Source organism: Emys orbicularis, chromosome 6 (genome assembly GCF_028017835.1).
Source record: "Emys orbicularis isolate rEmyOrb1 chromosome 6, rEmyOrb1.hap1, whole genome shotgun sequence".
Taxonomy (NCBI): Eukaryota; Metazoa; Chordata; order Testudines; family Emydidae; genus Emys; species Emys orbicularis.
Window position 1 is genome coordinate 22,822,451 of NC_088688.1, and position 126,974 is coordinate 22,949,424.

Sequence of the window (126,974 nt, forward strand, 5' to 3'; positions counted from 1 at the left end):
TGTCAAAATCATTTTGAATTCTAATCCTGTCCTCCAACACACTTACAACCCCTTCCAGCTTGGTATTGTCCATAAACTTTATAAGTGTACTCTCTATGCCATTGTCTAAATCATTTATGATGATATTTAATAGAATCAGACCCAGGATAGATCGCTGTAGGACCCCACTCAATATGCCCTTCCAGCTTGACTGTGAACCATTGATAACTAGTCTGAGCAAGCTTTTCCAACCAGTTGTGTACTCACCTTCTAGCAGAATTCATCTAGGCTATATTTCCCAAGTTTGCTTATGAAAAGTTCACATGAGACAGTATCAAAAGCCTTCCTAAAGCTGAGCTATATCATATCTACTGCTTCCCCCATCTACAAGGCTTGTTACTCTGTCAAAGAAAACTATTAGGTTGTGTGATGTGATTTGTCAGTTTGTTAGTGCACAAGGCTCTTGTTAAATGAAATGCCACTTTTAACAACAAAAAGTGAACATTCATTTGATTTTGGTAGCTTGTTGCAGAGAATGTAATCACAGATGAACATCATGCACACTGGTCAACCTTGTTATGGTCAAGGCGCTACTGCTGAAAGATTACACACTCCATAATGGGTTATGATAGTCTGTATGCAAACGCTGGGTTCAGTACAGGGATAACTGGCTGACATTGAATGGCTGTGACACACAGGAGGCCAGACGAGATGGTCTAATGGCACTTTCTGGCCTTAAATTCTGTAATTCATAGATTCAATGAAGTCTGTTAAGATCAAACAACATTTTATTTTCTAAAATTATAACAGACTATTAATAAGGTTGGTATGGTCTATTTCAGATTATCTAATTATAATACAGCATCCCCATCATCTTTTTTGCATATAATCTACTGAGAATTGGCCTAATGAACTGTTACCTCTGTCAGTGGGTAATATTACTTGGCAGCTGAGAGTAATTGGAGATGAAGTGATAGCACCTTTTGTTAGGATCTTTCTGGTCTCACAAACTGAACAGGGTTGCAGACTGGTCAGTTCCGGGATAGCAAATTTATAAGAAACCCCAGTGTGCTCCAGGAACCACTGTCAGCAATCCAGTAAGTAACACATTCCTCTGAGTCATTACTGAACATATTTTCCAGAATGGTGTTAGGGGGCACTGCGCAGTTGGAGGTCTCATGTTTCAGATTATACATAAAAACCAACCATCACATGTGGACTCAGCCACGCTGCCCATATATACACTGTTTTGCTAGTTACATTCAGCTGTCCACCTATTCCTGTTTATATCATAAAATTTATGCTATAAAAACATACCGGATGTGTAGTACAGCCAAGTTAATATTGCTGTTGGAACCTCACTTTTTGCATTTCCTGACTTTTGCCATTTTAACTGTGCAACATTAATGATGCATTAACAAGTTATTTTTTAAATATATATAATAGAGTTTGTGAAAAGCTTTGGTATCCTTAGGGATGAGAATGCTACATATATTTTCTGTAGACAGAAAATGCAACAAAAGAACACTCTTATTATACTGGACAACAGTAATGCTTTAGAAGTATGTCTCCAGTACGAGACTTTATTCTCTCCACTGAATGGTTAATATTCACAGCCTTTAATTCACTGCAATTCAACTGACCTTTAAAGAAGTGAAATTCATTTGATATCCGTGATAATTTAAACAGTAACAACAGCCAAATTACTCATTCACAGATGTTATTTTACTTTGATTTTTGAAGATAAAAGTCAGTTTACATTTTAAAGCTAAACAAAAAAAACCCGTAAGGTTTCAAAAGCATTCTGCAGACCTTGGCAGGGCTGGACTAAGTCATGGCTGGGTTGCTCCATTTCCTACTTTCAGAGAGGATCGTGGGGTGATAATAGGCAGTTGCCCAGCTGCCCTGAGGCTTGAGCAGTTCCATTTTGTCACCATCCCGCTCAACTATGCAAGGCTGGGGGGAGAGAGATCGTGAGATGCTGGCTGCAGTACCACAAACATTCAGATGAAACGGAGCTGTACAGTACCTTTTCATTGGGCCCCAGCGATCGCCTTTCCTTTCATGCTGCGTAGCTAAGACAGGAGCTTGGTCTAGCTAAATAAAGAGCTTTGAAACAGTTTGGATGATAGATATTGTGGCCTAGTGAGGAGGAAACATAGTTCTACCACCTCAGGCTAGGTCTACACTGCAGCGGGGGTCCGACCTAAGATACGCAACTTCAGCTACGTGAATACCGTAGCTGAAGTTGCGTATTTTAGGTCGGCTTACCTAGCGGTGAGGACGCGGGAAAGTCGACCGCTGCCGCGCTGCCGCCGACTCCGCTGCCGCCTCCTGCCGAGGTGGATTTCCGGAGTCGACGGCAGAGCGATCAGGGATCGATTTTACCGCGTCTTCACTAGACGCGGTAAGCCGATCCCCGATAAACCGATTGCTACCCGCCGGATCGGCGGGTAGTGAAGACAAAGCCTTAGAGAGCAAAACTTTCCAAACTTCCATATACCCTTTACAAAGTCACTTGACCTCTGTCCCTCAGTTGCCCATTTTGGAAAATGGATATGTACACATTGCCTTAGGGGAATGCAGCATACTGGTGAAGAATGCAGGACAAGTAATATTCCCAGACCTTGGTAACTTCTGAAAGTTTCTGATGCTGGTTTAACAGGTAGACAGTGAACATTCGTATTCTCCATCAATACGCTTTATTTTTCCTTCCATCAGCTTCACAGTCAGAAGATTGTGTCTGTTCCAAAAAATTGCCATTATTTGCAACAATTCATTACTGCTGCTCTCAAAAGCTTCTTTTTGCATGAGTCAGTGTTGGTCTACTTTATGGTGTATTGCAATTTTGATGGGCAAGTAAAGGGACACAAAAAGTAGACACTTTGCAAAAAAAAAATCATAAAGGAGCCATTTTGAGTCTTTTAATCTAGAAATACACTCACCTTAATCAACTTTTTCAGAAGATTTTTAAACTGTCAGTGATATTTACTAAATACCAAAACTTGGTCCAAGCACTAGAGACAATAAATTATATATATTATTTTACATGAAGAGATGTCTTATAAACACACTTGTGCATTTCAGAAGATTATTTCTGTAGTGAAACTTCAGGAGGGATTCTCCCATTGGCTATAGGTCTTAACAGGATGGAAGAGAATTCCTCCAGTGCAGGAATGGTGTAGGACAGCCATAAGCTGCCCTACACAGGCCCCTCATAAACCCCATCATATGGGGAGTGCCAAGAATAGATTATATGAGTGAGAGGAGCATGTGGGAGAGGATATTCTTGCCAATGCCAGGTTGCAGAGCCATCCCTAGGCAGCCAGTCAGTGCTGCTGTAACTTAGAGCATCTTAGAACACAGCAACTAAATGATGTCAGGCATCATTTCAGTCCCCAATGAGACCAGAATCAGGAGGGAACAAAATTGGAGGCAAAGGTGGCTTTTGGCCAATTCTCCATGAGCTACAACCCTCTGTGCTGCACCTCCAAGAATCACTGCACACAATCTCACTCTGCAAATAAGTGGTAATAAAGATGCAATAGATGACAGCTTATGCATGGAAATTCATGAAAACTGATGTACTGGAAGGGTCTTACAATAGGAAGAGATCTTATATTCCATAGAAACAGCACAGATATGCAGAATAGGTGAAGTTAATGATGGAGTAAGATCCCACTTTATTCTACAGAGCATTGACCTAAAACTGGGTCACCATAATGTGTCAAGTGTTGTATAGAAGGCCAGGGGGAGGGGGGGATATAGGGGTCAGGACCTGGCCCTGAGAAGTGGGGTGAGAGGCCCGGGGGGAGGAGGAGGAAATGGAAAGCCAATCCCATACACAGCCTGCAGCAGCTCTGGTCCCGCAGGGCTGGCTGGGCTCAGCACCCTGCTCCGGGAGTTGTGACCCGACACACAGGGTCACAGCACCCCTCAGGTTTGGCCCAGCTGCCCCTCTGCCATGATGAAAGGGGGCTGGCCAGGCCAAATTTGAGTGGGTGGTGGTGTGATCACACGTGCCAGGTTGCCAACACCATTAACACAAACAGGGGCCAGGTCAAACCTGAGTGCACAGAGCCTGGAGTGGAGAGCTGAGCACAGCCACTCCTGTAGGACAGGAGCCACCACTATGATATGCCCGATACACATTAATGCAATAAGTACTAAATAAGTACATTACATATTGTGGGTAAGAAATATTTAGTGAGCCATATTTTTTTTTAACATGAACTATATACTGGGTCTATCAAGGTTTACACATGGGTATCAAGGTTTACACATGGGTCCTGAGCCTAAAAAGGTAGAGAACAATTGTTCTACCGCATCTTTAAGGGGACACGGGAGCTTTCAACAACAGAATGTACCATCGTAAGACAGGCACAGAGTTCTGCAGGCCACCTGAAAGGCAGGCAGTGCTTTTAACTATGAGTGTTTCTGTTTCTCTAGGTTTTAAGGTCAGCCCTTCATGTTTTCCTCCCCCTTCTGTTATGGTTTTTTAATTCCTCTTGGGCTGCTTACACCACTGTATATATCAATGCCTGGTTTGTGCAGACAAATGTATTTAATGACACGAACTACTTTCTGGCAATAAAAAAAAAAAAAATCTGCCAGATGTTTCATGCAGTCTGATTTTATTAGATTGCTGCATAAAGGGAATTACTTGCTTTAAAAAAAAAAATACAACTGATTTCCTGCTTGCTAATATCCCCCAGATTCCCTTCCATTGAAGGACAGCCATGCAGGTAATTTTAAAATGAATTAAAATCCACAATGCAGGAGGAATTAATTCAAATCCTCAAGGCAGGGGTTGTTGCTTGGTACCATCTGTGAGTGTATCAATGATCTACTCCAACAGCATGTGACTCAGAGTCCAGGCACTTGTATCCAGGCAGGAGGGTGAAGGACACTGGTCTCTGCATCTCCACTACCCCAAAGGACTCAAGATGTCCAACAAATTAAAGTGCACGTTGTTAAATGCTCCCCTGCTACCCGTATTGCTTCTGCGCTAATCAGTTTTGTTCTATTAGATGTGGAAAGGTTTTCCCAGTCTTTCACAGTACAGACAGTACTGCCACCAGTGATTTTTCTAGGAGTTATAAAGGGTGAAATCACACAAAGGTCTGGAAGCTGCAGACCACAGTAAACACCCAATATATTTAGCAAGCAGTAATGCAAACTACAGATAGATGCATGAAGGAGAGATGGGGGGGGGGGGGAGAGGAGGAAATGTCCATAAAACCACGAAGTTACTGGATGCTTAGAGAAAAGGAACAGAGCTATGGGGGAGGGAGTCACTTATTTCCTTGATTTCTACCACTGATCTCAGGACTGTTACGTTTCCTGACAAGCCACAATAAAAAAATACATTTGATTTCCCTCCCTTCCTCTGTTAAACCAGCATCTGGTGTCATTTCTGCCCAGATCCTCCTCTTGAGGAGAGCAAAGCAAAACGGGATCCACTCACCTCCTGCCACTAGGTCCGACGGCCCCACGGCCAGTCCCAGGCGATGGCTCTGGACTCCTCCGACCCGTCCCAGGGAGCGGGGGGTCCGGGCTGAGCAGCGGACTCCTGCCCCAAAGTTTGGGGCGGCTCTTCTCTGGCAGGCGGGGAGAGGCGGGCGAGGAGGGCTGGGCTCACGGGGCTGCGGTCGGAGCGGGCGCTCTCCCCGGGGAGGTGCGGGGTCTCTCCCCACCTGCTCTCCCGGTGGGGCGGGGTTGCAGGGCCCCTCCCCCGGGCTGGCGAGACGCTCCCGCTGCAGGTCTCCGATTTGGGGGGCTGGGCTTAGAGGCTTCGCTCGCTCCGGCTCTGGAGACGCCCCGCACAGCAGCCTCCTTCCCGCCCCGCACCCCAGGCGGCCGGTGTCACAGCGGCTCCCAGCCCAGCTTCGACGCGGCGGCGGCGGCGTCTATTTATACCTTGGCTGGGGCCCCCCCAGCGCCCTCCCCGGCCCGGCTGACAAGTTCCAGCAGCTGAAGTTCGCTCCTGTGCGTCTAGTTACGAAGCCCGGCTCCCTAAAGCCGCGGCCAGGGCCCCCAGGGGAGGGCTGAGCCGGGCGGAGCTGACCGGGCAGCGGGCGCCCCGGGGCAGATGGGCCAGGGGATTCCCTGCCCAGCGGCTGGGCTGCAGAAGCCCCGCCGGGGCCCAGATGGCACGAATGGGGGGCGAGCGAGGCAAACTCGGCCTCCCCTTCAGCAGCCGGGGGACCTTTCCCCTCTCCCCCCAGCACCGCCGCCACTGGGCTCCCCCCTTCCCGCTGGGGCAGGTCACGCAGCCTGCGGCTCCCCGCTGCAGGAGCAAGCCAGCGGGGCTCCCTACAAGCCCGCAGCCAGCTCCCCATGCAGCGCAAGCAAGGACAGCACGTGGGGGGGGAAGGCACCGCCTGCTGCTGCTCCCCACTTAGCCCCAGGCAGCGCTTCAGCCAGGGGGAGGCTCCCTGCAACCCCCAGTTCCCCGGCAGCGGGGAGCCTGTTGAACCCCGCCTCCCATGCGGGGCGTGGGAGGGGCCACAGCCCCTCTGAAACGCCGCCGGGGCGGGGATTCCCCTCTGCGTGAGTGACAGAATAGGCGGGGATTCCCTTTTGAGTGACGTGAGTAGGAGGGAATTCTTCCTTCGAATTCCAGAGTGGGCGGGGAGTCCCCTGGTTGATTGACAGGACAAAGTCTGTTCCCTCCGAAACTTCTCCTGTAGGGAGGTTTTTCTCCCCTGGCGGCAGGGGTTGCCGGGGTGTCTTCAGGGAGGGAATGCGAACCCGAGAGCAGCCGCTCCAGATTCCACAGCTGTTTGCTCGACTGGCAGCTGTGTAACCACCCTGACAGGCAAGAACAAACCGTGAAACGTGGCTTGCAAATATCAAACAAGCCGGGAGTAACTTGCATTAAACTAAACTCTGTTCTGGACTAAGGGTGTCCACACATGGAATTAATCAGGAGCAATTCCACGTGGAGATAAGCCCAAAGCTATGGCCATGCATGAGTTTATCCCATCTTGTAGTGACTGCTTTGAAGGACTGTCACCAAGCGATAAAAAGGATGAGGGTTTATGCTAATCACATTTGAATGATTGCATCTCAGTCAGATTTACTAAAGAGCGCCTCCAAGGTTCTGGCACATACATTACGCTGAGCAGTTGTTTCATATTTTCACAGTCATTCTTGGATTTGTATAAATCCTTTAAAAAATGCTGCTTGGGTCTCCTTAATCTTCTATTCTCTCTCCATAGGGATCAGGATGTTTAGAGAAGATTATGTTAGTTTAAATTACTAATACTTTTAAAGGAACAGCAACAAGATTCAGAATAATTTATCTGGAAAAAATAAATAGTCTTCCTTCCCTTTGTCACTAGTAACTTTAGATTATTAAAACAGAAAAGTGTAAATGCTAATGTGATTTTTGCTCTTTGCACTTCACTCAGCTCAGACTGGGAAAGGGGAAATGGCTTTGTTTTATTTCTTCTCCATTTCACTTCCTGATTCTCATGCACTAATACAATGCTGATGTGTTTGTGTTTCCAGCACTGCAGAGGAATGTTCAAATTAAAAGAAAATGTTGTGTCGCCCTAACCAAGAGCAAAAAAGGTTAGTCACTTTTGAGTTTTAACTCTTTTTGGAGATTGTACCTCCTAATCCTATGAGGGTGATCAGGTTTATGATTATAGTGTCTGCTTCCTTTGTCCGAGAATTAACAAGTAAGGTCTAGCATTTTAACCTGTAAATTGTCTGGCAACTGGCAGAACCAAAAAGCTCAGCATGAGTCTCTGGTACTAAGCCTCTACCCTTACCATCAGATTAGCAAACTTTTCAGATAAGTGAAACACATTCCTGGAAAACAATGGGGGAACGTATCCTTCTATTGGGAAATAAATCCACTGCTCACTCAAATATTTTTCCGAACAGGAAAAATAATGTCAAATCTAAACAGCTTTTTCAAAGGACCATCATATATAATAAATAATACTAAAAGGCCACTGAAATGTTATCAATATAAAAAGTCAGGAACTAACAAAAAGGCATCTTTAAGTTATCCAGTTCAAAATATAAACTCAAAAGCTCAAAACTGCTTCCAATTTCACCTAGGGGAAAAAGTTAATTCAGATAATCCAGTATTTTAAGAATACATACAAATCAAAGACCAAAAAAAGCCATTTATGATTCAGCAAAAGGATGTGTTTTTTGAGGCTTTACATTAAATCTGTTGAGTACATACATTCATTTTGCACAAATTCTGCTGTTCAGGCTATGTCACTTGCACTATATACAACTGCTCTCCAGTTCTAATACAATGACACCTATACAAGAGACGACCACCCTTTTGGGGCAACCTCCTCTACAAGATACCACCCATTTTTAGGCAGCCTCTTAGGAATGCACACACAGGAGTGCTCAACACAGTTCTGCATCATCTTTCTTAAAGGATTACCTCCATTAAGCAACAGATTGTCCTCAGTCCCTTAAATTGCTTCTGACCAGTTTGCACTTCATTTAAAAGCCCAAAGGAAAAGCATGTGTTAACAAAACAGAAATGGCTTAGTGCGCACTTTGTTGACCTACTATAATCTAAAAGTATAAATCACATTAACCAACAAACAGTGTATCAAATAGAATTTTCTATTTAATCCAGGCCTGATCAGCAAAGAGCCCAGCTTTAGCACCTGGTTTCCATTCAGTCCTTTTCAAGCCCATTATATTTTTTAAAGCAGAATCATAACTTAACAGAGCCATAGCCATGGGGATTATTCTTCTGGCAATGATTCTAATCACAAATTACTCCTTTGCTAGTTCTGTGAAAATAATATGCAATTCCACACAATTTCAATTAGATATTGGCATTAAATGATAGGCAAGTCATGCAGGTTTGGCCATTAACTTCAGTAGGAACAAGGTCTGGGCCAGTTTTACACACACACAAAAATATATAGGTGCATTAATTTTGGACAATCATCTACCTTCATTTGCCAAATAAACTGTTCTGCACATCTCGCTGATAGGAGCATATATTATATATTCACAGTCAAAATCAGGAGTAATTCTATTGAAGTCAATAGAATGACACTGATGTAAAACTGGTTTGAGAAGAGAATTGGGCCCATACTTTTTTCCCCTTACCGCCTTGCATAATAACAGTATCACTGAAACCTATTCTTTTATATTTCTCCACCTATAATAAAGTGCAAATGGCAGCATCTCCAACAGTTTACAAATTACAAAATTCACAGAATCCATAATCTGATAGATAGCCAGTGGGAGCTGTTCAGTGCTGTGTTTTGGGTTAGACACTGCAGGGTGAAGATTAGGTACATTCTACAGTACACCAGATTCATTTCCAAGCTTCATCTCCCACATTGATTCCAAGGTCTTAAATTAAGTTTGTTCTACATATGGGGAGGACACTGAAGGGAAAGAAGAGTCCTGGGATCTGCAGGAAGGAATGGATGCTGGGGCACAAGGGAAGTGGAGAGATCCAGTGGGTAGGGAGGACATGAGGTTAAGCATAGGAGAGAGGGGAGGGGAATGCAGTCTACTATTCAGATTCTGGGATTCAAATGTTCTCCCCCCTCCCACCCACCCCCCCAAAAAAAATAATAGGACCCCAAATGGGAATATAAAATGAATCCAAATTCCAGACTATTCATTCATCTCAACTAGGACCCAGGACAATTTTTTGTCATTATAATGCAAGTTTTAGTCGATTATTACTCTATTTTAACTGTAAATTTGAAAGTCTAATGTTCTCACACATTCCAATGACAGCATGATTTGGTGTATCCTGTCCTACATTACCAGGCTGTCAACATGACAACTTCCTACTTGATATTATATTCAGGAACCATATGAACAATGTCCAATACTCTAGGCTCCAATTCCATAAGGTGTCAAGAACCCTCAGCTCAACTCATTAAGATCCCAGGATGTAGCGGTTCATAGATTTATGGAGTTTAAGGAACTATTAGATCATCTAGTCTGACCTCCTGTATATCACAGGCCACCAACACCTGCACACTAAACCCAGCAATGGAAATGAGACCAAAGTAAATGAGATCCACATGAGGCTAGACTATTATGTGCAGAGGTCGAGAGTAGGAGGGACTGAAGTGCATCAGTGCTCGAGGCACCCGCAATGGCATGGAATGATTGAGATATTCCCAAATAATGCTGGCAAATAACGTGTTACCCACATGCTGCAAAAGAAGGCTAAAGCCCCCTAAGGTCACTGCCAATCTGACCTGGTAGAAATTGCTTCCCAACCCCACTCATGCCAATGAGTTAGACCCTGGACATGTGAGCAAGAACCAGCCAGCCAAACTCTGGAGAGAGTGAATGCTTCATGTCACTTCAAAGCCCTGGTCCACCCCATTCAGAGTCCCATCTTCCATCCCTGATGCTTCAGAGAAAGGAGAAAAATCCCTTCCTGACCCCTGCAGGAGGCTAGCTAAAACCCTCAAGAATGAGCTATAGGAACATAAGATATAAAGTGAAAGTGAGCTGCTAAGCCTAGCCCCCCACCATCACAAGCAACCCCATGCTACAATCACACTCAAATTTGTCCAGCTCTCTCTCAAAGAATTTTAAGTTGTTTGCCCCTTGAACTTTTCCTTTAAGTTTCCTTAGAATAATCATAGAATCATAGAAGATTAGGGTTGGAAGAGACCTCAGGAGGTCATCTAGTCCAACCCCCTGCTCAAAGCAGGACCAACCCCAACTAAATCTAAATAATACAATACATTACATTATAATATATAATAATACAATAAATATAAAACTAAATAATACAATGATTTAGGGATAGATTGTGCCTGGACCTGCATAGGAATGCAAGTGGCTGGAGAGAGAGTACAAGGAGCTGTCCCCTGCCCCTTGTGTCAATATGCAGGAGCCAAGCACAGTGCTGCTGGAGAGTGCAAGCACTACTGCCATCACCACTAACAGCACTAGATGACAGAAATGCTAGCTAGGATCTGGCATGGAATAACTGCTGAGTTGTGGCTGGCCTCGTTTGTCAGCAGAGTTGGCCTGACTTGGAGAGGAACGCACACTGCACACTTTCAAATGCAGCCCCTCCTCAATTCCCTTCCAGTTCAGGCCATGGTTTAAAAGTCATATGTGGCCCTTTAGTACATTGTAGAAACCACTGGCAAGGTCTAAGTGTTCATCTATGTTTGTAGTGCAGCTGGTATAAAACAAAAAACTTATTTTTTCCCCACACACACACACCCAGAACACAGGCACTTGGGACAAAATGGAACCCCACTATAAATCACCACTGGTCTTGCAAAACCGAGATATGAATGACTGTTATATTTTCCTTACAGAAAGAGCAAAGCACGTGCTTTCTGTCTAAAGTCTTTTACCTTAGATCAAGGAAAACAACAAGGAGGACAAATGTGGAGTCTCGAAGCCTATGGCCTTGTCTACAGTGGGAAATTGACTTGCATAGCTGCTGCAGAATAAGATATTCCACAATAGCTCCCTCTGTAGATATTCTCTTCCTGAATAAAAGTCACTTCATTACAAAATAATTACAACCCACTAAGCAGAGGAATTCTGCTTTTCCCCTACTCCTGGGCCCTGGAGAGTTTCTTCTATGTTGTTTCTCCCTGTGATGCTTCTCAGGGCACCCAGGGCTTTGAGTCACCTTGTTGCCACCTTCATCTAGCATAAAGGAGTCTTGCCTGTATCAGCTGGGTGTTAGCTCCCTAGCACCACCAGCCTGTCAGCCACTCAAGCACTCTCCTCTGGGCTATACCAGCTCTGCTGGTTGACATTAGATGTAGTCCAGCCTCCAAGTCCCTTCAAAGTGTCCCCCTGTGGTACCCAGTGTGACGTTGTGCAGTCTATATGGTTTTATAAAAATATGTTAATGAATGAATATAATGTAACTGGAATATGCTTCATGCAAAAGGTCTCTTGTAAGGTATCATTACAAAGCTTACAATCTACTGAGTGTGATCATCCTATTTGTATAAATGTACCATTCTTGTATCTGAAACTAGAAATATGAAATTTCTGAGGGCCTATTGTAATTATGTAAAGTGTGGGCCATTAATGGTGATTTGGAATCTTGATGACTCCCATTAACCAGGACAATTGTCTGCAGAGGGGTGTGTTTTACCTGTAAGTCTTCCTGTATACGTGTGTGCTGGCAAGTGGGCAATGAAGTCTTGCAGTGACATATGATCATGTCACCTGAACTGGAATCCATCTTTAACTTGGTGTCTTTCCATTGAGAAGGAGGGGAACCCAGAGAGGGACAAAGGATTCCCACCCTATGCAAAAGATATATAAAGGGGTGGAAGAGAACAGAGGGAGGGAGGAGCCATCATGAAGAATCCCCTAGTTTCCACCTGAGCTGGAACAAGAGCTATACCAGGGGAAAGAATTGTGCCCAGGCCTGGAAGGGGTCCAGTCTGAAGAAAAAACGTACTGAAGCATCTCTGAGGGTGAGATTATCTGTATTCAGTTTGATTAGACATAGATTTGCGCATTTTATTTTATTTTGCTTGGTGACTTACTTTGTTCTGTCTGTTACTACTTGGAACCACTTAAATCCTACTTTCTGTATTTAATAAAATCACTTTTTACTTATTAATTAACTCAGTATGTATTAATACCTGGGGGAGCAAACAGCTGTGCCTCTCTCTATCAGTGGGCGAACAATTTATGAGTTTACCCTGTATAAGCTTTATACAAGGTAAAACAGATTTATTTGGGTTTAGACCCCATTGGGAGTTGGGCATCTGAGTGTTAAAGACAGGAACACTTCTGTTAGCTGCTTCCAGGTAAACCTGCAGCTTTGGGGTAAGTAATTCAGACCCTGGGTCTGTGTTGGAGCAGACGGGAGTGTCTGGCTCAACAAGACAGGGTGCTAGAGTCCTGATCTGGCAGGGAAAGCAGGGGTAGAAGTAGTCTTGGCACATCAGGTGGCAGCTCCAAGAGGGTTTCTGTGATCTAACCCGTCACACCCCGCTCCTGATCACTGGTTACCCTTGGAAATCTCATATTCTCTGTTCCCAAAGGAACGCTTTACTAGTTTTACCTTAGACCACTGCTTCTGTATCTCACACAGTATTTGAGTTCAATTCTGGTAAAACAAAAATATATTTAAGAATAAAGGTTCAAACAGAATCAAGTGTGAGTAGTGGAAACAAACGGTTATATACAAAACAAAAAACATGAACTAGGGCCTACACTTAATAATTGCCTTTTCTAATAAAAATAGATTGTCACCCCAAAGTTCAGTCTTTTGCAGTGTTTATGAGCCCCCAACGAGCCAGGCCCCAATCTTTCATCCAGCATCCTCGCTGTTACAAGGTACCCCCCTAATGAACTGATGCAGAGTGTTTTCCCCCTATGCTGTGATATACGGAAACTGTCTTTTGTCTTTGTCCACAGGCAGGGCAATCCCCTCGCGGTGATATGGCTCCTTTTCACCTCCAAGTGGTTTCAATATTTATAGCTTGATGATTTTCTATTGACTTCTCCGAGTTGTTGCAAGGGTGGACAATTGAGCAATACATTACATAATTGGTTAGCCTCGGAGAGGCGACAACTCTCTACTGCTTGAATGAGGCATCGCCAAGAGATATCATTCTCTGGTGACTCACTTTCACTTCAAGGCCATAGGGCAAAATTTTAACATGGTTATATTATTCCTTAAATATTCCCCATACACATCTCACCATGATTATGAATATCAATAAGTTACAAGCTTTCAGTATCCTTTATGGATAAACACCATGAAAGCAGTGTATTAGGTGTAGTGAGTTTGTCAGGAGTTGCTAGTTAAGCATAGTGAACCCTTTGTCATTTGGCACCAAGAGGCCTTTGTATCATACTTCCCAAGAGATTTTCCCCTACTGCCTCCCTTCCCCAGAGACTCCAGCTGACTTCAGGGAGCTCCCTATTCCTTAGGAGTCCTGTCTCAGGACTCCCCCAACATGAACTTACCCCCAGAGAGCAGGTCAGGCTACCATCCAGCCTGGCTATACTATACAGGGAACTCTTTTTATTCCTCTCACAGGCATCTTCTCCCCTGGCTGAGGTCAGCTCTGTTTAAGTAGTCTGCTCGCTGATCCTCTACAGGATCAGTCATTCTAATTAAGCTCCCTCATTCCCATTTAGGATCACTAATTACCACTAAGTTGCTAGAGGCATGAGCACAGTTGAGGGATAACTGCTAGGTCATAGACAAGGCTGAGCTCAAAGGGCCAGCCAGCCTACCAGCTACATAAATCACAACTAAGGTTTGCAAAACTCCCTGTGTGGGGGGGGTGTATACCCCTCACAGCTGACAAATGGATTAATGTGGGCTGAGAGGCCAATCGTGGTACCTGGCTGCACCTGGGGGAAGAGCCAACCTTAATTAGAGATGAAGCCCAGATCAGGGGGAAGGGGCTGGGTTGTGATTATAAAGGCAGGAAGCTTGCAACAGAAGGGGGTATAGGGAGCGAGTCTGTAATCACTCTCTGGGATGGGAGTGAAGGAAAATAAGCTAATACAGCAGTTCTATCAGTATAGAGTATTGTCTATTTGTAATTTCATGTCTTTCCTCCTGAGTCTTCATGGACTTACTTCAGGCCTTTTGCATAATGTAAAGTTCCCCAGGTGCAGTGGATTTCTCACAGAGCACCAAAGTGGATAACCATTAAGGATCACTTAGTCTAAATTAGCATGAATCGTGGAAGCATAATTCATCATCTGGTGTAAACACACTGAGAGGTCCAAATATGCTACTGGCTTCAGGGTCTAAACTTTGAAGTCAATTGATAAGATACTTGGATATTTTTACTGGAAGTTGGATCTATACACCATTGTTAAATTATTAATTTCCTGCAAGATTCTAAATTATCTACGCTACCTAAACATTACCGTCAACAGACCAAAATAAGTTTATAAACATTGTCAAAGTGTTTCAGATTCAGACAGGGAGCTATGAATACTTCACATAAATGTTTACCATCAAGGTTCCTGAGGTAAACACCTCTCTGGGGTTTCTTTGGAATTCATACAAGACTTTGTTCTCTGATGAGTCTCTTCCATATATTGAAGTAAGAACATTGGTTGTTTGGATTTCAGTGCTTAAAGACATCACAGACCAAATCCACTTCACAGTTGAATTTGACCCTATATGTAATAAATGCAATATACTATGAGCCCATATGCAATTATATTAAGTAAGCATGAAAATTTGCATAGATCTTCAGCCTCATTTTACAAAAATATGGTCCTAAAGATCCTATGGTATTTTCCAGAAGAGTAAGGTTTATTCTGGTATCTCTGGCAAACATGCTGTTTCCTATAGTGTGCTCTGCAATGGTTATCAGACTTGCTCCTAACCTTTTCCCCAGAGTTGGCTGCACTTCAGTGATGAAGTGATTTCTGAAGTGTTTGGAGATCCTTTTAAATGAAAGGTGCTATATGCAGGTAAGATATTAGTAGGAGTATCTGCTCATATTATCATCTCCCTTCCTTTGTCTACTCAGTTATTTCTTCACTTTTATGATCAGTCAAATTTCCCCACTAAATGTTGCCTTTTAATTAAATAAACCTATGACATGATGTAGCTTAATTTTCAGAAACAGCCTCTAAATTTGCTCCCACCATTACTGCATGCACAAAACCCCTTATCTGCAAACAATCTGCATATGGAAACAATAGGCAAACAATCTGCATATGGAAACAATAGGCAAACAATCTGCATATGGAAATTAAATAGTTAGATGTTTGAAAGACCAGCATATTTTGCTGATAATCACTCCTGAATTCACTATGTGCCCTCTCCGCAGGAATATAAGAAAAGCACTAAAGGAAAACATTCTTGCACAGAACTGGCACCGCAGATTTATAAATAAATTCTTTGCAATGAATATCAAATGGTCCTTAAAGGATGTTCCTTTCTGAAGTAATATATTTCTGGGTAATGCACATGTCTTTAATACACAAATTACCATAGGCTGCTAAGTCAGGCTACCAGGTTGCTTTATCAATATCTCATTAATTTACATGGGCTGTAAGGAGATACATATATTTTTAAGAGATTTAGATAAGTGCTCAAGAAATGCTATAATGGACAGTCATCTGCACTGATCTGGATTCCATGACTGTTCTATAATATGGGTGTTTCAGCTTCTTCCAACAGAGGGCCACGCTGACAATTTTTCAGGAGCCTGAGGGACCTGTCACAGTTTCAGGGTTAACTGCTCTTTTGACCCCCCTCTCCTGATCTTTCTCAAGTGCCTGCCCCCTCTTAAGGTTTTCAGCTCCCAGCCATCACCTCTCTTGAGCCGAGACCTGCGTCTCTCTCCCTCCAGACCAGGGTTAGGCTTACAGTCCCTCTGCACCTCACTGATTTCCCCAGCAGGTCTGACCAGGGTCCAGAACCTTTGATTAACCTCTCTCCAGGGGCTATAATAGTACACACCAGTCACCAATCAGCCTTTGCACCGCAAATTGCATTGCTTCTCAGGATAAAAGGATTACAGAGAAATCCTATAAAAACCAATAAAAGAACCCACATGGACTCTAAAAGCGTACCAGAGGTCAGTCTATCTCCATCCTCAGGCTCCGGTAGGTGTCAGTCTTTCAAACACCACAAATCATTTTGCCCACTTGGTTACAAGTCGGCGTCAGTTTTTAGAGCAGGAACAAGAACCCTGACTGGACAGTTCGGCTGTTTCTTTCTACAGCACAGGCCTTTGCTCTCCAACCTCTGTTAGCAGTCAGAATGATACTACTTCCCTACATCTCATGGGCATTGGGAGGCTAATGTTTCTGAAGTGCTTGGAGATCTCAGATGTACAGTCATTCAGAAGGGCAGAGTATAAATATTGCAATTAAGGGGAAAAACAGAAACTGTGGTTTCTTAGCACTGTTGCAGATTAGGTCCATAAAGTCTGCTTGTAATACCGCTTACCCATCTTTGTTATTGTAGAGAAACTGTTCATACTTAAATCTGCAGGTCCCCCACGGAGCACCACTTCTTCTGTAGTTGCCCATGTTCATCTCTGAATTATAAATGTAAAGTGATCTGTTTGAATAGTCACAATTCAGCAGGAGAACTTTTTAAAAACACCTGATTGTGCTTCAGACTGATAAAAACAATTACTTTGTTTTCAAATTTCCACTGCACTTCACTGAAAGCCAGCTTTAGGTGCCTTTTACCAACCTATTCAGCTTTTGTTATTCCTTTTCTATCACTCATATTTTATTCATTTGTAAAAAGATCCAGGGATCAACAAAATCAACCTGAGGAATGGAAAAAGCTGCACAACTCAAATTTTCAGTCATCAGAGTGTGTGATACAGCAACTTGTGAGGTAGTGAGAACTCTCTCACCAATACTCCTGTGGGTATGTCTATACTACAAAGAAAAACCTGTGACGCCGAGTCTCACAGCCAGGGTCAGTTGGCTCAGGTTTCCAGGGCTACACTGCTATTTTTAATCCTGCAGCCTGAGCCACACAAGCCTGAGTCATCAGACCTGGGCTCTGAGACTCAGTGCTGTTGGCTTTTCCTTCAGTGTAGACATACCCTAAGATCTTGATTCAGCGGCCATTTTCAAATGAACCATGATCCATTTTTATGTTTAAGTAAAAGATGTGATTTTTCTAGTCCCAAAATATCTGGGGCATAGAGATCTCCAAATGAATCAGCTCATTAAAAAGTTATATATGGAATTGTGGTGTTTTTTTTGTCAAATCCAAAACACTGAAAGTAAGAGCTGTTAATGAAAATCTTGTCTATGTAGCTGAGACACAAGTGTATTGTATGAAGCATAAAATATTCAATGCACTGATGAATCAAATAAATCAGTAGAAGTCCTGGTGGAGACACCAAGAGAGAGAGAGAGACTTGGAAAATTAAACCATTTTCACGTCTCTTAAAGCCTCCAGAGTTTAAAACAGAAAAACATCTCCTTGCAAATAACATAGCTGAAAACTTCTGGGAACTGAAAATGTCAAATACTAAAGTGGTTCAGCTACACTGAACATTACGTTGACATTAAGGAGTCAGAATGCATAAAATGAACATCTGGTAAGTCAAGCACGAGCAATGGAAGAAACTGAGATGTGGCTTAAGATGCAACAATTCATCTAATGAACAAAATTAGCAGTGACACAATCTGATGAATTCACATGTGGAAGTGAGTTAGGTTGTTTCTATTAATAATTGTTCAGAGACTGGCAAATAAGTCTTCAGACACACTATGAATCTGTCCGTCCTAATAAAGGAGTGAGTCGGATTTTGGTTTAATTTGCTTGGCGCAAAGGAACCAGAAAATCAGTAACTATTCCAATATTAAAGGCGTCTAAGTGAAGATCTTGCAATAAGAGGCTCTGTTATGCCTAAAGCTGGCTTTTGCATCAGCTTTTTTAGTACTTAATGGCCCGTAAGGAATCTGAGAGGATGGCCTCAGACCAAGGGCTGTAGGTGTTTACAAGTCCAAACTTCACATTTCCCTACAGACTAGTTCTGGCAGTGTTGTATCTGGATGCAAAAAGCTGCCTTTTCTTCACTCCTGCATGAAGCTACAAAAGAAGATTGCCCAAGAGAGCGGCCAGGGCAGCACAAGCCACTACTGTGTGTGCCAGTGCAGTACAGTCACTCTGGACTAGTGTCGACTCCCATGCATCAGCTTTTGTCAGCCATGGACAGAGGAGAGTGTTGTTGAAAGTCTACAAACAATTTAATTTCTAGACAAGTGGCCAGTAGAAAATAATTCAACATTAACCCTGAATGGTGTGGTCCTTTGTGCTGGCAGTTTGTACTCTACAATGTCTCTTTCTTGCAAACCAGACAGGCACTTGTCTGCACAAAGGGTACAGGCATGTCAGTGGAGGCATTAGGAAACCTGGTAACCAGGAAACCAGTTGCTGAGCAGAACCAGGCACTACAACATTGTCCAGGTTGCTGAGACTCCTGTTATCCCAGCAAGATCAGAAGTCATTTGTGATGGTGGTGGTGGATTATTTGCTAATCTACTTGTTACATTTTTCAACAAGCACCTTTGTGCTTTTTGCCATGCTGTTCTTCACACCTGGGAGGAGCTCCCCATAAACATCTCCAAAGCCACCGGTCATTGTCTGCCTTCAAACCCCTCCTGTGCTGTGGTGCCGACAGAATTTTGAAAACAGTGAGGCACCTGGTGTGCTAAGACCACTTCCGATCAATTTCATCATCTCCTTTTTCCAACAGCAAGGCTAGACAGGGTTGAAATTAAGACCAGTCTGTTCTGAGCCACCTTTTGAGCCTGTTAGGGGGTTACCAGGATGATTTTATGGACTGTGTTATACCACAGTCTCCTTGGACATCCACAGCCTCCCTCTCTGTCCACTCTTCCACAGAGCACATTTTACACAGTTGGTATGGGGTCATTCTAGCAATATGGCCAAACCATTGTAGATGACACCTTTTGAAGACTGAAAGTGCAGTGTGTGACTACAATCTTTTACAGATGTCATCACTTCTTAGTCTACCAAGCCTTGTCATACCTGGGATACAGTGCAGGCACTTCATTTCAAACATTGGCAGTTTTTGCTCCAGACATTGTCAGTGGGTACAATAAGCATTCTATATAACCTGGTTTTAGCTGACATGGACATTGATTTAAGGTTCCAAACATTTTTATTCAGCTGCTGGCAGTAGCTATCTGTCAATGTCAACTTCATAGTGGTTGTCATAGCTTATGATGGAACCCATGTAGCAGAAACTGTCTTCTTCTTCAGTGGCCACACTGTTAATGACTAGTTTAACCTGTTTCTTGATTTTTGATGTTAGTTTGGTCACTTGTTCATTCATTTTTAATCCCCATTCTCTGACTCTTGTGTACAGGTTAGTTGCTACTTCTTGGTTATATTCTTCCATAGGCATTATCATGACAATATCATCTGAAAAGTCAAGCTGACTGATAATTTGCCCCAATATCCTGCAGCCTCCACCAATGTTTCTAAGGGGGGTTGGACAAGATGTCTTCTAAGTACAGAGCAAAAAGTATTGGACTGAATATGCATCCTTATTTGACTCCAGTTTTCTCTTTAAACCACTTTGTCAGCTCCCCATTGATTCTTACTGCATGCCCAGCTATACAGACTCTGCAGGATTTGAATCAACTTGCTGCTAAAGCCATACTGCTTCAGTACTTTGCACAGAGCCTCTCTGTTAGGGGAGTCAAATGCTTCATTAAAGTCAAAGAATGGCAAAACCGGCTTTGTTGAACTCTGTGTCTCTCCAAGGTTTGACAAAAAAACCCAGTATCTGATCCATAGTGGAATGTCCAGGTCTAAAGCCAGCTTGCGACTCAGAAAAGATTTCCTCTGCTCCTCTTTTCATTTGGCTGAGCATCACTCTACAGAATACCTTGCTAAGAATTATAGGCCTTATTCCTCTGTAGTCGTCACAGTCTGTGGCTCACCTTTCTTAAAGAGTGGTATGATGACTGAGTGTGGCCAGTCTTCGGGTACTTTACTCGTCATCCAAATCAAATGTAAAACTTTGCAAAAGACCATGCCCGTGCCACTTTTGCCATTTTTCAACACTTCAGGAAGTATACCATCTGAACCACGTGTCTTCTCGTTTTTCAGAGACCTGATTGCAGCTTCAGTGTCTGCTTCCAATCTATGTTCTTCATTGTTGCCTTCACAGTTGATAGCCTCAAGGACAGATGGGTCAACTTGACTATTCACATTCAACAGCTGATAAAAATATTCTTTCCATCTTTTAAACTTTAGATCTTTAGTTACTATATAGTTCCACTGACCATTGCTGTGACCCACTGATCTCTTGATGCCAACTGGCAGCAGACATAAGGGGGGCGTAAGGGTTACAGTAATCTCTTGGGTCTGGTATTTACACTCTATTTCACCAAAAAGTGTCATGTGAGGTCTCTAATGAAAGTCTGTGTCACACTGGTCATCAATACCATTGTCAAATACATGTACAGATGTTGTATAACGAGTTATGCATATACACTGAAAATTATGGTCTTAAGGCCTGTGTCTAGGGACTGGTCACCAACAAAGTTAAAAAGCAGGGGGGGGTTTTCAGACAAGAAATGTTTATCTAGCTGTCTGTTTACACACAAATTAAGTATTGTATGGTTCACATTTGCCTCCACTCAAAAGTCTGAGCTGAATGCTAATGAAAGATTGTGAAAACTTCAAAAGAGAAAAAATTAACAGGAAGAAGTAAACAGCAGGAGTCATCCTGTTTAGGGATAAGACAATGAATTATAGAAACTATATCTGGGGTGCAGAAGCACCCCTAGGTATTCCTTTAGTCTGTGAGGACAAGCTGTCAGTGGACTTGATCTTATGAGAAGAGGTCTCAACCAAACTGGTTGAAAACACCATGGAAAACATGAGGAAAGTTTTCTTGTAGAAGACAGGAAATGTCTTATTAGTTAAGGTTAATCTCTAGAAAGTGTGTCATGATTTTGTTTTATATGTAACCATTTGTTTCCAACAGTCTTACTCACTGTCACTTGAATCTTGCCTCTTTGTTAATAAACTTATTCTTGTTTTCACCGCAAAAATATCTAAGTGTTGGGTGTTCATCAGAGTTGTGTTCTAAGGTATAACCAGTAAGCTACGGCGTTCTAAGGTATAACCAGTAAACTAAGGCTGCATAATTCTGTGAGTGTTCAGTGCAACAGAGGCTGGTCACTACAGGGACTGCTCAAAGGACATGGGGATTGGCCTGGGTCTAGGCCTGCGGAGGCCTGGAAGGCAGTGCTTGTGTTTCATGGAGCTGATCCGCACCAGGCACAAACAAGTCTCCCTCACACTAAGGACAGGTGGTGGCAGGGTGCCTCACAACATTGGGTGCCCGAGGAAGCGTCACAGTAGTTCCCGAGGATGGTGTAGCTGACTCGTTACAGATGTTAACTTCTTTTGTAGTAATGTGACTTTCTGAAAAGGCCTTCTCACGTTACTTTTGAAAGTGTTGTTCAAGCTCTTCACCTTCTCACTCAGGCCAATCTTTCATGGCCTTTTTAACCATTCTTCTGAGGTCCACGTTCAGCTATCTGTTATTTGTTTTTCCACTTAGGGCAATCTTCAGCTTTCAGATGTTCTTGATAAGCTTCCATTTTTTCCTTCTGGATAGGTTTTTAATCTCTGGTGTCACCCAGCCTTTCCTTTTTGGATATAATCCTAAAGCCTCCTTGCTCATGTCATGAATGTCTTTCACCTCTGCCCAGAGTTGTTCCACTGTTGTGTCCTCTAGGTCTAAGAGAGGGACAAAGTGGCCACTGATGGTGTTCTGAAAGGTCACCACCAAGTTTCTGTATTTTTCAAAGCTTTGACACTATAGACTTTCTCCTTTTTTTCTTTTCTTCCAAATTTTAGAGTATTAAGTCTGATCCTAACTGTAATGATCACTGCCAGATGGCCTGAGCCTTCATTTAGGTTTCTGTAGACCATGCAACTAGTATGCTTGTTTTCCAGTGTTGTCTTACTAAGATCAGTTATGTTTTCTGTAATACCATTGTTAGAAATCCATGTTTCAAAATGTTGTTTGTTATAAACAAATTGTTGATAATGCAGAACTGATGCAATCTATCACCTCGCTCATTTTTTAATCCTGTTCTTCCTTTTTCCCATGATGTTCTCCCAGTCCATGTGATCACTCCCAGTCTTGGCATTACAGTCCTCCATTATGAGCAAAAAATCTTTAGATGGAGTTTGGGGAATCTCTGCTTGAAGTTAATTGTGAAAATTGGTTTATGACACTCTTCTACATCTTTTGTGGGTGTATAGACTTTTATTATAGTCACAAGGTGTAGGAATGAAGGAAAATATGTGTGTTGTGTAGTATAAGTAGAAGAAAGCAGTTTTAGCAGCCATGAAAAAGCTTTGAAAAGATAAGAAAAAATGTAATGAGGCCTTGAAAATAATGCTCTCAAAAGTTAGAAGGAATGTGGCATCTAGCAAGACAAGTTTTGGAGAGACTGCTAAGCTTGAAATATGGCTAATGAGATAAAAAGAAATTTTCTAGGAAAAGGCCCTTCTAAATTATAGGAGGTGGTTATAAACAGTTCCAACAGACAAAGATAAGTTATTTTGTGATGTGATAAACTTGTTGAAACTTTAACATACCAATGTTATCTTTATGAATAAGGCCCAGTCGTAAAATCTTGTCTAGTCAAGGTTGGGCAATGGGTCAACCCCAAACTGCCCAAAAGTGATTCTTATCTAAAGTTAGCAATTGGCAATTACATCACCTGTTTGTTAAAGAGTATTAAAATGTGACACTTACAGGGTTCATTACTATAATCTGCCTGTCCAAGTTGGAGCCATCTAATATGGATTTGAGCACCCTAGGCCTAGTCCTGTTGCAAGTACTGGATTGGTATTATGTTATTATGGGTGTGGTGTTCGCTTAGGCATGTTTGAAGCACCTGTATAAATACCATTCAGCCTTTGAATTTAATACAGAAATTATGGTTAAATTAATGTCTGGTGGTATCCTGCAAAAACAATAATATCAAAAAATTTCCAACACAGGGCCATGTTTCCCTTGCAGTTTAATGCTCATTATATTGGATGAGACTCATCTGTAGCTTTTCAAAGAATTGTAAGCTTTTTCTGATAGTATGAAGGCAATTTCTTCTGTATGGGCATTGTCTGTCCTTCCAGAGTACATTATTTTTATATCGCTTTATGGAAAGTTTGCCACTTCCAGTGCATTGTATCTCACAAATACCAAGAATGTCTATGGAAAAGGCAGTAGCTCTAGTTTTGAGTTAGTCAATTAACATTCTGGCTTTGCTGCATTCATACAGCATTCTCACATTCCATGTTCCAACGTGCACTCTTGTTTTGGGGCTGAACAATCTGTTCTTTCTTGGCCAACTTTCTGCAGCAGCTGAAATTCTCAAACCGGTGGTGCAGGCCTTTGAGGCTGGGTGTTATCTGATCCAGTCAAGATGTTATGATACTTGCTCATTTGATTGGTTTCTTGTCTTAAGTAAGTACCTAGCCTGTCAGCCATCTCAAGTCTAGGCAGCCATCCTATTGGGTATCCATTAAGGGTGCTGAGGTATCCTTATGCTCATCATGCTGACCAATATTGTCTCATTGATTCCTTGTGCTTCCCTGCCTGTCTGTATCCTTAGATAGATTTATACTTAGATTGTAAGCTTTTTGCGCAGGGACTGTCTTTTTGTTCTGTGTTTGTACAATTCTTAAGCACAATGAGGTCCTGAACCATGATTGGGGTTCCTAGGCACTACCACAATACAAATAGTACATGTATTATTCGTAATTTATTATTATTATTACAGATGAGAGTTCAGCTGAGTCTGAATGGCCGGGGCTTACAGTGGAACAATCTCAGCATGTGGGATAGCAAGGTCTTCGCTGGCTGTGCCTATCCAAAGGAACCTGGACGTACCATAACATAGACCTAACTGGCCAAAGAAAATGGAGGAGCCAGGGAAATGGATGGTGACTGGCTGCTTATACAATTTAAGTCACAATAACACAAACGGCAAAAAGATACTAGGGTGCTTTTGGGGTTGGAAACTTGAAGTGGAATTCACTGTTAGATGCTTCAGCTCTTTCCCTCTCAGGGTCAATCCTGTCCCCTCTGCTCCGACCAAGCGGGTCCCCTAAGCCAAAGGAACAATATCTTTTACTGAAAATGCACTCTGTGTTCCATGACATCTTATATGCAGTTAGATTTACCCTGCTTAACCTAATAGTTCAGGTCTTTGGGGCCACATGTACTTACAATGTTTATATGCTTGTTCCTGTATACTTATTACTTTGCACTTGCACAGTATATATCTTGGACTAGCTTCCCAAATGTAACATGTCACTCCAGTAATAAAATGTTCCATTTATTCTCTTCTCTTTGTAAGGATTTCATAGTCACTATTTATTCTGTATAATCATGGATACATACACAAGACCTCAGAGCCAGAATCTGTTCCATACAGAATGGCCAAGGGACTTGTCAATTGGAATTGGGGCAAGAAGTTTAGGCTTGAAATTAGACGAAGGTTTCTAACCATCAGAGGGGTGAAGTTCTGGAACAGCCTTCCGAGGGAAATAATGAGGGCGAAAGACCTCTCTGGCTTTAATATTAAGCTTGATAAGTTTATGGAGGGGATGGTTTGATGGAATAACGTGATTTTAGTCAATAGGTCAATAACGTGCCATCGCTGGTAATTAGTAACAATGGTCAATGATGGGATATTAAAAGTTACTACAGAGAACATTTTCCGGAGGGTCTGGCTGGAGAATCTTGCCCGCATGCTCGGGGTTCAGCCGATCGCCATATTTGGGGTCGGGAAGGAATTTTCCTCCAGGGTACATTGGCAGAGGCCCTGGAGGTTTTTCGCCTTCCTCCGCAGCATGGGGCAGGGGTCGCTTGCTGGAGGATTCTCTGCGACTTGAAGTCTTTAAATCATGATTTGGGGACTTCAATAGCTGAGTCAAGGGAGAGAATTATTCCAGGAGTGGGTGGGTCAGCTTTTGTGGCCTGCATCATGCAGGAGGTCAGACTAGATGATCATAATGGTCCCTTCTGACCTTAAAGTCTATGAGTCTAATTCAGGAGTTTCTGCTCGGGGCAGTCAGGCCCACATCATCTGAATTAAAGAAGAGTCTCTGTTAGCTGCAGAAACACTGAAGGAGCAGTTCTGTCATCTGTAGGTCAGGACACCAGTGGGCAGCATGATTGGCGGATCACCCATTCCTGAACTGGTCTGACATTCCACCAAGTGGGGGGCAGTGGTCCATATTCTAGTTGATAACTAATGTACACAGCTGTGTTTAGCAGCAGATTGTCTGACTGATCAATAATTTCCAAGTGCTCATGAGTTGCAATTGTGAAATTTGGTATGCTTGTTCATTACAGGCCACTGAGTACAGAAAAGAAACTGAAATTTAAAATTTCTTTCTTCAGGATCAGCAGTCATTTTAATCAACTTTCAACCATCCAAGTGCACATAGTGCATATCAGGGATAACATTCTAAGTGGCTGGTGAAAATATTCTTTGTGGGGACTGAGTCTGCCCTGCGCTCACCCCACAAAGCTGGGCCCAGCTCCCTGCTCTCTGCTCTGGCCCATTGGCTCTTGCTGCTTACAGCGTTGGAGGAGCCCACCACAGCAGCACTTGACATGTGCATCTGCACGCACTTGGGGACTTCCTCTTTCCTGGTACCATTGGATGCCAGGGCCTCAGGATCTCCCCCCTTCTGCTGAGACTCTTATTCCCTCCCATTGCTTCAGGTTCGTCCCTGCCTCATCACCTCAGGATCTCCCCACTTCCACTGGAACTCTCATTCCCACCAATCCCCTCAGACTCCCCCTGGGACCCTCCTTCTCACCCACCCCCATTCCTCTGGGACTCTTCTTCTCCCCCACCCAATCCCCTTAGGATCCCTTTTCCCCAGGACTCCCTCCTGTCCCAGCATACCTCATCCCGATCCCCAGCATTGAGACTCGACTGCTTTTTTTGTTTTGGTCTTCACAGACAAGGTCAACTCCCAGACTGCTGCACTGGGCAGCACAGTAAGGGGAGGATGTGAGCAGCCCTCAGTGGTGAAAGAACAGGTTAAGGACTATTTAGAAAATCTGGACATACACAAGTCCATGGGGCCGGATGCAATGCATCCGAGGGTGCTGAGGGAGTTGGCTGATGTGATTGCAGAGCCATTGGTCATTATCTTTGAAAATTCATGGCGATCGGGGGAGGTCCCAGACAATTGGAAAAAGGCAAATATAGTGCCCATCTTTAAAAAAAGGGAAGAAGGAGAATCCGGGGAATTACAGACCAGTCAGCCTCACCACAGTCCCCGGAAAAATCATGGAGCAGGTCCTCAAGGAATCCATTTTGAAGCACTTGGAGGAGAGGAAGGTGATCAGGAACAGTCAGCATGGATTCACCAAGGGCAAGTCATGCCTGACCAAACTGATTGCCTTCTATGATGAGACAACTGGCTCTGTGGAGATGGGGAAAGCAGTGGATGTGATATACCTTGACTTTAGCAAAGCTTTTGATACAGTTTCCCACAGAATTCTTGCCAGCAAGTTAAAGAAGTATGGACTGGATGAATGGACTATAAGGTGGATAGAAAGCTGGCTAGATCGTTGGGCTCAGTGGGTAGTAATCAACGGCTCGATGTCTAGTTGGCAGCCAGTATCAAGCAGAGTACCTCAGGGCGTCAGTCCTGTGGCCGGTTTTGTTCAACATCTTCATTAATGATCTGGATGATGGATGGATTGCACCTTTAGCAAGTTCACGGATGACACTAAGCTGGGTGGAGAGGTAGATATGCTGGAGGGTAGGGATAGGGTCCAGAATGACCTAGACAAATTGGAGGATTGGGCCAAAAGAAAGCTGATGAGGTTCAACAAGAACAATGCAGAGTCCTACACGTAGGATGGAAGAATCCCAAGGACTGCTACAGGTTGGGGACCGACTGGCTAAGCAGCAGTTCTGTGGAAAAGGACCTGGGATTACAGTAGACGAGGAGCTGGATAGGAGTCAACAGTGTGCCCTTGTTGCCAAGAAGGCTAACGGCACATTGGGCTGCATTAGTAGGAGCATTGCCAGCAGATCAAGGGAAGAGAATATTCCCCTTTATTCAGCACTGGTGAGGCCACATCTGGAGTGTTGTGTCCAGTTTTGGGCCACATCCCACTACAGAAAGGATATGGAAAAATCGAGAGAGTCCAGCAGAGGGCAACGAAAATGATTAGGGGGCTGGGGCACATGACTTATGAGGAGAAGCTGAGGGAACTGGGCTTATTTAGTCTGCAGAAGAGAAGAGTGAAGGCGGATTTGATAGCAGCCTTCAACTACCTGAAGGGGGGTTCCAAAGAGGATGGACCTTGGCTGTTCTCAGTGGTGGCAAATGACAGAACAAGGAGCAATGGTCTCAAGTTGCAGTGGGGGAGGTCTAGGTTGGATATTAAGAAAAACTATTTCACTAGGTGGGTGGTGAAGCACTGGAACAGGTTATCCAGGGAGGTGGTGGAATCTCCATCCTTAAAGGTTATTAAGGCTCGGCTTGACAAAGCCCTGGCTGGGATCATTTAGTTGGGATTGGTCCTGCCTTGAGCAGGGCGTTGGACTAGATGACCTCCTGAGGTCTCTTCCAACCCTAAACTTCTATGGTTCTGTGACTCTGCTCTGCACCAATCCCATTTCCTTTGGAACCCCCAGGATCTCCGCTTGGTCAGGTCTCTCCCACTCAGCTGCTGGGGCTCTCTGGACACCATAGCTCCTCTTCCTCATGATCTGTTCCAGACATGGTGCCTGAGCCTCCCCATCTGGTAGAGCCTCCCAAAACTGGCACTTTCCAAACTTCAACTTTCCCAGAAAGCACTGCTCAGGAGTCAGCATGCCCTGCTGGGACCGAGGACTCTAGCTCTACCTACCAGGATTCCAGCATGCAGGTAGGGCCTTGCTCCCATAATGCCCCATCCCCTTTCCTGCCCTTGCACTGCCAGACATGAGGCTTCCCCTGCTGAGCTGGGCATGTATGTTGCAGCGGGGCAGGTAAGAAAAGGACTAGACAAAGAGAGATTTAGAATCATAGAATATCAGGGTTGGAAGGGACCTCAGGAGGTCATCTAGTCCAACCCCCTGCTCAAAGCAGGACCAATTCCCAGCTAAATCATCCCAGCCAGGGCTTTGTCAAGCCGGGCCTTAAGAACCTCCAAGGAAGGAGACTCCACCACCTCCCTAGGTAACGCATTCCAGTGCTTCACCACCCTCCTAGTGAAATAGTGTTTCCTAATATCCAACCTAGACCTCCCCCACTGCAACTTGAGACCATTGCTCCTTGTTCTGTCATCTGCCACCATTGAGAACAGCCGAGTTCCATCCTCTTTGGAACCCCCCTTCAGGTTGTTGAAGGTTGCTATCAAATCCCCCCTCATTCTTCTCTTCTGGAGACTAAACAATCCCAGTTCCCTCAGCCTCTCCTCATAAGTCATGCGCTCCAGCCCCCTAATCATTTTTGTTGCCCTCCGCTGGACTCTTTCCAATTTTTCCACATCCTTCTTGTAGTGTGGGGCCCAAAACTGGACACAGTACTCAAGATGAGGCCTCACCAATGTCGAATAAAGGGGAACGATCACGTCCCTCGATCTGCTGGCAATGCCCCTACTTATACAGCCCAAAATGCCGTTAGCCTTCTTGGCAACAAGAGCACACTGTTGACTCATATCCAGCTTCTCGTCCACTGTGACCTCTAGGTCCTTTTCTGCAGAACTGCTACCTAGCCATTCGGTCCCTTATCTGTAGCTGTGCATGGGATTCTTCCGTCTTAAGTGCAGGACTCTGCACTTGTCCTTGTTGAACCTCATCAGGTTTCTTTTGGCCCAATCCTCTAATTTGTCTAGGTCCCTCTGTATCTGATCCCTACCCTCTAGTGTATCTACCACGCCAATTTGAGGGAGGGAGTGAGCCCATTCTAGTCCTAGCCAGTCACCGCCTACAGGGCCACCCAGAGGATTCAGGGGGCCTGGGTCAAAGCAATTTTGGGGGCCCCTTCCATAAAAAAAAAGTTGCAATACTATAGAATACTATATTCTCGTGGGGGCCCCTGCGGCCCCGGAGAAAATTGCCCCACTTGCCCCCCTCGTCCCCCAGGCAGCCCTGGGAAAAATAAACATTTAAAAACCTTCCGCATCTCGGCACAAACCCAGTTTTGAGAAAACTTCTTTTCAAGTCACCTCTACAAGGTATCACTGGTTCTCAGCATCAGCTAGTGCTAAAAGGCACTAAAGCTCATTAAAAGGGTTGGACAAATATTTTCCGTCAAAACTTTTTTTGGATCAAAAACTAGGGGTTTTTAAAAAGCAGAAAAAATCACAGACAATGTCTGCTTTCCTTCAAAATTTGTTGTGGTTTTTTTAATTGAAAAGCTGAAATTAGTCTGCCAAAACCTGAACATGGTTTGGGGTTTCAGAAGTGTGTGGCCAAATATTTGCTGCTTGCTGTGTTTGATTCTTTAAAGAAACAATAAAAACATTCTGCTTAAAAAACAAATCCAAAACTTTTGAACCACCTCAGCTTGTGACCAAATGCCTGAGCCCATCCAGTCAGAGATGTTTCCAGGTTTCTGATACTCCGCTGGCTTCCTTGACTCATATCTGTCTCCATAACTTTGGGTTAATTTAGGTTAGAACATAAGAACATAAGAACGGCCATACTGGGTCAGACCAAAGGTCCATCCAGCCCAGTATCCTGTCTACCGACAGTGGCCAATTCCAAGTGCCCCAGAGGGAGTGAACCTAACAGGTAATGATCAAATGATCTCTCTCCTGCCGTCCATCTCCACCCTCTGACAAACAGAGACTAGGGACACCATTCCTTACCATCCTGGCTAATAGCCATTAATGGACTTAACATCCATGAATTTATCTGTTTCCTAGAGACTGGCTCCATGGGGTCCCTCACAAACTGGAGACGGTTACTGTGGGTTTGTCTTTAGTATAGCTTATGTACATATTCCACAAACTGAGCATTTTGAGCTTGTTCCAGAATCTGGGATGAGCCTATGTTGTGAAAACTGAAATGCTCAAAATAGCACATGCATGTGAATGGACACAGGGTGCTAAAATTAAATTAACCCAGGGGTTCTCAAACTGGGGGTCGGGACCCCTCAGGGGGTCACGAGCTGTCAGCCTCCACCTCAAACCCCGCTTTGCCTGCAGCATTTATAATAGTGTTAAATATATAAAAAAGTGTTTTTAATTTATAAGGGGGTGGGTCACACTCAGAGGTTTGCTATGTGAAAGGGGTCACCAGTACAAAAGTTTGAGAACCACTGAATTAACCCCTCTGGAGCCTCAGGGAATGCAGGGGAGGAGGGTCCCCCTTGGTAGGGTTGGGAAGGAGGTAGGTGGTGTATGATATTGCTCTTCTTATGTGATCCCTCCCCCATGGTTCTCTTGGCTCTATCACTGTTAATCTAAAGTCGCTAATTTTAAATGAAGCTACCCTCCCCTGACATGAATCTCTCTATGGCACTGAAATTAAATGTAGACTATAATTTGGCATTTGAGAAGTGAAAGGGATGGTAGCCCTAAGGGAAAAGATAACAGCTTGGCTCATTGTGTTAAATAGCTGTCTGCAAGCCTCAAACTGCTAAATGAGCTTTAGGGTAGGGAAGGCTGTGCCTCCCCAAACAGCCTGGCCCTGCCCCCTATCTGACCCCCACCCACTTCCTGCCCCCCGACTGCCCCCCTCAGAATCACCAACCCATCCTGCTCCTTGTCCCCTCACTGCCCCCCCCAACCACCGCCCCGGGACCCCGCCCCCCAACCTGCCCGTCACCTGACTGCCCTGACCCCTATCCACCCCCCCACCGAGTCCTGACAGACCCCCGGAATGCCCACGATCCAACCCCCCATTCCCCGTCCCCTGACCGCCCCCCGCAGTGCTATCCAGGGCCACTCCTGGGTTACTGTCCCCTTTCCCCTCTCTCGGAGCCTCAGCACGCCATGTCCAGGAGCTGCCCTGGCCCCTGGACAGCGCTGCAGCCGCGTGGTTCCAGCGGGACCGGAGCTCGCAGCCCCGCCCCCTTACCACGCGGCTCTGACTCAGCGGGAGGAGCTCAGGCCCCGCCGGAGCCACGCCGCTGCAGTGCTGTCCAGGGCCGCTCCTGACGCGGCGCGCTGAGGCGCCGGGGGATGGGGGAAGGCGGAGGCGGGGCCAGGGTCCTGGGGCAAATTGCCCCATTTGCCCCCCCGGGCGGCCCTGGCCGCCTACGGATAACATTTTCCAAAAATTAAACAAGTTTCTTCCATGAGATGAGTAATGAGATAGGTATAATGCCTTCGGTTTGGAGAAGTAAACGTCACTGGTTCTATCTATCAGAGTTTAGCCAAAAAAAACTTCCACAGATATGGTGATTAGGTAGATTACATTAATTGGCAGCGAAGGATGCTCTATAAATATCACAGATAGACTGCTAGATATGCGGTTGTCTAGAACTTGGAGATTACTTCAAGGTCAACTGTGGGTTGATTTGTTTGTTGTTTTTCTTTTTCTAAACTAGATTTTCAGCTGATAAAATGTGCTATTGAAGGATTTCAGACATATGTTTATATACAGTGAAAAAAATATTTAGTGCTCGTCAGCAAATACAAAAAGAGCCGAGCAGTAATCCAGGGAGTGGAGCCCCAACACCTTCATGGTCACATCCTTGGTATATTTACCAGAAGTGTGACAACACTGTCCATAAGTTGAGGTCATTTTGTATTTTAATTCATAATTTATTTTTTGGAGACCAGTGACTCAGAGTTTTATTACAGAAGTTTCAAGGTTCCTTATAGAAACATAGTTGCCAATTAATGACTGTCAAAGGAAAAAACCCTCTGCTGTTACCAAGGAATTCCTTCCAATTTCAAGCTAGTCACACAGAACTTATGATAGTGAGAAGCAATTTACTCTTTAGCTGGCCTATGCCTCAACCATTCATACCATCAGTTACAGGGGCAAACACTAGACTGTGTTAGTTTGAGTTTGAGGCACCGTATTTGCTCAGAGGCAGTTGTATGTTGCATCACAGCATGAAGAAGCTAAGAATTAATATTTATTTGTATTACAGTAGCACCTACAGGCCCAAGATCAAGAGAAAAATTAAGTGACTTCCCCAAAGTCACAGAGGAAGTCTATGGCAAAACCAAATATTAAAACCTAATTGGGGTCCTAGACCTGTGCCAAAATCTGCCGTGTTTGTGTGACTAAGGAATCCCTGATTAACATAAAAGCAGGCTGTTCTTTTTAATTAAAATGATAAAACTAACAAGGCAACATTTCAGAGCTCATTATCGGCAAGTGCACGCACTACTGCCCTGAATGCTAATAGCAAGGACCAAAGGAAGGTCTGCTATTGACTAGTTTTACATATTCCTCAAAAGCTCTGTGTAGCTCGAAAGCTTGTCTTTTTCACCAATAGAAATTGGTCCAATAAAAGATACCACCTCACCCACCTTGTATCTCTAATATCCTGGGCCCAACATGGCTACAACAACACAACACTCCTCCAGCATCTGTAATATGCAGGAGTTCAAATCTAATGATTAGGCAACAATTATCTGTGGCTGCACATATAATTCACACATATATATAATTCACACATGCAATTATTGATTCACTTCACTTTGCCCACTTCACAGGCACAAGCAGCTATAGAACTTGAGATCTTCTGCACCAAGAAGTCCATGATCCTACCACTTGAGCTAAAGGAGCCCTTTCATTAGCCTCTCTCTTGGTGGACCAGTTGTTTCAAGGAAACGCCATTCCATTTAGTAATGGAACTAGTTGTGTTCATAGTCACTAGCCCATACACTCATGTAGTGATAGTAGGCAAGACAGTACTATTTCAGTGCAATGCCATAAGTGATTAGGAGCAAAAATAAGTACTTTGTAAATACATATGTTCACATGACCTGTTTAGATTACAAGTCCCATCTAATTAACAGACGCCTCCCTAACTCTATTGTAGTCAGCACAGATGCCATGTTTCAGCAATGTCAGCTGGTTGTTGTGTGGGTTTTTGTTTTACTTTGCATCTATTCTTATCTAGCCTCTCTTAAAAACAAGTTTGGGTTTTAGATACTTTTGGCAAGATTTTCTCCTAGAAGAGCAAAAGCTAGAGGCTGCCTTCTCGCAGACATTTATCCTCATAATTCCCATTACTCTTAATTCCCATTACCTGCATTCTGTGTCCCTAGTGCACCATGATGAGGTGACATATCTGTTAATGTCAGTGTAATAATTTTGCACTGAAGTAAGTAGCCATTCTCTACAGCCAGTTCCCCTGCTAAGTGCCTCACTTGAATTTTTTATGGCTGAAATGTCTGAGAGCAAGGAACAAAGGAAAATTTTTAACATATGGGTTAGCAGTTGTCGCTTTTGATTTGCTTGGGTATTACTTCACTTACCACTTCAGCATCTTGTGACCTACTTATAGTCTAGGATAGGCACTGGTGAACATTCATGTCTTCATTTAAAGGATTCTTTTACTGTGTAACTAATATAAAAAAAACCTGTCAACTAACATGCAGCTTTTATTTTAAATTAAAAATAACTATCCAATATAGATGTGATTGAAGACATGTCTAAGACAATTTAAAGTGACTGCTTCAAACCATGGTGCAACTGGACAATGGCTGCATGGGGCCTGAAACGCTCACCTTACAGTTTTGAAAATCTGAAAATGCCAGTAGCCAATTTCAACTCTGGCTATTGTCCCTGCCGTGCACCCAACAGAAACTGAGCACAATTTCCCCTGCATTGACGCCTCCTTTACACCAGGAGCCAGTGTAACACTGAGGGCAAGGAGACTGTCTCTCCTCCACCACTCTTAAGCTGCCAACGTGGGATAACGGAGAGGGGAGAGGAGAGGGCCTTGGTGAGAGGGAAATAAGTGGGGGACAGAAATAGTGGGGCAGGGACACCTCACCACCTTTGCAGCTGAGCAGGTCCATTTTGAAGAGGGGCCAACTAGTGCTGGTTTACACACACACACCCGCCCCCTGTGACAGGTTGGATCACAGAAACCCCCTTTGGGACTGCCACCTAATGTGCCTAGACTACTTCTGAGCCTGTTTTCCCTGCCAGCTTGGGACTTCAGTCCCTTGCCTGGTTTGAGCCAAACATGCTTGCCTGCTGCAAACACAGATCCAAGTCTAAACCACATCCCCCACAAGCTGCAGGCTTAACTGAAAACAGCTTAAGAAGTGCTCCTGTCTCCAGCACTTAGATACCCAGCTCCCAATGGGGTCCAAACCACAAATAAATCCATTGTACCCTGTATAAAGCTTATACAGGGTAAACTCATAAATTGTTTGCCCTCTATAACACTGATAGAGAGATATGCACAGCTGTTTGCCCCCCTCCCCAGGTATTAATACATATTCTGGGTTAATTAATAAGTAAAAAGTGATTTTATTAAATACAAAAAGTAGGATTTAAGTAGTTCCAAGTAATAACAGACAGAACAAAGTCAATGACCAAGCAAAATAAAATAAAACATGCAAGTCTAAGCCTAATACAGTAAGAACGTGATTACAGATGAAATCTCACCCTCAGAGATGTTCCAATAAGCGTCTTTTACAAACTAGCCTCCTTCTAGTCTGGGTCCAGCAATCACTCATACCCCTGTGGTTACTGTCCTTTGTTCCAGTTTCTTTCAGGTATCCTTTGGGGGTGGAGAGGCTACCTCTTGAGCCAGCTGAAGACAAAATGGAGGGATTTCCAGGGGCTTAAATAGACTCTCTCTTGTGGGTGGAAACCCCTTTGTTCTCCTATGCAGAATCCAGCTACAAGATGGAGTTTTGGAGTCACATGGGCAAGTCACATATCCATGCATGACTCAGTTTTCTACAGGACGTTCCCAGGAAAGCTCAGATGTGGATTGGCATCTATCAAGGTTCATTGTTAACCAAGTACTCCCAATTACTTGAATAACCCCTTCACGCTATATTGACCAAATCTGCCTTAGGTGCTTTCTATAGCAAACACTTTAAATACAAGCCTAGAGCCAACGCTCATAACTTCAGATATCAAAATGATACATGCATACAAATAGGATGAATACATGCAGAAGAACATAACCTTTGCAAAGCTATGTTACATAGCATATCTAGGATAAAACATATTCCAGTTGTCATATTTACACTCATAAGCATATTTCTATAAAGCATTATGGGGTGCAACATCACAGGTTTACACCTCCCCACCCCCCCACTTGTAGTAATTTTTGCACTCAGTGCAACAAAAATAAATCTACGCCTAGGACTGCAACCTGGGAATTTGCTGCTTCATTTAACTTCAACACAACAGTCGGGGAAACGCCCACTAAATAAACAGGAAGTAAGGCAGTGATGGAGCATGGCTGCAACCCATAAGACTCTGACTAACCCTGTTAACCCCTTGATGACAACTTTATTATAGTAATTTAAAGGAATTACTGCTAATATTTTCTCCTGCGTGTATGGCCTATAGTGTGGATCCACAGAAGGGAAGTTAAAAGCTTTGAGCTGAACATTTTGTGGTCTATGCCAGCAAGAAGAGAGAACAAGTAAACCTTCTATTAAATAGAAGAACTGCCAACCCCAAAAGTTAAAAACTCATGAGTCAGGCCCTCAAAAATCAAGAGATTGGCCCCAACTCATGAGATTTTTTTTTTTTTTTTTTTTAAAGATAATTGTCTTTTGATTTTTGAAGCCTACCCAGGTTTCAAAACCCCTTTCATACTGGACAGAGATGCTTATGCTGACGTTTTGGAGGCACTATTTTGGGGTTACAAAAACCTTGGCAAAGCTGAGAGATAATTTATATTTCTGCAGGCAGGATGTACAAAATTGTAGAAAATGTGATGCTTGCATTGTAAAGAAGGGTCCCCCTAAAAAGGGGGGAGCCCATCTTGTGGGGGCATCAATGGAGTGTGGTGGGATAGAGGATTCAGCCCTTTGCCTGAGACAGAGTCTGGCCATCATATTTGTTGGTAGCCATGGACTGGTTTATGAAATGGCCTGAGGCTTAACAAGATAAGAACCCAAAAGGCTGTGACAGTAGCAGAGGTTCTAGTGAATGAATTCTTCACCAGATTTGGGGTCATGGGTGAGCTGTACACAGATCAAGGGAGAAACCTTGAATTCATAGTATTTCTGCAGGTTTGTGCGTGTCTAGAGAGCCACACAATTCACTGTAGCGCACCTGCAATCTGACGGGATGGTGGAAAGGTTCAATCAGACTCTAGAGACTCAGCTGTCTATCTTTGTAGAACTTCACCAAAGGGACTCGGACCAACATATCCCATTCCTACTGATGGCTTATGGAAAAACAGTCAAAGAATACAAAATGTACCCCAGCACTCCTCAAGTCTGAGCATGAGTTAAGGATCCCAGCAAACCTCTTGCATGGAGTCCCTGAAGAGGAAGAAAAGAAATTAGACTATTTGGACTATGTAGAAATCCTACAATCCAAAACTGAAAAAAAGCTCAACTGTATGGTAGAGGAAATTTGAGCATAGCCTCAGATAAAGACTATGATGTAAGATCCCATGGGGAAGCTTTTAAAAGAGGGGACCACACTCTAATTCCACAATCCTATAAGCTCCCTAAGCTGGGCAGGACCCTATACAGTGCTCATTACGGTAAATGAAGTGGTGTACAGGCTACAGTTGGGTCCCAGGACTAAACCCAATTTATCCATAAGGATCATCTCAGAAGGAACCAGGAGGACAGGATTTAAGAATAGTTACCCCCAACAACTAAGAATATAGCTGTAGCAGCTGAGGCTGGAAGAGTTGTGACAGTAATGAGTTCCCTATTAGAAAAAAATGGGTAGTGTTGGGGGTGCTGAGGTGATTTCTGGAAGGTGTCTGGGAGTTCTAAGGTGCACTTTTTGTGAGCAACCTGATGGGAATAGCTGGGGCAGCTGGGGCCAATATTGAGCTGCCTCACCTGCTGTTCCTGCCACCTTCTCTGCCATTCACGTCCAGCAGCAAGAGGAAAGGCAGAGAGGCGACCAGGCAGCCTGAAGAGTGGGTTCCTTCCCCTTTGGCTAGGAGAAGCAGTGGCAGGCTCTCCATGCAGCCCAGCCAGATGCACTGAGACTCCGACAGAGCTGCCAGAAGGGGGACATTTGACAACCCTGAAGATCACACAGGAAATATATAGCAGAGCTGGGGATACAACCCCAGTCCCCCAGTCCTAAGCCATAACCACAAAGCTAACCTTTCTCCGAAAGACCTCCTTAACTGGTCATAACATAACCAGTACTCTCAGGGCAATATAATGTGTTGCCAAACTGAATGTAAAGTATAACACAATAAAAATTATAACTGTAAAATATCAGTAACACACACATTAAATGGATGAAGAACTGGCTAATGGACGGATCTCACAAAGTACATAAGAATGGCCATACTGGGTCAGACCAAAGGTCCATCTAGCCCAGTATCCGGTCTTCTGACAGTGGCCAATGCCAGGTGCCCCAGAGGGAATGAACAGAACAAATAACCATCAAATGATCCATCCTGTCGCCCATTCCCAGCTTCTGACAAACAGCGGCTAGAGACACCATCCCAGTCCATCCTGGCTAATAGCCATTGATGGACTTATCCATTAACTTACCTAGTTCTTTTTTGAAGTAGTTCTCATTGGGGAATTGTCAAATGGGGTTGTTGCTAGTGTGGTTCCACAGGGACCAGTACTAGATCTGACACTATTCATGAGGTTTTTTGGTCATTGATAAAATTTGCAGATGACACAGACTGGCAGAGTGGCAAATAATGTTGAGGCCAGGGCAGTTACAGTGAGCAATCTGGATTTCTTGGCAAGCTGAGCCCATGCAAATAAAATGAATTTGAATACAGGCAGTTGCAAGGTCATACACCTAGGAACAAGGAATTCAGGCCATGCCCACAGAATTGGGGACTGTATCCTGGAAAGCAGTGACTCTGAAAAGAATGTAGGAGTCACAGCGGACAGGTCACTGAGCATGAACTCCCAGTGCGACGCTGTGGCAAAAAAGAGCTAATACAAACCTGGGGTGTCTAAACAGGGAGGAATGAGTAGGGATTGAGAGGTGATTTTTGCCTCTGTATACAGCACTGGTGAGACTGATACCAGATTACTGCACCCAGTTCTGGTGTCCACATTTTAAAAAATGGTGTTTAAAAATTGGAGAGTGCAGAAAAAAGCAACAAAAATTATTCAAGGGCTGGAGAAATGGTTTACAGTGAGAGCCCGAGAGCTTGTCTACATGGGAAAGTTATATCGCTATCAGCCAAGGTGTGAATGTAAACTGATATAATTATGACTCCCCATGTGGACACACTTATTCTGGGACAAGAGTGGCTTTTTGCAGTTTAGTTTATGTTGCTTTGGAAGGAATTTAAGCTAAATTAAAAAAAATGCCCTTCTTATTCCAGAATGAAAGTGTCTATAGGGGGAGTTACACCAGTGGAACTACCAGTTTAATTTCACACCTGAGCTGACAGTGGTATAACTTTCCTGTGTAGACAAGCTCTTAAACAGCTCAATCAGTGAACCCCTATCAACAAGAAGATGGAGAGGTGACTTGATTACATTATATAAGTACCTTCATGGGGAGAAAATACTAAAGAGCTCTTTAATCTAATCAAAAAACACCCAAGAACCAATGGGTGGAAGCTGAAGCCAGACAAACTGAAATTAGAACTAGGGCACACATTTTTAATAGTGTGGGTGATTAGCCACTGGAACAAACTACCAACTGAAGTGGTGGATACTCCATCGCTTGATGTCTTCAGATCAAGACTGGATGCCTGTCTGGAAGATGGTGCTTTAGTCCAACACAAATTATTGAGCTCAACACCAGAGTAACTGAATAAAATTCAATGCCCTGTGATATACAGGAAGTCAGACTATTTAATCTAACAGTCCCTTCTGATCTTAAATCTATGAAGCCAGAAACAGACAGACAGTTCCATGGAATAATTATATTTCTTGTATTTATATTGTATTTTAGATTAGTGCAAGTAAAGAATCACTAGCAAGATTTAAAAAAAAACCACAATATTACTTATTGTAATAAAATGAAAATGTTTATAAATTGCCCCAATGCAGACTGATTAGTACAAGTATGTTCTGTGAAATGAGAATGAGAGATTTACTCAGGCTTTAAAAATACCAGTGAAAATAGAGGCCCTTTCAGATGTAGCTATATTAATATTTATCATTTTTACAGCACCACAAAGCATGCAGGGTGCATTACTGTAATCGCTGTCGAACTGTAATTTGTTTCCACCTGCTGCTTTAGATACAAGCTCTCAAGCATGGTCCTGAGCTAACTGCATTAACATTCAGTGTGTGCTGGTTTGTTTACAGATGGCTAGTAACATCCCAATGACCCAAGGAGAATGTCGAGTAGTGCATTGTGCCCCATGCATTAGCATCATTTTATGAGGGGAACTCTCAGTAGTTCAGGGATGAAAGTTGACTAGAAACCACTTATCTAGGCTAAAACACAGCTCAGGGTGTGTCTATACTGCAGCGTGAGGTGTGACTGCAGCGTGGGTAGACATACCAGGGCTAGCTTTGATCCAGCTACCTCAAATAGCAATAGCAGTGAAACCACAGCGGGACTGGCAGCAGCATAGGCTGTACAGGCCTCTTGGGAGCCTGATGATCTACGTGAATGGCTAGCCCCAGCTGCCACCCGTGTTGCCATGACTTGACTGCTAGTGTTATCCTATTAATTTCAGACCCGGAAGCTTTAACATTACTCTTCCAACCCTTAGTTCTCCCCCACTGCTCCCTTCCAGCTTTGGTGTGGCAAACCCAACAGTCATAAATGCACACTGCTATTCTTTAAAAGCTCTCGTTTTCTAAAAGCAATTGTACGCCAGTTACACTGATATGCAAAAATTGCCCTGAAACTTTCCTTTTCTCGCTTGAGCATTTTGATGCTCTTCATAAAGGATGCTCACAGCCAAAGTGGATTCCTGACAAGGGTGAGGGAACAAGGACTTCTAATTCTCAAGCAGATATAAAATGGTAAATGTAATGTGTCTTATTGATTTTTTTTTTTTTGGTAACCACAATTTCAGCTAGGAACCAACTGCTTACCAAACTGAGCTTGCAGTAGGATTTCTTTAACTTCCTTTCTGTTTCTTCACTATAAATGATCGCTGTTAATATTTCTACTTGTGGAGGGATACTGAAAGCTGGTTATTCTTCAGAAGCACTGCCTGTTCGCTTCTGATGTGATCTTAACCTTGTCCTCTTCCTGAGGAAGGCCAAAGGCATAGGCCACCTTGTTTATTGGTCTTAGGTAAGAAGCTTCCAGAAAAGAAATCTGTAGTTACAAATTGAATAGAAAAAATCATAGGTGCTCAAGCACTGCATTGAGGAGCATGTTAAAAACTACAGATGACTGGATAGACTGACATAGTGAAGAAAGGCCATGATGAGAAATAAAATGCATTGCGGGGGTATCCTTGATCCATTCATTCTTAAATATGGACACATACTTCTTGTTTCTTTTCCATTTGAAGGCAAATACATCACTGAGGTAAAAATATGCTTAACCCCCCTTGCAGAGAGTGGCAGAATTCACTCAAAATGTCAAAGATTATATGCAAATTTGGCAGGCCTTTTATTTCCAGGAAATATACTGCAAGTTTATGCTTTCCCAGCCACACAGATTCTTCCTTTTTCCTTGTTTAATGCCGCAGTTCAGGATAAGACTGGCTCATGGCAGTCAACAAATCTGTAGGGCAGTCACAGGACACTATGAATGGAACTCCTTGCCTCTAAAAGTTTACAGGAGTAGCAAGAAACAAAGTTATCAGGGCACTGGTCATGGGATACAGGGCTCTCCTTCCACCTATAGGTCTTCAGTTCAAGACTAGCCCACCCTGGTGGTGGCCAAAAGTTGCCATCATTGGTCAGTTTTTCAGCAGCCTATTTGAAGCGAGTTTGGTGGGCTTAAGTCCTCTTCTCAGTGAACTTGCGTCTACATCACCATAACCACCCTTGTTGACCATTCATCTGGCACCTGTCTTGAGCAGTAAAGCGCTACACTATATGCAAGTGTGGCATGCAGTTTGGGGCTCAGCATTCAGATAAGAGCCTTACGATACATTATATAGTATGCCTGATATGCTAATAACATTCTCTTGCACAAGGTGTGGCCCACATCCTTACAACTATGATGGCCTTACCCTGGTCCTTCGGTGCAGCCGGCGATTGAATATTTGAACTCTCAACTCAATTTCTGGAGCATCCCCTTGAAACAACTGAACCATTTTTCTCTAGTTGTATGATTCTGGCCACTGCTAACAGGACAGAACATTTTGCTGGACACTTCTTCCTGCTCCAATACACCCGAGCAGGGCCGTCCCTAGAGCAGTGCGGGGCCTGGGGCGGAAGTGACGGATTCGTCTCTTTTGGGACTGACTGTGCCAGCCAATCACACCAGCCTGCGGGACCCCCCAAAGTGCAGGGCCTGGAGCGGTCGCCCCAATTTGCCCTACCCAAGGGATGTCTCTGCACACAAGCTAAGAGCAGAACATTTCACGCTCTCTCTGCCATTTCATCAACCGACACACTGGAAAAGTCATTGAAGCAACTGAATTAGGAGTCACAGCCCAAGCCATGAATCTCTTCACTGTGCAACTGTCTCCTTTGATAATGGAAAATTCGCAATTTTCTTGCTCGCTCCATCTATCCCCATGTGGCATACGTTGAATGCAGGAAGCCCTGCTTATTCCTGCAGACACGATAGTGCAGGGCTTTCGACATCTGGCGTTTTACAAAGCTGCAAGGAGAGAGGATTCAAGGGCAGCCTTGATGAGGCTCAGTCCTGTCAGTCATCACAACTTTTCCCGCTGTAATGCCTCAGTACAGTCTCTTGAAAACTTTAAGTGGCCTATTTGCAAGTTCGGAGTGGTTCTGAGAGAGCGAGATGTGTGTGCAGAGCATGGCTGAGTGCATGCAGTCATTTGACAGTACAACAAAGAATGCCGCACAGGAAAGGCTCAGACCCCCTTCATTAGCATAAATCCAAAGGGTAAATGTTCAGCACACTTCTGAACTCTCTTCCGTGCAGCTGATGAACATCACCTGAAGGAACTGCTGACTGTAGGATGGCCACTAGCCTGCTCTTCTCTTCTGCTTCCATCTGGGCAACCCTTGCCTGAAGTTTCACTTCAATTATGACTGAAATCATTGGGTTCACTTAGCACTCTCCTGGTTCCTTCACCCTCTCGTCACTTCTCCACTGACGAATAAGGTGGATGAAAATGTGCTGCAGGCATCTTTGCTGTTCGCAGTTCACAGATCTCCCTTGCAATGCTGTCATTTTCCTGACTACCAGCCAAACGACTTCTTAACAGTAAGGCTTCTATGCTCTGAATGGTTGGAGCATTGCAGGAAAAAAAACCAACATTGACAGATTGATATGATCAGAAGGGGCCCTTTCGTTCCTCCTCCAGGAAAAAGAAAATGTATGAGGGTAGGAGGCTATTACAAATGCACCCATGTAAGTACCATAGATAATGTGTTCTCTCTCTCTCATAGCAGAGACCACAGAAGCGACTCCAGATTTACTTCACTGAATGCCACAGGTATGATCAGAGAAAAACGTAAGTAACCCTAGGGTAGCTTGCAGAAGAGAAGAAGGGAACAGCTAATTGTTTAAGTCAGGCAAACCTTGCAGCAAGCAATTCATTCAGTAAATGAATTTAGCTCCATTTCCTGTTTGCAAATGATCCACAAACAGACTTTATTCCAAACATGAGTGTTATTGCAAGTTATATCGTGGCTGTTTGATTTGAACAAATGGCAGCCCGTGCGTCAAGGACACACAGTATTCATACGCTCTATTACTTTAAGTGCCCTTGATCACCCAAGTCATGTGGTATTTTCTTAGATGATTGAAATTTTTATAAGCAGTTAAATAAGTCACCTCCTGCATGAACATAGATGCAAACAAATTTGCACAAGTATTAGTTAGCAGTGATGTTCAATATCCCCTTTCCTTCCATTCATTCCTGTGCTCCAGGAAGTCCTGCTACTCCAAAGTCCCCCCCTCTCCTTGGTTGATGAGAGGTGGATTCACCAGGCAGATGCTAGTTAGGGTTGTTTCTTGGCTCCCAGCCTTCTCATGAGGAAGTAGAGCAGCACCAACACCGGACTGGGAAAGAACCAGTCCTTAACCCATCTCCTGCCAACTCCCCTTTCGTAGGGGCAAAAGACAGACAAATATAATGCAAACTGCTGTATAAGTAGGCCTTTTTTTTTTTTTTTTTTTGTAATTTTGATGAATAATATCAATGTCTATTTTTAAGCATTTTTTCTATTTTTAGCAATTTAAATTTTCATAGGTGTGGGAAGATATGGGGAGGTCAGGCAATTATTTTCTGACAGTAGATGCTGAGATTCAAAGAATTAATGCTTTATAACATTTAACACACAAATTGTGTCCACATGTTAAAATATACAAAATAAATAGCCTTAACTCAAACTCTAACAAGTTCTCAAGCAGCACTTTTCTTAACTGAAATTTACAGACAGGCAAAGTAGCATTGATGGAAATATTTTTTTCCATTGGTTTGTGTGTGTGTTCAGTGACATCAAAGTTTACTGATAAAAATCTTATCCTTCCAAGCTTCTGTATAAGATCTTTTTGGAAACGTCCATGAAACCGAAATTACATCAGGGATCTCAAAACTTTCCAAGGGAAAAAAAAACTGGATCCGCTTTTGTTTAGACATTAATATAAATTCTCAAATAGGAGGGGGAGGTCACCATGAGTCTGTGTTCCGTGGTGAGTGTCAAATCATGTGGTGATGGCATGCAGCAAGAGAAGATAGGGGTGAATCTACCTATTTGGCTCTTACACCTTCCCCCTCCATCTTGTGGACAGGCTTTCTAGCAAAGGGGGCAGACCAGCCTCAGAATCAGAAGGCTAAGCAGGAAGAGTAGAGGCTAGAAGGATCTGTCCCCCTCTTCTCCCCCACAACCCAGACCACTCCCTAAAAGGCTCTCAGGAGTGGGGAGGACTCTGAGCCGGGCATTGTGTTCAGGTGGTAGTTGTTTTTGCATAGATCTGTACATCTCCTCTACTATCTGAGAGAGAGAGAGAGAGAAAGAAGTTTCTTTGCAAAGCCTATGTTTTTTATTTTATCTGTCATATGTCCCCAAAAGATTAAACTACAAACCAGAGCGCCCACGAGAGTGTATAAACTATAGGGGAGGCTTGGGGCGGCAGCTAGACTGCAACATCCCACATCTCAAGAAGGGATGCCAGACAGGGACTCTGTACCTTGGGTGTGTACCTGAGAGGCTAGAACTAGAGACACCGTCTGAACTCTGCTCAGACCCAGTGGGCTTGGAAGAACGTGGGATCCAAAAGGTTGGGCCCAATATGGCAAACTGGTGACCATACACTAGGGGGAACCCCACATCAGGGCTGTAACACAAGCATAATTGTCCTCACTGAGGGTGAGCTCATTCTGGACATCTCAGAGCTTCCCACAGCTCTAGCACACATTCCATACTATAATTACACTGGTCTACAATTTTTGAGAAGTCGTCTGCTTCAGAGATAAAATGTGCTATTTATTATGTATTTTGATGTGCTGAATTCAAATATGACAATTAAAACAACTGATTGGCTACTGTTTCTAAGATATTTAAGTTTTTACATTTTATGTCTATGTATATTGCGTAGATAGTAGAGTTTTAATCATAAATTGTAAACCTAGGTCTTTTCATGTGTTTATGGTTGCTTTACATGATAATATTTCATCTGTCCTGTTTATGTAACACTTTAAAAATCAGCAAAAGGGTTATATAAATAAAATTTATTATGAAACAAAAGGCAAAAAACTATTATGTACATAGTTTAGTCCTATTCAGTGTCTACTCGGCGCTTCTTGGCTTGTCTCTTGTATTCATTAAATGGAGCATCTCTTGTCACTGTCCAGCAATAGTCTGCAAGCATTGATGGGCTCCATTTGCCCTGATAGCGTTTCTCCATTGTTGCAATGTCCTGGTGAAATCGCTCGCCGTGCTCGTCGCTCACTGCTCCGCAGTTCGGTGGAAAAAAATCTAGATGAGAGTGCAAAAAATGTATCTTTAGTGACATGTTGCAACCAAGGCTTTTGTATGCCTTGAGGAGGTTTTCCACCAACAACCTGTAGTTGTCTGCCTTGTTGTTTCCGAGAAAATTTATTGCCACTAACTGGAAGGCTTTCCATGCCGTCTTTTCCTTGCCACGCAGTGCATGGTCAAATGCATCATCTCGAAGAAGTTCACGAATCTGAGGACCAACAAAGACACCTTCCTTTATCTTAGCTTCACTTAACCTTGGAAATTTTCCACGGAGGTACTTGAAAGCTGCTTGTGTTTTGTCAATGGCCTTGACAAAGTTCTTCATCAGACCCAGCTTGATGTGTAAGGGTGGTAACAAAATCTTCCTTGATTCAACAAGTGGTGGATGCTGAACACTTTTCCTCCCAGGCTCCAATGACTGTCGGAGTGGCCAATCTTTCTTGATGTAGTGGGAATCTCTTGCACGACTATCCCATTTGCAGAGAAAACAGCAGTACTTTGTGTATCCAGTCTGCAGACCAAGCAAGAGAGCAACAACCTTCAAATCGCCACAAAGCTGCCACTGATATTGGTCATAGTTTATGCACCTCAAAAGTTGTTTCATGTTGTCATAGGTTTCCTTCATATGGACTGCATGACCAACTGGAATTGATGGCAAAATATTGCCATTATGCAGTAAAACAGCTTTAAGACTCGTTTTCGATGAATCAATGAACAGTCTCCACTCATCTGGATCGTGAACGATTTTGAGGGCTGCCATCACACCATCGATGTTGTTGCAGGCTACAAGATCACCTTCCATGAAGAAGAATGGGACAAGATCCTTTTGATGGTCACGGAACATGGAAACCCTAACATCACCTGCCAGGAGATTCCACTGCTGTAGTCTGGAGCCCAACAGCGCTGCCTTACTCTTGGGTAGTTCCAAATCCCTGACAAGGTCCTTCAGTTCACCTTGTGTTATGAGGTGTGGTTCAGAGGAGGAGGATGGGAGAAAATGTGGGTCCTGTGACATTGATGGTTCAGGACCAGAAGTTTCATCCTCTTCCTTGTCTGACTCAAGTGAGAATGATTCTGGTGCATCAGGAACCGGCAGTCCTTCTCCATGGGGTACTGGGCGTATAGCTGATGGAATGTTTGGATAATGCACAGTCCACTTTTTCTTCTTTGACACACCTTTCCCAACTGGAGGCACCATACAGAAGTAACAATTGCTGGTATGATCTGTTGGCTCTCTCCAAATCATTGGCACTGCAAAAGGCATAGATTTCCTTTTCCTGTTCAACCACTGGCGAAGATTTGTTGCACAAGTGTTGCAGCATATGTGTGGGGCCCACCTCTTGTCCTGATCTCCAATTTTGCAGCCAAAATAAAGGTGATAGGCTTTCTTAACCATAGTGGTTATACTGCGCTTTTGTGATGCAAAAGTCACTTCACCACAAACATAGCAGAAGTTATCTGCACTGTTCACACAAGTACGAGGCATCTCTGCTCACTTTGGCTAAACAGAAATGTGTCCCTTTGCAAAATCAAACACTGACAAATAAGAGAGCACGACACTATGATTTCTAGAGCTGATATAGGGCAATTTGTTCAGCAGAGTGATGTAAGCTTCGTTATGATTGCATCATCCATAACTTCTAGGAATAACATGATGCAATTCCTATCATGTATGACGCAATACCAGCCTCAGATTGCATCATTCATTGTTTTGCCTAAAAAGCAAGTACTGTCCAAACCCAGTCATAGATTTATTCATAGATCCAGTCAAACATGTATTTTAGTCATTTCTGGTTTAAATTGAGATCCCTTCCCTTTATAACTCACTTATCCTCCGCCATTCCCAAGTCAAGGGTCGTATATACTGACCCAATAGCATATCTTGAAAACTAGAGCCAATCAACAATTTTAAGCATCATTTTTGTTCTCAGTGACCCAGAATTAGTAAAGTTTGACTACATTTATTTCAGAAGCGTTTTGGCTGTAGAGCAGTGTTATTAAACATTTAGACAGCACCATAATCCCTGCCCCAAAGGCCTCACATATAAGTAGGATAGACACAGACCATAAAGATAGAAACAAACAGAAGAGAGTAGAGGACAGACACACACAGGATAAGTCCTGTTTTAAAAAAACCCAACCGTCCTTATATAATGAGTTAATCTTACAAGTTTGCTGTTGCTGAGTAGAGAATGAGGAGGAGGAATGGACTGGGTAGAACAATGTGTTGCAAGTCAATAGTAGAAAGCAAGATGAAAGAAGGGGTTTTAAAGCAAGATCTGAAGGGGAGGAAGGATGGTTGGAGCATCAGAACAGGATTAGAGATAATTAAGAAGAGAACCAAGGCTGGAGACTGGTGGAGGAGACAAACCAATGGGTACTCAAGGATGAGCGAGAGAAGAGTTGAAGAAGTAAAACCTTGGTGTCAGAAAGAAAGAGACAAGGTGGCTGAGAGCAGCAAAGAACTCAGAGGTTGATCGGCTGAGAAATCAGAGCAGTGAGTGATGGGAAGTGGGTAGAGGAGAATGAGACACTGAAAGGGAAGTGGTGCTCATCAGACAGGGCAGACTGAGGTAGAGCTTATCAGAGAGGGAACAGTATTGAAAGGGCCTGGTCACAAGAGCATGAACATGAGAAAGTCTAGAGCTATAAACAACGAAGGACAACGCAAGTCCACATGTAAGTTGAAGTTGCTTAGAATATGGGTATGAGAATGAGCAGAACTGGAGATGGCCAGGAGTGGAAGTCAGATCTGGGAGGCAAGGGGAAAGAAGAGCCAGATTGTGCGCAGTATGAAGGTATAGGAAATGTGAGGGAGAGAGACAGAGAGAAGGGCTGGAAATGGCATGAAGGAGCAAAGCCAACCACCACTGCCATTTCACCACTGTTTCTTCCCTCTCCAAAAAGAGCCTGCTCTTCACCCCACCAACCCAGATACCAGCCTTCTCCTCTCACTCACCTGTTCCATGCAGCCAGCTATTTCTTCGGCTCTGGACTCTTTGCTGGGAAATCCTCCCTTCTCTCCAGCCTCTTCTAGCAGAGTACTTGGCCTCGCTGATTCCTTGGCTATGGGATGGGTCATGACCCAAGCACAGGGGCAGAGACCACTCTGGTTCTTATGCAGGCCTCAATGCAGGCCGGAGTCCTGATGCAGCCTTTCCCCTACATGCAAAGATTTTCCCTTCCTGTGCAGCAGAGCCATCCATTATGGGCCATGGGGAAAGAATGAAAATGTGCTTGTTTCCAAATTGCTAACACAATTGGAAAGTGTCCAATTTCCTGATGAATCAAACTACTGTACTGAACCACAGTGATACAGCACAGATGAACTCATTTTTTGGAGCCACACTGGGTCTGCACATGCCAGATAGGGACTTAGGCTACAACACATGAGCTGTAATCCAGTCTAGCTGGCCAAAGTGTTGGAAACGAATTCAGCTGGAAGTGAGTTCTAACATTGCTCTTTAAATCCTGTTCCCAGCCCAGTGTAGACAGGGACACCTTAACGGAAATACTGGGAATTCAGTGAACTGCTGAAAGTTCATGTAGAAAAATCAATCCATGTAATATACACTAAGAAGGTTTCCAGCTTGTAAAGGGCAAGGGGTGCTTTATTTAGAGTCCCAATTCTGTCCTGGTCACAGAAAACACACTGGGTCATGAACCCTTTTTGCAGGAGAAATAGGTGTGAAAACATGAGCACTCAGCCGCCATTCGCTTTTGGGGACTGAATTTGTGCTGCCTTCACCTGGAGGCTGTCCAGTCCAGTATACACGACATGCTGCCTTTGCTAACAAATGAGGGGAATTCTGTAGTTTGAGCTACATACATAGATGTGGGGGGAAAGAAAAACTCTAAACATGCTGCATGACCATAAACATCAAGACCTTTACTTTCAAAAGCTGATGAGAAGATATCAGGTCTGAATTTATCACCTAGATTTATTTTTCACTTAAGTAACCAGAAAGTTTGTTGTAGAGAATGAACACTCAATGCTATTTAGCATCTCTGAAGTTATCACTGTTAGTGATGTGAAATACTACAGCCCTCAAAGTAAGTCGCTCATCAGGTAGGTCCTAGACAGTTTGGAGACATGCAGCAGCCAGAGCTGTTCCAAAACAGGTCTCCAGTCTGGCGTTAAGTGAGCTGCAGTTCTCGCTAGTGTGAGATGAGAGCAGTGTAAGAAGCTATCTAGAATAGCTAAGTGATCTCTTTTAGCATGGTAAGTATTTTAAATTTCCCCAACTAGAAATCTTTCTGAAACTGGTGAAGGCAAGAATGTTTGAAAAGCCCGTCCTGTAATGCAGCACCTTATCTTCATTAAAGCTCAGATTTGGGAAAATCCCTAGGACTTGATTGTATCAGACATATCACAGAGGTATTCCTAAAGCATATGGATGAGACAGGAAGATAAAATGCAGCTGAGCAATTTTTCATTATCACCTTACCGGTTGCCTTGTGTATGGACACATCATTACACTTCTTTCTACGAGAGAAAAATGGGCTTTACTTCCGTATTGGGGCAGGAGAGCAAAACAAGTGCAAGGAAACAGTCACAGAATGAAGATGTGATGCCAGAAAAGATATTTAAAGGGACATTGTCAACCTGAAACCTTCCTTATTTTTTGAAAACTGATGAAATAGTTTTAGGCACTACACTTGGTTCCTGAATACTCCTGCTATTCTTGTGGTTTTGCAATCGCTTTTTTTCCCTATAAGAAATACAGAGGAAATTGACTGAATGTTTTGGGTGGGGGAGGGCAGTGGGAGAAAAGGAGAGAACAGAGACAGTGAAACTGACTAAGGACAAAGTGTTGTCAATTAATGCAAAAAAATTGAAAGAGTAAATTTTGTTTCTCACTTACAGTGATCTTACAAGATGACAGAGGTGTGATTTTTAAATGCATGCTCTCTCCCAACCTTGCCCACTGTGTATAAATCTCCTTCAAGTATCTTTAAAAGTATGTATTTACATCAGTTTTGTTTTGGTTACACTGACCTGTGTAGGACATTTTGAGTTTGAACCATCTTACAGTATGCTTTAAATACTATAGAATTCTCTAAATAACAGCACTTACGAGCGGCAAGTGCTATTAAACGTTGAGGGCTGTATTTTGAAACACAGGCTCAATTAGTTTCCTACAAATTATAAATGCAGTGAATTGAGGTCATTTAGATTTAATTACCTTATTGTATCTGAAAATAAGCTACAACATCAGTGATCAAAAGTAAACTGTGGGTGTAAAACTGGGGGCCCAGTTAAGGCTAGGCTGAAAAGTAGTGCTCTTCCACCTTGAGATGTCTACCAGTGACAACTGCACTCTATTACCCAGCTTTAGATTGTCTTGTACCAGTCACCCAAATCTGTAGGACACATGAGACACTAACACTGGCAGTAACAATTGAGTATTTCATTCACAATGTAAAAACAATCTCCTTCCAATAAAAGGGATATCAACTAAAACTTTCAACTCAAAATAAGATTTTTCTAGTTAACACAAAACACAAATGACATGCTTGCTCTGTTTCAGGCACTTTCAAGATCATAGTTTATTTACTGTAGGTAAAAAGCTAGTATACAGATTAGGGATCCCTTAAACTTCAACTCTACAGTTATACACCACTTAGTATTTTTGCTCTGAATGTTAACCAAAAAGTTTCTAAACACCTGTAAGCCCCACTATTAGTATGCATGTTATGAGGAAAAAAAAGTTTAATTTGCTCAATGCATAATATTTACACTGTGAAACCAGTGGCAGATAACAAGCAGTGGTAAAGAGGTAATAAACTTTAAAAAGCCAAAGTTTATATTTTTTACATTGTGCTAATGAACATAATTGTATATAAAATAATGAACATAGTAGAGCTTCCCATTACAGAAATCTTAGTCATCTGAACTGTAGTCATTACTTGCTAACAATTTACATGCAAGACCTCCTAGGTTTGACATTTGATTTTTTTAAGTGTAAGTAGATTATGACATTTAAGAGACAAACATTAACTTGTGTACAAACAAAATTAAAAACTGCACTCAAGAACTGTACTGGTCACAAGCCTCTTCCATACAGAAATAATATAAACAATGACGGCAACTGGTCTCCTTTCCATACAACAAACAGTATAAAAGGCGATGCTTAGGCTGAGTTGTACCTGGATGGTACAACTCCATAGACATTGGGAACACACAGAGTTCACACACATGCTCTTTATAAGAGGCCCATCTTTCCGTCCAATGGCAGTGGCTGAAAGCAAGTAAGGGGCACAGGTGTACAACTAATTAAATCTTGCAAAATACAAAGATGGGGGGCTGTTAATATACAATTCAAACTATATACAGAATATAATGGAATGTATCCCATCCCAAACTGCTTTGTGAAACAACTGGACCTGTCTACACTAGCCTCGTAATTCAGAGTTGTAATATAACAAAATGTTAAGTACACAAGAGATTTACATGAGAGGTAAAACTTATGGGGCATTTTACATTAACTATTTGCGGAGATGTTTAATGGATATTCTAATTTTAAAATAATTTTGTTAAGCACATTTGAACCAATGTCTATATATAAAATGTCCTGACAGACACTTCAATATTTAACTTTGGTGATTTAAAAGGCCTTTTTGTGACTTTTGTATGAACGGCACGGCAGAATGCTACTGATGCGTGTACACATCTGCATCAACCCGAGACTTGGTGATCCAACAGTGCATGCACATTTCTTTCTTGAGGTGCTTTCCAAGTTAAACCATTCCAGCAACCAAAGAGTGAAAAATGGACTAAACTAAGAATTTCAGGTAACTGTAATTTAATAGGGAACGGAATGCCAATATGGCAGCAAAACTTTTTTTAAACAGGAAAGTCTCTTGTACCAGCAGAATCCGTATACAGATACACAAAGGGAGAGGGAATACGCCACCTATCATTCCTGTGAAACAAGAGCTGATTCATCATGTGAGAAGGTACAAATTACAGAAAACATGAATAGTCAATAGAAGAGAAACAACTGCTTTACATAAAGAAGAGAGAAGAACACTTCAATCTGATCGCAGTTATTTTGTGAAGGCAGCTACAACAGCCCAGAGGACCTCATTTGTGTTGGCCTTCAGACATTCAACTTCAGGGTCTAAATCCAGAAGCTGCCGCACTCTCTTTGTGGCTAAATCATACTGCTCATCCAGTAGGGGAGCAAAAGCGTTCTCAAGAACATCTGAAGCATGGGCTAAGTAAATGAGAGCCAGCAAGCGCTTGTCCATGCGGTGAGGGTCATTCACCCATTTGTCAAGAACTGCTTCTTGAACTTTCTTGATGAGACGCTGTTTTATATTGTTGTTGGTGAGAGGGTGGGTAGTCATGTCAAAAAGAAGGAAGTTCTGTTTCTCTGTCGTCAATACACCTTTTTCCACTAGGTTTTTAGCTAATCGTTCACGCACATTTCGTAACTGGTAGTGCAATTTTAATGGATTCCATGTCTCACCTAAAAAAGAAACAAAAAAATCAGTTAATCAAGGTTTAGCTCCTACCTTGACTATTAACAAGGACAAGTGTTTACTTTTTTTGTAGTGCAGAAATAAAAGCTTCAATTAATATAGTGACTTAGTGCAGAAAGATGCCATACTACTGGCAGCTCTCTTCTAACCTCTGGCCAGCAGATATAGGCTTAGACAAGTGGAACGTAAGAGTGCCTCCCTGAACAACTTCAGGGCACTCAAACTTACATAAAACATGTAGCTGGTTTGTTTGCACTCTGTTGAAGGTGAGATGCAAGCTAAGTGATGACTTTGTTACTACTATATATTTGTCATCACTTATGTATGTAAGAAAACCAGGGAAAGTGGAGAAGAAACAGAGGAAAACGATGAATAAAAATAATTCTTAGTGAAGAAAATGTCTCTCCAATCTTTCCCAGTTGTCCATTTCCAGCACTGCCACTTGAAAAGGCTGGGAAACTGTCGTTTTCAGCCATTGCCATTCTTTCTGCCACAAAGTTGTGCTAATGCTGATTCTTATCCCAGATATCGTTCTAATTGCTTTATCTGGTTAGTTTTATACTCATTTCCTTTTTATAGACAAATCTGAGATAAAGGTGACCATCCACCCTCTACTATACGTCTTCTTGTAATGCCTGAAGAAAGCTATGATGTTTACATGAAATAAGGAAAGGCATTTCCAAACACATTGTTAAAGGAGAAGAACAAAATTTTAAAAAGTATTTTACTTAACCTTAAATATTTTGGGTAAAACCATGTAAATAAGTGCAGAGTATTACAGCAATGGCTACTGCTTAGCTAAGATTGACAAACATTTCAATTTAACTCTTGTTTTTAGTCACTCGTAACCTGCTTAAGCTTTTATCTTGTGGGCTGAAATTTTAGATGCCTAGTCTGTTGAAGATTAATTTTTTAAGAAAGAAAAGATAAGACCCAAAAACATACAAACAAAAAAGTTTCCCTCATATAAAAAAAATATCTTTTTGAAAAGCTAGCAAGGAGATGAAAGTTCAAAATTTGGCATGGAGATGGCTCTTCTTCATAAGGGCTTTCGTACATTTCTATGACAAATGTTCCGATTTGGCAAGTTACAGGCCTTTGAAAATGCCATTTTGCATATATACAATAAAAATGTTTAAATTGTAGCGGGTGTAATTCCTTCAGAACATTTCAAGGAAACACAGGGTGTGCTGCACATGTCTATATAATAAGTTACAAATGTAATCAAAAACTGACTGTAAAGTTTTGTAGTGTGACTCAAAGATCCTGTGAACGTATGACTCCTTCAGCATGCACATTATTGCCTAGTGAACGACACAGGGCTCTCTACCAGCCCTGCCTGATTCAACGTGGTTTCCTCCGGTGGGTCCTGAAACTGTGCCTAAATAATGGATCACAGTAAGAGAAAGTAAGTAGGGAATATTAGCTAATTGTTTCCTTGCTTTTTTAGGTGTTTGTACTACTCAGATGTAGATCGTTGGTGCTAATAAAATGAGTAGTTTGGTGACACCTTGTGTCCAACTACACTGAACTGCACTACTAGAGATTTAGACGTGGTGGTTATATTTTCAGAAACAGTGGATGTTCTGACACAAGTTTGCATGTTCTGTAGGCTGCTTTCCGTAGGGATCACCTTAGGAACCACGCCTGCTTGAAAAACGTTGCCTTAAAATGGCCCAATTTGCACTTCCATGATGACTCTGGAAGAGGTCACGTAAGCAACCTTCTTAAATAGAATCTTCCTTTCTCTCTCACTTACATTATACTGCACTAATTTAAGATACGAGTGGCTTTTCCCCAGGAAAAGTCTTCAGCCAAAATACTAAAAAACAAAAACTGTGTGTTGTTGTGAAGTCTATTTAAAAATCCAAATATTATTCTTCAAAAAGCAGTTCCCTAAACCAAGGATTCCCAAATCCTACCCCCAAACCAGCCACCAAATAACAGAGTATAAATAAAGAAGATTGATCTAGCTTTCAGGCATATCCACCTTCGGCTGTGATCTCCTCAGAGCTCAAAGCTCAGAAGGGTCAAACCAGGTCAAAATATGGATGAGACCTTAAAGGAAAACCTAGGGTGTTGGTGACACATTACATGACCTTTGAATCAGGACTGGCCTAGTACGCTCAGCATGGGGAAACAGGCAGTATGCTAATATGAATGAGGTATTTTGGATAAGAAAAGTAAATGCCTTTACAAGCTGTAGAAATATTTGCAGGATTAGAGGGCCGTTAACCAGAATTCCTATTAAATCACAAAACTGTTCTTTCCCCTCTTCTCCTTTCTTTCCCTCTCCCATTAATTCATGCACAGTGAAAGAAGAGAGAGGAGGGATAGTGATAATGAATGTGAAGTATGAAATGAAGTGGGAGAAAAGGTGAATCAGTGAAGAGGGAAGGAAGGAAGGGAGGGAATGAGACTCCACTCTAATTTAAATACTGATCTGAGTTATTTGTGCTATACAGAAGGGGGGGGGGGGGAGAAATCTCAAGGGAACACTGATTTTAGCCCTCTAACTTCATTCTGCCTGTCCTGAAGTCATGTTGTAGTTTCCATTGAACACAGTAGTTTTCTTCACTTTCTTTTCTAAACTACATAGCGTTGCTCTGTAGTGTTCAACAACAGCTACAATCCATGTAAGAGTAGCTGCATTTCATTTCCATTCTGGGTGAAGTAACGGAGACAAATAGGGTGGATAAAAAGAGATGATTTTAAAAAATCAGATACATTTAATTTAAATACATTTTTCTTTGTTTAACATAAACTTGTTTAAAATTAAATTGAAATTATGACAATTTATGTTAAGGCATAATTTTACTATATTCTAGTCAAATAATTTAAATAAAATATGCTGCATCAATGAACCCTCCTCAAATTTTAATGAGTTAGAGGGTGCTGATTTTTTAATTTATATATAGAATCAGGGGGAAAATCATATTTGAAGTCAACTCAAGTTTTATAAATACGTCACAACGTTATGTACTGCATTAAGTATCTATATTATTTTCAGTCTTTATAATGGAGCAAATGCTGGCATTTATATTTTTACAGATGTAAGTACTTTTAGTTTCTGCTGAGCAGAGAACCTTTTGCCTTAATTACTTTTGGTTTCAGTTTGCTAGCAGCTGGTGCAAAGAGAATATTTTCTTCATGTGGACTATTTCATTCAAAATTGAGAAACCAGTTTGGAGTTGAAAAAGCAAGAAAGCTTTTTTAGTCCTAAGTGGCACACGGGATCTGGTTCAAGAGGTGAATAGAGCTGACCTGCTTAGTAAAAGCAGCCATAATGTAATTAAATTTAACATCTTTCTGGGAGGAGGAGGAGGGAGGAAAGAAATCCACCACAGTAGCATTTAACTTCAAAAAGGGAAACTACACAATATGAGGAACCTAGTTAAATGGAAATTAAACGGAACAGTCACAAGAGTAAAATGTCTGCAAGCTGCATGGAAACGATTTAAAAACAACACAATAGAGGCTCAATGAAAAAACTGCCATTGTGACTAAACAAAGTAAAAGAGGCAGTCTGCAAATCTTACAGAGGAAAATAGAAAGAAGCATAAACTCTGGAAAGTCAAGTGTAAAAGTATAATTAGGCAGGCCAAAACCAAATTTGAAAAACAACTAGCAAAAGACAAAAAGACAGAAAGAAAGACAGAAAGAAAAACAGCAAAAAAATGTAAATATACCAGAAGCAGAAAGCCTGCCAAACAATCAATATGGCCACTGGACGATCAATGTGCTAAAGGAGCACTCAAGGAAGACAAGGCCCTTGCAGAGAAGCTAAACGAATTCTTTGCATGGGTCTTCACTGCAGAGGAGGTGAGGGAGATTTTCACACATGAGCCATTCTTTTTAGGTAACAAATCTGAGGAACTGTTCCAGAATGAAGTGTTAATAGAGGAGATTTTGGCGCAAACTGGTAAGTTAAACAGTAATAAATACCCAGAACCAAATGGTATTCACTTGAGTTCCAAAGGAACTCAGATATGAAATTGCAGAACAATTAACTGTAGTATGTAACCTATCATTTAAATCACCCTCTGTAGCAGATGACTGGAGGATAGCTAATGTAATGCCAACTTTTTAAAAAGGCTCCAGAGGCAAGTCTGGCAATTACAGGTCAGTAAGCCTAACTTCAGTACAACACAAATTGGATGAAACTATAGTAAAGAACAGAATTATCAGACACATAGATGAATACAATATGTTTGGGGAGAGTCAACATGGCTTTTGTAAAGGGAAATCATGCCTCACCAACCTATCAGAATTCTTTGATGGTGTCAATAAGCATGTGGACAAGGGTGATCCACTGGATATACTGTACTTGGCTGGACTTTCAGAAAGTCTTTGACAAGGTCCCTCACCAAAGGCTCTTACGCAAAGTAAGCAGTCATGGGATAAGAGGGAAATTCCACTCATGGATCAGTAACTGGTTAAAAGACAAGAAACAAAGGGTAGGAATAAATGATCAGTTTTCACAATGGAGAGAGGTAAGCAGCAGGATTCCCCGAGGATCTGTACTGGGACCAGTGCTGTTCAACATATTCATAAATGATCTGGAAAATGGGGTAAACAGTAAGGTGGCGAAGTCTGCAGATGATATAACATCACTCAAGATAGGTAAGTCCAAAACTGACTATGAAGAGTTACAAAGGGATCTCTCAAAACTGGGTGACAAAACAGCAGATTAAATTCAATGTTAATAAGTGCAAAGTAATGCACGTTGGAAAACATAATCCCAACTATACATACAAAATGGTGCTGGGTCTAAATTAGCTGTTACCATCCAGGAAAGAGATCTTGGAGTCATTGTGGATAGTTCTCTGAAAACATCAACTCAATGTGCAATGGCAGTCAAAAACGTGAACAGAATGTTAGAGACCATTAGGAATGGGATAGATAATAAAACAAGAAATATCATAATGGCACTATATAAATCCAATGTACACCCACACCTTGAATACTGAGTGCAGTTCTGGTTGCTTCATTTCTAAAATGATATATTAGAATTGGAAAAAGTACAGTATGAAGTATGAAGCAGCTTCCATATGAGGAGAGATTAAAAACACTGGGACTGTTCAAGCTTGGAAAAGAGACCACTAAGGGGGGGGGAATCTGATACAGGTTTATAAAATCATGAATAGAGTAAAGAAAGTGAATAGGGAAGTGTTATTTACCCATTCACATAACACGCGAACAAGGAGTCACCAAATAAAGTTGATAGGCAGTAGGTTTAAAACAAACATAAGGAAGCAATTCTTCACACAACGCACAGTCAACCTGTAGAATTCATTGCCAGGGGATGCTGTGAAGGCCAAAAGTATAATTGGGTTCAAAAAAGAATTAGATAAGTTCATAGAGGATAAGTCCATCAATGGCTATTAGCCAAGATGATCAAGGACGCAACCACATACTCTGGGTGTCCCTAAAACTCTGACTAACAGAAAGTGGGGCTGGATGACAGGGAATGGATCACTTGATAATTGCCCTGTTCTGTTCATTCCCTCTGAAGCATCTTGCACCAGCCACTGTCACAAGATAGAATACTGGGTGAGATGGACCATTGGCCTGACCCAGTATAGTTATGTTCCTTTCCTAGTCAATGAATAAAATCAAGGAGGTGGGAGGTGAGATCCACCAATTCTAAAAACTTAAAGGTTATGGGGCCAGATTTTTAAAAACAGACCCCTAATAATGCAAACAGATGCCAGTGGGATTTTTAAACAGTGTTTAAGCAGGTTTCATGTTGATTTCATCTTCTTTTAATGTGAGTTGGACACCTAGTTACTTCTGAAAATCCCATTAGGCATCCACCTGCATTTTTAGGCACATAAATATTTTTGAACATCTGGCACATGGTGACCAGAAACAGTCAATTCACTAACTACAGTTAATACTTTCTTTGTTTAATAAATTAGTTTAAAATGTAAAACATGTTCTTGTATACACAAGGGAAAAAATAAGTTTACAACCCAAAATAGTTTTATTTTACTAATATAAAACAATTTTAAAACAGGTTTTTGCATATTTTTAATTGCATTCTAATTTCCATCCAAATACAGCTTGACAAATCCTGAGTAAAATATCATCTAGCAAATACGAAATGTATCATTCACCATTTTCTAACATAAATAATGTAAAAATTAAGAATCCAAATAAATGTATACTTAAGTTATATAACTGCTTAAATAAATGAGTATAGATAGCATATCCCCTTGTTAGCAAAAATTAGTACCATATTTAGCATAAAGGCTATTTAATGTTTGCAAATCAACACATTTCAATGGTTATACCAACCAATGAGAATGAACCATTTTTTAGGAAAATTCCTAAAAAGTACAAAGGTGAAACAAGATTAAAAACAAATGATTAAAATCGAGGTTTCCTGCTTGCTGATTTAAATCATGACTGAAACTGGCAATTTAAATCATTTTGATTTAAATTAATCCATCCTTCAGACAAACAACTTTGTAATGAGTCTTGCTACACTGAGATGGAAAGGCACTGCATAAAACAAGATGATCATCATTCAGTGGTAGAATTCCCTTTTCATTTCAGTGCAATTGATGCACTATGTGGAGAACAACTGTCATGGATTTAAGTGTACTTGCAATTAACATTTTCTTCAGTAATGGTATAATCTAATTTGCATTCCATCTCTTAAAACCTATTTGTGGAACTGTATCAAGGCAATTGTGCCCCAATAAGTGATCTTGCATCCTTCATTCTGAAGAGATTAGAACTGACTATTCTGATTAGTCAAATTTCAAAATATTTTATACGTTTCTCTGAATGGTGAATTCTGAAACAAAAGTAAAGGAAGTTGTGGGCTTGTTTTGATTTATAAAATCTCCAATTTAATTATGTCCTTGTTTTAAATTTGAAATATCAATTCCTCACTTCCATTTCTTCACTGGAGGATGTAGGCAAGATCTTTGGAGGACATGAACAATAAACTATAAGGATGTAACCTGAACTGAAGCGATCCCTTCTTCCAGATAAGAGGGAAAAGTCTCTTATAACTTGGAGAGGAAGGCTTGTGTTATTGTGGATTCAACTGTTATTTCTCAACAGAGGAGATGTGGTGTTCCCAAATATTTTGGCTTAATATCCCTCAAAATCTGATGTGCCAGGCAATTAGTATCCCCAAATTTTACATCTGGATCCCTTCTATCTAGTTAAGGCAGTACCAGCAGTTACTTGTATTATCCAACTGGCCTCAACTTTGATAAGTGCTGCAACACACCAAGGATCAGGCACTTCCCCAAGAAGCTTACAATATTTCCTCTAATCCAGTGATGACAGTTAACGAGAATTATTTTTTTAAATATTTAAAAATCCTATGTTGACATCTTACCACTAAGCAGTTCAATCCAGTTTTGTACTGTTTCAGGAGGCTGGGTTTCCTTAATGTGCTTCAGAGCTTCATCAAGTAGAACATCCCCTGTGGGAGCATCTGACTTGCAGATGACCTGACAGCAAGTAAAAGAATGCATTACACGTCATCCTCCTGTATTTTCATCTCATTTTATACACCTTAAACATCTAGGATAAAAACTGGGAAAATACCCCTTAATACCACACAACACTATTACATTTGATCTGCAGTTCTCAACAGTGCACATTACATCTTGATCAGGAACATCCTGTTTGAAACAATTTAAACCCAATTTAAAAACCACCACCAATTTCCTCTTTCTCTCTGAAGAACCTGCAGGGCAGCTTTAGTTAAAACCTCATTTTACCATACCTGGTGACTTACAGTTTGTACTTCTGCTGTACAAAAAATTAAGGCCGCCAAGAATTTAACTGTGAAAAGTAAGTACTGTGTAATTATCAAGTAGAGTCATTTATAGACAGACTTTACAAATACTGTTCCCAACTCTGAAACTTAATCATTATGTAAAGAGAATCTCTGATTAAGTTTTATTAGTCAGACTTACTGAACCATCCAAAGTAACCTTTATTGCTTAACTTTACTACATTTCAATTTTTAGAATTGACATTTCAGCAGGTAACTATTCATCAAAATTTCTTTATGGTCTCCCACTAGCTGCAATTCACTCTCTTCCATAGCAATGTTATGGTCTTTCTGTTGTAAATAGCAAGCTGCTGCTCAGCAGTTGACATCTGGTGACATGATTTTTATTTACTTAAAAAAAAAAAAAAAAAGGTATCTGCATGCAAATATATGCAGCACAATTCTCATTTCATATCCTACATTAAAGACATAATGCAGAAGAATTGCATTACCGATTTTTAGTATATTTAAACAATAGCAACAATTCCATGCAACAGTGAAATGAGATATTAATTTAACTGAGACCCATTCTCAAATGCAGGTTTCTTGGAGCCTCAACAGTATCAGTGGCATTCTTGAAGAAAATCCAGTCATATATTCAATATTTGTAACACTTACACAAAAGTTTTCATTTTCAAAGTGCTTTAAAACTAAACCAATCCTCACAGAACTCCAGGGAAATCAGGAAGTTTTTTTTGTCTAAGGCCCAAAAGAGAGTCAAATCTGGAATTACAACACAAGAGCAGTGTTCCCTCTATTTTTTTCCATCCATGTGCGGAATGAATTTTGTTATATGCACCATATTGAGGTACTGTGCAGATGTGCACCACCAGTAGAAACCAAAAACCTAGATATAATATATATTTTTAAAAAGTTACCATAGGGATAATTACTCCAGCCAGGACAGGTTAGGCATTTTAGAACTCACTAAAAGAATTAAATTTAAGCGAGAGAGAAATAAAAATTATGAAATGCACAGACCAGTCAAACAATTAAAATAACACACTTTGAAAGAAGTAACAACAACAACACAATTATGTGTTGGGAGGAGGTGAGTATGACAGACACACAGAGTGAGAGAGACAGACAGACACGCATTGGCCCTTTAAGTATGCTGCCCTTTTAAGTAGATCAGCAAGTTCAGACACAGCAGCAGTTTCCAGCAAGCTCCCTGTGTCCTGAGCCCTGTCATGTCCCTGTCCTCCCTGCACTCTGGAGATGGGGTACAGCTGCGCAGCGTACATGGAATTTAGGACAAGAGCAGTTGGATCCCAATCCTATGCTCATATAGAGCCCTGTCTACCATCATACTACCTACCTAAAAAAAAAAAAATCTGTCCGAGCACGAATATTAAATTAGCCCTCCTCCCAAAAATCATGGACTCCATGACATTGGTAAAATTAGAACCTTCTGGAGGAGGGTGCTATCAGGTGACTGGTAAACGCAAGTTTCCTCTAGATGTGATTCGCTATCAAGACTGAATATTGGGGGGGACTTCAACATTCTAGAAACAACTAAATCACTCTGTTCTAGCAAGCACATTTGATATAGGGACTGATATCATTCAAAATCCAATGTTTTCAATTTCCACTTAATGATGTGGAAGGGGACAACCCCAAGTGTCTGGATTGTTGGATTTAGCATGTTGGCGGCCTGTGATAGACAGGAGGTCAGACTAGATGATCTGGTGGCCCCTGCTGCCCTCAAACTCTATGAGTATTGCTATAGCAGCAAAACTGAGAACCACTTTTTAAAAAGCGAAGATCTGCCATGCAGTTATCTATCATTGGGGCAGGAACATGAAAATCTGACTTTCAGCACTGTAAACAGTGTGATGAAGCCATACGACAAAGAAAATAATGTTCAGAAGCAGATGGCATAAAACTAATAAATTAGTCTGATAGGACCAAATGCCTAAAGACATTCAAGTGATATGTGGTGGTTTGATCTGCATTAATAGACAGTTCCTTAGTTTGTGGCACAAAATGCATAGGTTTGTATTTCTAATAGGCAAGGCATCCATCATATCTAATCCCCAGCCAAACTGGGAAGAACAGATCTATATGACATTTTAAATCACAAGAACAAAGAGGGGCCATAGTTTACTACTACTTTTTGTGGTTATCATAACAGCTATATTTCATAGACTCAGAGAAATGTAGGGCTAGCAGGAACCTTGAGGGGTTGTCTAGTCCAGCTCCCTGCACTAAGGCAGGATTATCTAGACCACCCTGACAGGTGTCTGTCTAACCTGTTCTTAAAGGATTCCACAACTTCCCTTGCAAGCCTATTACAGTGCTTAACTACCCTTATAGACAGAGAGTTTTTAATATCAACCCTAAATCTCCCTGGCTACATATTAAGTTGATTGGTTCTTGTCCTACTTTCAGTGGACATGGTGAACAATCAATCACTATCCTTTTTATAACAGCCCTTCACATATCTAAAGACTAATCAGGTCCCCCCTCCTTCTTTTTTCAAGGCTAAACACAGCCAGATTTTTTAAACCTTTCCTCATAGGTCAGGTTTTCTAAAACTTATTTTAGTTGCTCTCCTCCGGACTCTCTCCAATTTGTCCACATCTTTCGTGAAATGTGGCACCCAGAACTGGACACAGTACTGCAGCTGAGGCCTCATTAGTGCCGAGTAGAGTGGGACAATTACTCCCATGTCTTACATATGACACTCCTGTTAATACACCCCAGAATAATATTAGCCTCTGTTGTAAGTCTACCACATTGTTTAATCGCCCTCAATTTGAGATCCGTTATAACCCTTTTCAGCAGTACTACTGCCTCATCAGTTATTCCCCATTTTGTAGTTGTGCGTCTCATTTTTCCTTCCTTTTTTCTTTGTAGTACTTTACACACTTATTTTTATTGAATTTCATCTTCTTGAAATCAGATTAATTCTCCAATTTGTCAAGGTAATTTTGTATTCTACTGCTGTCTTCCAAAGGGGAAGCAACAACCCCCTCCCAGCTTGATGTCATCTGCAAGTTTTATAAGCATACTCTCCACTCCATTATCCAAGTAATTATGAAAATATTGACTAGTACCAGACCCAGGCCAGACCCTGCAGGACACCACTAGATACATCCTCTCAGTTTGACAGTGAACTACTGGTAACTATCTGTGTATGGTCTTTTAACCAACCAGTTTTGCACTCAGTTTATACTAATTTCATCTAGACCATATTTCCCTAGTTTGCTTATGAGAATGTCATGTGAAACTGTGTCAAAAGTCTTACTAAAAATCCAGGTATCACATCTACAGCTCCCTCCGATCCACTATGCCAGCATCCCTGTCAAAGAAGGAAATTAGGCTGGTTTGGCATGATTTGTTCTTAAGTAACAACCAACATGGATTTGTCATCACCCTATCATTCCCAATGTGCTTACAAACTGATTTTTTAATAATTTATTCCAGTATCTTTCTAGACATCAAGTTACGCTGATTGGTCTATAACTCCCTGGGTCCTCTTTGTTCCCCTTTTAAAGGTAGGTACTACGTTTCCAATCTCCAACCTTCTGGGACCTCACCAGTCCTCCAGAGTTCTCAAAGACAAATGTTGATGGTCCTAACATTGCTTCAGCTAGTTCCTTAAGGACCCTAGGATGAATTTCATCAGACCGTGCCAACTTGAACATATCTAACTTATTTAAATATTTTTTAACCTGTTCTTTCCTTATTTTGGCTTGTGTTCCTTCCCCTTGCTGGTCTGCTAACTAGAGGACCTACACTTTCCTTCATCTTTCTCTTGCTCCTAATTATTTAAAGAAGCTCTTCTTATTGACTTTTATGTCCTTTGTCAGCTGTAACTCATTTTGTGCCTTAGCCTTTCTGATTTTGTTCCTATGTCCTTGTGCTATTATTTTGTATTCATCATTAGCAATATGTCCGTGTTTCCTACTATTTGTAGGATTCTTGTTTTTATTTTCAGGTCATTAAAGAGCCCTGATGGAGCCATAATGGCCTCTTACTATTCTTCCTATCTTTCCGTCACATTGGGATTGTTTGCAGTTGTGCCTTCTCACCCTGTGGATCATAACTCCCTGAGGAGATGTAAACGGGTTTCAGAGAGGTTGTTTTCTTATTTAAAAAGAAGTTTTTTGCTAGTACTTACAGTTGCGGAGATAGCCTCAAAAAGGTGAACCGAACATAAACCAATACAGCAGCACCAGCCTGAATTAGCAGCTCTATGAAATGTAAATTGCTCCATTCATCTCAATCAAAGCTCTATGGGCTCTGTTATTCTGTGGCCATGGAATCAGGTATTTTTCCATTATGCCTCAAAATGGAGTATTTTATCATGTAATTTGCCATTTACCTGCAGCCAGTTTCCCATCATTATTTTCCTTTGTCTCCCTTCTATACTGGGACCTGCTTGTAACTGTTTCTTACTCTCCAGTTTTCCACTCAAGGGGAAGTTAATTGGATTACACAGTGCACTGTTACATGGAGGCAAGCAGCTGGGCAATCCCAATCACCCTCTCTTTCTTCTCTCTTCTGTAGATCCTCTGAATGTGTCTCTGCCCTTGCAGAACACTTCACAGACCATCACTGGCCTGCTCTAAATGCCTCTTTTTAGGGACTGAATTTGACTTAGGTTTTCAACCTGGAGGTCAGGACCACCCTGCCTTTTCCACACTGTTAAATGGGGAAATGATCTTAGGAAATCAATCATAGCACCAAGTGCCCACAAGGGAGAAATCTATTTTAGTCTGGTGAACTAAGGCCTAGAGAGATTAAGGCCCTGATTTTCAAAGGTAATGGCCACTAGCTTTCTTGCCAAATGTGTCTTTCTGTAACTCTGATAGGAACCTAGTCCAACTAATGTTGGCCATCTATTGGTTACGTCTCATATCCTGAAGCTGAGTATGCATACTTCTGTTATATGGAAGTTCGACTGCTGATTTTCCACAATGCAGCAGTGCTGCTTTGGAGTTGAGTGGTACTAAATATGAAACTTCTCCTCTTTAAGCAAGTTCTTCACTGTATGGACCTCACAGTCTGGTAATCCACTTGTTTATGGGTGTCTGACTCAATGCTGCCAATCCTAAATATTAAAAAATTATGAGTCGTCTTCCCCTCCTCTCCCAATTTTTTTTTTTTTAATTATAACAAAATTGGGTTCTTTTTACTTGCCTTTTGGTTTCTGACCTTTCAGGGTGCAGCTGGGACACATTTTCAACTTTTTCTCCACAATTGGGATAAGAAACCTATTTTTTTTAAATGAAAGCTGATTCTTACATAAACAGTTGTCTCCAAGATGTGGGGCTTTAGATGAAACACCAACATATGAAAAGACTCGCAATAAAATCATGAGACTTGACAATAATGATAACTATCATTCTGATGCTGACATCCTTAAGTTTAGCAGAGTCCATGAATTTGAATGTTAGATTTTGCTGTATTTATCTCCAAATTTAGCATTTAAGTCTGCTTTATGCTCTTGCTTAACATTTGACAGTTGCATTTTGCTTTCAAATCGTTTTTGTTTTGGGACATTATGTAGAAGAATAAATGGAAGAGGCTTGTGATAAAAAGTACCACACTTTTTGAGAGCACAGCAAACCATGATTACTAAAGACAGAACATAAAGCATACAGTTTCCATAACAACCAGTTATGTATGCTCCCCACCTACAGATCAGTAATTTTTAATGTAAATATAATTATTTAAAGCAGTGGTCCCCAAACTTTTCAGGGTCACATCCCTCCCCCTGTACCAGTCTGCCCCCTCCCCCCCTCCCCACCGCCGCCCCAGCCAGGGCCAGGAGCAGGGCCACGTGGGAGAAGCCACGGACAGGGGTAACGGGGCCAAGGCTGGGGCCACAGCTGGGGGCGGGTTCAGAGCCCCGGCCATGGGCCGAGGCTGGGAGCCAGGGCCCCGGGCCAGCAGCCGTGGGGCCGGCAGATGAGAGGGGCCTGGGTGCAGGGCTGGCAGCTGCAGCCAGGGCCGTGGCCAGGAGTGGAGCCAGGGGAGTGGGGGGCTGGCCTGGGCCCCAGCCGTACCTCCTGCCACATTCCTCCGTGCCCCTCTAGGGGAGCATGTCCCCCAGTCTGGGGACCTCTGATTTAAAGTGTATACTATAATCCACCTCCCCCTGCCCTGCACTGAGCAGCACACTCTTCTATAATTTATTTTGCTCAGTTATTCTCCTTTCCTAATTCCAAAGGACTGCCTGACCTGAACATGTGCGTGCTTTCCTCAGACCTACTCCAATGCCCAAGGAAGTCACTTGAAAGTCTCTCACTAGTGGATTATGGATTGGTCTCTGTTGATCAAGTGTAGGAAGGGGATGTCTTAAAACCTACTTGAACATCCAATTACTCTCAGCTCAGACCTATCAGCTCCATATTTACTGTCTGCAACAGCATGAGAAATATTGGGGGGCCCAAGAGGGAGGGTGTTGCCATATATAATTCCTGATTCAACAAACTGTCTTGGGAGCAGTAACATGAATATCGGAAATGAGGCTGGCAGCAGACATTTGATTCCTGATACGCAAGGTTAAGCAGTTCTGTGGCCACATGATGCCAGGGGAACCACAAGTACATTGACGCAGAATGACAACCATCTGGGGATTTGATTGGATAGAAGTGGTCTGGGCTGAGAAAACCTGCCTAAATATAACACCATTTTGAACCCCCATCACATGGAGTGAATGCGAACTTTGTCAGGAGAATGGAAAGATAAGACCTTTGACATTTATAATGAAAAAGATTATAAACATATTAGAGGGTCTCAATATGTCCATAAAGAAAATTACTTTTGCTCAGAAGAAGTCAATGAAGTCTTCAGAAGAATGAAGTCAACCAATATTTAACTTGTGTGGCTGACAATCAGAGTTCAGGCACCCCCAGGGGAGAACAGGTGGTCTGAACCCCAAAGAGGAATCAACTGAATCAACTGCTTGTATACAATGTTATTGTACATAAAAATATGTTGAGTAAGGTCTTTTATGAAAGCTTGTAATGTTCTGAACTTGATGGTTATTATGAGATATGTATACAGACTGTGGTTGTGAATCTATACATTTATATACATAGTATTCTGTGCTCAATCTGTACTACAATTTCAAATACACCTGAAAGAAGAGAGGTACTCCTCCCCAGCCAGGTGTTTACCCAAAGTCAGACACAAGTAACGATCCATGGTACAACCCAGGAAAAGACAAGTGATGGACAATTACAGTTAAGAGGGAATTCCCCCCACCATGAACCATCATAGTCAGAGGAAAAAAACCTGCAAACACTTAAAAGAGAAAGGGCTGAAGAGAAGGCTATCCAGAACTCACAGACAGTCTTGAAGGTGGGGCAGTGTCTGTGTATGCTGGATCCCCCCTTAGGACTCGGGGGCATGCTGGGAAACCGTTCAGAGGCAATAGATAACTGGTATTAGAAAAGTGAATTTATCTCACATAGAAGTGTAAAGCCTAAAGTTGCATTTTTATGTTTATTTTGTGTAATTTATATGCGTTTGCTTTCCCTTACTATTTCATCTTTGAATCTGTGATTTTTCTATTAAATAAACGTTTTTGTTTATTTTTTACCTCAAGCAGGTCTCTTGTGCAAACTGTGTGGAGTGCATGTGCCAAAGTAAGCTGATAACATGGGGCTGTTTTCACACCTTTGGGAATGATGAACCAGAGGGGGAAAGTCCAAATGTCCGGTAGTTCAGAACTGTGGGCAGACGTGTTTGGAGAGACTCAGGACTGGAAGGCTGCTGGGGTTACCCTGCAAAGAGTCACTAGACTGGTGGAAGCCAGGGTGAAACTTTTAGGCTTGTGGGCTGGCTACTGGTGTCACAGCAGTGAGCCATAGCAGCATAGCATTAAGGCACCCAAAATTACAAGGCAGGCAGTGACAGAATCCCTTACAGGTCTGGGTGATCCTCAAAGATTAAAATCTGTGAAGTTGTTACGTTTCAAAATCAGATGGATAAACTGAATCCACTAGCCCCTCCATTTCAATAGGCCTCATGGTTTAAATATTTTTGCCACAGTATTTAAGTCTCTCTTTGAAGCTCAAAATAAATTAGTTTCTTCAAGATGTTCTTGTGCGCTTTTTATTATGCGGTTGCTGATATTTTAGCATTTGTTTTGGTAAAAAGCATGCACACTCCATTCTGATGGAATAAAGAATGCATGGCTTTTCAAACAAAAAGTAGGTCAAATTCTAAGCAAATGAACCTTGAAAGTGCCCCTATAAGTATGAGAGGTGAAAGAATGAACATTTTAAATATGAGCATTTAGGGCTTTTAGCTATGCTATTCCTTAAGCACCGCATAACCTTTTCATCCATTTTAGGTTAAGTCTTTCATATATGGAAAGATGGGACTACAGAGACTAAAGAAGTATTCTTTCAATGGCAACAAACACCAGAAAAACAAAGCACCTAAGACTGAAACATCTTTTAACTCCAAGTTCTCTTTTATTTTATTTTTTTTTAAATACACGAATAACAAAATAAAATGCAAAATGGCTATTTGGTTTTTTATTCCTGATTGCACATGTGCACATATTCATATAATTTCACATAATACATCTTTTAGACGCTCATTAAAAGCAGTTAACAAAATTCTAGGAAGAAAAACAGTATTGGTATGAGGATCCAGAATAAATATAGCCTTTAAGAAACATTCTTGAATGTCTGACAAACCAAAGAAACTGTATGAGGCTTTGAAGGGGGGAAAGATTCTGTGCAAACAAATTAAGGCTGAATACTGCTGGACTAGACTTAACAGTAGTTAGATCTGTCTGCCTGAACAGAGGTCCAATTCTTCAGAAGTAGAGGAGGTTGGGAGGAGGCTTGGAAAGTTTTCAAACTCTGCTTTAAAAAAAGTTGACCAAAAGATAACGCTGACAGGGCAGTCTGCCCACAAAAGTAAATTTATTTTATGGTAAAAAGGCAACATTTAACCATTTTTCAATAACTTGATTTTATAAACATCCATTAGCGCCGCTATGATTAATAATCCCTAAGTATTGTAGGAATCGCCACAAAGAGTTACTTTAATTTAAAACCTGCAAAATCCAGGTGCAAAAGTGATGGATTAAAGACTGACTCAGATTTTTAGCTTAAGTAGGGCCCTGATTCAATAAGGTACATAAGCACATGCCCAACTCAGAGTATATGAGTAGTCCCATTGACTTCTGTGAGACTGATCATGTGCTACATTAGGCACATACGTAAGTATTTTACTAAATTGGGGCCCAGATGCTTCAATTTTTTCAAGTTATGCACATCAATTCATTAACTCCATTTAAAAGTTCTTCAGAGTAGTGATGATGCTGAAGCATATACACACAGCATAATCATCTGAAGAAGTGAGGTTTTTACCCACGAAAGCTTATGCCCAAATAAATCTGTTAGTCTTTAAGGTGCCACCAGACTCCTTGTTGTTTTTGTAGATACAGACTAACACGGCTACCCCCGATACTTGACAGCATAATCAGTATACTGTAGAGCCCTTAGCACATTTGGGCCCTAACCATGATTGGGTAACATATCTAAATACACAAAGAGATTTTTTTTCATTATTCAAATTGTAATTTACACCTAGCCAATTGCTTAGAACAATACAGAAAAAATAAGATTTTGTTTGCCTCTTCCTCTTACCTTTCTTGTTAATAGACTTTTGCGCCTCATTCCACATGCCTCCAGTTGAAGACGTCCTCTCAATGCCAATTCAATTAACATGCAGCCACGCAACCCAGAGGAGATACAATCATTCCAAAAAGACGTGTAACCCTGCAGAAGGAAAGACAACTTTAAGCAAAAGTTTTTCATCTGACCCAAAAACAGAAAGGCTTGCGGTCTTCTCTAGTCAAATCTTAGAATTTAAATTAAATAAATAAATTTTAAATTTCTTAGAATTTCAGACAAAGGTCAATTTTCGTCTCCCTACCATTGCAAACCTAGAAAAATTAGCTTTTCACCCACCACTCTATACAGAAAATCTGGAAGAAAACCTACCCCAGATTTATTTAATTGGTTTCTCAATGTCTATCTTTGAAAAGTGGTGAAACATTAGAAAATTAAAACAAATATTGCAGTAAATGACAGCTTTTTAGTTATCTTCAGTGTGCTGTGTTAAACATATGCACAAGCAGTATATATAAATTATTTTTGTAATTAATTTTTCAGACCTCAAAGTTTAAGTTGTAGTCTAATTTAGACACTCTACTGGTTGAATAGAATCATTTGTGTTTCCTGAGCAATGCTAACATTACATTTACATTCATAAGTAGAAAGGCCCTGATGAAATACTTAATACTGGCTTTCAGACTGCTATTAATGTAAATAGCATGATTATGCATAATAATCAATAAGCAATCCCAGATCATATGAAGGGATCTACTTAAAACGCAGAGAAATCACATTTTTTGCAAGTTGGTCACAGCATAAATAGCCATGTAATACATCTGCGAAATTTGCTATTTATGCCGTGACCAACCCGCAATAAATGTGTGATTTCTCTGCAGTGCTTCTCAAACTGGGGGTCCCGACCCAAAAAGAGGTTGCAAGCCCATTATATATTGCTACATTGCCACCCTTACCTCTGCGCTGCCTTCACAGCTGGGAAGCTGGAGAGTAGCGGCTGCTGATCAGGTGCCCAGCTCTGTAGGCAGTGCCACCACCAGCAGCAACACAGAAGTAAAGTGGCATGGTATGATACTGCCACCCTTACTTCTCCACTGCTGCTAGCAAAGGTGCTGCCTTCAGAGCTAGGCACTTAGCCAGCAGCTGCCACTCTCTGCTCTGCCTTCAGCGCTGAACAGCCCAGAGAACGGCAGCTGCTGGCCAAGCGCCCAGCTCTGAAGGCAGCGCAGAAGGGGGCAATACTGCAAAACCCCCCTACAGTAGACTTGTGAGGCCCTTTTGGGTTGGGGCCCCCAGTTTGAGAAACGTTGTGTACCTTTGTATACTTTTACCCTAGGGTAAAAAGTATACAAACACCAGATTTCACGGTCCATGCCACAATTTCCATAGCCATTAATCTGGTAGGCCCCTAATTATATGTAACACTTTATTCTGCGTGAGAGGAGTACATTGAATAAAGTAGTTTTCCAAACCAATTCTATCATAATTAGCTATTTTTCTAGTCATTAGTTTCCTGTTTTGAATACAACTGGCTAAGTATTTTTGAAGCCTACTGTAAAATAGTATTTATACATGCCACAAGATAGCAATTTAAGGATGAACTAAAGCAAGTCTAAAGTAGTATCTTAGGTTTCTGTGATCTTTATACTATTCTGCTTAGGAAAGGAGAAATGGAAGAGATGACCCAAGAAATCTTCCTAACTGTGCATCTCATTGCTTGAGTTTTTGTCGTGACTTTAATGTCACTTAAAGGACTAGTGTCAATTTGAAAGCCACATATGTCTAAAGCGTTTGATTTACAGTAGTTCAAGATAATACCAAATGTACGCCATTTTCAAGCCAAACTAATTTTTAACTGGTATTTATTTTGAAGGCAAAGAAGAATGCATTTCCAAAGTTTAGGAGGGGGGTTGAAATTCTAGCTTATGATGGGAAGCTAACTTCAATTTTAACTATAGAGTAGTCAACACTCCCATAATACTATTTTTCATAAGTAAACTTAAAATATAGGACAAAACCAAACTCTTTAGAAGAAAATCAAAATCAAAGGAATATAGGAAAAGTCATATTGGATCACACCCATGGTCCATCTGGTCCAGCATCCTGTCTTCAGCACTGGCAAGCACCAGATGTTTTAAAGGAAGGTGCAAGAAACTCCCCAGTAGGCAGATATGAGATAATCTGATAATCATGAAAGTCTCATGCTAACCCCCCAAAAAGATTTTATTAAACCATGAAGCATGAGATTTTATATCGCTCTCAAATCAAATATGTCGATGTGTAGTTATACCAAGCTAAAATGAGTGCATGCGTGCATTCATGATTTTGCTGTACATTAATGTTGAATATGTAGTTTTTAATCAAATTAAATATACATTATTCTCACAGTAATTATGAACAGTTTAACAAAAATTCTGTCAACTGATCAAACTATTAAAAATGACAAAGTAAAGTGTTTTTATATATAAAGATAAAACAGAGCATTAAGCACCTGTGGAACTCATTGCTGCAAAGTGTCAGTAATACCAAGGGTTCAGTAAGATTCAAAAAGGAATATTTATATTATATAAATATTGACAAAATCCACAGCTGTTAGATCAGTGGTGGGCAACCTGCGACCCGTCAGGGTAAGCCACTGGTGGGCTGCCAGACCGTTTGTTTACATTTGCACGGCCGCCTGCAGCTCCCAGTGGCCGCAGTTCGCTGTTCCCAGCCAATGGGAGCTGTGGGAATGGTGAACTGTGGCCACTGGGAGCTGCAGGCGTCTGTGCAAATGTAAACAAACGGTCTGGCGTCCCACCAGTGGCTTACCCTGATGGGCCATGTGTGGCCCGCGGGCTGCAGGTTGCCCACCACTGTAGTAGATGAAACAAACAGCTTTATACAATTAAAAAAAAAAAAAAAAAAAAAAAAAAAGAACTTATGCTGAAGAGCATATGCCAACCACTAACTAATGGGAGCTAGAAAGAAGCTTCTTTTATGGATAGACTATTCCTTAACTTGTCCACTATGGGCTTTGAAACATCTGGTCCTGGCCACTGTCAGAAGCAGGATACTAGACTAGATGGATTACTGGCCTGATCAGAATGGCACTGTAGTAGGAAGAGAGCCTGAGACATAAGCCCTGTTCTTGCCAGATTCTGTGAGCAGGGCCTGCTTCATACCAGGCCTCTGATACAAGGGATTATGTCTCAGGCGCTCTACTGGCACTTCCTACTAGTATTTCCCACTGAACAGCATCCTTTGAAAGAAAAATTAGATATTGAAATGAAACAAAAACCCACTGACCCGAGTTAACATTGTGCCACAATGAAATATGCTTTTCCTTATATTTGATACAAATGTGTTTATGATGTGGGCAGTTTAAGATTCATGAGGTTCATAATTATTTATTTCCTTGCTTTTAAGTCCTAGTGTTTTATAGAGAGTTGTCATTTAGGAACCTTGATTTCTTTTTTTAAATGAACTGTTGGATCAGTTGAAGTTAGTTTCACTATTACCACAGTAATCCCTACAGATCTAAAAACTTCCCCACTTCTGCAATAATCCAAAAACATACATGACTACACTCCTGCGCAGGAGTTAAGCAATTAACCATGTAACAGTTTTCAATCAAGTGATCTTGAAAGACTGCTCAAAAGATTGCAATCTTAACAAACAATAACTATGCTCCCTCTAGAGGGTTAGAAGACATTAAAATCGTGAGACCGCCTAAGTTCTCATCTTTTTTTTATTAGTCCTTGATGAAAGATTCAGACAGAATGTAGTTGACCCAAATGTCAAGTAGCACCATGTTTCAAGGAGCACAGATTGCAGTGCTATGAATACAGTCACCAAGGAGAGTATTTAAAACAAACAAACAAAAAAACATTCTGTACATTTTAAACCTGCCATACTAATTGGGCTTTTGATGGCATTCAGACAGAAGCACTGATCATATTCGAGTTCACAGCAAAGACCCCACATGATAATAGAAACATTCACATAAAAGGCTGATTTAGCAGGAAGCAGTTAACTCAAACCTCCTGGTACAGTAGAAGTGGAAGAGAATAAGTGTATGTCATCATTATAACAATTTTTTTTAATTCAAATCAGATCACAGTGCACAAGTCAGAGTAGTATTACATGGTACTATTCCTCCCACTCACACAACCCTCACCAGAAACATTGCTAACTATCCTGGATTTACTCATCTTATAGAATCATAGAAATGTAGGCTATAAGGAACCTTGACAAGTCATGAAGCCCAGCCCCCTGTGCTGAGGCAGGATCAAGTAAACCTAGAAAATCCCTGACAGTTGTTTGCTTAACCTGTTCTTAAAAACCTCCATTGATGGGGATTCCACCTCCTACCTTGGAAGCCTTGTTTCACCACCTTCTGTGACTTTTTGTAGAAGTCTGCTAACCAGTTTTAAATACTTATTTTAAAATTACTAGGCAGAAGGTAAATGTTTTTAACTGTCTCAATAGGCAAAATATTAAAGAGCTAATTTGCTCTGCTCAAAGTTTGTATTAGAACAAATGCCTCTGAGTTCAATATTATATGGCAAGTCAACATTTCAAATCCCAAGGTATTATTTTAATGACCTGTAAATGAACAGTGACACTGATTTCTTCAAATCACGTAGAAAAATTCAGCTTTGCCTTCAAAGTGAACCTGGCAATTTTCATGTCAAACAAATTTTGCTAGCCAAAGTTATAGGAAGCTAAAAATAAGACTAATACAGGAATCTGGTTGTGATCTTAACTATGGAAAGATCACTCTCTCAATGTATTTTTTTTTTTTTAAATCACATTTTAATATGACACCAGAACATATAAGAGTTCCTCCTATGGTTCTGCAGTGAGCGGTTAACTAAAATATTACTCTTCAATTGTGCAGATTTATGTTCTCTTCCACAATGGCACACAGACAGATAAGTAAATGTGCCAGTTTCTGCTTCACTTAAATGAGAGAAAAATTGTGCTAGATGAAGACAAAGTTGGCAGGAAAATAACTTTTTTAAATTTTCAAGCCTTTGAAGTCCTTATCTGCACTAGTCAAAAAAAGCATTTCAACCAACCATTTGAAGCACTGTAATTTGTAATCCCTGTACATCTTCAATCCACACAAACACAGTAGTTATACCAGGCATTTTGAAAGCATTTTTTGTACCAAGTGGTTGTAAACCTGAGAAAGTGTTTCATTCAGGTCCAGTTGAACCAGTGCAATCTACAGTGGTTTCTCCCCATTGTGGGCAGGAAGCCACAACTGTTGTAGCTGTATCAGATCAGCTAGTTCTAATTCCATACAGCAATTCAAGATACTGACACGAGTACTTTTATCTGCAGAGATTAATTTTCTACTCTCCCTATGCCTTGCTAGTCCATAAACTTGTCTGGCAGTACCAAAGTCTCAAAAAAATAAAAATAAAAAAGTACAGTAGGACCCTTTTTATCTGAGCCTCCATTATCTGTCTCTCTGTATTAACCACCCCGGGGCTGACGGCCTGAACCCTGCTGCCCCGGGGGCTGAAGCTCTTTGCGCATTCTCTGGAATAACCAGGTTTTTGATTATCCAATGGTGCCCCGGACCCAATTAGATCAGATAAATGGGGTTCCGCTGTATTTGATAGCAATGCATGCCATCTTCAGCTCTGCTGGATACCACAATGTTATCTACAAATACAACATTTCTGTAACACTCATCTGACCCAGTTTTAATACACAGTTGAGTTGTGCCCATACAACACAACCAGGGGTCAATTAAGTTTGTGCATACCTACCAACTACACTGATTAATCATGTCTGTAATAGCGCATTGAGGGAAAATTAGACAACCATCCTATAGGCAACAATGTGTCAAGAGGCTATGTGAATGCAGAATTATGTAAAAAAAAAAAAAAAAAAAAACTATTCAAAAATAAAAATATAAAACTTTAGAGCCTACAAGTCCACTCAGTCCTACTTCTTGCTCAGCCAATCGCTCAGACAAACAAGTTTGTTTACATTTGCAGGAGACAATGCTGCCCACTTCTTGTTTACAATGTCACCTGAAAGTGAGAACAGCGTTCGAAAAGCACCGTTGTAGCTGGTGTTGCACGATATTTATGTGCCAGATGCACTAAAGATTCATTCCTCAACAACCATTCCAGAGGAATACATCCATGCTAATAATGGGTTCTGCTCGATAACGATCCAAAGCAGTGCAGACCAACGCATGTTCATTTTCATCATCATGAGTCAGGTGTCACCAGCAGAAGGTTGATTTTCTTTTTTGGTGGTTCGGGTTCTGTAGTTTCCACATCGGAGTGATCTTTTAAGACTTCTGAAAGCATGCTCCACACCCCGTCCCTCTCAGATTTTGGAAGGCACTTTAGATTCTTAAAGCTTGGGTCGAGTGCTGTATCTATCTTTAGAAATCTCACATTGGTACCTTCTTTGCGTTTTGTCAAATCTGCAGTGAAAGTGTTCTTAAAACAAACAACATGTGCTGGGTCATCATTCAAGACTGCTATAACATGAAATATATGGCAGAATGTGGGTAAAACACAGAGCCGGAGACATACAATTCTCTTCCAAATTTGTGAGTTCAGTCACAAATTTAATTAACACATTTTTTAACGAGTGTCATCAGCATGGAAGCATGTCCTCTGGAATGGTGGCCAAAGCATGAGGGGACATACGAATGTTTAGCAGACCTGGCACGTAAACAATGGCACCTTGCAATGCCGACTACAAAAGTACCATGCCAATGTCTGTTCTCCCAATTATCTCCCATAAATGTAAACAAACTTGTTTCTCTTAGCTGCACAAAAAGTAGGTCTGAGTGGACTTGTAGACTCTAAAGTTTTACATTGTTTTATTTTTGAATGCAGTTTTGTAACAAAACAAAAAAATCTACATTTCTAAGTTGCGCTTTCACGATAAAGAGATTGCACTATGGCAATTGTATGAGGTGAACTGAAAAATACTATTTCTTTTATCATTTTTACAGTGCAAATATTCGTAATAAAGATAATAAAAAGTGAGCACTCTACACTTTGTATTCTGTGTTGTAATTGAAATCAATATATTTGAAAATGAAGAAAAATATCCAAAATATTTAATAAATTTCAATTGACATTCTATTGTTTAACCGTGCCATTAAAACTGCGATTAATCGAGGTTGATTTTTTTGAGTTAATCGCATTAGTTAACTGCGATTAATCGACAGCCCTAGTTTAAATATGAATATATAGTACTATAGTAAATGAAACGATGAATTCACACTACCATGCCTCTTTTGCATAATGTTGATTGCTAATTTGGCTCCTGAACCAATGAGGTCGGAGTATCACTGATTTAGATGGTTCATCAATATGTATCAGCTGTTCAAATGATGTGCATGGCAAGTTCAGGCAAAATATTCCTCAAGTTGCTGTGCCCCACTACCTCGGGCTTACTATTTTGGGATGATTATCCCTATCTTAGTAAGTCTGAATTCATTTCCAAATTGTACTATTTAAATCCCATAAGACAATGGCAACTTCAATCTCTTGCTGATGCCTTTGAAGCAATAGTGAGAATTCTTTTGGAAGTATATACTGTATACGTAGAGTTACAATCCAGACCAAAGCACTATGTGCAATAATCAAAAATTATCATCTGTCATCCATTTGAAGCATACTGCAAAGGTTCGTCAGCTGACATACTCTGAATTTTTAAAAAGATCAAGACAGCCAACTTTCTGGGCAAGGTGTATTTCATAATGCACTTAATCACCATTATGAATAGAAGTCTCTAACTTTTCAAGTTGAGGATTTCTTGTTCGAAGTTTTGCAAAAAGTTAGGCAGGAACTCACAACAAAGATAGACAATTTTGGTCTTCATATTAAAAAAAACATTTCTTAGCAATGTAAAATTTGAAGAAGCGAGCATTTCTGGATCTGTAGAAATAAAGCTGAAGAAAAATTCACTTCTAGTGGTACCTGCACTTTAGATAGTCTAAGAATAATAAGGACTTAAATCTTCAAAACTAACTAGCATCAAGGGTCTTACGTTAGGATTAATAGAAATTAATTAAAGAAATTTAATTTACGCTTAGCTAAGGGGAAAATGATTAGTCAAGGGACGGAAACAAAGTGTCAGATTAGTTTAATTAAAGAAGCTTCTTACTTGTAGATGTACTATCAGATAAAAATACATTCCTGCAGCTTGTGACAATTAACTATCCTTATGCACTATAGCATTGGCTGCATGTTCACAGTCCATTATCTCTCCAGGAAGCCCTTCAGCAGAAATTGGAAATACACCTCTACCTCTATATAACGCGACCCGATATAACACGAATTCGGATACAACACGGTAAAGCAGTGCTCCAGGGGGATGGGGCTGCGCACTCCGGTGGATCAAAGCAAGTTCAATATAACTTAACCTATAACGCGGTAAGATTTTTTGGCTCCCGAGGACAGCGTTATATCGAGGTAGAGGTGTACCAGTGTTTCCTGTGAGAACAGATTTCCCGTTACCACTTTTGTTCTCAGAGCAGAAAATCCCTTCTTCACAATCAACTGTGCTGAGGACAAACACTATTTCTACAGCAATGAGGTTATTTTGTTTTAGCGGGTTTTTGCAGAGGGCGGGGGGCAGAGGTGGTTAGGGAACACAAGGATCACCCCACTCCCAATGACAGGAACCTGGCAGCATCATTTTAACAAGAAATTGTGTTTCCTTTAAATCTGTCTCTTTTGATAATGGAATTTGAATTTTTGAAAGCAAAAAAAAAAAAAAAAAATGAAGTAAAAACACAACACTGCACGTCTCCATAAAATTGTGCTCAAATACCACAGCGATGGGCATATTAAACATTTAACTAGATAGCAGGACTTTTTCCATAGAGGTTTCTGCCTGCCTCCACGCCCAAAAGAGTAAATGTTTTATAGTCTAAACATTCTCTTTACCACTAACTTCACCTTGATCTAACAGCTCACTATGATTTTATAAAATTAAATCTGATCTATTCTTGCCAGCATTTTTTTACAGCTATAACACAAAAGTGAATTAAATGGTTTGGGTTATTTATAGGCCAAAGTATATTTGTAAAGGGATGGTGCCAGCAGAAGGGGGTTTGGATGCAAAATCAGGATAACAGCATACACAAACTTTAACCATTATTATACTTTAGGTAGAGGTATTATTCTCTGTAACCGTAACTAAACTCAAGATTACAGATCAAGAAGGGAAGACACAAACTGCCGCAACGGCATAGAACAACATCATATTTCTTGCTTTTCTGCAAATTTAAAGTACACTATCTGGGATACTGCACTTTGAATGATTTGACTGCAAAATTACTTACAGTCAAATCCATACATTTTTCCTGAAATAAGTTTGCTAGTTTTTTGAGATAAGGAACGCATTGGCAGGTATTCCACTTAGGAACACCACAATACATGTCATCCTATAGTGGAGAACTTTTACATTAAAAGCCTTGATGTAATAACTGCCTCCTTCAACGCTGATAGAGGTTCTCTCTTTATGGAAAGCAATGAAAAATTGGTGTAGACTTTTTTTTTTCTTTTTTTTAAAGATTTATTCACCTAATTTGGTAATTAGTGTTTCAAGATAATCCTTCAGCCTTTTCAAGCATGTCCTTCAATTTGTTTTTAAGTGTACTTTATTTTATTCTTCCAGAGAGTAACTGTTTAAAAAGCTCTCAACATATGAATAAGGATTGCAAAAATAAGCACTCAGTCAATATGCTCTTGCTTTGTTTACAATCATTCCAGTGGTAAACCTTTTATTATTAAAAACAACTAACGTATGTGCCCATTTTTGTTTTGTAATGACTTGTACTACTTCAATTTACTTTCAATTTACTTCTGTCTGTGCCCTCCCCCCGCCACCCAGGAAGGGAGCCGCGGCTCCTCCAGGGGAGGAGGATGCGAACAGGGCTGAGAGGGCCGAGGCTGGAGCTGGGGCTGCAGCCAGGGGCCGAGGCTGGGGACTGGCTCAGGGCCAGGAGCAGAGCTGCACCAGGACTGGGCCAGGGCCAGGAGCCAGGGACATGGCTGGAGGCGGAACCGGAGCAGAGCTGGGGGCGGAAAGGGGCTAGGTGGCGCTCCCTCCCCGCTCCCCCAGACATTCCTCCACGCCCCCCTAGGGAGGCATGCCACATACTTTGGGGACCTCTGCACTAGTGGCTAACCAAATTCCTTGGTGCTGGCAGGTCCACTGTCAGCAATGCAGTATTTGTCAGGATATCTAAACATTCTTAAAAAGTAGCTACAGAATATGGAAATCACAGGCGCAACTGGTTAATTCTGATCACAAGCTGAATTTACAAGAGTTGGAACTTAGGGAAAATATCTTGCTTGTTTAAAAAAATTGATCTGGAAGTCACACAGAGATAACTATTGCACTTCACAATACACCTCTACCTTGATATAACGCTGTCCTCGGGAGCAAAAAAATCTTATCGCGTTATAGGTGAAACTGCGTTATATCAAACTTGCTTTGATTCGCCGGAGTGTGCAGCCCCGCCCCCCCGAAGCCCTGCTTTACCGCGTTACATCCGAATTTGTGTTATATTGGGTCGAGTTATATCGGGGTAGTGGTGAACCATTTTTAACAGTTATTTTAAGGGTAGTACTGTGCTTCATGTAACTGATTATCCAGGCCAAAATACATCTTTATTTCTAGAGAAATGAGAATCTGTTAGTTATCCTTTTAATGGAAATGGCTTACTTTAATTTTTTTTTAAACAATCCAAGAATAATGTTCTGAAATCTTTTGAAGGGAAGGGAGATAATGAGAATGCTTTCCGATCTTTCAAAACTGCACTGCATGTGGAAAGGGACTATAATGCTCAAAAATTATGCTTTTCTCAGTTAGTGTAATGGTCACAAAAATAATGAAAGCATAATATTTACAATATAGGTTTTTCCCATAATTTTACTCATGTAATTTAAAATCTGCAGCATTTAGTTTGGCTTTAGAGGTATCCATATAAATGGCTCTCATTTCTGCTAAATAGCTTTACAACAATAGCTTCTTGCTTTCTCAGGTTACAGTATTTATTCATAGCAGGTTGCAACATAATGAATTTTGAGTTCTTGTTTTTGAACGGTTTCTCGTTGAAGCTTTTCTAAACATATCCATGGATGGTGCTATTTTTCTGTTATGTGGTGAGAGTATTGTGCATCCATTTAACTGGTCTGCTCCTTCCATTTGCAGCGCAATGAATTGATACACAAAAGGTCTATGTTTTGGAATGGACTGTCTGAACTGCTGTTTGATGCAAAGGAAAAAAATCAAGGTTTTCCTAGCAACATGTTCAGAAATAGCTCCATCTAGGAAGATGAGTAAAAGCAGAATCTAACAGAAACCAGAAAGCATTTCTATGAGAAAATCATAGGGGAAAAAGACCCCACTTTTTAGGATGTGAAATAGTATTTCTTTTTCGTTTCACATTTTTTATAATACTGATTTTTCTAAGTCACCCTAACAAATGAATCTCGGAAAATTTGATACTTAAAGTGAAAGTGTTTACCTTGAGTCTAAACAATAAAGTTATGTAAGAGGGGGGGAAAAGCCCAAAAGCTGTTCCCATCTCTTCACTGTCCCTCCTCATCCCAACTTTTCAGGGAAGTTTTGCCGATCTTTTTTCTTTTTTTTTTTTTGGAAGGGGGGAGGGAGGTGAGGGAGAAGGCTTTATAGAAAAGATGAGCAACACATTTTGAACTAAACACAGTTAGGCTTGGGCTGAGTCGGGTGTCCTCTGGCAAGAAGTTTCATAGTTGAGGTCTCGATAGAGCAGGGGTTCTCAAACTGGGGGTCGGGACCCCTCAGGGGGTCGTGAGGTTATTACATGGGGGGTCGCGAGCTGTCAGCCTTCACCCCAAACCCCGCTTTGCTTCCAGCATTTATAATGGTGTTAAATATATAAAAAAGCATTTTTAATTGATGGGGTTGGGGTCACACTCAGAGGCTTGCTTTGTGAAAGGGGTCACTAGTAAAAAAATTTGAGAATCACTGTGCTAGAGAGACTATTCTGCCCCAGCTCTGAGAGTCTTGTCTTGAGTATCTTAAACTGTATTGGCACTGTGCAGTGCAGTTGTCTCAGTGGGTCACAGAAATTGTCTCAGAGGTAATTAAGTACCAACCCATTAACCAGACCTGTAGATTGGGACCAGGACATCAAACTTGTATTGGAAATTAATGAAGAGTCTTGAAATCCTTGGATCGCATGTGCAATCCTTCATGTCACCCTTTGTTGCTTAGGAGACTTGCCACTCAGCTGCATCAGCTGCAGCTTCTATGTTGTGGTTATGCTCATCCCCAAGTAGTCAGTTTCAACAGTCTAACCTGCTGGTGACAAAAACTAGCATTACAATGTGTTACGTCCTCATCTAACACGAAACAGCATGTTCTTCTGGACATTTGAAGGTGGAAAATATACATTATTTGCTATAAATAGCTGTCTGTAGCAAAAGAAGTCCAGTCTTACCCTGAGGCTTCAAATCATTTTGATGTTCATAGTCTGCCTTCTATCAGTGTATTGATGTAGATTTATTAAAGTGTGTTCCCATTTCTTCCATCATTTCTGGTTTTTCCTCACTCACTTTTTCCACCCATTAGACACATAGAATCATATAACTGGAAGGGACTTCAAGAGGTCATCTAGTCCAGTCCCCTGCACTCAAGGCAGGACTAAGTATTGTCTATACCATCCCTGACAGGTGTTTGTCCAACCTACTCTTAAATATCCCCAATGATGGAGATTCCACAACTTCTCTAGGCAATTTATTCCAGTGCTTAACCACTCTGACAGTTAGGAAGTTTTTCCTAACGTCCAACCTAAACCGCCCTTGCTGCAATTTAAGCCCATTGCTTCTTGTCCTATCCTCAGAGGTTAAAAAGAACAAGTTTTCTCCCTCCTCCTTGTAACAACCTTTTACATACTTGAAAACTGTTATGTCCCCTCTCGGTCTTCTCTTCTCCAGACTAAAAAAACAATTTTTTCAATCTTCCCTCATACGTCATGTTTTCTAGACCTTTAATCATTTTTGTTGCTCTTCTTTGGACTTTTTCCAATTTGTCCATATCTTTCCTGAAATGTTGCACCCAGAACTGGACACGATACTCCAGTTGAAGCCTAATCAGCGCGGAGTAGAGCGGAAAAATTACTTCTCATGTCTTGCTTACAATACTCCTGCTAATACATCCCAGAATTATGTTTGCTTTTTTTGCAACAACATTACACTGTTGACTCATATTTAGCTTGTGATCCACTATGACCCCCAGATCCCTTTCCGCAGTACTCTTTCCTAGGCAGTCATTTCCCATTTTGTATGTGTGCAACTGATTGTTCCTTCCTAAGCGGAGTACTCTGCATTTCTGCTTATTGAATTTCATCCTATTTACTTCAGATCATTTCTCCAGTTCGTCCAGATCATTTTGAATTTTAATCCTATACTCCAAAGCACTTGCAACCCCTACCAGCTTCATATCGTCCGCAAACTTTATAAGAGTACTCTCTATGCCATTATCTAAATCATTGATGAAGATATTGAACAGAACAGGACCCAGAATCGATCCCTGCGGGACCCCACTCGTTATGCCATTCCAGCTTGACTGTGAACCACAGATAACTACTCTCTGGGAATGATTTTCCAACCAGCTATGCACCCACCTTATAGTAGCTCCATCTAGGTTGTATTTCCCTAGTTTTTTTATGAGAAGGTCATGCGAGACAGTATCAAAAGCCTTACTAAAGTCAAGATATACCACATCTACCGCTTCCCCCCTATCCACAAGGCTCGTTACCCTGTCAAAGAAAGCTATCAGGTTGCTTTGACACAATTTGTTCTTGACAAATCCATGCTGACTGTTACTTATCACCTCATTATCTTCTAGGTGTTTGCAAATTCATTGCTTAATGATTTGCTCCATTATCTTTCCGGATCCAGAAGTTAAGCTGACTGGTCTGTAATTCCCCAGGTCCTTATTTCCCTTTTTATAGATGGGCACTATATTTGCCCTTTTCCAGTCTTCTGGAATGTCTCCTGTCTTCCATGACTTTTCAAAGATACACCTCTACCCCGATATAACATGAATTCGGATATAACCCGGTAAAGCAGCGCTCCGGGGGGGCGGGGCTGCGCACTCCGGCGGATCAAAGCAAGTTCGATATAACACTGTTTCACCTATAACGCAGTAAGATTTTTTGGCTCCCGAAGACTGTTATATCGGGGTACAGGTGTAATTGCTAATGGCTCAGATATCTCCTCAGTCAGCTCCTTGAGTATTCTAGGATGCATTTCATCAGGCCCTGGTGATTTGAAAACATCTAACTTATCTGAGTAATTTTTGACTTGTTCTTTCCCTATTTTAGACTCTGATCCTACCTCATTTTCACTGGTATTCACTATGCTAGACGTCCAATCGCCACCAACCTTCTTGGTGAAAACCGTCACAAAGAAATCATTAAGCACCTCTGCCATTTCCACTTTAAGGTCAGAAGGGACCATCATGATCATCTAGTCTGACCTCCTGCACATTGCAGGCCACAGAACCTCACCCACCCACTCCTGTAATAGATCTTTGGCTGAGTTACTGAAGTCCTCAAATCATGATTTAAAGACTTGAAGTTACAGAAAATCCACCATTTACACTGGTTTAAACCTGCAAGTGACCCAGGCCCCTGGGCTGCAGAGGAACACACACACACACAAAAACCCCTAAGGTCTCTGCCAATATAACCGGGGGAGGGGAGAAGGAGGAAGAGAATTCCTTCCTGACCCCAAATATGGTGATCTGTTAGATCTTGAGCATGTGGGCAAGACCCACCAGCCAGACACCTGGGAAAGAATTATCAGAGCCCTCCCCATCTAGTGTCCCATCACCAGTCATTGGAGATATTTGCTGCTAGCAGTCACAGATCAGTTACATGCCATTGTAGGGAGTCTCTTCATACCATCCTCTTCATAAACTTATCAAGCTCAGTCTTGAAGCCAGTTATGTTTTTTGCCTCTACTGCTCCCCTTAGAAGGCTATTCTAGAACTTTACTCCTGTAATGGTTAGAAACCTGTGTCTAAATTCAAGCCTAAACTTGTTGATGGCTTGTTCACATTGGTGCTTAACTTAACTAACTCCTCTCCCTGATATTTATCCTTCTGATGTATGTATAAAGAGCAATAATATTTCCCCTCAGCCTTCTTTTGGTTAAGCTAAATAAGCCAAGCTCTTTGAGTCTGCTCTCATAAGGTAGGTTTCCATTACTATTATCATTCTAGTAGCCCTTCCCTGCACCTGTTCCAGTTTGAATTTATCTTTCCTAAACATGGGAGGCCAGAATTGTACACACTATTCCAGATGAAGTTTCACAAGTACCATTATACAAGGCAATAACACTTCCATCTCTCTACTGGAAATACCTCGCCTGATACATCCTAGCACTGCATTAGCATTTTTCACACCTGCATCACATTGACAGCTCATAGTCATCATGCTGTGATCAACCAATACACCCAGGTCTTTCTCCTGTCTCTTCCAACTGATAAATTCCCAGCTTATAGCAAAAATTCTTGTTGCTAGTTCCTAAGTGTACGATCTTGCACTATTCAATTTCATCCCATTTCTATTACTCCAGTTTTCAAGGTCGTCCAGATCTTCTTGTATGATATTCCAGTCTTCCTCCGTATTGGCTATACTTTTCAATTTAGCATAATCAGCAAATTTTATTAGCACACTCCCTCTTTTTGTGCTAAGGTCATTAATAAAAATGTTAAATAAGATTGGTCCCAAGACCGATCCCTGAGGAACTCCACTAGTAACTCTGCCTCCTTCTGTCCAAACTAAAATCTCAGCCCCTCTCTCTGACATCTTGTGGAGGTCTAGCCATCAAATCAAGCTAAACATGACTAAAACAGAGCTCCTAATCTTCCCCTCAAATCCTTCATGCTACATCCTTTCTTGATCACAGTGTACATCACTACTATGCTGCCTGTCACTCAGGCCTATAACCTGGGCTTCAATTTTGACTCAGACCTTTCCCTAAGATCTCCCAAAGATCATTTTCTTAGACGGGTGATGTGGTGAAAGCAACAGACTCTTTGGATTCTTCTACTGGCTGCCCACTATCTGTCACATCAAACATAAACTGCTTGTCTTCATGTTCAGAAATGACCTTACTGAGCTATCCCCACTCTACCCATCATCTCTCATTTGCTGTCAAGATGTCAACTTTCGCCTCCAGTTGGCCCATAATGTCAGCCTCCATCATCCACTTATTACATTTTCAAATAGTCTCCTTTGTGTTTTCTCCCATGCTGACCCTTACTCTTGAGCGGAGCTCCCCATACAGATTTCCAAATCTACCTCATTATTCACCTTCAAAACCCTCCTCAAAATTCTCTTATGCTGTAATGCCTACAAAAAACTTGACAATGGCTGCTGATGTGCTGAGACCAATGCTTATCATGCTGTCCAGTATTGTCTCACTGCTTCCTTGTGCTCCCCAGTCTGTTTGTATCCATGTATTCTGTTTCGGGTTTTTTGTGTATCTTCTATTAAGATTATAAATTAATTGGGGGAAGGGGACCATCTTTTGTTCTGTTTGTACAGCACCTAGCACAAAGTGGTCCTGGCCCATGACTAAGGCTCCTAGGTGCTACAGTAATACAAATAATGTATATTCACTGTCACTGAAATCCATATTCAAATGTCGCTGTAGTCCATGGCATTTTATAATCTCCGAGTCTCATATAGATGTCAAATAGCTAGGTGAGAGAAACGAATCTCAGAACTCCACATGACAGGGAACTAGGTGAGGAGAGGCACATATCCATGTCCAGAATCTGTTTGCCAGATTAAATTAGGATTAAATTATTTTGTCTGTAGTCTGTGACAAGTATAAGGATGAGGAATTTAAAAATACTTGAATTAGTTACCCCACATACTCTAGTAACCGTCATGCCAAAAAAATACACGTGAAGAAAACATTAAGTTTACATGGTTATGCATCCATAAATAAAATAAAATAAAATAAAATAAAATAAATCAGGAAATGCTACAGTTGAGGGATCACACAAACTTAAATTACTTTCTTCCATGTGCCTATGCTTTTCATACCATCAACACATTGTTTCTCATATAAAGCAATATACATTTTTTCTATGATCCTATCTGCACATATATAACCTCTTTTAATATTTTGGCCGCTGCATATGTCAGAAGATGAAATTTATTCTTATAGATTAAGACCAGAAGGCAAAACTGTGATCATCTTATCAGACCTTCTGCACAACACAGGCCAAAGAATTGGACACAACCAGGAACTTCTACAGGAAACTTTTCTTGCCTAAAAATTTACCCCAAAACCTCCCACCTTCTTAAATAATGTTTCCCCCTCTTTCCTAGATGGGCAGATGAGAACTTTTGTCCTTACTAGGGGATAAAGGAACATCCTCCTCCAATCTTTCCCAGAACAATAGCTTCTAGTGCTGGAAGGTACTACTTTCTTATTACTGCAAATATTTAGCTGTGCTATAAAGTAAACTAATTTTCATTTGTAACAGATCCTTTAATTATAGGCGACAGGTCTGCAGAAACAATTTAATTCTGCAGCTTCTCAGAAATAATCCTCAGGGTCAGATTGCAGGACATGAATGGCTCAAAAACGAAACTTGCGTGTCAGAGTAAGTTTTTGTCCGTCTCTCCACCCCTCCCCAAAACCCCCACTATCTTAATTGTGGGATGTTCACAGCAGAAAAAATCCATTTCTCGGAAGAAGGAAGGATTAAAACAGTAATTGTTTACAATAAGCAGTGTCACAATAAACAACAAATTACTGAGGCACCAGCTTCTAACAAGCTCTCTTTGTGATTCAATGGAAATTTATTTCCAACATGTCACAAGCCAATATTTCCGTTAAGAAAAACATTAGGAGTGCAAAAGTAAAGGAAAACAGACTTCTCAGAAGTTCTACTAGTGATTACTTTCTTCTTTAAGGAAACAAACAACCTCCTTCTCCGTCCAAGCCAGGACAGATCTTAATAAGGATGATGGATTTGTGACAATCTGGTGAATCTGTTTGTACAATTTACATATAAAGGGACCCCAGCATAAAACAGAATTTGTATCGGTTTCAGACTGCAGACTCCATTTTGGATATTGTGTTCTTTATCTTCTCTGCTGTCATGTTACCTCCACATTAAACTGGAATTCCAAAGGCTGGGGGCAAAGGTCTAATCTTAGAAGGTCACTGACTTAACTACTCTCCCAATGAACTGAAATCACCCTAAAACAGGCTGTCTCCCACCTAGATGAACTGGTTTATCCCGAGAGAGGTTGCCTAGCAATAAAGTCACTTAGTAAGGGTCTAGGATTATCTGATAATGCTGATCCAGTAACCTCAGTAACCTGACTGAGGGACCAAGTGGTTATAAAAGGACTTGGAGAGGGGAGGATGGAGAGCACCACATTGGAAGTTTTGGGCAAGAGGCAGGAAGAAAATGGCCAAGGTCAGAAAAGGTGAGCTGAATGGAGAAGACTCCATGTTTCAGAACACAAGCCATGCATTGCAGGTGGACGACCCTCGACAGACTCAAAGGATCCTGACCCCAGCCCTACGAATGCTAAGGAATGGTCAGGAAACTGAGGCAGGGAAAAGTATGTCGGGTTTATTATTTTTGTATAGATCTGTGTATTTCTCATGCAATTAAGCGCAATGGTTTTAGAATCTTGTGCAAAGTGTCTCTGCATTTTATGTATTACACCTACCACATATCCCTTGAAATAAACTGTGGGACCAGATCACCATATGGCTGGAGTTCTGAGAGAGAATGTGTTTAGGCTACAGTGGGAATTTAAGGCATCAACACCAATTCTAGGGTCTAAACAGTTGGACCGCATACATGGGTGCGACTCAGAGGAGACCCCAAGACAGACTCTGTTCAGACTCTGGAGGCTTAAAACACATGGGATTCAGCAGCTGTATGCCCTCACAGCAATCTGATGAGTTACCAGAAGGGAATGCTCAACTGGAACCATGATGGCATTGTTGGCGTAAAAGGACATTTAAAGTTGCATTGTAACTGCACCTTACAATAGACTATCTTCATATTCATGGGTTCTGTAGGTAAAAACTTGCCTACCAATTGAATGGCTGTCTTGGACTCAGGAAGTGGCTGCTACCTTACCTACCCCTTGTGCTTTGGCAGCAAGTAGAATCTGTGGGAGTCCTGGGCCTCAAATTCATCACATCTTCAAATGCTACATGGAGGAAGATGCACTACTCAGACTTAAGGGGAAAGCATTCAGTTTTGGGTGGTTGTCTCTCTTTGTCAGCTCCCACTTGTTCAGTCTGGATACCCAGGGTAACGATCAACTTCTTTAACAAGAGGTGAGGAGGGGTAAAAGTGAGTCTCATCTTCCCCGATCCCACTGGGAAAATTCCACTTCTTCTAGTTGAACTAGATCAGGGGTCGGCAACCTTTCAGAAATGGTGTGCCGAGTCTTCATTTATTCACTTTAATTTAAGGTTTTGCGTGCCGGTACTACATTTTAACGTTTTTTAGTAGGTCTCTCTCTATATGTCTATATATAATATAACTAAACTACTGTTGTATGTAAAGTAAACAAGGTTTTCAAAATGTTTAAGAAGCTTCATTTAAAATTAAATTAAAATGCTGATGTTAAGCCGCCGACCTGCTCAGCCCGCTGCCAGCCTGGGGTTCCGTTCACCTAGGCCGGCAGCGGGCTGAGCAGGGCCTGCGGCCGGAACCCCGGATGGCAAGGAGCCGGCAGCCAGAACCCCAGGTTGGCAGTGGGCTGAGCGGGGCCGGCATCTGGGACCCCAGCTGGCAAGGAATCGGCAGCCAGAACCCCGGGTCGGCAGCCAAAACCCCAGACCAGCAGCGGGCTGAGCGGGGCCGGGGGCCGGGACCCCAGACCGGCGGCGGGCTGAGCAGGGCCAGCACCCCAGACCAGCAGCGGGCCGAGTGGCTCAGCCTGCTGCCAGTCTGGGGTTCTGTCCGCTGGCTCCTGCCAGCCAGGGTCCCGGCTGCCAGCCCCGCTCAGCCCGCTGCCGGTCTGGGGTTCTGGCTGCCGGCCCCTTGCCAGCTGGGGTCCCAGCCGCCGGCCCCGCTCAGCCCGCTGCCAACCTGGTGCTCAGGGTGGGGGGTGCAAGAGTCAGGGCATGGGGTGTGGGGGGACTGGGTATGTGTGGAGGGTGCAGGAGTCAGGGCAGAGGGCTGGGGGCATGTGAGGGGGTGCAGGAGTCAGGGCATGGGGTGTGGGGGGGCTGGGTATGTGTGGAGGGTGCAGGAGTCAGGGATGGGGTCGTGGGGGGGATGCAGGGAGCTGTGGTGCAAGGGGGTGCAGGGGTCAGGGCAGAGTGCTGGGGGGGAGTGGGCTGGGATCAGGGGGGTGCTCCGAGCCCCCTGCTCTGAGCGGCTCACGGCTGGGGGCTGGAGGGATACGCCCCGCTCCTACCCCCCTTCCCCAAGGCCCCGCTCCTGCCTCCCTTCCCCGCCTCCTTACCGGTCTGAGCAGCGAGGGCGCTGGGGCTGCTCTTCTCCCCTCCCTCGCAAGGGCCATCGGCAGCAGGGAGGGAGAGGAGGCGGGGCTCCACGCAGCACGCTGGGGGAAGAGGCGGGGGAGGGGGACTCTTGACTGCCGGCGGAGCCTGCTGTACAGTAGCAGCCAGCAGGAGCAAGCTTGCTTCTGCCCCCTGCCCCTGCCAGAGAGAGCGGTAGGCGGAGAAGAGTGGGCTGGGTCGGGAAGGATTTTTAATGGCACGCTGCTGCCTGCCAGAGTTCAGCAGCGGGCTGAGCGGGACCCTGGCAGGCAGCAGCGTGCCATTAAAAATCGGCTCGCGTGCCGTCTTTGGCACACGTGCCATAGGTTGCCGACCCCCGAACTAGATCAAAACAATTTGTTTGGCTTTTTCTTGCTTTTGAATGTCTTTGATTTGTGTTTCTTATTACAAAAAAGTCGGTTTTTTCTTTGACCTTTTTCTGGCTTGTGAAGGTTCAAGTCGAAGTCAAAACCAGAGCACAGGGTTATCATCTCTTCAAGTCCTGAATTCTCTAGTGAGTTTTGGAGAGAAGGAGTAAGACTCACACAGTATGTGTCGTTTTAGTTCTATTTCTCTGAGAACATTTGAGGACTACAGAATTGGATCCTTCAAGCATCCATTTGCCTGAGAATCAGGCCTGAAGCCACCGGACAGGGATAGGAGAAGCCCATAGGGATGTAAATATCAGTTAAAAATGTTAAAATTATATCAGTTAACTGATGTAGTTCCTGCAACGGGGTGGCAGGGGCTGGGGTCCCGCCGCCCAGCGTGGCCACTCCAGCCCACTTGGCCCAGGGCGGCCAGCACAACCGGGGTCCCCGGTGGCCTGGCAGGGGCTGGGGTGCCTGCTGGCCCAGCCTGGTGTGGCAGGGGCTGGGGTACCCGCTGGCCCAGCACAGCCGGGGTGGGGTTGCTCCAACCAGCCTTGCACGCCAGCAGCGGGGGTTACTAGTTAAGGTCCGGTTAACGGTTAACCGTTTAACCTTTTACATCCCTACGAGCAGGGTTTCCCCAGGGGGAAGGATAGAATAGTCCCCAAGTTGGGGGGGAGGGGGGCGCACAGGTGGAGAAGGAAAGGCATGTAGATGACATCGTTTACTGGTTTCTCCAGAGAGACAATGCTTCGCTGGAATCCACTCAGACATCTTGGTGCTGTCACCATGCACACACTAACTGGGAACTGAGGTGATACGATCTTCTCCAGACTCTGGACTCTTTTGCAGCTGCAGATCCTTTGTGACAGCTCTGTCACCAGAGGTCTGTAGCCTACAGTTTGTGCTGCTTTGAAGACAAAGAAATCTGGGAGAGGCTTAAAGGGGCAGCCTCATAACTCTGCCAAGTCAAAGAGATCCAGTCTGCCTTCAGATGCCTTTGACAAGAGTAGAAACATCCAGAGTTAAGATGGTGGGATATGGAGGGGACAGAGTACAACTGAGTCCACTGAACTCATGTTGAAAATCAGTAAAATCATTCTTACCCACCCCAGCACTAAGTGCGTAACATAGAATAGTGAACACTGGCTGGTATAAAAAGGCCACCTCAGTTCACAGCTAAGTTGTCTACACAGCTAACTATCTTAGCTCCTGAATTGCATCTAAGGAGGTTGTGACATTGGTTGAAAAGCAAATGTATAGTACATGGCCGATGACAAAGGTACTAAAAGAAATACCCAATAGAGAGAAGAATCATGCAAAAAGCCTACCAGTCTGATTTGCAAAAGTGGTGAGTACCCACAAATGCCACTGAAGTCCATGGAAGCAGCAGATGTTTAACACCTGGGGGGCTGGGGGAGAAACAGATCGCCAGATACTCATTTTATAATGTTAATTGTCCAGCTTAAGTAATGAAAAAGATTCTAGATGCTACATATGTGAATATACGTTTGTAGGGAAAAACTGATAAATTATCCAAGATATATTACATATTAATAAAATAAAAGCATTTATTAATCAATATGCACAAGAGGCACAGGAGGAGGAAAAATGAATTAAGGTTGAAAAAGTATACCCAATAACTATTTCCCCAAGGACTAGGCCTATTAATATGGGTGAAAGATACCTACATCCAGGATCATGCTTTCTGCAATTTCAAGGAACAGAACAGCTGTACATATAGTACACAATAAAGGGTGCACATGCAACACTGCCAGTTTTTGTTTTCGAATACTTAACTGTGCTATTTTAACATTTTTTAAAAGATTTTTGTATGGAATTGAAAAAAAAATGAGCTTGTGAGGTTAGTCATTAAATCCCTAGTTAAAAGACATAATGTTGAATGACTAACTGTCAAGAGTCAAAATGAATGTAGAATTTTAGTACCAGACTGTGATCAAGTTTCCCTTTGTAGACCTCTGTCCAATGTAGGTGAATTACTAGAGAGCAGATGCATCTCAGCTAGTCTGCGTGTGTCAGCACTGTGAAAACCACTTACAGGCTGAAGCCCTACACAGCTAAAATTTGGGTAAGAAAGTTAAAATATAATGCAAAAGCTATGTTCTACTTTCTGTAGGACAATTTTCAGTTTTGAAGTTTTCAAAAGCATGCTCTCCTCTACAGAAGTTTTCCCAGCCAGCATCTGTAACGATCTGTGAGATATTTCAGTACCTGGTAAAATGACGTAACGTTACTTTTCTTCCATAAGTTAACAGTCCAGTCTCCAGCTCACAAAGAGTCAAGAAAACTAAAAATATCTACTGCTGCCCAAGCTACACAAATTCTTGATTAAACTTCTCTGTGTGTGCGCGCGCCAAGAAAAGTTCACAGTTATAGCCTACAGCAAAATTATTATATTGGTCTAAATTGCAATAGATAATAGCAAGTCCTCAGCATACTATACAATTTATACGAGTTTTATTTCAGTACAGAATCAGTTAAAATATTTGATCTGTATTTAGCGTATCAATTATCTACACTATGGAAATAAAACAGAGGACCCACTGAGGCTTGTTTCATGATTCATCATGCTTCTCCAAGTAGATTACTTGTGACACATCTGTAAAGAGTGTGAGAGCAGCTGTATATATTGCTATGATTGAAAAGGTTTTCATTTCTTACAAAGAGGACTCAAAAAACACAAGCAGCTGTTACAGAAAGCAGCCAACTCCCAACCTTGTAGTTTTCAAGGGGACTGACCCCAGAGCTAGAGACTGTATAAAAGATGAACAAGAGCTGTTAAGCACAAACTGGTCTGTACTGCTCTTTTAAATTACACTTTTGAAAAAAATAAACTTTCCTATCCTCCCAATATTTATTGCTCCATCTTCCTTAAGCACTTCAGTAAGTCCATCAAAGAGTAACCCCTCTTTCACTGTTCCTTTTATAAGTACCATCTTATAACATAATACAGTAAAACAATAGGCCATTCGTCATCCTCCTACTTCAAAACAATAAGTACCCTTGTGTCACAGAAGTTTGTACTGTATTAGAATGCCCAAAACTCTCTAAGTGAATTCCAATAGACCCTGTATTTAAAGATTAGGCCCAAAAATTGAAAGAAAAGCCAGAGAACAAGAATTAATAAGACATGAGTAAGAAATTGGACTGTCAAGAGTTGTGCAATATTCCTAAGGTTGTTACAGTTATGTTGGTCCACCACCATTTATCAGTTTGTACATTCATGCTCAACGCACAGCTACTTTTAAAACAATAATTCTGTTAATTAAAAATTTATCATTGCTTTCAATCACAGCAAAGAAAACCTTGGACTTATAAAATTAGACACAAATCATTCGTTAAGCACTTGCCAAGCAAAAAAACAGTAAAAATGTAAAACGGTAAAAATGGACCATCAAACTGAAGCACTCTGGAATATGTTTCTCCTTTAGTCAACAGCTTTAAAAGGTTTGGATGAACTGGACTTCCTTTTTAGTGCTTAACTTCTGAAGGGTTTCCAGAGGAATTGCAGAACTTCCTGAAGATGTGATGATCCCTGAAGAATCCTAGTTATGCACTTTGTTCCAATATGTTAGCTATTCCCCCAAGGACACCACATCTGCCAGTTAACATTAGTCTCCATTGTCCCAGTAGCATGTCAAGCTGCTATTAATTGAAATATCTAATTGAGCTTTAGAACATTTCAGCCTCCGAGACTGTTCAAGCTACCCAACAACTCCAGATATCTTTAGATACGTCACTGTTTCATAATATACACTTTAAAGAGATTGTGTTTACTGAACACACACCGTTCCTGGAATGTACCAATAATGGAAAACAACTCAGCAGTAATGTAGCATTATTGTAGTAATTTAAAAATATGATCCTGAACATTCTGTGTATGCTACAGACCCACAAACACGCAAAAAAGATCATAAACATACGTAACTACTTTGGCCATCATTTTGCCAATTCTTTTGTCTTCTATACAAAAGGCACATCACCCGTCTGTCTCTCCAAAATCCATAGTACTTTTTGTATACTATTATACCATGTAACAAAAAATTGGAATAGTTGGATTTTTATCTAAAACGTCACACTTAAGTGTGTCACTCAAAGACTACACTTCTATAGAAAATTGCTTGCACGCAGGAAGTTAACAAATTTAAACCTTTGTAAGTCAGTATTTTGCCTATAGGCTCAAGATGTATTTACATCAGTGTCCTCAGTATCTATATTATTTATAATACAGTATGCATCAGAATGTTTAACGTGAAACACGTATGTGTGCATATATACTTTTTTTTTTTTTACACTAAATTATTTCTTTTGTATGTTACCTTACTATTAAAATACAGAAACGGTTATGTGTATGTGGGGAAAAAAATAAAGAGGAATAATCAACAGGAAAAAAATAATATGAACACAAAATGTACAAACAATATCATAGGTAAGGATCAAAGGCCAATAAACTTTGTGTTCTGAACACGTGTATATTGCACACAGAAAATGCAAATACAGTAGTAAGATAAAGTATTTTTTTGTTTTTAGCGAAGTAAATTTCGCCATACCAAGGATGAACCAAGTACAGAGTGATTACGCTCAGCAGGCATACTCTGAGAGTTTTGCTATGATTTAATTAAAATAGTTCATCTCTTTTGATAGGATCCGCATAAAAACCTACAATACATTGAACATATTTAGCTGTATAAAATTCCTAGAGCTACATTGCTGTTTGAACCTTTTCCAAAAAGTTTTTTAAAAGGAAAGTCTCACCACATACTTAAATTACAAATTGCATCCATTTCAACAGGGCTCCTTCTGTATACAGTTTAGGTGATGTTAGATTATATTAAATGATATTGACAGAATATTAATACATATCTGTCTAGACTCTTTCCACCACTCCCTCAAGTTTTCCAAGAAAAAAAAGGTAGAGCTATTATTTAGCTAAGATATGAATTTTAAATTCCCAATGAAGCTTTCCTGCCAGGTATCTCAAGTTTTAGGAGAACATGTGATCTTAGTTCAATAAAACTATACTGAAGTTTTCTATAACTAGAACTCAACACTGAATCATTTTGTTTGAAGGTGATTATATTCCACCCTAATAAGTGGATAAGACTTTGTCAGCTTGAAATTTCGTCAATTTTAAAAGTGAGTTTAAAGTACTTTTGGATACTACGCCTGCTCCTAAGTCTCCCTGCCACTTTTTGTGGTTTCACAGTCACACTTTACTAGTTTTAAAAATGTTTCTCTCTATACTGTTGCTCTGAGAAAGACCCACACAAACAACAGGTGAAACAAACCATACAATAAGAAACAGTTAAACTGACTATACACAAAGTGCTGTCAAATACACAAAGTAGACTAGCTGGAAAAAAGTGAGAAAACTATTTTTTGTTTACTAATGTTAAGTATTACTTGTAGCAATGGAAGATAAAATATTTTCAAAGATATGTGATTTTAAATTGACAGATTTTAAGTTGAAGACAGAAAGCTCTCCAGAAGAGCTAAGTAGACAGGACAGACATACACAAAGCATATAACCCCATGATACATTTATCACAAACCTCAATAACTGCAGCCCTTGTCCACATGTCCTCTACCTAACCCCAGTGGATGACCTCATGTCTCTTTATATTTTCTCTCAACCGTAAGCTCTCTGGGACAGGTACATTTCTTTTGTCTGTAAAGTACCATGAATATCTGTGTCGCTGGAGAAACATTAAATACAAGTATAATCTACAGAAGATTCCTTACTGTAGAAAGAACCCTTAGATTCTCTTGCGGCATGTGCAGTTATTAAAGAGACAGAACAAATCATCTAACTATAACAATTTGATACATAACCTGTACAAAGAGAATTTTGAGGCCCAATATCAATTATCAATAATTTGAATTCTGGAAGCACCCAGAATGTGTTAAGTGCTATTCTCACACACACACACACACACACACACACACACACACACACACACACACAAAGAGCTTACAGTCTAAGGCCCTGATCCTGCAAAGACTTTAAGCACATGCTTAACCTTACTTCAGTGGGACTACTCTTGCGTGTAAAGTTAAGAACATGTGTAAATATACATAAGACCAGGGCATAAGGCCCTGATACTTGCCATCAGATTCACATGGATGGATCCATGTGTCAGTGTGGAGGCCTCATGACTTTACTGGGACTCAACACAAATGCAAAGGTCCACCCAAGCAGATCCAAATACAAGAATATGGCCTAAGACAGTGGTTCTTAACCTTTACTGCAGCCTGCACCCATTTGGTTCTCAAAATATGTTCTCGCACCCCTTATCAAAAATCGTTGAAATAGGTCAGTTCTTTAAACCTAGATATATTTTTGTTTGTATATTACAGTAATCGTTAAAAAATGTATAATGTTAATAAATACATAGGTTTGATGAAACAAAGTAGTTGTACTTACGTACCTGTGCTTAATTTGTGTTTTCGATGATTTACCTTCTAAACAAAAATCTGGCGTGTCTTGCACCCCCAGAAAGGGCATCTCGCACCCCCAGGGGGTGCATGCACCCCAGGTTAAGAACCACTGGCCTAAGATAACAAGTATCACACAAGAGATAGGAAATAGGGATGTAATAAAATATACACAATTTTAATATACACATTTTTTTTTAAAAAGTGTCAGTTATACCAGCTGCTTCTCAACCTAGCCATTATTAGTTGGCTAATTAATTTTAGGTATCATACAATAAAAGTCATCCAAAACATAATGCTAGCAGTCCCATCTCACATCAGACCTTACTAATGAACACATACAATTTGAAGGTACCTTCTTCCCCCCACTGCCTGCATTTGCTAGTTGGCTTGAAAAGCAGAGCAGATCTCAAAGTTTACAGGCGACATCAAAACTGAATGGAAGACCAGATTAGTATATAACACATACCAAACTAATCAGTCCTCTTTTGTTGGATTGTTCCTACAGGATTTGTTTTTGTTTTCTTTATCCCTACTAAACCCTCTTTCCCCCCCACCCAAAAAAAAAGATATTGGTAGAGATGAACCAGACCCTTCTATAATCATGTCACAAAGACAACTAAAAATAAAATAAATTTCAAAGGATAAATTCAAGAAAAAAAATGAAATTGTTTACCACCACGATTAATAAATTTAACCCACTTCTAGTGTCTGAAACCCATTTTTGTCAGAAACAAACTTATCTCCCAGCATTTTAAAGAGGTACAAATAAAATACACTAGACTAGAACTGCTTATTGCAAAGAATTTTTTTTTAAAGCAAAATATTTTACACACTCTGACATCTGCACTTCCAATTTGGCAATCCAATTAATTTAGCAACCCCCAAAGCTCAGTATTATTGTGTGCAACCAAATACATGGAACTGAGCCAGTCTCCCATATACCAGAGCCCCAAATGAGCTGTGGGAGAGTGGGTAAAATATTACAGCTCTGGCCTGGTACCCCAATTCCACCCCCAATAGTCTCTGGCGTTCCTGACCCCCACCTTCAAGGTCCCTGCCTTTATCCCCAAACCCAGAGTCACCATCCTGCCTAAAAAGCCTCTACATGCACCCAAACCTCCTCCTCTCCAGAATCATTACTTCTCTCAAATTCACTGCACCAAAGTTATCCTCCAAAGGCACCCCAGCCCAACACCACCACCAAAACCACCACCAGGCCCTGAGCTACTGCCCCAGATCCCAGCCCTCCCTCCACCCACAAGGTCCTGGGCTTTCCCCCCCCAGATCCCAGCCCTCCCCCCAGCCAGGCCATGGGCTCCACCCCCAATTCCCAGGCTCCCCCCCACCTCCAGTCCCTTGTGCCCCCCCCCCCACCAGCTCCTTCCCTCCCCCCCCCCAAGATCCCAGCCCCCCTCCCTGCCAGGTCCTTGCCCCCCCCCAGATCCCAGATCCCAGCCCCCCTCACCAAGTCCCAGCCCCGGCCAGGTCCTTATCCCACCCTCCCGCCAGTTCCTTGGCCCCCCCACCTCAGCACCCCCATCCGTCAGGTCCTTGGCCCACCCCATCTCTCAGCCCCCCCAAAGTCCTTGCCCCCCACCCACGATGTCCCTTCCCCACGCCCCCCCCCAAAATCCTAGCCCCCCGGGTCCTTGGCTTCCCCCTAGATCCCACACACACACCCCCTCAGGTCCTTGGCCCACCTCATATCTCAGCCCCCCCGATGTCCCTTCCCCACGCCCTCACCAGACCCCCGCCGCCTCCCCCGCACCTCTCGGTCCTTGAGGCCCAGCAGCAGCACCTCCTCCATCAGGGTGAGCCGGGTTTCCTTGGAGTCGCCCTTCTCGTCGTCGCCCTGCTCGTCCCGGCGGCCCTCCTCCTCCGGGCCGCCCCCGGCCACCCGCTCCTTGTCGGCGGCGGCGCTGCGGGAGGCCTCGGTGCGGCGCTGCACCAGGCCCGAGCTGCGCTGGGTCAGGGAAGTCATGGCTCCGGCCGGCGGCGCGGCGGGGAGAAAGCCCGAGCGCGCGGGAGGGGGCCGCGCCGGGGACACGGGCTCTCGCTAGCCGCGCCGGGGCTGCGGCCGGCCGGGGGGACGCATGGGGGAGGGCTCGGCCACGGGGGCAGAGGGGCCGGCTCCCCCTACGGCAGGAGCAGCCGAGGAGGCAGCGGACGGGACGCGGCTTCTCCTCCAATATGGCGGCGCTGGCTGATGTCAGCGGAGGATGTGGCAGTCCGGGCAGGGGGAGGGCACCGGAAAGAACCGCGGCCGGGGGGAGGGACCCTGCGAGGCGGCTTGGGGCGCGGGGATTCCCCCCCCAGGGAGAGGAGAGGGGGCGGGGATCCCCACAGGGAGAGGAGAAGGGGGTGGTTGGGGGATCCCCCAGGGAGAGAAATGGGGGGCCGGTTGGGGGGCAGGGATCCCCTACAGGGAGGAGAGGAGAAGGGGGCAGTTGCGGCGTGGGGGGTCCTCTCAGGGAGAGAAAAGAGGGCACTTGGAGTTTGGGGGTCCCCTCACAGAGGGAAAAGGGGGCCCTCGGGGTTGCAGGGATCCCCTTCACAGAGGAAGAAGGGGGTGCTTGGGGGGCGAGGATTCCTGTCTGGGAAATTATTGAGCAAAGGGGTGGGTTTTAATTTGCTGAACAAATTAAGCTTGAGGGTTTGGTTTTACTAAACCAGAACTGAAAGTGGTTTGGATCTGGGATTCCTTTTATCCAGATGAATAAAGTCTGCATGCTGCTGAGGATAACTGGCTTCAATTTTGAATCATCTCTGATTATTATTGTTAATGTGAGTGAACGTTGGCAGGTGTTGGGCTAGTGCAGAGGGAAGATAGGAACAGTTTGTGCTGGGAACTAGTAAATCATGTTGTCTGTGAATCTAAAACCAAACCAATATTCAGCCACTGTATTAAAATAATAAATGTAATGTTATGGTGCAATCCAGCTCTCCCCCCAGGAAATCCAGACATTCTGAGGATCACTTGCTAAATCTAGACTGTATATCAGGGTAGGCAACCTATGGCACGCGTGCCAAAGGCAGCATGCAAACTGATTTTCAGTGGCACTCACACTGCCCGGGTCCTGGCCACCGGTCCGGGGGGCTCTGCATTTTAATTTAATTATAAATGAAGCTTCTTAAACATTTTAAAAACCTTATTTACTTTACATACAACAATAGTTTAGTTATACATTATAGACTTATAGAAAGAGACCTTCTAAAAACGTTAAAATGTATTACTGGCACGCGAAACCTTAAATCAGAGTGAATAAATGAAGACTCGGCACACTACTTCTGAAAGGTTGCCAACCCCTGCTGTATATTCTTCAGGGCAGGGACAGTAATTCATTATTTGATAGGTGAGGAGCCCAGCATATATCCGGCATGGTATCTCAGACTAGGGCACTGTGAACGGGAATTTTAAAAACAAATTGAAGGATTTCTGAAGTATCTCTTTGAAAACCCACAGCAAAATTCTTCAATTCAGGGAGAGAAAATGAGAAATACCCTTAAAATTCATCCTTGATGAGAGTCTTTGTCTTCACAAAAGAGTGAGACTTGGCAGGTCTTGAATTGTGAACTAGATGCCACAAACAGTAACACTTGTGCTTAAATTTAATCATATCAGTAGTACCATTGACTTCAGCAGGACTATTCATGGGAGTAAGAATACTCATATGCATCATAGTTTCCAGCCTAAGGACCAGATCATTCAAATTATAATTTTCTAAAAACAAGTTTATTCTCAGTTTAATCTCATATGTATCCTGTGTCAAGGGATTATATCCTACATTTACAGGGGAATGAGTTAATCTAATCTCTAACATGAATGATTCTATAATTTCTTAAAAGCATAAAGAAACATATATCCAGTCCTGTATGCTAAAGTATTATCGCTAGCATTTTGGTGCAGCTTTCCACACAAAAAAAGGTGGGTGGAGGTATATGTATTTCAGAATCTTCCTCTGTATTGTTCTAGCACAGAGATTGTCAAACAAGGAGAAGGGCTCATCAAACTTTCTAAGGGGCACAGTGAGCTGTCTAATAGTTCACTAATTATAATAAAGGGAGGGGTGGGGGCAAGTGCCAAGCCAAATCTGAGTGAGTGGTGTTACGACCTAGCACACAAGGTCACAGTGCCATTCAAATTTGGTCCAGCCACCCCTCCATTATGACAGTGAGGTGGCTGGGCCAAATGTGAGTAAGAGGGATGGGGGTCTGTGGCCTCCAAATAAAAAATAAAAATGCAAAGGTTGGTTAGGATTCAAAAAATGTTGAGAATCCCCATGCTAGCAGATCCTGATGCTGAAATTCCAGTCCCTTACTTCACAATGGAGGCAGGATTTACCCTTGGTGATGTCACCAAAATATTTGTGATTGACAAGTCAAGAATTTGAGTATAGTGGGATGGAATGTCAAGTAAAGAGCGTGTGGTCACTTAATTGTGACACTCAAAGTTGAAAGTCAAGTGTCTTTATCTACCTGCAAAGTATACACTAACTTATGTGTTTTATAACTGTGACATTCAGTTTACTGAGACTGGGGCTCATGAAGGTCTAAACTCAAGATAGCAGCATATGCTGGAACTTGGAATTCCAGGACATATCACACTGATGGTGATAGAAAAATATAAAGATAATGTTGAACAAAGCAGTCTAAAGGTTTCAGTCTTGAAGGATAATGATTGATAGCAAAAAGGACAGGATTTCTCAAGCTGGAAACAGTCTGCCAGCCATCTCCAGTCTATATAACTAGGGGACAGAGCCAGAAAGGTCTCTGTTCTGTGTATGTGTATATATATCTCCTCACTATATGTTCCATTTTATGCATCCGATAAAGTGGGCTGTAGCCCACGAAAGCTTATGCTCAAATACATTTGTTAGTATTAGTTAAGGTGCCACAAGTACTCCTGTTCTTTCTTCTGACAAAGTCATTACAATTCAGTGATTCTTCATGTGACAAATTGGGGGTTCTGTCTGTACCACTTAGGCGTTTTGGCTGATTTTATGAAATTACTAGGTCATGGAAAGCTTGTGTGTATATTGGTCCCCCATGAATTAGCTGGGTTTATCATGTCTCTGCCAGGCCACCTATCTTCTCTCTCACATCGTGGGACCAACACAGCTACAACACTATCCAAAGTAAAACACCTTGGGACAATAAGTTTGCTTTACCTGGGAGAGGACACTTCCTCCTCTTGTCTGAAGGTTGTGAGGGTTGGGAAGTAATGGAAAATTACCAAGAGGCAGAACAAAAGAAGCAGGTGACCCCAGCAGGAGTGTATAAAGCAGGGGTCTCAAACTCAATTTACCTTAGAGCCAGTACCAGTCCTCAAATCCTCCCAGCGGGCCAATAATGGCACTGAAGATGGTGTTCATGCCACCTTCCAGCCCGTTTCCCACCCTTTTCCCTCGCTCCCTTGGCCTCATGCCACCCCAGCTGACTCTGCTCAGTGACTAGTGACGCTGCCTTCATGGCTGATTCTGCCCTAGTGATGATATCTCTGTCCCTCTCCCCCAGCCAATGGGAGCGTGAGCGGGCGGCGCCTGCAGCAGACAGCCGGGAGAGTGGCTGCATGGGCATAGGCGCCAACTTCCCTGTTTTCCCTTGGGTGCTTGACCCTCCCCCACTCCTGGCCCTGCCCCCACTCCACCCCTTCCATGCAGCCCTGCCCCTACCCCACCTCTTCCCACCCCCGCCCCCATTCCAACCCCTTTCCCAAAGTCCCCGCCCCAACTCTGCCTCTCCCTGCCCCTATTCCAACCCCTTTATTTTGTTTGGCCGTGGTTCCCCATTCCTGGCCAATGGGAGCTTTGGGGAAGGTACCCACTGGCAAGAGCAGCGCGCGGAGCCCTCTGCCCCCCCTCCCTAGGGGCTGCAGAGATGTGGTACCGGCCGCTTCCTGGAGCGGCGTGGGGCCTGCGGCGCCACGGGGAGCAATCCCGTGGGCCGGATCCAAAGCCCTGAGGGGCCGGATCTGGCCTGCGGGCCATAGTTTGCCCACCCCTGGTGGATATACTCTTGCCGCACTATGTATAGGTATGGTAATTATAGATAAGGTTTCGTTTACATACAAAATTGCAACAGTTTAAATTGTACACTGATTCAGTTAAACTGTACAACTTTTTGTGTTCCCAAGCCTTAAATAAAAAGATTTACAAGCTATATTTCATGGATATTAAAACAAAACAATTTATTATCGGTAGACAACAAAAGGAAAAGGGGATTTTTATCATTATTAGACTCAAGAGACAGAACAAACTGTGGCAGAGCTGAGGTTAGTGTGAAAAGTAAGTTGAAGGTAGAAAGTATCTTGAGGTCTGATTTGAAGGAGAAGAAGGAGCTTACTTGGTGCACAGGAAAAGGGAGTCCATTCCAATCATAAGGATCAGAATGATAAAAGACATGGAGTGGTGAATAGGAGAAGGAGCAGAGGGAGTATAAGGAGAGAGAGATGGGCAGAGCAAATAGTGGTAGTGAGAGTAGCAGGAGACCAGAGCTAATCATCAGCTGACTATAGATATTACACTGGTGCTACAGTAGCTGTTTTTCTTTTTTCTCTTTGAGTTTCTGCTACACCTGTTTTTATGGTCTAGTTGTTTTATATTTAGTCAATAGGCATGTTTACCCTATAATGTACATGCTAATTTAATATCTATTAAAGCCTTGAATGTCTGGGACCTGGTTACCTAAGAAACCCTATATCCCATCACAGGACTTTCGGTCAACTGGGATTCTCTTGCTGAGTGTTCTCAGGAGTGAACTCTCCAGGTCTGGCTACAGAGCTTCCCCAGTAAAAGGAAGCAATATGCTCCCTCTGACAGTCCAGAAAAGCCTAGTTTTGTCACTTCTTAATGTACATAGTGTGACGTTGCACCCCATAATTCTTTATAGAAATATGCTTCTGAGTATAAATATGACATAACTGGAATATGTTTTATGCTAGATATGCCATGTAACATATCTTTGCAAAGGTTATAATCTACAGAATATATTCACCCTATCTGTATGCATGTATCATTTTTATATTTGAAGTTATTAATACTGGCTATGTATTTGTTTGATTCTAAGTAGCCTCAGTGAAGCATTTGGTCAGCTTCTCAGTAAGTGCCCAGTCAAGAAACACTTAACTGACAATGGACTTTGGGAGACGCCAATCCACATCTGAGCTTTCCTGGGAACGTTCAAACTAACATGTAAACAATGGCGTTGGCTTGAAAAAAGCTGAATCATTCATAGACGTGACTTGCCCAGGTGGCTACAGACTCCATCTTGTTACTGTGATTTTGCACAGGAGAACAAAGGGGTTTCCACCCACAAGAGAGAGAATATAAAAAGGCCCTGGAAACCCCTCCATTTTGTCTTCAGCTGGCTCAAGAGATGGCCTCTCCACCCCAAAGAGATGCCTGAAAGAAACTGGAACAAAGGACAGTAACTACAGGGGTGTGAGTGATTGCTGGACCCAGACTAGGAAGGAGTCTAGTCTGTGAAAGAAGCTTATTGGAACATCTCTGAGGATGAGATTTACCTGCATTTAGTTTCCTACTGTATTAGGCTTAGACTTGTGTATTTTTGTTTTATTTTATTTGGTAATTTACTTTGTTCTGTCTGTTATTACTTGGAACCACTTAAACCCTACTTTTTATATTTAATAAAATCACTTTTTACTTTTAATTAACACAGAGTAAGTAATTAATACCTGGGGGAGCAAACAGCTGTGCATATCTCTCTATCATTGTTATAGAGGGCGAACTATTTATGAGTTTACCCTGTATAAGCTTTATACAGAGTAAAACGGATTTATTTGGGGTTTGGATCCCATTGGGAACTGGGCATCTGGGTGCTAGAGACAGGAGTACTTCTTAAGCTGTTTTCAATTAAGCCTGCAGCTTGTGGGGGACGTGGTTCAGACCTGGGTCTGTGTTTGCAGCAGGTTAGTGTCTCTGGCTCAACAAGACAGGATACTGAAGTCCCAAGCTGCCAGGGTAAACGGGCTCAGAGGTAGTCCCAGCACATCAGGTGGCAGTCCCAAGGGGGTCTCTGTGTCCCAACCCGTCACATATGGGTTATCACTTAACATGATGTAAAGTTGGTAGCAGATTTTCTCTAACAGCAACATGAGGTCTCGGGCTTCCCTCTTGGGACAGATCAATGAGGTTTTTTATTTTTGTGGCAATCAGTGCTATTGCCTAGACAATCTTAGAGGCTTAGTCCACATTTTGATTGAATTGGTCCAAACTAAGGTGCAAAGGCAGATTATTTTCAGAGGCAGGACCCCAACCATGGAACATCTAGCCCAAGTAAATCATTTGGAACCATATCTTGACCATGTTGAGGTCTAGAGTCAAGACCCCACCTCTTTGATAAGGCCTAACCCTAATAATACCATCTTCACAGAACCAACCCACAATTGGTGAGACTGAAGAGAATAAAGTAGAAGGCAAGAAGAAGAAAAGTGAAGTAAACACCCAAACATATACAGAGAGAATGAAGGCGGATATGACAACATTGTCATCATTGGGGCATGCTCAGGTCTGATCCAAAGTCCACTGAAGTAAATGGAAAGTTTCCAGTGAATATCAGTAGGCTTTGAATTAAACCTTCAAAGCTGCCCTTAATTTTTGTATAGTGCTGAAATACAAACAGTGACAGGCATCTTAGGAAACCATAAGAAAGATAAGCGTTATTAAAGTGAGCCCATTTCAAACAGGGTCCCTGAATGTCAAGTGTTTCCAAATTCTCCCTCTCTCCCTCCCCACTGCTGAATTCGTAGAACTGCTAGTTCCTGGAATCTTTGGTTTTTTGGTTTGTTTTTTTAATGACTCTCTTCTCCCTGAAGGCTATTAGCTAAATTTTTAAGATATGATGCTTGTGCATAGGACTGGATTGGCCAGTTTGGGACAAAAAAGCCTCTGATAAGGGTTTAACATTCGATAAATAATTTTACAGGTCTGGATGTTACATACATCAAGAGTGATAATACCCTGTTATAGGAAGACAAATTTTAATATTATAAATATAGCATTAAAAATAATAATTACACAAAAAACAGTTAAGACCTTGGTTGTAAAAGAGATACAGGTCTGGCCATTCATCTGCAGATTGGTGGTTAAAATACAGTCAGGCTCAACAGCAACAACATTATACTCTTTTCTGAAATCAGAACAGTGACCTTTGTAAAAATTAACTGGAGGTTTCACATTCAGGAAGCTACCACCAAATCTGGTTATACAGTAGAACCCCAGAATTACAAACCGCAGAGTTATGAAGTGACTGGTAAACCACATACCTCATTTAGAACCAAAAGTACACAATAAGGCAGCAGCAGAGACAAAAAAAAAAAAAAAAGCGGCAAATTTAATATAGTACTGTACTGTGTTAAACATAAACTACTCAAAAAAAGGGAAAGTTAAAAAAAAAGATTTGACAAGGTAAGGAAACTGTTTCTGTGCTTCTTTTATTTAAATTAAGATGGTTAAAAGCAGCATTTTTCTTTTGCATAGTAAAGTTTCAAAGCTATATTAAGTCAATGTTCAGTTGTAAACTTTTGAAAGAACAACCATAACATTTTGTTCAGAGTTATGAACAACCTCCATTCCCGAGATGTTCATAACTCTGAGGTTCTACTGTAATTGGCACCTTGGAGTCCATCAAATATTTAATATAAAATTCATAAAGATTACATGAATAAAAGATCTGCTTCAGTTCCAAATACAGCAAATCCCTCATTGTTTCCATTAAAATACATAAATAATTGTCAACTTGTTAAAAATATATGTAAAACTAGATAGTAAAAAGAAAAAGTTATAACTTACAAGTAAAAATCAAAATAGTATTTTGTCCAATTAGAAAATGTCTATGTACAGTATTCTGCTTTAGTCAGAAGCACATATGTAACAAATTATCTTACTTTTTTTATGGTCCTCGTTATTGCAACTAAACAGAGAGGATCATAAAATTAATACCAATATTTAGAACATGGTAAGTGTGGGGTGCTCATCCATTACTCTGAAAGAAGTGAACTATAAAGATGGAACGTAGAGGGAATAAAACTACATTTCATCTTCATCCTCTTTGTATTCCTGAGAAAGTAGTTAATCATGTTGAAATAATTGTTTTAAATATTGGCTTGCAGAACTCGTATCTTATCTGCCTTAATGGTTTTATACCTCAAAAGGAAGCCAGGAGATTTTTTATTATCGCTCATTTACCCATGTCCTTAGGACAGTCCTGATTATGGATCAATGATCCTCAGAAGGTTTGTAAATTTGGTGTGGGTAATAGTTGGAACTTTCATAGAACCTTCCATCCTGGAAGCACAAAGGGCATTATGAACATCAATGAATTAAGCACATAAAAATTCAGGGGTCAAATTCCTCCCTGACTCACAGGCTGTGATTCTGAGCAGAATTTGATCCTAGATGCTTATTCTAAACCTCTTTGCTCTGTAAAATTGGGCTTGAAATCATGGAAGAATAGACTCTCGTACTTCCAGTCAAATATTACAATTATAGACTATATCTTCTTTTGTGCCCTAGTCCTCTTTATCTTTAAGTTATTCTGTTAAGTGTGTTTGCAGCATTATTGTAGTCATGTTCGTCCCAGGATATGAGAGAAACAAGTAGGTGACCTATATCTCAGAAAAGCACTGTGTAACTCAAAAGTTTGTACCTTCTCCCAACAGAAGTTGGTCCAATAAAAGATATTACCTCACCTACCTTGTCTCTCTGTTAAGTGTGACAGTCTGAAAGCTATTGTTTAGTGGGGAAACAAATACAGTGATTTATCCAAACTCTACTCCAGTTCTTGCAAAGAAAAGACTGGCCATGGTAGAGGTGAAAGGGAGGTTCAGAAACCTGAACCTTATTAGTCAGCAGTAAAATGCCCAGTTAGGCAGTGAGCAAATTCTGTCCTGTTAGATGGCTATACTGAGGAGCAGGAGAAAGCTCAGGAGATTTTTCTATGGCATTTTGGTTAATGTTTTAAAGCAGACTAAATGTTGACTGCCTTTCTATGGGCCAAATACTACCTTTGGTTATGCCTCTGCAACACCATTGGCTTCAATATCTTGAAACTATGTTACCACCAGTTGGTTTACAAATAATCACTACCAACGAGACCTGCCCACTGGGTTATCATTTAACTAATCTTGGCTTCAGTAGTAAATGTGACTGATGACAAAGAGCTGATATTTACATAGAAACCATTTGAAAGGCAAATCTGAATTAAACTCGCCTGCAGACTTCAATCTCAATTCAAATAAATTTAATTACCTGGGGGGGCCTGGACAAACAGAAGTTAAACACTTTCTCTTTCTCTACAAACTGAAGATCAAAGAGTCTTTGAACATCAAACACAATTTAGCCTTAGTTTGAAGCGAGCTAGTTAATTAAAAGATGGCTTTTATCTCACTGAATGAGAAAGTTATTACCAAGCTTCCCTCCTTATTCATCACTAACAGGTTAATGCCCCCTATTTATGAAACTCGGAGGTCCAGAGTTGTTGCTGGAGGCTCTAGGCCTAAGTCCCACCCTCCAGCTCAGGCCACCAGAAGAGTTAATCCAAAACTCTAGAACATGTCAGCAATTGATTATTAGCATTAAGACAACAACTTGATATAATGTATTAATTAACTTTAAGACAATTATATCTGGCAAGGCACCTCCTACGTCTTGCCAGACTTAGCACGTCCCACTCTGGCGGTGGCGGGCCTGCGGTTAAACCAACCCCACTCTGGGCAGTGTTTGCTTTCCCCCTTCTGTGCTCCTTTGGTCATATTTTCCAGGGAGGCCTCAGGGTTGGCCTAAGTGTTGATCCTCCACCAAACAAAAAGGAAACCGTCTCACAAACTCAAAAACACGGGGAATACCTTTCCCTGCCTCCTTGCTGGGGCAGGGTGTTGTCCTGTTGTTTGCCCCGGGGTGTCAGTCCTTCCCCGAGCAAACACTCAGGTTTGGATGTTTCCCCTATGGCAAGGAACACAGCCTCTCACCCCGGAGAAGCTTATTTCCCTGCTGTCACTAGCCTGGCAGCAGCGCGTGCATGTGTGCACGCATGTCCTTCTCTCTCCCCACAGGAGGGTTTTTTTAAAGCTCTCAGGCAGCCCCTACTTGGATTCAGGTGTCCCTAATTGACCTGAGGTAACCCCTTCTCAGCTTGTAGGGAAAAGGGCCTTTAACATTCTAGAGCTAACATATCGGCCTTCCGGGACCCTCTTACCGCTGTCCAGCCTGACTTTGATTTTTTTTCTCTAATGGGAGACTTGAATGTAATGTGACAGTTTGTATTCTGGTAATTTACCAGACTACCAGAGTTGGTTGAATGAGGAGAAAAGCTGCTAATAGAAAGAAAATCATCAGGTAAGACATTACTTACTCTGTTGTACATCTTTATTCACACATTCATCACTAATAGGAAGTAGCAAGCAGTGAATCACAGAATGGGGGAGGATAAGCAGAACTTTAATTATTCTAGTAGAATAATAGGTGGGAATGAAAGTTCCCTCTAGATAAAATAAGGAAATATATGGGAACCAATCCTACCACAGGATGCCTCTGTAGAGGAATGGAAACTTTGTTTGCAAATCTTCCTCAGGTCATGTCTACTCTACAAAATTATGTCGACCTAAATTATGTTGGCATGCAGCCACCACAGTTATTACAATCGCTTGTGCATGTGCACACTACACTTAGGGTTGCCAACCCTCCTGGTTTCGTTGGGAGTCTCCCGGAATCAAGCTTTATCTCCCGGAGGCTACTGAAGCCAAACCGGAAGATTTTAGGCACTAAAAGTCTGGCAGTGCAGCGGGGCTAAGACAGGCTCCTGGCCTGCCCTGACCCCTTGCTACTCCCAGAAGCGGCCAGCACGTCCCTGCGGCCCCTGGGGGGGCAGGGGGTCTCCGCATGCTGCCCGCACCCCAAGCGCCGACTCCGCAGCTCCCATTGGCCAGAAGAGATGTGCTGGCCTCTTCTGGGATTGGCGCACGGAGGGGGCAGCATGTGGAGCCCCCTGGCCCCGCTTACCTCGGTCGGCTCCCGGTCGGCGTGGCAGTGGGGCTAAGGCAGGCTCCACCCCACAGCTCCCATTGGCTGCAGTTCCCAGCCAATGGGAGTTGCAGAGTTGGCGCTTGGGGCGCAGGCAGTGCGTGGAGACCCCTACATCCCCCAGGAGCTGCAGAGATGTACTGGCTGCTTCTGGGAGCAGCAAGGGGCCAGGGCAGGCAGAGAGCCTGCCTTGGCCCTATTGCGCCGCTGACTGGGAGCCGCCCGAGGTAAGCACCATCCAGCTGGAGCTCGCAGCCCTCACCCCTCTCCCACACCCCAATCCCTTCCCCAGCCCTGAGCCCCTCCTGCACCCAAACTCCCTCCCAGAACCCACACCCCTCACCCCCTTCCCCAGCCCTGAATCCCCTCCAGCATCCAAACTCCCTTTCAGAGCTTGCACCCAACCCCCTGCCCCAGGTTCAGCCCTGAGCCCCCTCCCACACTCCATACCCCTTGGCCCCAGCCCAGTGAAAGTGAGTGAGAGTTGGGGAGAGCAAGCGATGGAGGAAGGGGGAGATGGAGTGAGCAGGGCGGGGCCTCAGAGAAGGGGTGTGGTAGGGGGCAGGGCAAGGGTGTTTGGGTTTGTGTGATTAGACAGTTGGCAACCCTAACTACACTCCTTGTGTCAGTGGTGCGCGTCCTCCGCAGGTGCACTTGTATCGCTGTAGAGTGCAGTGCACTGTAGGTTGCTATCCCAGTGTGCAACTCACCACCAGCTAGCATAGGGTGGTTTGGGAAGTGTTTGCAATGCCTCAGGGGGCTGAAATGAGTCACACAGGGGTGATTGGGAGCAGGGATTCAATTTCCCATAATGCAATGTTCTCCATCCCATAGCTTCATCCACATTCCATTATATTTCATGCCTCTTTTCAAAATCCCTGAAAACCCATGCATCCCTCCTCGCTGATCACCATCTCTGAAGATGGGTTTGCAGCAATGGGGTTCCCAAAGTGCAGAGGGATGATAAATGTCATGCATATCCCTATTTTAGCACCTTGCCACAGAGTACATCAACAGAAATGGTTAATTTTCTATCCTAACACAAGTGCTGGTGGATCACTTGGGATGCTTTACCACATCAGTGTGGGCTGATCAGGCAAGGTACATGACGTGCCCATCTTTAAGAACACAGGGCTGTTCAGAAAGCTGCAAGCAGGAACTTTCTTTCCTGATCGGCAGATTACTATTGGGAATGTTGAAATGCTAATAATGATCCTGGGAGACCCAGCCTACAGCCCTTGTTCCCAGGGCTCATGAAGCTGTACACCCACCACCTCAACAGCACCAAGTAGCACTTCAACTACAGGCTCAGCAGGTGAGAATGGCAGTTGAATGTGTCTTTGGTTGTTTGAAGGGCCAGTGGTGCTGTCTACCTACAAGGTTGGACCTCAGTGGAAAAAAATCCCAACGGTTATAGCTGCCTGCTATGTCCTGCATAATATCTATGAAACCAAGGGGGGAAAGTTTCCACTGGGGGTGGAGATGCAGCGGCTGTCTGCTGAATTTGAACAGCCAGATACAAGGGCTACAAGAAGAGCTCAGTGTGGACCTATACAGCTCAGGGAAGCTTTGAAAGACCATTTTAATAGTGAGCCAGAGCAGTGTGTGTTGCTGTAGTGTGCTTTGCTTGACTTTGCTCTGTTGCTGCCCAGTACGAATCTTGTAATGAGTGCTGTGTGTGTAGGAATATAACATTGCCAATGCACCTATTAATATTGTCTGAGAACGTTATGGGTTCTGTGACAAAGTGAAGTAATAGGAAATTGGTAGGTGTCAGATGTGCTCAGCACCAGCGAGCATATGTTGTGAACTAATAAAGATGAACTATGTTCCCAAAAATAGAATTTTATTCTGTAACATGAACCACATGCCAGATGCAACGGCATCACTGAGAAGGAGTATAAAACCTACAAGGAGAATTTCCTCAAGCGCTTCCAGCTGACCAAGCTGCCTCCCTACCTCATCTTCTGCATCAAGCGGTTCACCAAGAACAACTTCTTTGTGGAGAAGAACCCCACCATTGTCAACTTCCCCATCACGAACGTGGATCTCCGGGAGTACCTGTCTGAGGAAGTGCAGGCCGTGCACAAGAACACCACCTACGACCTCATCGCCAACGTGGTGCATGATGGGAAACCCACCGAGGGCTCCTACAGAATTCACATGCTGCATCATGGCATGGGCAAGTGGTATGAGCTGCAAGACTTACAGGTGACCGATATCCTGCCCCAGATGATAATGCTCTCAGAGGCCTATATCCAGATCTGGAAGAGGCGGGATGAGGACGAAACCAACCAGTAGGGGGCGTGAGAGGAGAGCAGAATGCTACAGATGTTTACTACCATCCTCTCCAGGGAACCGGGGGAGAGACTGGGACGCTGCCCCCCGCAGCTGGACGGCGCTTCTCATCCCTGGCCTAGCACAATGCACAATACATGCCAGCAGGACTCAGCCCGATCAGCTTCTCCACCACCCTCCGAGGGAACAGTGGGATGGATCACCTAGTGCCCTTCTGCTGCTCAGCTCGTCTCTGGCTGCACACAGGCCCCGGCAAACCTTGGTGGCAGAGGAAGCCGATTGCGCCTGTCACAGACAGCTGTCTGTCTGGAAAACTCTTCAGGGAACCCAGGCTGTTCCCCTCATTTCATGTCCCACTGAACAGGGACTCAGGGGATAAAGTCCAACAGGGGAGGTTTACAGGTCTCTTCCCCCTTGTGGGTGCATGAAGTCACGCCGGCTCACTCCCGGTATTGGCGGTGGCTGGTGATGTGCTCTGTGTAAATGTCTCGAGACCATCGAGTAGTGTCCGAGACCATTAGGCGTCTCATGAGCCGCGCGTAACGACAGCCCACCCCACAGGTCCTCAGCACATGTTCATTGCAGGGGTCCCAGGCACCCAGGGCCCCAACGATCAGAGCGTCAGTGTAAACCTCGTAGCCCTTTGCCCACAGGGTGTCAGCTAAGGGAGCGTACTTTTCTAGTTTGCGTGCTCGTGCTTCGCAGAAGGCTGGGGTCCTGTTCTCGAAGGGGATCGTCACGTCGACGAGGATGATCTTTTTTCGGTCCTCGTCCGTGACGACGATGTCCGGGCGCAGCGGGCTGTCGGTGTCGGGGATGGGGCGGTTGACAGCGATCTCTCCCAGGTGCGGGGCGATGGCCTTCACTAGGCGGTCCTGGACGGCGTTGTGGCGCAGCTGCCAGGCTCTGGCGTGGGGCTTGCAGCTGCACAGGACGTGGGGCAAGGTCTCCATGGTGTACCCGCACTTCCTGCAGCGCTTGTCCCGGTTCCCGTGGCAGACGGCTCCATTGAGAGGGACGCAGTTCAGCCGGGCGCGGTGTACCAGAGATATGTCTGCAGGTTTTGCATCTGTTGTTCTGGCAGGGTTCTGGCAGGGATATGAATAGTGTATTGCTAAAAGTTATAGGTTACCATGCAGCCCTAAGCAAGCACATTTATTCTTAAAGTAAAAGCATTACAGAGAAAACAAAAAAACTAGGGCTGTGAAGCAATTAAAAAAATTAATCGTGATTAATCGAGCAATTAAAAAAATGAATCGCAATTAATTGCACTGTTAAACAATAATAGAATACCATTTATTTAAATATTTTTGGATGTTTTCTACATTTTCAAATATATTGATTTCAATTACAACACAGAATAAAAAGTGCACAGTGCTCACTTTATATTTATTTTTGATTACAAGTATTTGCACTGTAAAAAAACAAAATAAATAGTATTTTTCAATTCACCTAATACAAGGACTGTAGTGCAATCTCTTTATTATGAAAATTGAACTTACAAAGGTAGAATTATGTACAAAAATACTGCATTCAAAAATAAAACAATGTAAAATTTTAGAGCCTGCAAGTCCACTCAGTCCTACTTCTTATTCACCCAATCACTAAGAAAAACAAATTTGTTTACAGTTGCAGGAGATAATGCTGCCTGATTCTTGTTTACGTCACCTGAAAGTGAGAACAGGTGTTCGCATGGCACTGTTGTAGCCGGCATTGCGCTAAAGATTCATATGTCCCTTCATGCTTCAACCACCATTCCAGGGGACATACGTCCATGCTGATGATAGATTCTGCTCAATAACAATCCAAAGCAGTGCAGACCAATGCATGTTCATTTTCATCATCTGCATCAGATCCCACCAGCAGAAGGTTGATTTTCTTTTATGGTGGTTCGGGTTCTGTAGTTTCTGCATCAGAGTGTTTCTCTTTTAAGACTTCTAAAAGCATGCTTCACACCTCATCCCTCTCAGATTTTGGAAGGCACTTCAGATTCTTAAACCTTGGGTCGATTAGAAATCTCATATTGGTACCTTCTTTGCCTTTTGGGAAATCTGCATTGAAAATGTTCTTAAACTGAACATGTGCTGGGTCATCATCCGAGACTGCTATAACGTGAAATATATGGCAGAATGCAGGTAAAACAGAGCAGGGATCATACAATTCTCCCCCAAGGAGTTCAGTCACAAATTTAATTAATGCATTTTTTTTTAACGAGCATCATCAGTATGGAAGCATGTCCTCTGGAATGGTGGCCGAAGCATGAAGGGCCATATGATTGTTTAGCTATGAGCTAAGATGTGAAAAAATTATCCAAGTTATATCTGGCACGTAAATACCCTGAAATGCCAGCTACAAAAGTGCCATGCAAATGTCTGTTCTCACTTTCTGGTGACATTGTAAATAAGAAGAGGGCAGCATTATCTCCTGTAAATGTAAACAAACTTGTTTGTCTTAGCGATTGGCTGAACAAGAAGTAGGACTGAGTGGACTTGTAAGCTCTGAAGTTTTACATTGTTTTGTTTATGAGTGCAGTTATGTAACAAAAAGCATCTACATTTGTAAGTTGCACTTTCATGACAGAGATTGCACTACAGTACTTGTATGAGATGAATTGAAAAATACTATTTCTTTTCTCATTTTTACAGTGCAAATATTTGTAATAAAAAATAATATACACCTTGATTTCAATTACAACACAGAATACAATGTATATGAAAATGTAGAAAAAATCCAAAATATTTAATACATTTCAATTGGTATTCTATCGTTTAACAGTACAATTAAAACTGCAATTAATCGCGATTAATTTTTTTAATCATGATTAATTTTTTGAGTTAATTGCCTGAGTTAACTGCGATTAATCGACAGCCCTAATAAAAACAATAAAAGTTCCCATATTCAGGCTAAGAGCTTATCAGAGGTCACCCATCAATCTTACAGGGCCCTAGTAAGTCAAGTGCTTCCATCCCTTCCACAAGGATTGTCCCCTCTGACTCCCTTGGACAAAATATCTGGTCCCTTTGCTGGATCAGAAAGAAGGCTGTAACCTTTTGTAAACTTGATGTTGAAATGTTCCCAATTAATATTAAGTTGTTAAAGGTAAGGGTGCAATGAAACACAACTTATTTTTCAGATTTGAGCCTCTTGGTCAGTTATAGAAAATATATTTAGTAGAGGACCACTTTGTAGGCAACACTTTGAAAGATAAAACCAAACTTTATTTAAAAGGAATATGATTAATTACACAAATGGGCATAGAATTACTACTTACATTTATACTACAGTTACTTACATTCAAAGATGAAATTGTGTGTCAAGGGGTGATCAGGCCACTGACAGAGTGAAGTACAGCCTTATAGTCCTGGAACCTAATGGTAGCCTTTTGATGTTAAATGTAGCTCTCTTGCAATTTAGCAAAATTATTCCTTTTATAATCCATTATAATAATAATTAACATGAAACTGCCTCCTACCATAATTATATTTCTGCCACTTCCTTACATTACACATTATTTAAATGTAACATCTGCACCAATGTCCTTCCCATATTATCAATACAGATGGCATTTTAATAAAAACATTCACAATTCTTAAAAAAAAAAACACTAAACCCCCCGAAAAAACTAGTTACGACCAAACAAAGCCACAACATAACCTTGGGTCATGTGCTTGCTAACTTAAATTTTCCCATCTTACTGTCTCCCACTTATCTCTAACCTTCTCAGACTAGCAACCTCAATCTCTCATACACCTCTACACTTAGGCTAACTTTAGGCCAAAGTCTAATTTCTACTTAATATAGGCTCCAAGGCCCCGAGTCAGTTTAAACTCAGACTATTTACCCAAAAGTCTCTTCCTTGTCTATTGGTCTCTAGGGAATCCAGTTTGAACTAGGGTGCATGAGCCCTCCCCAAGAGGTGGTGCCTCTCTTTTGGAGGGAAGGGGCTAACCCTCTCCCATGGTGTAGAACACAATCATACATAAGCCATTAATTTAAAACAATAGTCCCCAAAGACACTGCACAGGGTGCAATATCTATCAGTACCTAGCTACAGAATAGGACTAGAACCATGTTTTTAATGGTGCTTTGGCTGTAGGATGCCACTCAGTCAGTTCTAGGTGCAGCCATCTTTAATCATCAGACCCATTTAAATAGAAGGTCCTCCTTACTTAGCCAGGCCGCACAATACTCTTAGCCAAGAGTTTAGGGCTGATGTTGCTCTCCCTCCCTAGGTAAGGAGGACCTTCTATTTAAACGGGTCTGATGATTGAAGATGGCTGCACCTAGAAGGCCCTGGCCAACACCGTCAGTCAAGCCTCTCATGAAGAGATGTTATATGGTCGCTACTATGGGACCTGAAGAAACAAACACACCGTTGTGGCAAACAGTGTTTGAGACAGGTCATGAGAGCGGGGAAACAGGGATAGCTAACGATGACTGTACCCGCAAGAACGACGTGGTGGAGAAACACGAGGCCAGACTGCTGGGCCAAGATTTGTTTGAGATTTTGGACCCTGGCCAGGAGAACCCAAACGATTCAAACAAAGGGCTGTATGAAGACGAGGCACAGCTACGTTGTATGTAAGAATGTTCAAGGGATGGTTTGGCAGGGACCTGGTCACCGGTGCTCAGTTGGCTAGAGCCTTTTGGATCAAGCCTGCATAGAGCATTGCATTTGTTGTTGGTGGTGGTGTTTTTAAAAACTGCATGAGGAAGGGGTCTCTTGACACATAGTGTAAAAGATTTTAAATAATGTCATGAAAAAGTATAAATGATGCCTTACATGTATTTCTTACTGTAAATTTTTCAGCAGCTGAGCAATGGTTCTTCAGAGGACTTGGAGGCTATGGACACCGACAGCTCTGAAGGGACAAGCAGATTGGGCCTGATCTGTTTTTGCCCAGATGCTCAACAGAATGCCGAAACAGAGGGGGATGCTTATTCTATAGGCCTGTACTATCTAAAGTTGAGGGAGAAATTCAGTATTAAGCCTGTGCGAGTTCATAACCGTAAAACAGTGATGCGTGCAATTGTGTGAGTGTCTGTGCACGGAACCATCAAGCACTGCCTGAGAAAGAAACAAAATGAGGATTGCCCTGGGTGCGCTATAGATGACCCTGGTCAGAGGCATCACGACTGCGTGTACTGGTCTTTAGATGATGTGAACTGTAAAATTAAAGAAATTAGCGGCAGTTTGTGTATGGAGAGTGTGTTAAATATCATCATCACGGGATATGCACTGCAGTGCCTCTGTTTAACCCAGGAACATTTAGCTCTAGGGGCAGAATTGGTGGACAAAGTGACAGAGGCCAAGGACCCAAATAGCTTTTTAGATGAAAGCATCAAACCAACAGATAAATGTTTAATGCAAAATGTTGAACATCTTCTTCATTTGGCAAATTACTAAGAAAAAACACTAAAAGTTAGAGCGTTTTGGGACCAAAAGAGGGTGTGTTGTAAAATAAAATAAAGATGCGTGTTTTAAATAAAATATCAGTTGAAAATCATAGAATCATAGAATATTAGGGTTGCAAGAGACCTCAGGAGGTCATCTAGTCCAATCCCCTGCCCAAAGCAGGACCAACACCAACTAAATCATCCCAGCCAAGGCTTTGTCAAGCTGGGCCTTAAAAACCTCTAAGGATGGAGATTCCACCACCTCCCTAGGTAACCCATTCCAGTGCTTTGCCACCCTCCTAGTGAAATAGTTTCTCCTAATATCCAACCTAGACCTCCCCCACTGCAACTTGAGACTATTGCTCCTTGTTCTGTCATCTGCCACCACTGAGAACAGCCGAGCTCCATCCTCTTTGGAACCCCCCTTCAGTTAGTTGAAAACAGCTATCAAAACCCACCTCATTCTTCTCTTCTGCAGACTAAATAACCCCAGTTCCCTCAGCCTCTCCTCGTAAGTCATGTGCAGTATGATGCGTGTTTTTATGGAGTTCAAGGGGTGTGGGGTTTGTCAAAAGGGAAGTAGGTTGCCCCCATAGTATACATGCAGTTAGTTTACAGTTTGTCAACAACAAGAGATATATGAGTGGCCTGTTCCTCTAACAAAGACCCACCCAACCCTGGCACTTATGCATGAAGGATATAGGCTGTTGGGGCATCTGAACCATTGCAAAGCAGCCCCAGAACCGCTCTTAAATCATACCATCTTCCACTTCAGCTGTACCTTTTCATTCCCCTCCTCCCCCGTCCCCCAGGCCCTCTGCATTAGGACTTAATCATGACACCTCTGATTTCAACAATGTCTCAGGTCTCTCATCTACTGGTTCATATTATTTAATGCTGTACAGCATCTAGGGTTACAGTTTGTATAAAAGTGTTTTATAAAAACAAAACAAAAAATATTCTCTAGGGGCTTAGATAGGATAATGATAAACAAAATTGTAATTGTTGCTTTGCAGGCACTGCTACAAAGTATCTTTAAGTTGGTTTTTGTTAATATTTCTATAGTGCCTGGATCACTGGCTAGCCTAATTAGTCTTATCTGTTTTTAAAATGTAGAGAAAGCCACAGCTCCAGCCTGCAATGTTTTATTTTAACAAAATCTATGGACCCAAAACAAACACAGGAGCTTGTACCTGCAAAGCTTGCAAACATTTAAAAACAAAGACATTTTGATAATGCAACAGAAAAATTCACACTTAAATCTAAAGTCCTAAGAAAATGAAAGCTTAATATAACTTTCACATGGATTTGTTAAAAAGTGGGGAGAAAAATAAACTTCTCTCTGATCCACTGGATTACAGAATAAGGGGAATATAAACTAGCTGTTACTAAGGTTCTGTGGTTTTAAATCTGGGGTGTTTCTGCATACTCATTTATTTTTTATTGAAACACACCTGTAAAAATGTTAAATAAAGGGATGTGTCTTCATATAGGCTTGTCTTTCAAAGTGTTTATTCCTTTACAAGACTTAATATAACTTTCACCTCTATTTGTTAAAAAGTGGGGGAAGAAGCAATCTTCTTATCTCTGATCCACTGGCTCACAGACCCTGTTTTTGCTGCAGCTTCAAATTGTCCTCACTAAAAGCATAGGGAAAAGCTTTTAAAAACTTTTTGTTAGTAAGGGTTGTTGTCAGTAGCTAACGGTGTGGTGCTCTGCTCTTGTTCAATGATGATAACAGTCGGCTGCGTGCGTGTTCCCTCTGTGTGCTGCCCCGGCTCTGCGCAGATAGCTGACACAGCAGAACCCGAGAGAACCCCCAAAGACCACAGACTCTAGTAAGGTACAAAGGAACCCGAGCCAGGTTTATTGTCAAACGAAGCACAGTAATAGTTTCCCATAGACTCTACAAGACATACTACAAATTTGTGCCCCCTGGCAATGGACACAGCTCAGTCAGTGGCGGGACACTCCACTGCCCCCTAGGCCAGACAAAGATGTGCACTCCGGGACCTACTTTTATACAGTTACAGGACAGATTACTCATCCCTACTGACGTATTGAGGTACAGCCCCTTGACTCATTAGGGTGCTGTCTCCTCCTTTGATCACGTTGTTTCAAACAGATCTATCCATCATGCTGTCCTTTTGACCCTGTCTTTAAGATGCACCTGCCTGTTCCTGGTTATCTCTGTGGAGTGTTCTGATGCCATCTTGGCACAAGTTCCTCTTATTAGCACTTACGTGTGGATGCACCTGCTTCTAGCAGCCCTCTTCTCGCCAGCTTCTGTGAGTGGGGCCTGCCTCTGGCTCACAGCCCAGCTTTTGCTTAGCAATGCCTGGAAGTACTTTGGTTCAGGCTTCAGACTGGGCCTCTGACAAGAGTTTATGTTTCAGGGCCTCATCTTACTACAAGGGTTTGTGGGTTTAACCCTGGAGTGCATCTGCATGCTCATTTTTTATTGAAACACACATGTAAAGTGTTAAATGGAGGGATGTTTCTTCAGATAGGCTTGTCTTTCAAAGTGGTCTTCTTTTCTAATCCACTAATTTAGAAAGGCTGCTTCAAATTGTCCTCACTAAAAAATAGCCTATGTTAGCAAAAGCATAGGGGAAAACTTTTTTTTGTTACTATAAATTACTTTGATAAAGTGGTTGTCTGTGGTTTTAACTCTGGGGTGTTTCTGCATGCTCATTTTTTATTAAAACACCTATAAATAAAGGGCAGTTTCTTCAAATAGGCTTGTCTTGTCAAATGATTATAAAACAGAGTTTTATTCCTTTACAAAACTTAACTTTTACTTGCTTTTGTTCAAAAGTTTGAAAAGAAACAAACTTAGCTCTACGTTCTGGACATCTAAAGCCTTCTTTATCTCTAATTCACTGGCTAACAAAGCTGCTTTTGCTGCAGCTTCAAATTGTCCTCACCAAAAGCATAGGGAAAAAACTTTTTAAAACTGTTACTAAGGGCTTATGGTTTTAACCTTTATTAAAGCACCAATGTAAAAGTGCTACATGGTGGGAAAGCTGCTTGGGGTCTGTTTTTTTAGATAAGAGTAAGGCAGTTAAAGGGGAAGAGGGTGGTAGTGAGCGGAGGGGAGGGAGATGGCTCTTGTTTAAAAATCTTGGGACTATAGGATTGGTTCAGGAAAACGTATTCTATGATGCAGCTGTAGAACAGCATCTGATTGGTCCGACCCAAAGGTGGAGATAACTAGCCTGAGGGGGTTGTGAGCCTTGGGAGCTCTCTTTACTCAGGAATACTCACAAGGGTAAGATCTCCCTCTCTCTCTCTCTGACTCAGCCACGTGGTGCCTGTCTTTGCCTTTTGCAAAGGGCTTTCTTTTCCCTTTTCCTGCCATGTTCTCTCTTTTAACTTATCTTTATATTTTTAAATGCTCTTTTCTTAACCTACCTTTATATTTAACATTTTAAATGTTTCTTTATTAACCTACCATTATATTTTTTACCATGTGCTTACTAGTCTCCACTTTATAAAATTCCTTTTTTCTGCCATGTGTTCTTTAACCTACCTTTATATTTAATAAACCTTTTACATTTCAATTTTTTTTATTCTTTAATAACATGCCAAACTAGTCCTTTAAAATCATCTCTCCTTCTAAACCTAACTAAACATTCTTTCTTCTGTTTAATAACCTCTTTCCTTTTTCCTCTAAACCTAATCAAAGCTTTTTTTTAAATCTTTAAGCTCTCTCTCTATTCTTTCAACCTTTTTTCTCTAATCAACCAAATGTATATAAGCACAAGCAAGCAACATTCCCCCTATTCAAACATAAAAAATAATTTAAAAATTTTTTCAAAATGGCCAACTGCACCAAACCTCGACAGCAACGGAAACAGAGGATGGGACATAAGCCCTAAACGTGGCATGGAACCTGTCCAAAAATAGGTTGATAAATGTTATTGAACTGCATATTACTATTGCGTGCTTAGTATCTGAAAGAGAAAACATTCAGAACAAAACAAAGGAGTTTTTATCAGTTTAAAAATGGAACGTGTATTAACTTTAACAATCAGTATCCCTTGTGTATGCTGTAGTTACCTTAACAATGTATAAAGGTATTATTATAGAACATCTATATGCAGGATTAGTACCTGCTGCCAGACTGAATGTGTTCTGTGGCTATCGTAATTACATTTAAGCCCATTTCCAGAATCCATTATTAGCTGCAGAACTCCAGGGGCCTTATCTATACACAAGGCCTCTACCCAAAACTAGAACATTTAAATGTTTCTCTAACAGTGGATTTAATTTACCTCAATAGTCCCTGCTATTCCTGTCTATAGCAGGTGATAGTCAATTGCAAGTTGAGTCACAAGTAAGGTCACCATCTTAGAAAACACTAAGTTGCTCATAAATCTCTCTCAGAAAGTCAGGGGCTGGAATTGGCCACTCAACAAACCATCCAGATCCCAAGTCTGCTATTGTTTAATGGCTGTGAAGGCCTTTTATAGGCAAATTCAACACAAGCCAATTCTGTTATTTTCCCAAGGGAGTTTAAGTACAAGCAGTTATTGCTGTTTACATTTATTTACAATAAAATTTGAATTAATGTGCACATTAGGTGTGGTGGCCCTTGCGTCTTAGTAAATTCCCAGTGTGGCCCTTGCCATAACCAGAATGTATGGTTCCGATGAGGCAGAATAGAACCTCTCTCACTCTTTTGCATGATAGCTGCATTTGCTCTTCACTGCAGAGCAAAAAAGTATTGAAAGATGTATGGAGAGCATCCGCTGATCATTTTTCTGACCATGACCATATTTTACAGTTACCGCATTTTCCATTCACATCGCCAAGTATTTGTTCAGTACATTTTTCTGTTCTCCTTATTTTAAGTGTTACAGCACAGAGATTAGAGCTGGGATGTTCCATTCTGCAGTGAGCAGTGGGACACTGTACTTTAATCCATTCAGCAGTCTTAGTTACCATAGCCTGACTATCTACAACACACGATAGCTATATTCTATTGGGAGGATGGGCCACCTTCTTAGGAAGAAGAGGCAGGGGGGAAATAAGAATACTTACCAGTTAGGATGGAGGATCACCTGGAAAAATGGTCTTTCAAACTTAAATAGCTCCCAGAAAAGCATACAAGGAAAGATTCTCCTAGGAAAGCGAACCCACCTGGAAAGTTCAGTGGGGAGCAGGCTAATGCAGAGGAAGCAGTCGGTAGCAAAGAGGTTGGATTTCTATATAAGGAGCAAAGGATCCAGGTGGCAGATGTGCTCTTTTGTTTTGTGACCCTGGATCATACTGAAACAGATACATCTATCTATTTCCCTATGTTTTGATGATTTAATAAAGATGTAGATTATTGAGCATCTATTATACTTTACTTAAAGTATACTACTACTTCTGCATCACATTCATGCATAAATAAAAAGATACTGTATGATAATGCCTGCTAGAAACACAAAAACAGAAAAGGAAAATGGCTTGTTTCCAGCGCAGTTAGTTGGAGAGTACAGGAATCACTTTAAATAATGTGTAATGAAGTATTTATTCAACACTTCGTGATTTTATTTTTTTCAAAAATTACAATAAACAAGACTGTAGATTAGTGCTGACTTTGAGTTAGCTGCATGTTAATTAGAATTTTCATAATGTCTTCAGAATCAATAAGTAGAATTCAGATAGGATTTTCCAAGTTTTAAAAACAACTCCTCATATTTTTACAAGTCTGAGTGGTTTCCATTAAGTTTGAAAGAAAGTGGCTATGTAAGAATGATGATTTGTGCCGTACAGAGGTAACAAAGAGCATAATATGTATATTATAAACCAAAATAAAAGACAATTCTGGTTTTCCCTTTACATTGCAGACATGTTTGGCTGATTCTAGATAGCTTTTTTTCTGTTCCAAGATAGCGGAAGATTTTCAAGAGCACCTATGGGATTTAGGATTTCAAATTCCATTTGAAAGTTAAGTGCTTTTGAAAGCTTCCCCCAGCTATCTTCAATAAGAAGAAAGGCCATCTGGAATTAGCCAAACAGTCTGGTTTTCACTTCACATTGCTCTTTAACCTGAAAGCCATGAGTAGTGGACACTTGAGTGCAGGCACTGAAGTTGGTACAAACTAGTGTAATACTACTTGGCTACCTATTCTTGCAATCCATGTAACTAACCAGGTAATATATTATAGAAAATACCTAGTTTATTTTATTGGAAGGATAAAATGTGTATGTTGAGAATTAAAAAACAGTAAGTAAAATTTTAGAATCTTTGCTATGGAACTGGATTAGTGCACCTCAACTGAGTGATTGTTCAATGCCAATATGATGTTACAGCATTTGTACTCATATTCCAGCCACTGCTATCAGCCAATGTAAAGTGTGTGAAGTGCACTGCCTATTCATTTTTTGAGCATCTTGGAGGAAGATTTTCCTAAAGAGCTCAACTCCCATTTAGACACTAAAGTAAGTGGGTACTGAGCTCTTTTTAAAAAGCTAGCTAATGTGTTGAGCTATTTTGAAAATCTGGCCAGAAATGTGGAAAGGAGAGTTGCTTGATGCTGAGCACTTCTGAAAATCTGGCTCAGTTCCTTGATATTTTGTACAAGAGCAACTAGTGTTAATGGAAGGGACTGAAGCTATAGATTATTCTACAAAATGCCCAGTAATGCTACAGAATGTGATTATACACTAAACAAAATATATTTCCAGAGAATAAAAGCAGCAATAAGACAAGACCAAAAGGCAGAGGGGCATGTGGTAGGATGGGGAGGCCCTCAGGCTGAGGTGTGTTTTTGTCAAACAGCAAATCAATTGGAGGGGGGGGGGTCGTCATCTCAGATTTTTGTATATGGATTATTTTCCTCCAAGACTCAGCAATATTCAGTTTGATAATGTTTTTGAAGGGTAATGTGAGCTGGCAAGAAAGACAAATAATTGTCAACTTTGGAAACTGAACATCCTCACTTTTTTCTACAAAGCTGTTCCAAGAGGGGATTCCTCCTCTCTTTACGAAGGTATCGGGGAGAAGGGAGAGAACACTGTTCCTTAGGGAAAGGAATGCTGTCTGAGAAACCCTGACTTAAAGCATGGGTTTAAGTAAGTAATTTTTATAATGAGCTAGGCCTATTGAAGGTCTGCTCTCTGTCCCGACCTAAGAATAGGCCTCCACTCTGGCTTCCGGCAGGAAACAGCTCTCCTGGCCAGTGCAGCTGTTTTCTTTCAGCAATGTTTCCCGGCTGCAATGCTGTGGGTTTTGGTTACTCCTCTCCCTCTTCCGGCCACTACAGAACGAACACTCTCCATGGTCTAGTGTGGGGATCTACACTGATCTAGCTATACTGGTACTTTCAGTCCAGCACAAAGAAATTTACAACGTTCTTGACAGATGCCTGCAAGTGTCTATTGATGCAGAAAATATTAAATGTGACATGGGAAGCCTCCTGAGCCACAGTCAGCTTGAGTAACTGGAGAAAAATAAAAAAATAAGTAGATGCCATCATGAGACACCTAATGCTAAAAGCATCTTACTTCTTTCTAAAATACTCAATTTCTTATTACATGCTTGGGTTTTCAATGTGAATGCGAAAAGAGTTTCTAATTCAGGCTTCAGCAGTTTGGTGCTGAACTGCCTGCAATCAATGTTGCTAAATCTTTTGATAGCCCCGCATTTCACACCCTAAATAGCACTTACTTTACACAGAATGCTGTTCCTGGTGGTGTTCATGGAATTGCTACAAAGTCATAAATGGCCTAAGTTTACTGATCCTTATAACTTGTGGGATGGGGAAGAGGGCACTGCTCTGACTAGGATCTGATGTACAGTCATGAAATGCTAAAGCAGTTAACATGCAGCTCTAGTGAGAGCTGAAAGTAGACACTGGACTCTTTCCTAGAGTCACAAAACTGCATCATTATAACTAAGAGAAAATACATCCTAGGCAGGTAGTTTAAAGGTATCCACAGAAGATTTTTAAAATTTGTGGGTTTTATTGCACTTCATGATGCAGAAAAATAACATGAAAGGTTCTTGTTTTTTTTAAAGAAGAAGTTTATGTTTATTTTTTGCTTATGAAAAATCAATAGTTTCAAGTTTGGGCTTCCAGCTTTCTTGGTTCCCATCTTGAGAGCTCACAATACATTTGCTTTGAGAGACCTCACACCTGAGAAATCATGGTGTCAATTATTTCAAATAATTTACGGGTTTCATTAAACAGGTGTTTTAAAGCAGCAACTAAAAATAAAATTTCCCCTCACAATTACTCTGCTTTCACACCGACTCTTCAGATCAGTTTCACAAGTGATTTAGTCAAAGCCTTCTAGGGTAGACAAGCTCTAAGTTGAGTTTCCAATATAAAAAGCCACCCTTGTACATCATAAAGCAGCACAACACAGGAGCCTAATGTTTCCTTTTGCAGACATACCCCTATGCTATTCTCA

General features: G+C 42.0%; 1 protein-coding gene across 1 annotated transcript; it reads right to left on the minus strand.

Annotated features, from left to right (window-relative positions):
* Positions 1-51,084: 51,084 nt before the first annotated feature.
* Positions 51,085-99,814, minus strand: GOLPH3 (golgi phosphoprotein 3). Its single transcript, XM_065406074.1, has 4 exons — positions 99,602-99,814; positions 70,476-70,607; positions 60,406-60,520; positions 51,085-53,032 (listed from the first exon to the last, which is right to left on the minus strand). Exons 1-4 carry the CDS (start codon positions 99,812-99,814, stop codon positions 52,608-52,610), a joined length of 885 nt encoding a protein of 294 aa, XP_065262146.1. The 3' UTR covers positions 51,085-52,607.
* Between the last annotated feature and the right edge of the window lie 27,160 nt (positions 99,815-126,974).

What these genes read in the sequence shown, in the direction of transcription:
- GOLPH3 (XM_065406074.1), bottom strand. Translation starts at nt 99,814, where the DNA reads ATGACTTCCCTGACCCAGCGCAGCTCGGGCCTGGTGCAGCGCCGCACC. An exon ending in TGGGCCTCAAGGACCGAGAG is followed by an intron (nt 70,608 to 99,601) that starts GTGCGGGGGAGG and finishes TTCCTTCTGCAG; the next exon opens with GGTTACACGTCTTTTTGGAA. An exon ending in CTGGATTGAACTGCTTAGTG is followed by an intron (nt 53,033 to 60,405) that starts GTAAGATGTCAA and finishes TTTCTTTTTTAG; the next exon opens with GTGAGACATGGAATCCATTA.